At 35.7% G+C, this 144179-nt stretch overlaps 1 protein-coding gene across 1 annotated transcript; it reads left to right on the forward strand.

Moving 5' to 3' along the window:
- The first annotated feature begins 21340 nt into the window (after positions 1-21340).
- LOC131859013 (uncharacterized) lies at positions 21341-67924 on the forward strand. The gene is made up of 3 exons (XM_059212525.1): positions 21341-21572; positions 66404-66484; positions 67635-67924. Exons 1-3 carry the CDS (start codon positions 21341-21343, stop codon positions 67922-67924), a joined length of 603 nt encoding a protein of 200 aa, XP_059068508.1.
- Positions 67925-144179: the final 76255 nt, after the last annotated feature.

A 144179-nucleotide genomic window follows, 5' to 3' on the forward strand; every position in this document is an offset into this window, starting at 1 on the left:
GCTTTGGGGAAAAAGTCGCATTAGGTATGTATCCTCATATGCCACTTCGAGGCAAGCTGAATGAAATTCTCTAACCTGATCACGAGGATCTCCTTTTCCTTGGTACTTTTAAAACTTGGGTGTTTCAAACCCTCATAGAAAAGGTGGCATATGAAGATTCCTATCAAAGGGATAGGGACAAATGTTATTAAGTGAAAACTGATTAGTTTTCACACCACTATGAAGTTGTTGGGCGAGATTCTCAACTCGTTGCCCCAACATTTCTATTTCATTCAGAGGAGGAGGAGGTGGGGGATTACCTTGATGAAGGTTGTATCTGATATGTTCTCGACCTCTTTCATCCTCATTACAACTTTGGCATTCTGATGCTTGTCTTAGTTGTACAACATCAAAGTCAGAGGGTAGTTTAGCCCCCTCTTGAGCAAGTCTTAAAAAGTGAGCATCGACGTTGCTCCTGAGTATTTCATCAAAAATTCTATTAAAGAGAGGGTTGTGTTGTGCCCTTTCTATTGCTAGAGGAGTAGGAGTACTTGGGTTGTCATCATTTACATTTCCTCCAAGGGCTTCTTGGAATTCATTGATATTTTCCTCCTCTTCCTCTTCAATTTCTTGTTGTCTAGATCTTGATTTTGTATGAGCAATTTTGTTTATAATTTTTTGTTGAAGTTTGATAAAAATGATGATGAGTTGATGATGGAATGAAAGATTGATGTTTGGTGAAGTGTTTTGCATATGGATCCCTAGCACTAAAGGTAAATGTTACCAAAGTCCTTTCCTGAATTGCTTGTTGTGTTTGATTGACAAAGTTTGATGTGATAAGGTGTAGAGGAATCTGAGATGTATTATAGATTCAACTACCCAGTAATGAGAGGATGCACTATATAGACTAGTTTTAACCTGCACAAAAATGTCTCTTAGGATGAATTTATCCTAGATGTAGAGACACTCTAAAAAGTGATTTATTGTGTTTGATTCAAGCAATATTTTGAAATAAAACTTAGGACAAAAACCTTTCGATGTTTTGAGAGTTGGAGTGGAGTTGATGAGATATGGATATGATAATGGATGAAATGTTTAACTTCAATAAAAGCTTTGTGTCACATATGGGACAAATTCTTCCTCTTCTCTTTCGGGAGTTGGTGGTTCTTCTCGAGCTACGTTATATGTGATGCAAATGTTGGGAAAGAAATTAGGATTGATTTTGCCTCCTTTGTTCTTGTGATAACTCAAAGCTCGATATTGCATAAAAGCTCTGCGGTTCAATGACTCTTGATCAAATTCATTTGATTTCCCTTGAAGGTAAAGATGCATGTGACGTAAGAAGGTTCTATGAGAGACAAATATTTGTCTATTTAGATAGAAGAATTTTCTCCTTTTGCTAAAAGCCTTTGAGCTCAATGGTCTTTTCTTCAAGTTGATGTTTTGATGAAGATTCTGCTTTCTTAAGATGTGAAGAATGGTCATATAATTCGACACTTTTATTGTTGCTCTTGGTTTTTTTATCTTTTGTGTTTTTGAAAATGTTTGTGTTGGATGAATACTTGTTTTGATTTGGGTTTATGATGTTTCTCTGACAAGAAAACAAAGCAAGCACACAAACACAAGAATGTTGCCTCAAAAGGCACAAGTAAGTATGGGTCTAGATCAACCCAATCTTTTGAACTTTTTATGACCCTTTCCTTCAAATATATTTTAGGTGTTTTTTCAAAGCTTGAAGTCAGCTCAATTTGCACTGGTCTTGACTCAAAAATGAAAACACTTCAAACACTCTTTATCCCTAAGGTCAAATGGCCAGTTGCGATAATTTCAGCCCACATCTTGATATTTCTTCAACTTTGGTACTACATACGTTATGAATCCTGTTGTGGTAGGTAAGGATGTGATATACTAAGTCTTGCACGGGCATAACAAATAGATGGTCCCTATGATGGGGGAGTCGCCACTTTTATCAGGCTACAAGTAACCTTTCAAAAGCTATGTTTCTACTCAAGGAAATATGTATGGTGAGTATCTTGGGAGAAAAACCATCTATGCTCTTGCACTGAATTTATCACAAATATCCTCAATCAATAGAACGGGTGGGCTACTACATAAAGGTGTTTAGTAATTTTTGATGTTTTTGGACATAAGTTCATTCTGCAGTGACTCACTTAAGAGCTTTGTAACTTGTGGTGGGGCCCATTTGTCCTTTTGGCAAGTTACACCGTAGGATCAACTATACCCAAGGCTACAGCTTTCGCTCACACCTGATTTCTATAGTGGCTCAAAGGATTTACCGCTCGAGGTCGTTCCCAAGAGTGATGTGTCTCTTGGCAGACCTCTCTTAAAAATATAAAATTTGTGTTACTAACACTTTTCTCTTGCACCTAGGACCATGAAAGCCAAGGGAGAGGATAGTGTGTGTTAGAAGTAGGACCACTCTATGGATTTTGCACAAGCGTGCCAAACACAAAAGACACTTGTTCTTTTAAACTGATTTTTATTGCAATGTGATTTAACTATTTGGAGATGTTGCTCCAACAATCATGGTGTTCTTTTTAACTTTCAAAGGCAAAATGTGTTGTAAACTAGGAACTTGAAATCCTGGTCAACTGAATTGAAAAAGACATTTTTGCTTGAAGTAAAATCACTTTTGAACTTTGAAGAAAAAAAATGGCTTGTTCTTCTTAGTTGGCCCCAAAATGAAATGTTGATTTTGAATTTCCTTGAGTTGATGCAAGAAATGAAAGTTGTGTTGTTGATTTTAAGCACCAAAATAAAGATTGTTCCTAACTTGCAATTAAACTTTGAAGTTTGTGGTTCTTTTTAATTTGCAAGTGGGGTTATTTTTACAAACCAAAACTAAAGATGTGATTCTTTTTATGATCCAAAATGAAAATGTGAGGTTCAATTTTTAAGCCAAAAGAGACAATGAATTTGTTTTAATCCAACTTTGAAAACAAAGTGAAAGAAAGAATTCAATGCTTTCTAATCTAACTCCTCCAATCCTACATAAACAAACAAACAGTTAGTCCAAAAAAAATTTAATAAATGAGGTATTAGTGGGTTTCTACAAGCCTAGGTTTTGATTTTTGGTTACAATAAAAAAAAATTACAACTCTCTGTTACAATAGCGCCACTCTGTGTAAACAAAGAAGCGCTATTTAACATGAAAGCACTAAAGCGCAACCTGTGTGGTAATTTAAACAAAAAAGTTAGTAGTTTTCTAGAGAAATCTTGTGTTGGATTCACGTCAGGTTCACCAAATGATGCTCTGCAAAAAGGATTAGAAGATCTATTTGATTGCAACACACACAAGAGCACAAGAAACAAACATTAGTGTTAGCAACAAAAGATTATCCTAAACAGGCATATCAATAGAGATATTAAGCATGAAATAGAAAGCATACAAACATAGAATAGATAAACTATACTCCTCCAAATGCTAATCAAGATGCTCATAGTTGTTCCTCCCTTGTTCCTCTCCTCTCCAAGTTCCACATGAGTGTAGCTCTCAGCTTTTAGCACTAGCCATGGATGCCATATGGAGATTCAAGATGGTTGAATATGATAAGAAAATGCTATGCAAGTGTAGATAGTGATGCTATGAAAAAGCTCTATGCTAATACCAATATAACAACAATACTCTAATGCTTCCTTCTTTTCTTGAGGAGAAGGGTTCTATCTATAGAAGAAATGGAGAAATGAAGGGTTAAGATTGAGCAATATTAACAAGGGTTAGGATTGAAAGATATTCAATCCACGTAAGACTTTCAACCCAATACCATGCTGACAAGTGTCACCATGAGGAGGCTTGAGAGGAGAGATAAGGAGCATTAAATGTTTGAGGGGACATGATGGTTACCCTAGGGGGTTGGGTTAGGGTTAGGTTAATGGATATTCCTTTTATCCAAGGGATAAATGAATGTGCAAGGGTTAAATGGGTACCTTAGTCAAAGAAATAAATTCTTTGAAGAGACCCATGAGTCAAAAGGATGGTTAAGTTAGAGGAAAGTCTCTAACCAAAGGTAAAAGGTGAGTTAACCATAAATGGTTATGTAAGAGCCTTTAATGGTTTGGAAGACTTTAGAGGTTAACTATTTGAAGACATAAAGCCTTTAATGCCTTTCAAAGACTTTGAGGGCTTTGAGAAGTGACTCCAAGTTGCTTAGGAATGTGACAATGATTAGGATAGGATTAGGGTAATTAGAAGGAGTTAGAAGAATCTAGAAGGGATTTAGGCATGCAAGTGGATTTTGTAGGAGAATGCAAGTGGGAGGAATTTTGGGATTTTCAATTAAAATAAAATCATTCATTTCAATTAAATGGTGTAATTTGTATTTCAAATAAATATTAATTTATTTAAATGAGAAAAAGGAAGATTAAACATTAAATGCTTGAAGACTTTAAGGGAAACCTTTAAAGGCTTGAGAAGACTCTAGAAGGAAGCCATTAAGTTTGAAGACTTTAAGGGAAACCATTAAAGGCTTAAGAAGACTCTAGAAGGAAGCCATTAAGTTTGAAGACTTTAAGAGAAACCATTAAAGGCTTGAGAAGACTCTAGAAGGAAGCCATTAAGTTTGAAGACTTAAAGGGAAACCATTAAAGGTTTCAAGTGGGTGAGGATAAATAGGATTTTAAATAAATAATTTATTTATTTAAAATAGTTGTGCAACTTGCATTTGTAGGAAAATGCAAGTGGGTGGAGGATAAAAGTGATTTAAATAAATGTTAATTTATTTAAATGTGAGAGATGGGATTTTGGGGGATTTGAATAAATATTAATTTATTTAAATGTGAGAGAATATTTAATTAAACAAATATGATTTATTTATTTAATTAATGGTCTGAATTTGGTTAAGTGAATTAAATCAAATAAATTGAATAATTTATTTAATTAATAGGAGAAGAGGGTTAAGATGAATTAATTAAATATTAATTTAATTAATTATTGAGTGATGGTTAAATAAGCAAATAAATACTAAATATTCATTTAATTAAGTGGACAAATTTATGTGACTACACATACAAATTAGAAGAAAGAGATCACAATTTTTTTCAGATTTTGTTAAAAATTTGGACAAGGTGTATTTTCAAAACATTCTAGTTTCATCTTGCTTATGTATTCCCATATGTTAGATAGTTTAAAATAAGTTTTTATCAATTCTAATATTAGTTTTATACTTTTTGTTGGCAACAATAATGAAGGAAAACTGAGAGGGGGGAGGGTGAATCAGTTTTCACCAGATTAAACAATTTAAGCACAATCTCATATTTAATCAACTATAGAAAGAATAAAGAAAAACATGATAACAGTAACACACATGACATCAAGATTTGACATGTAAAACCTGGTTAAGGGGAAAACCACGGTGGTAACCTACCCACACTAAGATGATACTCTGCAGTAGTATGTGTAAAAAATTATAATGGGGAATGCACATGCATTCAGGCACACTGCCTAGAGCTCATTTCTCAAAATACAATGACCTAGAAGGCTCCAACCCTCAGGGAAGGTTCACTACCTTTCAATAATATTTCGACTACAATCTGGTCAAGATGAACTGAATGAATAGCATCTTCTAATGCCTCAAGACAGTTCCAGTAAAGCACATTTATATGCCCTACAAAAACCTTTGTTCAATACATCACACTGAAAGATGAATTCGCTAAATCACACATACACCACTTGTTGATAATGCAGAAACAACCACACGTTCCTAAATTACATGAATCTAACACCCATTTATATAATTCATCAACCTTGACTACAAGGTGGGCTAAAAACCCTCAACACCTAATTAGAAAATTACATCACATGATACATAAATATACCACCAGACCAAAAAAAACATAGCATGGACCCAAATCAAATCCTCTAACACACACCACCAAAATTCTCACCAAGATCAACTGCAACATGCTACACCACCGAAAATACTGCATAACATGAAGAATATCACCAGATAAATTAAAATCTTCAAGAAAGAACACAATGATCAATGTAGACCACCAAAACAAATAGGACACGATTAGGAAACACCAACAAGCATGTTGTAGCCATTCGCAATAGATGCACCAACACCACTTAATCAAATCTTCATCAATCAACATGCTAACACTCAAGAACACTTAACAACAACAATTCGGACTAGAAAGATCACTTGCGGAGCACCAAATCATGAACCATCTGAATTGAAGATACACATGAATATCCAAAACACTTTCCCAAATCCATAGCTTAAGATCAGATTATTCCAAAGCACAACAAATCAAATACCAAAACACTGCAACATCAAACACTAAAAAATAGTCTTCATACTAGAATCCATAACCCGATCAAATCACCACACAACAACAAGAAATAAATAAAGAATGAAGGATATCTAGTTGATTCAACATCCCAAATAGATAAACCATCCAGATCAATTCTCTACAACACCGGAGCACCAAAACACAGGAATATGTTGACATCAATGACAACAACATATCCTAGCAGCAACAATATCCAAAAATCTCCCCCTTTTGCACTGATGGCAACATATGAATGTGAAAAACAATTAATGCAAAGAAATAAATCAACAGGTGAAATCTCCAACAAACTCCCCCTAAGATCATGCACACAAAGCTTCAAAGATAAGACAATTTTTCACATGCTTCTCTCCCCCTTTGACAACAATGCCAAAGATAGAATACAAATCATGCTTCCCTCCCCTACACAAGATACATTCACAAGTCTGAACATCTGAATCACTTACTGACTACTTTAGCTGAGTAGCTACACCCACTCATCAATCCGGCTAAGAAGATAAGATCATGTTGTCCACCGAATTGATGCAACTCAATGCATCTAGTTCTCATCAAGAGGGGCGAAGACCCCTAACTTCTCTCTCAAGTAGACAAATGTATCTACAGGAAAAGGCTTAGTAAAAATATTTTCAATCTGATCATTTGTAGATACATACTCCAATTTGAATTCTTCATGACTAACTTTCTCCCTCAAGAAATGATACTTAATTGATATATGCTTTATTTTAGAATGCAGTATCAGATTCTTGGAAATATTGATAGCACTTGAATTATCACTGTTGGTTCCCAAAACCACAGATTGGAAATCCTAGAGCTTTACCAAATCTCCTATTGATTCCTTAATCAACCTTGGCCAACAAACAGGAATGGTCAAAGACCAAATTCCTCTGCACTTTAGGCTCCACTAGACCTAGGCAGGTATACCTTAATCTCCAAAGCACAAAGAGACTTATTTATAGTGAATTTAAACTTGTCAAATTTGTTGTTTGCAAGAATCGCAAAATGTTTCCTGCAGTTGTGCTTTATTATTTGCTTTTAACTTACTTTAATCTAAAAACTTGAATGTGATTAATAGTGAATGAATGCTTATAAAAGAATGTTGTTGGAACCTTAAGTAATTATGAAAGAACAATACTGATAGGAATAAGAAGTATGTTTCCCTGATGAGGACCTTATGCACACCAAATTTACTCACAAAAACCTAACAATAGACCAGTGCCTTATCTGAAAATTTATATGTTACTTAGTGGACAAATATTTGTAATCAACTTTGGAGACAATTTGAAAAAATAAAAAAATTGCAAGACTATCACTGCAATTGTTTCGTTATGTGTTACAAGAATAACAAAAATAATTTTGTTTCCTACACAACATCATGTGATGGCACACTGCAGCAAATCTTAATTAGATTTATCCAAAGAACTTGATTTATCAACACCATGTAACATAAAATGATCTGAAGATAAAGACAACGAATCTTATATATTAATTTTGGAGTAAAAGGATATACAAAAGCTACAAACTTGCAATTACTTCATGATATTCTTGCTTGCACAAAAATGACTTTTCATCTATATAGACTTGCTTTAACATAACACTACTAGTCCCAACAAACAATCTGAAAGATAGGAGTTTGTAAATTGTGTACTCCCCACTTGTATACAAAAATGACTCCCTATACATATGCGACTCAAAAGACACAAATGAAAGGACACGCCCTTTCATTAGTACAAACTAAAAACTAACAAAAACCTAACTAATGACTCCCTAACTGCTATAACAACTAACAATATTACAAAGCATATTACAATTGACACAAATTAACTCTAGCCATCCAGGACCAAGACACATTTATGAACATGTCGTAGGTAAGCCTCATCCTTGTAAGTGCTAGTGTTGAAGATGATATCCTGCACTGCCATCTCTATAGTTACAAAGTTTTCCAACTAGTCCACTGTCTCTACCATATCCAAGGTGTCAGTCCGTGCAATATCTAGGGAGGCATTAAGTAATGATTGACATTTTGTAATCCACACAATCTTGTCCTTAATCTTCCATGTTTCATCTATCACTTCTGGAATACCATGCCGCACAATTCCCTGATAATCATCATATTCAACCTTTAAGTCTGCATCAAACTTCTCATGCTTCTTTATCAGTCTCTGGATTTTCTCAATAATTGCACTGTCTGCCTTACTAGCCTTCTTATCTTGTAAGAGCATATGTGATCTTTCAGAGATTCTCTTATGTGACATACTATTACCCATATTCTTCTGGTAAACTATCCAGAAGTCTTCAAGAACTCCACTTATCTTTTCAAATATTTTTGACAATAAGACACACGCTGTGTCTACCCTTATGTTATGCATTTTCTCTTTCAACTTCTTGATTTCTATAGGCAATTCCACACACTTCTTCTTCAATTTTGATTCATCTGTTATTTGGGGTACATGCTGACCTCTACTTCTCAAGAGCTCTTCATACAATGACTTGTATTTCCCTGCTTCTTTTTCTAACATCTTCATTTGTGCCTTATTCAATTTGGAAATATCAATCCCCATATCTGTTGTGACATGTGACCGAAAGCTTTATCAACAAAAATTATCTTTGGTATTTTTCTTGGAGGATAAAGATCCCACAACAATATAGCTTCCTCATCATGGTCATACCTTGACCCAATGAAAATATCATCAACTCCTTGAATATCCAATTTGAACTCTTTATTTTTTGAATTTAACAAACTGTCAAAAATGTATAAGGCACTCAAATCCCAGCCAAGAAAAAGAATAAAACTCGCGTCTGAAAGCAATTGTCTTCCTCTTTGAGGGGTCATCATAGCCATCTTTGCATCAATGTTAGCTTTCAACCCCCTTGTTAAATCTGCCTCATTATCTGGGGTGATATTAGAGATTGCATTCCTCAATCTCTTGCCTTTGAATTTATACAAAAAGGTCCTAAACTCTTTAGACTTAACAAAAACATCATCAAACACAAAGGTGTTATGCTCCTCCAATCTGGCATCAACATCAACATTCATTCTTGCAACATTTCGATCCTGTGCTTCAGGTTCCTCCTCTCTTTCAGGCATTTTAAATCATGAGACAACCTCATTTTCACCTGATTCGCTTTCAACTTCTTCTTCCTCCATTTCTTGCAGTCTTTATCTTTTTTCTTCTAATCTGATTCAAATCCTAAAAAAATTGCATAGCTTCTTCAGACCCCTTGTTTCTGAAGATATCCAAAGCTTCAATATGCTCATGCAAGTAATCACCAAGATTCTACTTTTTTCTATATTGGTGTATATAGCCCTTCGAGTCATAATTTTTCCTGCTTGTGTGCTCATACAGATTATAATCCTCTATTAACTTTCTCTCAATAATTTCATAAGCCTTTGTTGATACAATGGTGAAATCACCAAAATGCAGAGTTCCAGGCAAGAAGACTTGCTTGTGGGCACCCACAAAGTGATGTGCATTAGAGACACTCATTTGTCTCACAATCTCCAAGTAAGCAATTCGGTCTGGCACAAGCTTTGGTAGGGAGCACCTTTGAATCCAAAAACCCTAACATATGAGAAATTTTGGCATACATACCAATCACCCCAATTATGATTCACCCTTGTATCTCCATGCTCATGGGGTCTAAGAAATATTTTAATTTCTTCTGAGAACTATCCATCACAAGAAACCCCCAAAGCTCTATATAGTGGTTGAACAAAAAACTCTTCAAATTTGACATAATGGGATCTCATGAATCAAGAATCCCACAGTGATACCCACAATTGTATTGGCTTCTCTTGCCCATCCTTACCATAAACATTTAATTTTAATTCTTCAGGCCACAACCCCCTGGGTTGTCCATAAAACAAGATAATATGCATCAATAATGAATAAAATTTAAAAGATTTATCAGGGTTATTCTGAAGATTTAAGAAACCCTTGTGCATTTTTTCCACGATGTAGGTAGCATAATCAAATTGTATTGGCTCATGCATTTGTATATCTATAGCAAGTACTAAAGGTCATATTCGAGCCACATCTAGAACCTCAACTCCTCCTACTTGGCCGCATGCCATGTATGTATACTGCAAATATTGTCTAAAAATGTTGATGTCAAATGGGGGCCCATCTTCATCTATCAACTTCCCTTTCTCAACCTTATGGATGGCCAAATTCCACCCATTGTATATAGTATCCATCTTTGTATATTCTTCTTCTAGCTTCTCAAAGGACAAAGGCACATCGGATTCAAAACTAAGACAAAAAACCTCATGAATGGTATCTACTGAAAGACGGATGAATGCATTGCCACTTGGTAATTGGATACATCTTTTCATGGAATTATAAGCCCTAGCCAGGGTTTTGAACAATTGAATATTTACAAAGATATAAGGGACCACTAGCTTACCCAATCTAGTCATCCATGGGTTTGAGACTAGGGTCAGCTTGCTCCTTCATGAGTAATGATATAATAACAATTCATGGCTTCTAACCCTAGTCCATACATCACCGATTTCCTTAAAATCATCCTCTAGCTGGTCACAGATAGGCAAATTAACCTTAGACCTTCGACACTTGGCTCCTGGTGAGCTCATCTGGTCAATCATATCCTGATTTAACTTTTGATTCTGTGCACTTTCTCCATCTTTAGACTTCTTTGAGGCACTATCAAAAACTTCAGTGACCTTCCTCTTGCCTTTGGAACTAGAACCCTCCATATTTGAATCCTTCAAGATTTTTGAAATTCAATTTTCTATAGTTTAGTTTCGCTTCAATCTCTTTGTTCACTTCAATCTGTTATGCCAATTCCTTATACAAAATTCCATATATAGATTTAATATATTAGGAGCATTTACTCAATTGAAATCATGTTATGATTTGCCTAATGCAAACACAAACCTATCTGTTGCCTGCATTTAATAATGGCAGGTGGATTCATTAAAATTAGATTTTGCAATGGCTAGTCGACACAACTCCTCTCGATGATTCAATCACTTGGCACCACCCATCTTTTTGATCAACATAGGTCTCCTCGATCACTCCATTGAGCATTAGTGTAGCTCATTTTCCCTCATTCCAATGGTTATAGCTTTCCCGATGGCTCCACCTTCTAGATAGGTTTTACTTTCACCTTTATGTTACATCGTTGTAGGCCATTCCAATGTACCCTCCTTCTATTCCTCCATGGCATTCTGCCCATTGGGTATCGGCATAGCTCCAAATATGTTCCTCCAATGGTTAAAAGTTATTCCAATGAGTCCTCCTTCGTAGTCTGCATCTCATTTGTTACATCAGGTCACCTTATCTGGTATCAGAACAACTCATTTTGTGTTTCTCCGATGACCCAATGACATCGACCTCATACTTGTGTATCTTTTTACTTCTCTGGTCTATCGACATACGTTTCCCCGATGAGATATCCTTGCTTGCACCCATCTTTTCTTTCTCATCAGGTATCGATATAATGAAAAATGTCTCCTCTTGATGAGCCAATGATATCCCTATCACTTCGACTTCTACCAGTGTAACTTATCCCGATCAAGTCTCCTTCTTTGTGTCTGACTTGTCTTCCTCATTGGGTATCGGCATAACCTGAAGCACCTCTCCCCGATGGCTTAAGTTACCCTGAAGACTCAATACTCTCCTCCTTTTGGTATTGCCTCATCGGAGTAGGTCCGACTGATAACATTTCCTTTGCCACCTAGTGCATCGGGTATCGGGATAGCCTAAGATGACACTTTTCGATGACCTAATGACATTGCCAACAAGTGTTTCGCTCCATCTGACATCGGCATAAGTTCTGCTGATAACCTCATCGGGTATCAAGGTAACTTTTTCTCTGTGCTTCCGATAGTGAATGCTATGTCCATGACTCCACCTTCTTGTTATGCTATTGGTGTAGCTCTTCCCGATGGATTACTAACTCACCAAACTTCTTCCTACTGATCGCACCCTGAGAAAATGCCATCGGACTCATCAGTGTGAGTTTTGTCGATCGACACGCACCCTTTTCTCCTTAGGCAATCTTATTAGGGTGACTTACATTGATAAACATAATTTTATATTTTATGAGGAGAAGGCTTTCTTTCATAAATGTAACTCTCCACAACCATGCTAATGGACTTCTCAGGCACTGAAAACATCTTTGAATGCACTCATGACCCTACTTCTATGATGAACCCTAAAATGTGCTCTTGCAATGCAAAGATTGTCATGATGAAGGTTATCAAAATGTCACCATACTTAATGCCATCCCTTAATATGCCCAGGTGATACTTTTTCATATAGATTTAGACTACAATTGGATTTCTTTGACACAACAACATATCTCCTGCACATGCAATCCAATAGTTAATGCTCTTATGATAAAAATATACATGTAAAACATCAATAAATAGCACAAAATATTTTGCAAAAATATGTGCTAACAATCACAATATATGACAATAGGCTCATCATAAACAACTCTAATATCCTTCAACATCTACTTCATCCAAACTACTTGAGTATAGTTGCTAGCAGCAACAATGTATTCAACTTCTGTAGTAGATAGAGATATAGCATCTTGTTTCTTAGTAGACCATGAAACCAACTTTCTTCCCAAAAAGAAAGCTCCACTGGTAGTGCTCTTTCGATCCTCAGCATCACCTTCCCAATCAACATTAGTATAAGAACATAACATGAAATCATCATTCTTTGGATACCATAAACCATAGTCAACTGTCCTCTTCAAGTATCTAAAAATCATCTTCACAACAGTAACATGACTCTCTTTAGGATCAACTTGAAATATAGCACAAAGACAAACAACATGCATAATATTTGATCTAGTCTGAGTCAAGTACAATAATCCACCAACCATAGATCTATACAATGTCTGATTAACTTTCTAAGATTTATCATGCTTGGACAACTTGCATCCAGTCACCATAGGAGTTCCAACAGGTTTAGAATCATCTAACCCAAACTTTTTAAACAATTCGTTTACATATTTAGATTGATAAATAAAAATGCCTTTATCAATCTGTGTAATCTACAATCCTAAGAAGAATTTCATCTCACATATCATAGACATCTCAAATTCCTTTTGCATATCATCAGCAAACTTCATACTCAAATAATCACCTCCTCCAAAAATAATGTCATCACCAAAGAATTCAACAATCAAAATGTTATCATTATCAACTTTAAATTATAAATTACTATCATCAATACCTTTACATAATCCCAACTTCATCAAATACCTGTCCAATCTAGCATACTTGACTCTAGGGGATTGCTTAAGTCTATAGAGTGCTTTCTTCAATTTGCATACCATGTCTCCTTCATCTGATAATTAAAAACCATCCAGTTGCTCAATGTAGACTTCCTCTTCCAAATCGCCATTCAAAAAGGCTGACTTAACATCCATCTGATATACCTTGAAGTTGTTGTAAGCAACATATGCAAGCAGCAATCTAATAGCTTCAATTCTAGCTACCATGGCAAAAGTCTCCTCATAATAAATTCCTTTCATCTGTGAACATCCTTTACATATTGATATTGCTTTGTTTCTAACCACTTCACTGACTTCATTCAGTTTATTCTAGAAAACCCATTTAGTGCCAATTATATTCTTGTCTTTTGATCTCAGAACTAGTTACCAAGTGTTATTCTTCTCAATCCAATTCAACTCTTCTTCCATAGCTTTTATATAATTCTTATCTTTACCTACTTCTGCAACATCTTTAGGTTCAATCTTGGAAATCAAACATATCTCTTCAACAACAATCCTTCTCCTAGTCATCACACCTTTATTTTTATCACCAATAATCTGATTTTCTAAATGATTCAGTCTTACATACCTCAGAGTCTTCTGATTGTTTTGACTGTCAGGCTCTTGAACTTCTTCACTGACAACAACAATATCTAGATTAACTGTCTCTAATGAAGCATTCTGCTTTAAGATCTCAATTTGCATAGGCTTTTAAAAAACATCTTGATGATCAAACTCATGTCCACATTGTAGTGCCCACCCTTGAGCAAACTCTTGTTTCATTTTGGATTGACTTGATCGGACCTTTATTTTGTGCGATGGATATGCTAGATATGACTTGACTTATGTGATGTATGGATATTGATTATGACTATTTACGTTTCTTAGTTGATGATTTTGATGATAAACATTACATGATCTCATACTATCTGATGTTATTGACTATGCTCATGTTTAGTTATGACTTTTACATGGTTAGATATTTATTATGATGTTAAATACTAAATATATTATATCGTGATAGATGCATGGATGGTTAGTAATAGTATTTGGATTATCATGTACTTTGATAGATTTTATGGATTATGCCTCATTTTGGAATGGACATACTAACCCTAGTTTTGATTTGCTTGTGATGCGATGTTTCTTGAGTTACATGTTCATTGTATAGATAATGTTTGACTGTCTTTGTGGGGAATCAATGTGACATCACTCATTGAGAGTGGATGTGTCATTGCGACATTCTCCCACTTGCTTGTTATATATATATATATATATGCACATGTATCTTTGTTGTGGTTGTAGGGTTGCAGGTACTAAGACACTCATTCCTCCCGGGCAACCGGGTGCGAGTTCCCCTGGCTTTACAAGTGCGACCGTTTCTCTTTATAATGGAAAAATGTGGTTTCAAAGATGTCATTGGTTCCCTACCCACACTCTAGGTCTAGGTTGTCATTGAGTACTTGTCATCAATCTTGATGAGATTCACCATGTCGTGTCGGTCGTCATGATTTGTGAGTATGTGGCATGGTGAGTTTAATTATTTAGTTTATTTAAAATTGTGGTTATTTATTATAGTAATAAATTAATTATTTAATTTATTTATTTGTGATTTATTAATTATAGTGATGGATTGATTGTTTAATTTATTTAATTTACGACAAATGATTTATGTGTTTGAGTAATCATTTAATAATAATTTATGATTTTATTAGTGGTAGCGTTATTTCAATTTATTAAGATTTAACGATTTTTTATTATTTAATTATTTCTCGCGATTGAATTTAAATTAACATTTATTTGGACTATTGAGGCTTTATTTAATATTTAATGTTTTCACTTGATTTGATTTATTGCATTTATTTAATTATTTCACTTTAATTACTTTTTTATTTAATGTGTATTTTAATTTTTTTTTTATCTATTATGAATTTTGAATATTTAAATAATTAACCCTTATGGGGTTATTTAATAAATTTAATTATTAGCGCTACTCTAAAATATTTGGAAGTAATAACAATAAAGGTAAATATTAAATAATTACCCTATCCATTATATTTAAATGTTTTAATAATATTTTGATTTTTATGATAATGAGAGTAATATATTTCTATTTTGACTTTCGAAATATCCCATCAAAAAACAATGGGAAAAAAAGATATTATTATGTTACTAAGTTGAAGAGGGAAATATTTTAAAATGAATTATTCCCATTGGTTGTTTTGATGGCTAGGGTTTTATTGTTTTTCCTCTGGCTTTTAATGCTTGTCGTGAAAGAATTTTGTCTTCTTCTGCACTTGGTCAATTTAGGGGATTTTGGCTTTGAAATTTTTGGTTTGGAGTTTTGATCTGGAAATGGGATTTTGTTGTTGCTAGAGGTAGTGGGCAAGGTCTCCATCAGAGGATTCTCTTCAATAACATAGGAAAGAGGTTGGCCTCTTGCTTCATTTTTTGTATTGCTCTCAGATCTTAATGTTTGTGTGTTTCCTCTGTGTCAGAGATTGCTTGTGAACTCAGGGTAGAATGTGTAGTTTATTTCTTATAATGTGATTTGCAAATAAATAAAGAAATGGGAAGTCTATTGTCATGTAATTACAATGTAAATTGTGTGAATACTTGTTGTCTAGAATCTATTATTGTAGAAATTTTAGACCACCATTGTCTTCCTTGAATCTGGTATTATATCTTTGGGCTTGAGAATTTTGTTGTCCAACCCCTCAGTCAATTCCTCCCTGCAATCCCAGAAGATGTCTTGTTGTCAAAAATGTTATTTTTATTTTGTTCAAGGCATGTTATTTTTCCACCACCCACTCTTGATGGGTTGCTGGCCTATTTATGCTGCCCCCTTGTTTCCTATTTTTTTTCCCCGCTATTTATAATACCCACATCGTAGGTTTGGTGCACAACACCACCCACAGGATGGTGGATGTTATTGCAACAACCCATGTCATGGTGGTGCATAGCACCACCCACGACATAATGGGTGCAACAACACCACCCATGTCGTGGTGGTGCATAGCAGCACTCATGGCATGGTGGGTGCAGCAACACCACCATGACATGGTGAGTGCTCAACACCACCCACGACATGGTGGGTGAAACAACACCACCAATGGTGTGGTGGGTGCACTGCACCACCCATGTAGTGGTGGGTGCACAACACAACAACACCACGATTCCTTGGTGCTGGGACGATTGTCTTCTACCACCACTTTGAATTCCATCTGTTGTTTGGATTCACCCATATCTGAATAGGGTGTGCTAAATTAAACACCCATTCGATGGGTTTGATACATTCACCATCTGTAATTAGTGTGTTGGGCAGGTTTGGGGAAAATATGTTCTTAGTAATTTGAATGTTGTATGTGTGTTTGGTTGTAGCTGGACATAAGTTCTTATATATTTCAGCATGATATTATGGTTTAGAATTCTTCTTCTTGAATCGAACCAGTTGTTGTATATGAATTTTATTGTGTTAGTGTCTTAGTGTGAGCTTTTATTGTTGTATGGAAGCACATCAACATGTCTTTAAGCTGTGATTCATTTAATATTTTCAAACTGAAGTGTGTATGTACAAAATCATTGTGGAGTCTAAGCATTGTTGGTTTACGAGTTCATACATTCAATTGTTATGTTTAGTTGCGAGTTTGGGGACGTCCACGAGTTATAGCGCGGGCTAAGCATAATGTAAACACTACCCCAAATTCTCTTATTGCTTTTCATTGTGCAAATAGTTTTGTAGTGTGTCTTGTTACATTTTGGTACCAGAGGCCATCTTGTATATGTTGTGTTTTAAATTGAATTTTAGTTCAGATTTGATGTCATTGTTGAATGCAAGATTTTGATGTTAATTAGAGTTGTCTTGTGATATTTTGCCATGAGAAGTTGATTTATTTACGCTGCTGATTTTATGACAGAAAGTGTGAAGACCTTGTTGGGTTGTCTGTTATTTGGTTGCAACAGTGCTATAACTTGGTTTATGTATTCTTTTAGTGAAGAGGCTCATCCATTTCTATATGTTGATGTTTAATCTTCTTGAGCATGTGTCTATGCATAGTTTGGTACTATATGGTCTCTTATTTCAGATTTACTTATTTAGCTTAGAGCCTCTTGTAATGTTGTTTATGGGTCCATGTAAATGGAGTGGGCTCCTTTGTGGCACCTGGAGTCATGAGAGATGGACTATCATGAGGTTCCTTGTAAGGATGGATGAAGTCCAAACCTCTTGGGTGTAATGGAGTTTACCTTGTTATAATCAAGTGATAACTAATTAATGAATGGGAATGGGTAGTTAGATAATTAAAAAGATAATAATTGATAGTGCCTCATGACTTGGTCCTAGGGAGGATGTTTTAGGTTGAGAATGAGAAGATCATGGAGATGGTAATCCAATCTCCCTTTTTCTCTTAAATGTTGAGATGGCTCCAGATGCCCTTAGGTGAGAGCCTTGTGTTTAGTATGGCATATGATGACACTCCCTTGTACATGTTTTTCCCTTATGTTTTGTTTTCGCATATATGTCATGATGATGTGTTGGCCTCCAGGAGTTTCTTGATTGTTGTGTGTAGTGGTGTTTATTTTATGTGTGTGGAAGTATTTTGGTCTTAAGCATCAACCGAGGAGTAGATTGTATGTTGGGACCTAGTGACATATCCTAGCTCGAGGGGTGGTTCCTTGTAGGTTCCACATTGGTCAGGTGGTTGGAGGTTTTTTCCATTGGGGTTTCTTCCCTTTTTGTTATTGTGCTTCTTATGCATGGACTTGGACTTCCTTCATGATGGATATGTATTCTATGGAGCATATTTATGTACTAAAACTTCATGTCATATGAGTTGTAATGCTATTTAATAGTGTAGAGACCATGTGGATTATGTAATAGTAGTATGTAGTGTATCCATGATTGCATAATGGACTTAGTCAACCAACAAAATTATCTTAGGATATTTTTTTGTATTGGTTCACATGTAATATTTATTTAGGTATGGTTATTCCACTTATTGGAAAGCATTGTAAACATGTGTAAAGAGAATAAACACTTGTGATGAGATTGTCACACCCATGTTGTAATGTAGTTAGTGAGTTGTATCTTTAAGTGTTCATAATTGAAATAGCCTTGAATCAACAACGTGAACATTTATGTGACATTATCATGATATGTAATGGATATACATATAGTTAGATCCATGTTGCAATGAAGAAAAGATGTATTTATTTACTTTCATCATGTTATGCTCAAAACAATGAAAGAACCTTTATATGGGAATGAGGTATTTTCATGTATATGTGGATGCAATATCCTTTTTGAAGGTTTTACAACTTGATTTGCGTATCAAACTCAGACAAGCACACAAATTTTAAAGATGAAATATTGTTCTCAAGCCAGAGTGCAAATGTTCAGGATGATATTTACAGCTCGCCTCCCGATGAATGTCTTGCCAACTAATTTGTAGCAATGAAGGTGTTGGAGTGTTTTGACATATTCCACACCTTGGTATCAGAGCATAACTCATGAGTTCCAAGCTCTACATTGGGTACTCTAGTTATGTGTGAGCCTATTATGCTAGTTAAATGTTTAACATGGGATAGCCTAGTAGTTTCATCCCTTGTATTTATTTGTTGTAGTTTCCTAGTTTAGTGGCTTATAGTATTCCCTTGTGTCTTGTCGAGTTAGGATACCTTCTAGGCACAGAGGGAATGGACCTAGATGTGGCCATGGCGATCGCATGGGGACTCATAGGAATTCTCGCCTTGAGCTTTCAGAGGAGTCACACCATAGTGAGCAGCACTAGGAGCAACCCAATGATGACGCGATACTGCACTTAGTGATGGTGTTGTAGGAGCTTCTTGGCCATTGAGGGCCAAGGTAGGAGGAGAATAGACAAGGTGAGGATAGATAGGAGGAGTCACACTAGTCTGAGCATCAGGAGGGAGAGTGCTCACGTTCTCCTAGTAGAAGAGTTGTTGATGATCAAGAGGAGATAGCGGCCAATCATATGAGGGAATTATTGAGAGCTCCTCCTCCCATCTTTGACAGTTTAGGTACCAGCATGGAGGAAAAGACTTGGCTATTAGACTTGAGTAGGTGTTTTGATATGCATCTATATAGCAGTAACACTAAGGCTAGGTGTGCCATTATCCACCTACATGACTTTGATTCCACATGGTGGCATACTGAGGAGAGGAAGCTACAACTCAAGATTACTACAGTTACATGGGAGTTATTCTTAGAGCGGTTTAGAGCCCGATTCCTTTTAGAGCACTGAAGGCAGCATAAGGCTAATGAGTTACATAACCTTAGGAAGAACAAGGTGATAGTAGATGAGTTTGAGTGGAAGTTCTTTGAGCTCAGGCAGTATGCAGGGATAGTAGAAGATGAGGTGATGCTCATATAACACTTTGTGTGGGGACTCAGAGACTACATTGGCAGAGAGGTTCGCATGCACGAACCTAAGACCTTAGAGAATGTCGTAGAGAAGGTGAGGATTTCCTAGGAGAATCACTCTTTGAGTACAGGAGGTGCTATAGGAGGGCAGGTAGCTAGTGCTCTAGTTATAGGTAAAACTGTTAGAGGTTCTCAACATTAGTCTGCGAGTGTGGCTAGGATCTGCCCCACCTCTTTCTTAGTAGCAAGTGGTTTAAGAGGAGACAGTCATAGGGTCAGAATTTTGTGAGAGGTGCTATATTTTTGGCTCATAGGAGTCACATTCATCAACAACATAATAGGAGACTCGCTTCTTCTCAGCCAACTCAAAGTTCACAACCAGCCTCTAGTATAGCCAGTGTTCAGCAGCCAAGTGCTACATCTAGGAGTAGGGTGCATGCTAGGAGAGGATGTTTCACATGTGGACAATAGGGACACATAGAAGTTCATTGTCCTTAGCATATATCACAGACATTAGGACAGTAGAGGGCAGCACCAGCAGAGCCCACTGTTGGAGATTCAGGTAGGTCTCACTGAGTATTTGCAGTGATAGATAACCATCAGGTCGAGCACCAGACCACAATTGTGGAGACATCCATCAGGTGTGATAGGTGGTATTCATTGTTCTATGTTATTTGATTCAAGAGCATCAGATTCATTATTTCTCCTTATTTAGTAGAGAGATGTGGGCTTGCTACGACAAAGTAGGATTATAGGTGGCAAGTAGAGCTAGCTATGAGATCCAGGGCCATAGTGGATTCCCTTGTGCTTATTTGTCCTCTAGTATTGAGAGATTTTCATACCCCAGTGGATCTACATATTATGCCTTTGGGTTCATATGATGTGTTTTTTGGCATGGATTGGCTTGGGTTACATTAGGCAGAGATAGATTATAGGAGCAAGAGGGTGCAGTGTGTAGATGACAACAAGAAGAGTGTGGAGATTGTAGGCATTCAGAGGCCTATCTCTCTTTGCATGATTTCCACCATGCAGATGAAGATATGTGCACCTAAGGGTTGTCATCTATTTGTAGTTAGGTTGAGGGATGAGGATGAGGAGAGTAGTACAGAGGAGTTATTGCAGCAACATCCTATCCTTCAGAAGTTTGTAGATGTTTTCCCTTGTGAGGTTCCAAGTATGCCCTCGCAACAAGATATAGACTTTAGGATTGATCTTGTGCCAGGAGCTGAGCCTATCTCTAGGGCTCCGTATAGGATGATCACTCAGGAGCTGAGTGAGCTGAGAGTGTAGCTTGAGGAGTTGTTAGAGAAGGGATTCATCCATCCTAGTGCATCCCCGTGGGGTTCACCGGTGTTATTTGTGAAGAAGAAGGATGGTTCTCTCCGATTGTGCATTGACTACAAACAACTGAATAAGATGACGGTGAAGAACAGGTATCCCTTGCCTTGGATAGATGACTTATTTGACCAGATTAAGGATGCAAAGGTCTTTTATGAAATTGACCTTAAGTCTGGATATCATCAATTGAGGATCCACGAGGCAAACATACACTTTACAACTTTTCACACTAGATATGGGCACTATGAGTTTACAGTTGTGCCATTCAGTCTCACGAATGCACCATCAGTCTTCATGAGCCTGATGAATGGTGTGTTCAAGACATACTTGGACAAATTTGTGCTAGTTTTATTGGATGACATTTTGATTTATTCCAGATTAGTGGAGGAGCATGAGGATCATGTTAGACAGGTCTTGCAGTGTCTTAGGGAGAATCAACTATACACCAATTTGGCTAAGTGTGATTTTTTCCAGTCAGAGGCCAGATACTTGGGCCATGTCATTTTTGGAGAGGGTATCACAGTTGATCCCTTAAATATTCAAGTGATAGTGGATTGGCTAGAACCCACTAACGTGGGTGAGGTGCGCAGTTTCATGGATTTAGCTAGTTATTACTGTAGATATGTGCAGGATTTCTCTTAGATTGCTCACCCCATTACTTCTCTTCATAGGAAAGGGAAGAAATTAATTTGGTCAGAGCATTGTGAGGAAACCTTCAAGACACTTAAGGACAAGTTGACCAGTGTATCGATTCTTGTAGTTCCAAATCTGTTAGGTGACTTTGTGGTGTGTACGGATGCTTTATTGGAGGGTCTAGGAGCAGTATTGATGCAGAATGCCAAGGTGATAGCCTATGAGTCACAGAAACTCAAAGATCATGAACTGAACCACCCCACTCATGATATCAAGTTAGCAGTAGTAGTACATGCATTGGTTCATTGGAGTCATTTTCTCTTAGGGCATCGGTTCGATCTACACATGGATCACTGTAGTTTATAGTATATATTTATGTAGCCGAATCTAAATACTAGACAGAGGAATTGGATGGAGTTCTTGTGTGAGTATGACTTCGAGGTGAAGTCATCTAGGGTAAGTAGAATGTGGTAGAAGATGTACTGAGCTGCAAGAGACATGCGATATCAGCAGTGACTTTGGAGGTGGATTTGAGGAGTCGCATTCTTAGTGCACTACCAATAGATACATGGTACCAGGAGGTTAGCTCAGATATAGCATCAAGTAGAGCCATGGAGGGAAGATATGCAAGTTATTCAGTGGACACAGATGGCATTATTAGACACATGGGACATATTTATGTTCCACCATCCGATGGACTTCAAAAATTGATCATGACAAAGGCCCATCGTGCACCTTAATCGGCACATCTTGGTGTCAAGAAGATGCACGCAGACTTGAGACAACTTTACTTTTGGGCAGGAATGAGGAGAGACATAGAAAATTTTATCTCATGTTGTCTTGAGTGTCAGTGAGTTAAGGTAGAGCACCAACATCTGGCAAGATTTTTGCAATCACATGCAGTCCTGAAGTGGAAATGAGACATCATTTCCATGGATTTTATAGTTGGATTACCTATATCTTCTCGTCAACATGATGCCATTATGGTCACCATTGATTGGTTGACCAAGGTTGCACACTTATCATGAGTTAGATCCTCATACATAGCAACCACAGTGGCACAAATTTTTGTCAGAGATATTGTCAGGTTGCATGGTATTCCATGTAAGATTATATCAGATAGAGATCCCGTGTTCACTTCTGCATCCTGGACAGCACTACAACATGATTTGGGGACTCAACTGAACTATAGTACAACTTATCACCCATAGATAGATGGTCAAATAGAGCAAGTGAATCAGGTTTTGGAGGATATGTTGAGGATGCATGTTATGGATTAGTAGTCCAGATGGGAGGATTACCTATACTTAGTGGAGTTTTCTTATAATAATGGATACCATAGCTCCATTGGTATGCCTCCCTACCAGGATTTATATGGGAGACTGTCTTGCACTCCTCTTAGTTGGGATAGGTTAGAGGACAGGGTACATATTGGCTCAGAGATGATATAGGATATGGAGGAGCATGTCTCTCGTATCAGAGAGCATTTGAAAACAACATAGGACAGACAAAATAAATATGTAGATGCTCAAAGAGTAAATAGACAGTTCTCAATTGGTGATAGGGTGTTATTGCAAGTTTGCCCATGAAAGATCGATTAAGGTTCTAAGTTGGCACCCCAATTAGTAGGACCATTTGAGATCTTGGAGAGGATTGGCCCTATAGCTTATCGCCTTGCATTGCCGCCTATCTTGTCTAGCATCCATGTTGTATTTCATGTATCTGTATTGAGACTATATCATCCTGACACATCACATGTTCTTGATTGGAATGCCTTGCAGGTTGATGATGGACAACTTTCTTTGGAGCTCGTATGTATTCTTCAGCGCAAAGAGATGTCCTTTAGAGGTTGGTTAATAGAGTAGGTAAGGGTCCAGTGGGACCCGAATGATGAAACATCAACTACTTGGGAGGATGCATCACAGATGAGAGAGTTGTACCCCTACTTGTTCTCAGGCTTCTAGGAGTAAGCCTAGGCAAGGGGGGGAGGATGTATTGCCCACCCTTGAGAAAACTCTTGTTTCATTTTGGATTGACTTGATCATACCTTTATTTTATGTGATGGATATGCTAGATATGACTTGACTTATGTGATGCATTATATTGATTATGACTATTTACGTTTCTTAGTTGATGATTTTGATGATAGACATTACATGATCTCATACTATATGATGTTATTGACTATGCTCATGATTAGTTATGCCTTCTACATGGTTAGATGTTTATTATGATGTTAATCGTTAAATGTATTATATCATGATAGATGCATGGATGGTTATTAATAGAATTTGGATTATCATGTGCTTTGATAGAATTTATGGATTATGCCTCATTTTGGAATGGACATACTAACCCTAGTTTTGATTTGCTTGTGATGCGATGTTTTTTGAGTTATGTGTTCACTTTATGGATATTGTTTGGCTATCTTCGTGGGGAATCAACGTCACATAACTCATTCCAAGTGGATGTGTCATTGTGACATTCTCCCACTTTCTTGTTATATATATATATATATATATATGCACATGTATCTTCATTGTGGTTGCAGCGTTGTAGGTACTAAGACACTCATTCCTCTCAGGAAACTAGGTGTGAGCTCCCCCAACTTTACAGGTGCGAGCATGTCGATTCCTAATGGCAAAACGTGGTTTCAAAGATGTCGTTGGTTCCCTACCAACACTCTAGGTCTAGGTTGTCATTGAGTACTTGTCATCAATCTTGGCAACATTTGCCATGTCGTGTCGATCATCATGATTTGTGAGTATGTGGCATGGTGAGTTTAATTATTTAATTTATTTAAAATTGTGGTTATTGATTATAGTAATAGATTAATTATTTAATCTATTTAATCACAATTTATTGATTATAGTGATGGATTGATTGTTTAATTTATTTAATTTGTGATAAATGATTTATCGTGTTTGAGTAAACATTTAATAATAATTTATGATTTTATTAGTGGTAGCATTATTTTAATTTATTAAGATTTAACGATTTGTGATTATTTAATTATTTCTCGCGATTGAATTTAAATTAACATTTATATGGACTATTGAGGATTTGTTTAATATTTAATGTTTTCAGTTGATTTAATTTATTGTATTTATTTAATTATTTCTCTTTAATTACTTTATTTATTTAATGTCAATTTTAATATTAATTTATCTATTATGAGTTTTGATAATTTAAATAATTAACCCTTATGAGGTTATTTAATAATTTTAATTATTAGTGCTATTAAAAAATATTTGGAAGTAATAATAATAAAGGTAAATATTAAATAATTACCCTATACATTATATTATAATGTTTTAATAATATTTTGATTTTTATAATTATGAGAGTAATATTTTTCTATTTTGAATTTCAAAATATCCCATCAAAAAACAATTGAAAAAAAATAAATTTATTATGTTACTAAGCTGAAGAGGGAAATATTTTAAAATGAAATATTCCCATTGGTTGTTTTGATTGCAAGGGTTTCATTATTTTTCCTCTGGCTTTTTATGCTTGTCATGAAATCATTTTGTCTTCTTTGACACTCATCTTTCTTTGGCACTCATCTTTCTTCTACACTTGGTCAATTTTGGGGATTTTGGCTCTGCAATTTGTGGTTTGGAGTTTTGATCTAGAATTGGGATTGTGTTGTTGCTGGAGGTAGTGGGAAATCTCTCTATCAGAGGTTTCTCTTCCATAACACAGGAAATAGCTTGGCCTCTTGCTTCCTTTTTCGTATTGCTCTCAGATCTTAATGTTTGTGTGTTTCCTCTGTGTCAGAGATTGCTTGTGAACTCAGGGTAGAATGTGTAGTTTATTTCTTATAATGTGATTTGCAAATAAATAAAGAAATGGGAATTCTATTGTTATATAATTTCAATGTAAATTGTGAACACTTGTCTGGAATCTATTATTGTAGAAATTTCAGACCACCATTGTCTTCCTTGAATCTGGTATTATATCTCTACCTGAGAATTTTGTTGTCCAAACCCTCATTCAATTCCTGCTTGCAATCCTAGAAGATGTTTTGTTGTTAAAAATGTTATTGTTATTTTGTCCGGGGCATGTTATTTTTCCAGCACCCACTTTCGATGGGTTGCAGGCCTGTTTATGCCACCCCCTTGTTTCCTATTTTTTCCCCTATTGTTAATAATACCCACATCATGGGTCTAGTGCATAACACCACCCACGACATGGTGGATGCTATTGCAACCACCCATGTTGTGGTGGTGCATAAAACCATCCACAACATAATGGGTGCAACAACACCACCCATGTCGTGGTGGTGCATAGCACCCCTCATGACATAGTGGGTGCACTGCACCACCCATGTCATGGTGGCGCATAGAACCACTCATGACATGGTGGGTGCAACAGTAGCACCATGATGTGGTGAGTGCTCAACACCACCCACGACATGGTGGGTGCAATTGCACCACCCATGTCGTGGTAGGTTCACAACACAACAACACCATGCTTCCTTGGTGTTGGGACGACTATCTTCTACCGCCACTTCGCAAGATATCATGGGTCTAGTGCACAACACCACCCACAACATGGTGGATGCTATTGCAACCACCCATGTCATGGTGGTGCATAGCACCACCCACAACATAATGGGTGCAATAACACCACCCATGTCATGGTGGTGCATAGCACCACTCATGGCATGGTGGGTGCACTGCACCACCCATGTCATGGTGGTGCATAGAACCACTCATGGCATGGTGGGTGCAGTAGCAACACCATGATGTGGTGAGTTCTTAGCACCACCCATGACATGGTGGGTGCAACAACACCAACAATGGTGTGGTGGGTGCACTGCATCACCCATGTTGTGGTGGGTGTACAACACAACAACACCATGATTCCTTGGTGTTGGGATAGTTGTCTTCTACCGCCACTTCGAATGCCATCTGTAATTAGTGTGCTAGGCAGTTTTTTTGAAAATATGCGCTTAGTAATTCAAATGTTGTATGTGTGTTTGGTTGTAGCTAGACATAAGGTCTTTTTTATTTCAGCATGATATTATGGTTTGGAATTCTTCCTCTTGAATCGAACTAGTTGTTGTATACGAATTTTATTATGTTAGTGTCTTATTGTGAGATTTTATTATTGTATGGCAGCACATCAACGTGTCTTTAAGATGCAATTCATTTAATATTTTCAAACTGAAGTGTGTATGTACAAAATCATTGTGGATTCTAAGCATTGTTGGTGTATGAGTTCATACATTCAATTGTTAAGTTTAGCTGTGAGTTTGGGGAAGTTCGCGAGTTATAGCATGGGATAAGTGTAATATAAACACTGCCCCAACTTCTCTTATTGCTTTTCATTGTGAAAATAGTTTTGTAGTGTGTCTTGTTACATTTTGTTATTGGACGTTGTCTTGTATTTGCTGCGTTTTAAATGTAATTTTAGTTCAAATTTGATGCCATTGTCAAATGCAATATTTTGTTGTTAATTAGAGTTGTCTCATGATGCCATGAGAAGTTGATTTATTTATGTTGATGATTTTACGACAGCAAGTGTGAAGACCTTGTTGGGTTGTCTTTTATTTGGTTGCAGCCGTGTTGTAACTTGGTTTATGTATTGTTTTGGTCAAGAGGCTCGTCCATTCCTATATGTTGATGTTTAATCTTCTTGAGCATGTGCCTATGCATGGTTTGGCACTATATGGTGTCTTATTTCAGATTTACTTATTTAACTTAGAGCCTCTTGGAATGTTGTTTCTGGGTCCATGTAAAGGAAGTGGGGTCCTTTGCGGCACCCGGGGTCATGAGAGATGGAATATCATGAGGTTCCTTGTAAGGATGCATGAAGTCTAGACTTCTTGGGCGTAAGGGAGTTTACCTTGTTATAATCAAGTGATAACTAATTAATGAATGGGAATGGGTAGTTAGATAATTAAAAAGATAATAATTGATAGTTCCTCATGACTCAGTTCTAGGGAGGATGTTTTAGGTTGAGCGTGAGAAGACCGTGGAGATGTTAAGCCAATCTCCCTTGGTCTGTCAAAGGTTGAGATGGCTCCGCATGCCCTTAGGCAAGATACTTGTGTTTAGTATGACATGTGATGACACTCCCTCGTACATGTGTTTCCCTTAAGTTTTTCTTTTGCATTTATGTCATGATGATGTGTTGGCCTCCAAGAGTTTCTTGATTCTTATGTGCAGTGGTGTTTGGTTTATGTGTGTGGAATTATTTTGGTCTTAAGCATAAACCTAGGAGTAGAGTGTATGTTGGGATCTAGCGACATCTCCTAGCTCGGGGGGTGGTTCCTTGTAGGTTCCACATTGGCTGGGTGGTTGGATCTTTTTGCCATTGGTGTTTCTTCCCTTTTTGTTATTGTTCTTCTTATGCATGGACTTGGACTTCCTTCATGATGGCTATGGATTCTATGGACCAGATTTATGTACTAAAACTTCATGTCATATTAGTTGTAATGTTATGTAATATTGTACAGACATTTGAAAGGATGAGTAAATCTCATGATCATGTGGATTATGTAATAGTAGTATGTAGTGTATCCATGATTGCATATTGGACTTATTCAACCAATGAAATTCTCTTAGGATATTGTTTTTTATTGGTTCACATGTAATATTTATCTAGGTACGGTTATTCCACTTATTGGAAAGCATTGTAAAAATGTGTAAAGAGCATAAACACTTATGATGAGATTGCCATACCCATGTTGTAATGTAGTTAGTGAGTTGTATCTTTAAGTGTTCATAATTGAAATAGCCTTGAATCACCAATGTGAACATTTATGTGATATTATCATGATATTTAATGGATATACATATAGTTAGATCCATGTTGCAATGAAGAAAAGATGCATTTGTTTACATTCATCATGTTATGCTCAAAACAATGAAATGAACCTTTATATGGGAATGAGTTATTTTCATGTATATGTGGATGCAATATAATTAGATGTTAGATATTGTCTATGAAACTCTAAACTTGTGTAATGACTATTAAACAAGACCTTATCAAGCCATTAAAGATAGAGGTAGAAAACATGACATACACAATTAAGACATTAGTTAGCATCATAGAAACTAAATTATCCAAGAGGTTGAAAATAATAATACTTAGAAGAGTAATTACATGAGGGAACATAAATAGATATGTATGCATTAGTAAGATGGCTGCAATAAATCAATTAATGTGTAGACCTTGTTAATGATCATAAGGAAGCTTAGGTAAGCTAGTATGCATGCATTCTATGGAAGCAATAGATTGAATGGCATATAGGTAATGTATTATGTGAATGGGAAACAATAGTATAGTTAACATCATAGTAGTACTAGGTTGTATGGCATTTAAGTGATGCACTTGCATGGTGGCAGTGATAGAAACATTATGATAATGGTAGTAGGATCTCTTCCTTAGCATGTTAAGGCGTAAGCATTTTATAGCATGCATGTGTAGAATGATTGATTATTATGCATTGCCTTGTGTGATAGGTCATCTAGTTGGATGCATTATAATCATGGGTGGTGAAATGATCATGTAAGCATAAGGATATGTAATCATAAGTAATATGCATATGATAGAAGCTTCTCATTTATTTGTCATGCACTAGGAAGGATATGTAGTATCAATGTAGTAGGTATGTCAAGGTATGTTGAGAGCATTATGTATATATATGTAATCTTATAAGATGGTAGAATGCATTAAGAGATTTGAGGGAAGCCTAAGTAGCATTTTCTTATATAAAGGTATTATGGTGGTTAGGTGCATATGCATAATTGTAGTGTCATAAAATTGTGACCCCTGCAATTTTAACCATGTTTGGGGTCCTCACCTTGGCGACGACATCTCCTTCCCTAACTGGGACCTATTTTTGCATTTCCAACCCTTCTCTCTTCCTCCTTCATGTCTTGTGTCTTCTTTAGACCCTGTTTGGGCCCCAAAATATGGTAGGACAAGGGCGTGGCACCCTTGGCCCCCTAGGACAAGGGTGTGACACCGTTGTCCTCACCCCTTAGTGTGGCCCTATGTTTGGTCTGCCCGATCTCCTATGCATTTCTTGTCTTTGGTGTTTGTTATTCCTCTTTGTTGGCCTTCGATGGTTGAAAGTTAATCCTTGAGGCATGTATAAAAGGGAATTCAATACCCTCATTCAAGGATGGATAGAGAGAATAATGAGAAGATACAAGATTTCAAGGTCATCATCAAGCATTCAAGCATTCAAGTCTTCTTCATTCATGCATTGGATAAACATTACAACATTCATTTGCAAGCATGTGTGTGTGTTAGGGTTTTGTCATGTTACATGCCATTTCATACAACATTTGTGGTTACATTCAAGAAGCAAAGTAATCATTATTAACAAGTTGTAGATCTACAAGGTATACATCTCCATTGTTTATATTCAAGCATTTGTAATTACTTTCTTTCTAGGTTGATTCCTCAATCATGGTTTGACTGAGGCAAGCCCCTATCCACAACCCCCCTTTCTTCTCTTTTCTGTGTGTAGGTTGTAGGTGCACAACTGTAATTACAAGTTTAGGCTTCATTTGCAGAGATAGAAGAATCCTTTTTGTTTCATAGATTTTGTGGGGGACCATGTACATTCCCGCCATGGTCCCAATGACTTTTCTCAAAATTTACAGGGTCAATTTGCATCGGTCTAATTAGCTCAGATCCAAAGTTACAATGCAATCCTGAACCGGTAGCTACTCATTTCACTCATTTCCTCTCTCTTTTCCACATAGTCAGCTTTCTTATTTACAAAAGAGGGTAAATCACACTTCAACCACTTGCAATGCACTCAGAATTCACATCCTTGTTTCCCATGGAAGTGAAATTCATCCTAGTGGTTTCCTTTCTCTCTCCTAGGTGGGGAGTCACTAGGATCCAATTTTCCACTTTACATTTTGGTGAGCCCGATATCTTACACATTAATTCTAATTTGTCATTATTAGATCTGATTAATTGTAGTTTGAATTTCAAATTTTCATTTTCAAGTTTGATTTATTTGCAAATTTTAGAGGCTAATTGCCTAAAAACCCTAATTTTTCATTTTGAGAAAATTAAGCTTGTTAAGTGAAAAATTGTAATTGCTTATTTCAGATCTGATTTCTATTTCAAAATTTCAATTCATATCTATTTCTTTATTCTAAAAAATTAGTGGTTAAATCATAAAACCCTAATTTTTAGATTCTTCTATTTTCAATCTTTGACTGCGAGTTTGACCGATCTAGACATCTCCAAATCGGCCATTTTTTTAGATTCTGCATTAAAATCATAATCTCTATCATCTCTAAAAATTTCAAAAAAAGTTGGTTGGACCGTGTGCGTTCCCGCCACGGTCCTCGACTTTTTTCCTGAAATTTTGGGATACAAAATTGACTGTATTTTTCTGCTCAAATCTAGAAAATCAATGTACTTTATCAATTTTAACACTCTCTAAGGTTCAACACAAATTCAAAATTCATCAAATCCAAATCTTAAAATTAATTTCCATAAAAATGTCCTAATTTTAGATCTTCTTTTCCAGCAAATTCAAATTTTCACCTTAAGAGACTTTTAATGGAAATTAATAAAATAGATTTACTTTCTCTCTCACATGTGATTACATTAATTTTTGCATATATTTATCATATTTCGGATAAGGGTTTCTTCCATTTTTTGTTGCTTCTCTTTCTTCATAGCACTTCGTCCTATTGTGTTATTAAGATTTCCAAAATATTTTCTTTAGATCTCAAAGCTTCCATGTATCATTTATGTTGCATTATGGTGATGTTATTAAAAAAATTCATTTCCTATGTTAATCACCTTGAAGCTTTTGTAGATCTTAAACCTAGAGATCCTAACCCTTGTACCTCTCCTAGGTTTTCTTGTGTGAAAGAAATGAGATCTAATATGGATCTTTCTACAAAAGAGTAAGCATTGGAAAGTAATATGGATCCATCTTCTTCTTTTACACACACCCTTGAGAAAAGAGGGCAATATGAAAACATCAACATTCTTACATCTTTAGATCCTCCTTATTCTCTTAGGACCTATCTTCAACATAAAAGTCTATGTAAAGAGGAAGATGCCATGCATTTTATGTTGGCCATTTGGTTGAATTGATTATGTGTTGCATTGATGTTTTATAATTGATGTCAACACTAGTTGTTTGGATGCTTTATCGGCACCCTTCTGGTCTCGGTAGGTTGAGTAGTTTTTGGTTAACTTGGATCCGACATGATCTAGTTGACTCCAGTATAATTTGGTGATGGAATTGGCTTGTTCATGATACTCATACTCATATTTGGTCAGTTATTTTTTCTTTGGTGATTGGATGCTATCCTGCTGAGAAGATTGGTTTCTAGTTCTAGCGAGGGTTTCACCAACAGAGCTTTTGGTGGAGATCTTTGATGCATTGCATAATTGGTGTTGGTGCATCTTATGATGGAGTTTTAGGATTCTCTTGGTGATCATGTTCGAGACTTGGCATTTGGAGATCATTGCTGAAGCATGTGGACCTATACTTGGTCCCGGTTGATCTAGGTTATGGACCGACATTAATGAAAAGTGTGGATAGGACCTATTATTGTATTTCCAGGATGTCTTATGTGTTGGATATTATTTGTTTTGGTCTAAGGTCGACATGGTTTGTAATTATGCAATTGATTTATTGTCTGGTAGCCGACTTGATTGTTTATGGTCGAGGGTTTGTATAAATAAGATGTAAGATCTCATTGTAGATCATCATGGTTATTGTAAGAGGTCATGGTCAAGGAATGTAATGTGTGAATAATGTAATATCATTCAGGAAGAGGAGTTGGTCGATCATTGGAGATTGAATTGGGTTTGTGTAAGAGGATTTAGTCCTCTAGTATTGAGCTTAACCAGAACTGTACTCTGGCATAGGAGATGCTATCTTTTGCAATTCAACACTTCTTTGGATTGTAGTCTGGATTTGTATGTAGTTAGTGAGACTCCTTTTGTCGTGAGCGTTTCTGCTCTAGGCTGTTGACCTTACTGCAAGTGTAGGCCCCTTTATTTTAATTCACATACTTACTGCAAAAGTAATATCTGACTGTGGGTAGGCTTCCCACCATGGTTTTTCCCTTTATTGGGTTTTCCACATACAAATCTTGGTGTTGTGTGGATGGATTTTATTCTATGATTATTATTTATGGTTAATTATATTAACTAGTATTCCAGTATTATTGTTTTGGGTTCTGGTATTAAAGTTTAAATTGCTAATGCTTCGATAATCTATGACAACTGATTCACCCCCCTCTCAGTTGTCTTCCGGTTATCTGAACTATCTAACAATTGGTATTAGAGATTTGGTCCTCTCTATAGAAAGCTTAACCACTTGAGGAAGATCCTATGGTGACTAATAGTTCAAGTTCATCCAGTTCTTTTGGAGATATCTTTTGAAGGGATATACTGAGGCTTGAAGGAACAAATTATATAGTATGGAAGATTCAAATGGAGACTCATTTGAGATGTCTTGGCAAGGAGATTTAGGAGATCACACAGAATGGTGTCACACCCTATAATTTGGGATCTTGCAATCCTCCTCCGGAAAACCTAGACAAGGAGCTTGAGAATGTTTGTAGAGCAAGAGAAGCCCTCTTGTGTGCACTTTTTGATCAAAAAATAATGGTATTAACAAACAAATCATCTGGAAAGGCTATATGGGATAAGTTGCAAAGTCTTAATGAAGGTGACCCTATAGTGAATATTGTTAAACTTGATGGTTACCAGGTGAGATATGAAAACCTGAAGATGGAAGAAGATGAAAGGATTACTGCATTCATGGAAAGGGTAAATGAGATTGTTATGGGAATTCAATGTTGTGGTGGAACTCTAAATGAAGATGAAATTGTTTCTAAAGTCCTGAGAGCCCTACCACCAGCTTACAAAATGAAGGCTACTACTATTAATGAGTTGAGAACAATGACTAATACATCTGTCAATAGAGATACTTGGTTGGGAAACTATCTGCTTTTGAGCTTGAGGAATTTGGATCTTCTGGAGCTGTGAAGAATGAACATGCTTTTCATGCATCTACATCTACAACCGATAAGCAAGACTGGAAATCTCTATATGCAAAAGAACTAGAAGATATGAAGAGAGAAGATGATGAGTTTGAGCAACTTGAAGCACTATTTACTAGAAGAGTACTGAAAGGACCGGGAAGAATTAAGTATGAAGGAAAAACACCTCTTAAATGTTTTGCATGTAATAAGATTGGTCATTTTTCATCTAGATGTCCTGAAAGGAATTCAAGATTTGAAGAAAGAGTTAAAAGATCATTTAGGCCTAACCATGGATATCAGAACAAGTATAGATTCAAAAAAATAGAGACAAATCATGCTACATAGCATATGAGGAAGGCATTACTGATTCAGATGATGAACCGATAGAAGACTCTGCTAGTGGATCTGGCAATGGGAAAGAATGGGTATTCTTGGCTATCAAGGAAGATGATCTGGCACTAGAAGAGAATGTACCTAAGGAGAAGGAACTTGCTGCTAAAATTGAGGATAAGGATGAATGGGTAATTGATAGTGGTTGTTCACATCATATGACTGGAGATAAAGGGAAGTTTCTATCTTTGCAAGAATTTGATGGTGGACTAGTTAGATTTGGAGATGATAGGCATGTATGATCAAAGGAAAAGGAACAATATCATTGGATGGTAAGAAAAACACTGACAATATTTATTATGTTGAAGGTTTGAAGCATAATATTTTGAGTGTAGGACAATTGGTAGATAAGGGATTTTGATTACAGTTCAAGGATGGAAAATGCAAAATCATTAACAGATCTGGCTTGGAGATTGCAACCGGTACACAGACAAAAGGTAACATATTTCGTTTGAACTCCAATGAGAAGACATGTTTGATTACATAGATTGATGAGAGTTGGTTATGGCATAAAAGGTTGTGTCATGTGAATTTTGATTGCATTGTGAAGATCAGTTCAACTAAGGTTGTTAGAGATATACCTATGATTATGAAGCCCTATAATCCGGTATGTAAAGAATGTCAAATGGGTAAACAAGTCAGAACCTCTTTTAGGAGTATACAAGATAAATCAAATGATGTTCTTGATCTTATTCATATTGATTTGTGTGGCCCTTCTAGAGTTAAAAGTTTTCATGGTGATAGATATTTCATGCTAATCATTAATGATTATTCTAGAATGATGTGGGTTACTATTTTGAGAGAGAAATCTGAAACATTTGAAAAAGTTTAAAATTTTTAAGGCTAAAGTGGAAACTGAGATAGGATTGAAGATTAAATGTTTGAGATCAGATCATGGTGGAGAATTCACATCTGGTGAGTTTAATAACTTTTATGACAAGCATGGTATAAGAAGACAATTTTCTGCTCCTTGGACACCTCAGCATAATGGAGTTGTGGAAAGGAAAAATAGAACTATCTTGGATGTTGCTAGAACAATGATGATGGAAGCAAATCTACCTCATATCTATTAGAGAGAAGCAATTAGTACAACAGTTTACACATTCAACAAAGTACATATCAAAGGAGAAACCAGTAAGATACCTTGTGAATTATGGTTTGGCAATACACCTACAGTTAAATATTTCAGAATTTTTGGTAGTAAATGTTATATCAGGAGAGATGATACTATTGGGAAATTTGATCCTAGAAGTGATGAAGGCATATTTCTTGGTAATTTTAATGAAAGCAAAGCATATAGATGTTATAACAAGAGATTGTAGAGAATTGTGGAGAGTGCTAATGTCAAAGAAGATGAGCTTAGCAAAAGTCAAATCAGAATTTATGAGAATGAACCGGGAGTGGAAATGATTATATCTGAACTGGTAGCACCTTTACCAGAACAAAGAGTTGAACCAGTTACTCCGACAACATCAGAGAATTCTATAGTAACTGAAGAATAGGGAAGAGGAACAAAGAGTCAGAAGACTCCTAGGTATGTGAGATTGAATCATTCTAAAGATCAAATCATTGGGGATAAGATCAATGGAGTAATGACAAGAAGAATACTGGCAACTAATGAGGTATGTTTAATTTCACAAGTTGAACCAGTATCAGTAATTGAGGCATGTAAAGATGAATTTTGGTTAAAAGTTATGGAAGAAGAATTATATCAGGTTGAGAAAAATAACACATGGTCTTTGGTTCCCCAGCCTAAAAAATAAAAATGTCATTGGAACTAAATGGGTTTATAGGAATAAATTGAATGAGAATGGTAAATTTATAAGGAATAAGGCAAGACTGGTTTGTAAAGGATATTCTCAGAAGGAAAGAATTGATTATGGAGAAACTTTTGCATCGGTAACTAGGATTCAAGCTGTAAGATTATTTCTTGCCTATGCTACTTATAAAAACTACAAGGTTTATCAGATGGATGTTAAATGTGCATTCTTGAATGGGGATCTTGATGAGGAAGTTTATATTGGGAAACCCGATGGTTTTTCACTATCAGATGATACTAAAATGGTTTGTAGGTTAAGGAAAGCTTTATATGGATTGAAACAAGCACCTAGAGCTTGGTATGCAAGGTTGGATAAATATCTTTTGAAGCTTCGTTTTACTAAGGGTAGTGCTGACAGTAATTTATATTATAAAATCATTGATGATGATATACTGATTATTGAAGTATTTGTTGATGACATTTGTAGACACCTAAAAATGGTAAATGCTTGCGGAATCATACTTTAACATTTGCGCATTGCCTTATTTTAGGGTTTTTGTGTCGCATTAACATTTCTCCTATGATTTGCACTTGATCTTTATCATTTGTGAGCATCAAGTCCTTCTTCTACATTCTTCAGTTGTCTTGCTTTCGAATTTGGTTTTGTTGATAACAATTTTCAGTCATGATTTTGGTCGATCCTTATCAACTTGTCAATCTTGTCATTTTGCGATCGATTTCTCATCGATCGTCGTCCTTCTCAATCATATCAATTTGGATCAATTAGTCATTGTTCCTCATTAATTGGCACATTTATCAATCAAATCATTTATCAATTCAAAATCATAATCGAATCAACATCAAATCAATTTTATATCAAGACCTAATTGTTGTCCTTGCATTTCTAATTCATCTTCTAAGGTTTTATGATTTATTCATTTAACCCTATTTGTCATTCTCCCCTTTAGGTTAAATAATTTATTTATTTATCCTAAGTCTTCTTGTCACAATTAAATGTTTATTTAATTGGCTAATTAATTCCTCCCTATTTGTAAATTAATTAATGAATGAAAAAATATTAATTAATTTACCTAATTTGCATCAATTTTCTAATTTCCAAGTCATTATTTCCAACTTAATTTTCTAATTTCTCCTAAATTCCTAAATGTCTATTTCTATTTCAAATTCTTGTCATAAATCCTTGCATAGCAATTTGTCATAAATTGTCATAAATTGTCATAAATCCTTGCATAGCAATTTGTCATACACATGTCATAATTTTGCTATTCTTGATTTGAATTTCCATTCGAATCTCTTTCATGCTAATCTTGTCTTTTCTCCAATTTATCTATAAATTGGATGAATTTCTTCAATCAAGGCCCCTGATCCCCAAATAATCAGATTATCTAATAATCACATTATCGAACTAATCACTTTGTCGAATCAATCACGCTTCGAGTATTCTTGAGCAATCATCTTGTCTACTTGCTTTTATATCATGATCATGCACTTGTAGGTGAGATCCACAACAAAGTTATTTGAAGAAGAAAGAAGGACAATGGAGCCACATGAAGGAGACATTCAGATCTGCACTTGGCTTTCTTAATTTTCAAATCTTGAATGTTTTGTTTTCATGTCTTTATTGAGTGTGTTAGGATTGATCATTGCATTTGAGCTTTTGTGATTGAGCTAGTCTAATATTGATATTTTCTTTGATGATTTCCGATTTCTTATGCTACATTAATTGGTGAACTCGACGTGAACTAACCCCCTAATCATGCTTTTGAGTGCTTTTGAGTTGATTTGCAGGTTAAAAACCCAAGAAACAGGGTAATGCAGGGTTTTCTGGGAACTTCTGTGCCTGTGTCAAGCATTCTGCACCTGTGTTAAGCATTCTGCGCCTATGTCAAGGACAATCTGCACCTGTGTCAAGCATTCTATGCCTGTGTGAAGACTTTTGCGCCTGTGTAGGGATAGAAACAGAGGTAAAAGGCAGTGTGTTTTTACTTGCAAATTGTTCTGTTTTGCATGTTGTTTCTGCTTTTTGGTTTTTTGGTACTGATTCTCTGTGCAGAACCTTGGCATATGCATGGCAAAGACAACAAATGAAACTACTAACATGTTTTTGTGCAGGTTCGATAGTCAAAGACTAAACATATCAAACTTCTGACTTGGGTTTTGCAAGTTGCCTTGGACTACAACTAAACTTTGTGTTTGCAATTAATATTTAGGCACCTAGTGATTTCTAAATAGGATCAAATGAATGTAGGTTTGCTTTGATTGTTGAGTGTGACATTGGAGTAGGAGAGTATGCTCTCATCCTTCTTAGGGTGATCAGAAATCCAGATCTTCGATACCATGCTCATGTTTTTGATTGTGTGTCACCTTTAGAGGGCCTACCTTCCCGACCATTTTCTTTTGCAAGCAAGTGATAATTGTGAGAAGGGAACGTCCCAAAGTGAGTACAGCTAGAATACCTTGGCATTCTAACTCACTATAAACAAATACCTAATGGGCGAAAGCTTTGAAGGAAGGGTTACGTGGGAATTGTAGTTACTTGGGAAGTGATGACCCTTGAACTCTTTCTCATATCAACATCTAAGTAGGGCCTCATGGTCTAAATTGTGCTTGCGCAACTACATTTGTTTGGTATCTTGGTGGGCTTATGTCTCAATCACGCTTGCATGACATCAAGGAGTAACGCTTAATAGAAATCCTGACTAAACACCTTGTATTTAGAGGCCAAAAATCCTTCTAGTTGCTTGAGAAGGACAAGTTCGGATACTTGGAAGAGATACTAAGTTTGCCATGGGGAGATTTCCATGGGGACTGATGCTTGGCTACCCTGAGAAGTGAGTGCTATGGAGGGGAGCCCGTGGGGTCAAGCATCTATGTATTCTCCTTGAATCCCATAACAAGTCTACCTCTCAAGTACCTAATGTCCTTGCCTACCATAAGAAATATGTGAATGAGCATGATTGTCTTGAGTCTAAGTTGAAATATCTTGTCTTCTTTTCTTGTCAAAAGTTGAATTGCATCTCATTTCAAAAACAAGACAAATTGATTCAAAACAAGGTTAAACACAAGAGTATTTCATCCAACAAAGTTCAAAACACCTTCAAACATGATTGTCAAACATTTTTCAAAATCTTGTCTCAACATTCATGTCACTTAGATTTAGGTTCATCCTAGGTTTGCATTTTGCAAAGTCATTGTCAAGTACCAAGGTTAGGTTTCATCTAGGTCATACTCCTTTGCATATCAATAAGGGTCATCCATTTTGCATGTGTCCTCTTGCATTAGAGTAATACCATTTCATAATTCAAACTTAGATTGACATTGTCATACATTTGCATTCGGATACCCTAGGTCCTTTCATTAAGTTTAGGTCATTATCATATAATATTAAGGTCACTTGCATAGTAATTGTCCCTTAGCATATAGTGTCAAAACTAGGTTTTGTCATACTTGAGTATCCAAATCTTTGATAAACCCTAAGTCATTGTTAGGAGGTCTAGACCTTATCAAACCTTTTCTCTTTATGTCATTATTGTCATTTGGTCAAACCTAGCTTAGTATCCAAGCATATAGGGGAGACATTGTCATTTTGTCCTTTTGTCACTTGGTCCTTTTGTCCTTTGAGGTCTAGACATCATTTCAATTTCCTAAGGGTCTCTTTTAGATTTGCATTCATAAGTTTGTCAAAATCTTGAAAAAAGAACAAAAACATAGGTTGCATTCTTGCCATAGATTGTATTTCCATCTGTTTAGTTTGCATTTAGTTGCATATCATACATCATCCTTAAAAAAAAAAATTCCAAAAATATTGCATTTGCATAGTGAAATGTTTGTTGAAACGAGGTCTCAACCTTCTTACGAAGCCATGTCATCACAATTGAGCAATAAATCATGTCAATCCAATCTTTACATGTCTCAGAACTTGGATCAAACTTATCATAAAGATGTAAATGTCCAAATACAAAAACTAGAGGAGAAACTAGCTCAAGAAGATGAGATATTGGAACAAAAAGTGAAAAATATTGAGAAGAATAGATCACAAATGTCCAAAATGTTTCAAAAATTTCCAGGTCGAAATCCAAAGATTGAGCCAATTGATGTAAGATCTCTTCTTGAACGATCATACATACCAGCTCTCCTCTCCCAAATAGAGATGATGAAACAATTTCAAGAAAAGAGACAACATCAATTTCAACATTATGTGTCTCCACAACAAGAACAAAAAGGTGCTTACTATCAATCAGATTTTCAACCAATACAACCAATGGTTCAACCAATTGTTCAACATATACAACCAATACAACCAATGGTCCAATTTCAACAATATGTCCAACCAACTATACAATGTCCACAAATGGTTCAACCAATGGTGGAATATCAATGTCAACAACCACAACCAACCATTCAAAAACAAAGGGTGCAGCACACACTAACCCAAGTTTCAAACATGTCAGAACAATTGAACCAAGTCCAATATCAAAACATGACATTAGATCAGAACCAACTCCTTGCCAAACAAGTTCAAATTCCAGATACAACTATGTCAAAACCTCGAAAGAAAGGTGGCTTTATTGCAATGAACTTAAGGAAACTACCAAGTGAGTTCTTTGAGGAAGATCAAGATAATACAATTATGTCTAGCAATGCCTCATCCCCTCGCAAGCAAATTGACTCTCCAGTGGCATCTATCCCTACACCTCTAGAAGTTTCACAAGAACCTTCCATATTGTCCTCATCAAACAATACACCCAAGGATGAAATTACCCAAGGGCTATCCATAATTGATTGCCACGATAATCCAATTCATGATGCACATCCTTGTCATGTTTCAGAAATACAAGACCCAATGCCACCATGCACTTTATTGCCATTACCTGTTTTAGAGGACCCCATTCGAAGTCCCTCTTCCTCATGTTCAAGCATTGATTCCTTGCCAGAATCCATCATAAATGTTCAAAGTGCATCCCCTTCATGCCAAATCATTGATTCCTTGTTAGAATTCCCCATGCATATCCAAAGTCCAACCCCATGTCAAGAGGATAATTTAGAGCATGAAGAAATGTGTCTTGAAACATATCAAGATCAAGATCCCGAAACCTTATCATCCCATCCAATTGTTGACCAGGATCTCATCTTGCCAGAAACTCATGACGATTCCCCTATTCTTGTCCATCCTATCCAAAGTCCTATTGACACTCCATTCCCCGAGCAAGATCAAGATATCCCAATCCATCCAATCCCAAATGATCCCCTTACATTTCATGAAAAAAATGTCCTTTCAAATCCCATTGACATTCCAATTCCTAAGAAAGATCAAGATATCCTTTCCATCCTTTATGATGATCCCATTGAAAGTCAAGAGCAAAGCACCTTTAAAGAGGATTCCAATGATCTTCCTCCTTGTCAAGATCAAATTATTCCTTTAGATCCTCCACAAGATCCTTTTGTTCCTCCATCTCCTTGTCTTAATGCTCCATATACACTCCAAGATCACATTTCTTTTGATGATCCCATTATTTCTCCCATTCCATCTCTTGAAGAGCTTGTCATTAAACCATGTCCACTACACAATCCTAGTCCCCCTCATGATCCTAATCCCCCTCATGATTCTAATGTGTCAGTGCAAGATGTTCATGAACCCTCGACATGCACAATGGGTTCTTCCACTTTGGTCCAATCCGATCCACTTCAAGATCTCATTATTTCTCTCATATCATATCCACCTCATAATGGACTTGCATCTTCTTCCCAAAGAAAAGAGTATCCTACAAGTCAAGATATTCATAAAGGCAAAGGAATAGATCTCCATAAGCAAGCATCCCTTCATGTTAAAGAAAATATTAAGGCTCATGTCTACACAACTCACTCTCAAGACGTTGGTATCCCTCCATCAAAATCCAAACATATCCCTTCCCCATCATCCCTTCCATCCATCTTAGGTCCTTATATCCCTTCGTCCTCTATGCAAGGTCAACAAAGGCACACATCCTTGAGTAAATTTCATCAATCCAAAAGAAGTCCATTTCATTCATATCCATCCATGCATTCCTTTCCCCCTCCAAGCAATTTGGATGCCAAGTATAAACGTCATAAGTCTAGCAATCCACATGTATTCAAGGATCAACATGTCCAATATAATCGACATGTCAAAACAAAGAACAAATTGATCTATAAAGAAAAAGAAATATCCAAAAGGCCACAAAGGCCCACTGAACAAAATAAAGCAAAGTCAAAATATATATGGGTTCCTAAATCCCTTATGCAAGCAATGCACTCCAAGGAACCACAAAAGCATGAAAAATCAAAAACCATGTGGATCCCTAAGCGGCTCCTTGAAGCACAAAAGCCTAAAGAAAAATCCAACTTGGCATCCAAAGTTGCTATTCCTCCATCCAACCCTCTCAAATTTGTTCCTCCATCACCTTCTTCATCCATTTTGGGCCCTTATGTCCCAAAATCCATAGCTATTCCTTCATCAAAATCTCAATATCCAAAATACATCTTTCCTCCATCAGTCCATCACCCCTCACGGTGTGTGCCAATGTCAACCTTGCCAACATTTCCATCCACTCAAGCACAGTTCTTCCAATACCCTATCCATTATCCAATGCATATTTTCCATCCTTCGATCCCTTTGGTCCAATCCTTTACATAAATCCTTGCCTTAGTTTCATCTCTTTTTCCATGTCCTTATCCTACCAACATCTTTAAGCATACTTTTAAAGGTCATGGTCCATTTTTTTCAAGGCTACTATCCAAAAAAAAAAAAAAAGACGCTTGAGTCCTTCTTCCATCCCCTATCATGTGTCCATCTTCTATTGAAAAAGTCAAAATCAAAAAAATCAAAAGAATGAAAAAAATAAAAAAATAAAAATTATCGAAAAAAAAAAGAAAAAGACAAAAGAAAAAAAGTAAAGCAAAAATAATTTGTCCACTGGTAAAAACCTGGCAAACAGGCGCCTTGGGCAAGTACCATGATTAATACCTGGCAAACAGGCGTCATGCGTAATTTATGAACTTCTTGCTCACCACACTTGGGGGTAGGTTTCCTCCTTCATATCCTATTGCCCTTCATTATCCTATCATACCATGTCATTACCCTTCATATCCTATTGTCCCTCATGTCCAGTTTCCTCTTTCCACCTTTGATCTTGACAAGGCTGAGGATCTTCATGAGCATCATGCATCTTGTTTGTAGCTTTTAGTCCATCATAGCTTTTGGTCTTTATCCATTTTCTTATTATAACCTTTCATCCATATTCCCTGGCTTATTGCAACTTTTTGCCACTATCCCTTATCCTATCCTGACCTTCAGTCCATGTCCCTTATCCATTCTTGGTCTTGCTTATCCTATCCATACAATATTTTTCATTCCTTGATCTTGATCTGACATAAGGACGCAAAATTTAAACATGGTTTCAAAAACCTCTTGACATGTCCCTCATGCCATGTCACTGCTTTACATTGTCATATCCAGTCTCTTGTCCCATCACGCCATAGCCATTGAAAATTGCACCCGCTTTGTCTCCATAATAAAAGGCCTTTGTCTTCCCTCTATCCACCATCATTTCAGAAAGCTTATTTATTCACCTGTCATATTCCTTGCCTTGCTAGACACTGGGGGCAAAATCATAAAAAAATCCAAAAAAATCAAATAAATGTCCTAAAAAAAATCATAAAAATTGAAAAATGTCCTGAAATAATCCAAAAACATTGAAAAATGTCCTGAAATAATCCAAGAAAATTGAAAAATGTCCTAAAAAAATCATTAAAAATTGAAAATGTCCTGAAAAAAAAAAAATCCCTAAAAAGTCAAATAAAGTCCTGAAAAAATGAACACAAATTTTTTTTTCATTAACATCCAAAAACAAGCATTTTGCAATAAATGATCCCTTTTGTGCATAAGACAAATCACTGAGCATCCCTCTAACGACACGCAATCCAACACTGTGCTTTAAATGAAATCACGCTTAAATAGATGAACTTTTTCAATCAAACCAGACATTCAAACTGATCGCACTTGTCATATCAATCAACCACAAAATTATTTGTCCTTGTCACTAATATCATGAGTCTTATACAGGGTGTGGTATACTTGAAACCAGACTGTGTCCTATCTTAGACGGGGTATTGCATGTCCTGAAACCAGACAGCATGATTGTCCTATCAGCACTTTCAACTTTTGACAATGAAGATCAAGATGTTTGTTTGATTTGTTGGAATCTGTGCATCTTATATTTTTATTGATTTATCTTCGATCATGTTCCTATGTTGCTCGATGATGTCACTAAGTGATTTAGAGTGGTCAGGATGGTTCATGGTCATTTTCTTTTTTGTTGTGATTGTTGTTTGTCTGCAATATGTCTATCTTTTGCAAAAAGGGTTGCATTTCAGCTCTGGCCTTCAATGCCATGATGCTACGCATCCATTTTGCTACATTAAAATAAAGGTTCTCACCTACAAAGTGCATTACTGAAAGCAAGTTTTTCTTCGTCTCTACCTATCCTCCATCTCGTTTTCTTCTTACTAACATTTCTTCCATCAGTTTGGATAGTCAGTTCGGTCTAGTTCTCTGATTTTTCCACACACATATGTTGCATCCTGCATTCATTGGTTAGTACATTTGCATTACATCAAGCATCACATCAAGCATTTTATCCATTTCATATTATAAATGCATCAAAAACACATAAAAATATATCCATACATGTTCCATAATAAACAGTGCATAAGTCATCCATACATGGAAAATAAACATATGTCATAACACATTGCATCCCATCATATCGATGCATATCATATCATATATCAAAATAATATCAGAGTACAAAATTGGACCGTCTGTCCTAAGTATGGCCCGCAGGCTGACTAAATAATGTCAAACTACATCTGTCTCTATCCTAAGGAGCATGTGCCTCTGTCACTGGGTGCTCCCTCTTTCCTCCTCATCCCTACCATGTCTCACGGATGATGTCCCTCCTGGTCTTGGCTGTGGTGGTCTCATAGGTCCACTCACCCCCATGCTGCCCATTGACCTCTGAGAGCGTGCCCTGCTCTCTGTCCTCGATCGTGCCCGATATGAAGCTGCTCTCTGCTCTGGTGGAACTGCACTCTCATATAATGTCCTCCAATGGCGTATCTCCTCTCCGGTCTCTACCAACATCTGTGCCATCTCCCGTGCACTGGCATCCCTAATCGACCCAATATACTCAGTGACTCTCTGTTCTTCTCGCTATGCCTGAGCTATTGTTGTATCTCGAGCCGCTATGAGTCTGGCTATCTCAGCTTTGAACTGCTCATGCTCTATCCTCAAGATGGCATTCTATCTCTCTAATGTCACAATGTGATCATGTTGACTCGCTATGGTAGCCCTGCACATCTCCATCTCCTCTATGCTAGCTATCTCCAGCTCTATGGGTATATCCTGCAATGCCACCTGCTCGCCTGAATCTGGCTCATCCTCATTATCCCCATCCTCATCTCCGTCCTCATCATCCTCCTCATCCTCATCACCACCCTCATCCTCCTTGTCCTCATCATCTCCCTCCTCCTCTCCTATGAGTGGGAAGTCCTCCTGTCTCCTCGGTACTAGAATATCAGGATCTGTCAATGGCACTGGCCGTCGTCGTGCAAACCATCTCTCATACTCCTCTATCATCCCAGCATCCTCCACATCTGATCTCCAATCCCACTGTCTCTGCTATAGTTGTGTGAAGTCAGCATATGCTATGTGTGGCTGAATCATACTCCCCCACTGACTCGTCTCTCTCTGAGATCGGGCAAAGTGTGCAGTCCTCCTAGGTACATCCTACCTCTCTCCAAACTGTCGTCTGACTCTCTCCTGTAGGTACATCTCAATCACTCTCTGGTGATTCATTGGTCACCCAATCAGGTACCTCTCCTATCTACAATACGATAGTTCATCACTATCATCTGACCATCCAGGGCAATCACAATATGGCCTCCGTGTGAACTCTCTCAGTCTGTCTAGCTCGTGTCGCCAATACAATATGTATCTAAAAGGACCCTATCTCAGTGCTCCCCCATAGAAGTACACATATGGTCGATGTGGTAATACCTGTCTCTCTGCAATCGGTCGACATATGGCTATATGCTCAAATGCCCATACCTGTAATAGTGTGACTCCACAGCTCAAAGTCTGCACTCCCTGATATGCTATCTGATGCAACTGAAAATATAGCATAGCTAGTACACATGGTCCCCATGCGTACACCATCCCCTCTATCACCATCCACTCTAGCACTCTTCCCCATCCAATAGGGAATCCATGTCCTCATCTGTCTCCTGCTAGTAGGCATGCTATCACCACATATCGTCGATCATACTCTGATGCCATGGTCTCCCAGCCAATCTCCCTCTCTATGATATCTAGATCATCTACGTCGCACTCAAATAATCAGCACAATGCATCTCTCCCTATGACTGGGTCATACTCTACCATCTCCCCATGAATTGGAATGTAGAGGATACGCCATACATCCTCTAGTGTCACAGTCGCCTCTCCAGTCGCCAGATAGAAGGAGGAGGTCTTTGAATGCCATCGCTCTGCTAATGTGGTCAGTAGTCCTGTGTTTGCTCTAATCTCTGGCATGAATGTCATATAGTCTATCCCAAGTCCTACTAATGTATCTCTATCTATGCTCCTGAGTCTATGTTGTAACATGAAGCAATCAGGTCGGTTCTCCCGCGTGATCAATGGATACTGTCAACTCTGCATCACAATTGGGGCACATTTTGTCAGTTTTAGGGTTTGCTCCTACGGGTTGCATTTCCTCATTTCATCCACAAATCAGGGTGTTTCTAAGCTATTTTGACTTATCCTACCCTTATCCCCCCTTTCTGGATCATTTGCATGTTGTTTTGACAAAAATTAGGGTTGCCTGAGTACAACTGCGCTTGTGTGATGAGTCTTGCACCTGTGTCACATAACCTGCGCCTGTGTCCCCCTACACAAGCGCAGGATTCGCCCTACATAAGTGTAGAAGTCCCTTTCTGCATCCCCTATGGGCCCCACAATGTCCCGCAAGCAAGTCAAATTCATAAAAATGAAAACATGGGTTTTTGAGATACATACCGCTGCTCCCACATCGTCTGGTCATCTAAATGTGCGTACACGTTCTCCGAGGTGATTTGCCATTTGAATGTCCGTCATCTCTCTGCAAGTGTCCTTTTCCAAAGCAACAAATTCTCTTCTTGGGCTAGTGCAAATGAGAAAATTTCACTCTCTTTGCCTCATTTATAGATCTTTGTCAGTGCATAGATGGACGTGCACTCTCTCCATCTCATGTTGGTCACGGTCTTTTGCATCTTCAATTGCGTGTCCTTCGTGCATCCGGTCTCCGATTGTCAGTCTGTTTGCTCCTATTGTGTTATATCATTCTTATCGATCAATTGGCCTCTTTTCTGGACATTTCCGGCCAATTCCTCAAGGTGGCATCCATATGTCATTGTCATTGTCTAGGGAACTTTCATTATTTTTCTTTGAAACAACGCTTAAAAATTGCATTGTCTCAAAGAGGGGCAAAATGTAGACACCTAAAAATGGTCAACGCTTGCGGAATCATACTTTAACATTTGTGCATTGCCTTATTTTAGGGTTTTTGCATTGCATTAACATTTCTCCTATGATTCACACTTGATCTTTATCATTTGTGAGCATCGAGTCCTTCTTCTGCATTCTTCAGTTGTCTCGCTTTCAAATTTGGTTTTGTTGATAACAATTTTCAGTCATGATTTTGGTCGATCCTTATCAACTTGTCAATCTTGTCATTTTGCGATCGATTTCTAATCGATCGTCGTCCTTCTCAATCATATCAATTTGGATCAATTAGTCATTATTTCTCGTTAATTGGCACATTTATCAATCAAATCATTTATCAATTCAAAATCATGATCGAATCAACATCAAATCAATTTTATATCAAGACCTAATTGTCGTCCTTGCATTTCTAATTCATCTTCTAAGGCTTTATGATTTATTCATTTAACCCTGTTTGTCATTCTCCCCTTTAGGTTAAATAATTTATTTATTTATCCTAAGTCTTCTTGTCACAATTAAATGTTTATTTAATTGGCTAATTAATTCCTCCCTATTTGTAAATTAATTAATGAATGAAAAATTATTAATTAATTTACCTAATTTGCATCAATTTTCTAATTTCCAAGTCATTATTTCCAACTTAATTTTCTAATTTCTCCTAAATTCCTAAATGTCTATTTCTATTTCAAATTCTTGTCATAAATCCTTGCATAGCAATTTTTCATACACGTCATAATTTTGCTATTCTTGATTTGAATTTCCATTCGAATCTCTTTCATGCTAATCTTGTCTTTTCTCCAATTTATCTATAAATTGGATGAATTTCTTCAATCAAGGCCCCTGATCCCCAAATAATCAGATTATCTAATAATCACATTATCGAACTAACTACCTGGTCAAATCAATCACGCTTCGAGTATTCTTGCGCTACAATCTTGTCTACTTGCTTTCATATCATGCTTATGCACTAGTAGGTGAGATCCACAAACAAAGCTATTTGAAGGAGAAAGAAGGACAATGGAGCCACATGAAGGAGACATTCAAGTCTGCATTTGGTTTGCTTAGTTTTCAATCTTGAATGTTTTGTTTTCATGTCTTTATTGAGTGTGTTAGGATTGATCATTACATTTGAGCTTTTGTGATTGAGCTAGATTAGTATTTTGATTTGCTTGTGATGATTTTCCAATTTCCTATGCTACATTAATTGTTCCATATGTCATTGTCATTGTCTGGGGCATTTTCATTATTGTTCTTTGAAACAACGCTTAAAAATCGCATTGTCTCAAAGAGGGGCAAAATGTAGACACCTAAAAATGGTCAACGCTTGCGGAATCATACTTTAACATTTGCGCATTGCCTTATTTTAGGGTTTTTGCATTGCATTAACATTTCTCCTATGATTCACACTTGATATTTATCATTTGTGAGCATCGAGTCCTTCTTCTGCATTCTTTTGTTGTCTCGCTTTCGAATTTAGTTTTGTTGATAACAATTTTCAGTCATGATTTTGGTCGATCCTTATCAACTTGTCAACCTTGTCATTTTGTGATCGATTTGTCATCGATCATCATCCTTCTCAATCATATCAATTTGGATCAATTAGTCATTGTTCCTCATTAATTGGCACATTTATCAGTCAAATCATTTATCAATTCAAAATCATGATCGAATCAACATCAAATCAATTTTATATCAAGACCTAATTGTCGTCCTTGCATTTCTAATTCATCTTCTAAGGTTTTATGATTTATTCATTTAACCCTATTTGTCATTCTCCCCTTTAGGTTAAATAATTTATTTATTTATCCTAAGTCTTCTTGTCACAATTAAATGTTTATTTAATTGGCTAATTAATTCCTCCCTATTTGTAAATTAATTAATGAATGAAAAATTATTAATTAATTTACCTAATTTGCATCAATTTTCTAATTTCCAAGTCATTATTTCCAACTTAATTTTCTAATTTCTCCTAAATTCCTAAATGTCTATTTCTATTTCAAATTCTTGTCATAAATCCTTGCATAGCAATTTGTCATAAATTTTCATAAATTGTCATAAATCCTTGCATAGCAATTTGTCATACACATGTCATAATTTTGCTATTCCTGATTTGAATTTCCATTCGAATCTCTTTCATGCTAATCTTGTCATTTCTCCAATTTATCTATAAATTGGATGAATTTCTTCAATCAAGGCCCCTGATCTCCAAATAATCAAATTATCTAATAATCACATTATTGAACTAATCACTTTGTTGAATCAATCACACTTCGAGTATTCTTGAGCAATCATCTTGTCTACTTGCTTTCATATCATGATCATGCACTTTTAGGTGAGATCCACAACAAATTTATTTGAAGAAGAAAGAAGGACAATGGAGCCACATGAAGGAGACATTCAGATCTGCACTTGGTTTGCTTAATTTTCAAATCTTGAATGTTTTGTTTTCATGTCTTTATTGAGTGTGTTAGGATTGATCATTGCATTTGAGCTTTTGTGATTGAGCTAGTCTAATATTGAAATTTGCTTTGATGATTTCCGATTTTCTATGCTACAACATTATTTTTGGAGGTGAAGATAAGTTATGCAGATGTGAGTTTGTCTAGCCCTCTGTTGTACCATTAATTTGTATCCTATTTCAACTTTGCATAATAATAAACAACTTGATACATTCCAGAAGCTTCCTCGTGGATTTTTTGTGTTTACTTTTTTCTTTCATCTAAGCTATTTGTTTCATATTGTCTCCTATTTGAGTTTATTGAGTCTCGTATGAATCTGGTTATCAAGTATGGCTAGGATTTCTCTTCATGTTTTGTTATGAATGAGTAATGAAGTTGCAAGTTCTCTCAAGTTAGAGATTAAATTATGTGATAATATTAAAATGAGTTTATGAATTCAAATAATGATCATCAAGTAGAATATGAATTTGATAAATAAAAGAATCAATGCAAGGAATGAATGCATAGGTAAAATGATTGTATCTAAAATAATTGAGTAAATGTGAGGATTTATATGATTGAGCATGTTACCCATAGGATTTATCACTGATCCCTTGCATAATTTTGTTTCACTTTAGACACCAATCTCAATCTTAAATGATCTTTTCATTTTTATGTTCATAGGAGAGGGATTAGATTAGAATTCATTCTCAATTATGCAAAAAGTGTTTAAATAATCATGGACAAAGACAATTTAGGATTAGCTTCATGTTCCATTGTTATAAGTCATTGAAAACTATCTGCTTTATTATAGTATTTGCATATGTTTGCATTGCATCATTAAAAATTGTAGAGGTCCACCCATCTAGGTCTAACAGAGCTTGAAGAGTAGGATGAATCAATCAAAGTGACTAATTTGTTGGTGTTTCCAATTGATTGCTCAAATTCACCTAAGAATTGGCCATGTTCTATACATAGGAATTTATCAATGGTGACCAAATTCCTCTACGCTTTAGGCTTTGTAAGACAAAGGCAGATAAACCCTTACATGTATAAATTTGCAACAATATTACACTGACATTGTACTCAAAGATGGTTCTCAATGAAAACATACCAAGGAAAACACTTAGACCATGAATTTGGCTTTAATATTGGCTTATTATGCATTTAAAATTGATTGAGAAAAAATCCTAAGCTAACACTAGTTCTAAGAACAAAAAAGGAAATAGATCATTGGATTTTTTAAATGGCTTTTGAAAATGTAACACACTTAAGGATAGTGTCTTAGTCCTTGGGCAATAATATTGAATTACAAAGCTCATTTATCTAAAAAATCTAACAAGATCACATCATTTGATCTAAACATCCATACCTTACACAAATGCATATATGTATCAAGTTTCAAATCATTCTTAACACATCACTATTGCATCCCTATGTCACTGCAATTCACTTACAAAACTTAATTTCTTCCTTAAAGAAAACTTGTAAATGTATTACACAATCATAACAATTTAACAAAGACAAATCAAACTACCCTTGATAGATTGATTCATATGACAAAGAGACACATAATAGGAGACAATTTGAATTGATATCTTCATTAATTTCTTCAAAATATGACAAACACAACTCATTGGACTTGAACTTTGTAAACCTTTATTACTTTCAAACTCAAAAATGAATATTACATCTATTGTAGTTTACAAAATTTTCAAAACCCTTTGAAAGTGACCTTGATTTTCCTTTTATAGAAAAAGGGAGCAAAACAAGCTTTAGATCGACTTGCACACTTGACAAAACTTTATTTGCCTTACACAAGAATATGCTAAAAGCATATTTACATTTCATACGACAAGAATATTTGCAAAAGTGGGAGGGAAAAAAATAAAGATAACAGACTTGATTCCTTGAAGCATGATTTCCCGCCTTGAAGTGTTGATTGATGACTATGCATGTACTAGTTGACATGGTTGGTGTAGAGGATACTGATTTGTAAGTTGTTGATTGCTTTGTTGAAGACAAAAGTATTTGATGATGTGGCTAGTGCTGAAGTGGAAAGAGCATAACATAAAGGAAATAACATGTCACCATTAGAAATAAGCCTTGTAAAATTATTACGACATTGAGTACCATGTGATTGAAAAATATACACTTCAAAGACAACCAATTGTTATGAATCAATTATGAGACACCTATGATCTGCATGACCTGGCAAGGTGCTCAGATATATAACTAAACTATGTTCGAAGTGTGGTATACCCCTCCTACCACATGGCTATACTTAACCAGTCATTTATCCTTTTGCAACAATTCATTACAAGTCGTTATATGTTCTTCATAAACCTGATTAGCAACTAAGGCATTTTGTCTATTTAATATCCTTACACTGTACTCCAATTGTGGCAGTCCTAATTTCTTATGAATATTTTCTTCCACTTTGTCAGTATCATCAAGAACATTATTCATTATACCATGGAGAAAGATTTTCTCAAGTTATTTCTTCCACTCAGCTTCACATTTATCTTCTCCCACGTCTTTAAAAAATGTTGGTGGTTATGTGCCTTACAGTTTGTTGAATTTATTTAGAGCTTTCCCTATATGCCCATGATACTTGTGATGTTTATTCAATAATTGATCTATCTCCAATGACATTTCCTTCACTTCATCCATTATAATTATCAATTGTAACTTAGCATCATCTTCAAAATGACTTCCATATTGTTAAAAAATCTGTAACACCTGTTGTTTTCTCTTCATGTAGTTTTGTGTCAACTTTAATCCAAGCTCTCCTTTCCTCTGTCTTTTGATGATTCCTATGATAAATTAGTACCTATTCCACATTAATTGTAGATGAGGTAGCATATGTGAAATTTTTTCTTCAATCAACTTTATAGCCATCTTAAACTTGTGAGTTTTGAGATCCTTTTTGAGCCTTTGATTCTCCTCCCGAGCCTTGGCCAATTACCTTTCTTCTTCTATTCTTTTTTCTTTCTTAATGGCCAAATCTGTCTTTAGTTTGGTCATTTGATGCTCTATAGATAAAAAAAATACCTTGTTGCTATGAGGTTCTCAACCTCTCATTAAATTGAAGGACATTTTTGACCAATTCCTCATTCCTAGATGTGAGCTTCTCAATTACAACCCTAATAAATAATATAGTATTAAAATTCAAATCTGCAACTTGTTTTGCACTTACATCCTCTAGTCTTTACACAATGAAGTGTCCCAAAATTTGTTGTTATCTGCAATGGCCATAGGCCTTTTATAATGTGGAACTACGTAGCTAAGACCTTATCATCTAGCCCAAAATCTAAACCGTAGCATAGCTTATCTATCCCATCATCAGTTAACTTCAAATCCACACCTTCATATCTCCTTAAATTATCAAAAGTAACACAAGTGAACATATCTATCCTTGGAAAGAGTAGACACCCTACTTATTTTAAAATTTCTCTTCCCTTCTCTAGGGTCATGTCCTTAGTTTCACCATTGACCTTTGCTAATTTTTTTTTGAAAAACTTCATCCATTTTCTCTAGAGGGGTATTAAGAGTACTTTCTTTCAATTTCCTCCCCTTGAGTTTGTTGATGAATAATTTAAACTCACTTGTATTGATGAAGTCATCATCAGATATGAATGTCTCATAGGCTAGATCTCTCACTTGATTTGTCAAGTAATAAACAATTTCATCAATTTGATCATCTTGATCATTTGGTGGATGGTAAGATTTCACATGCACTTGTCGCATGACCTTTTTCTCCTCTTTGTGAGGTGCTACACTTTCCCCCACATCTTGTGATACTTCAACTCCTACCGAGGGAGTAGGAAACATTTGAGCTAATGGTGAAACATCTCTATGTCCTACCATCTTGATGGATGAAATACTAGGTGAAGATGGGGGAATTATTGGTACATTTGATGTCAATCGATATTCATCTTGAAGTAATAACTCCATTATTTTGACCTCATTAACCTCATTTGAAAATACACCCTTGTATGTAGGATCAACCTACTTTCTTGTCTTCTCATCCTTTTGGATCCTTATCCATGATTTAACACTCTCCAAGGTGGCCTCAAAAGTAAGGCCATTTCTAGCTAGTTCCTCCTTGAGCACAAACTTGTGAACATATACACCCAAACCTACAAACCTTTGTGCAAAATTAATGTAGTTCTCGAGATCGAATTTACTACTCTTTGGATGTAGGGGTAGATTGTAGCTGTTCAAAAGATTGATCACATGTTCAAAGCCATGTGATGAGGAGACCTAAAAATCTCTAATGTGAAGATAGAAATGGAGAAAATAACCCTCATGTCCCTTATCAAAAGGAACATTTGCTACATGCATTTGTCTTATTATCTCTAAATATGCCAGTCTATTAGAGACTATCAATAGAAGCAAATTTGGTTGTCCCTCAAATCCATAAACTCACATATTTTTTCTTATTAATCAGGTACTTCTCAACCCAATTATGGTTTATTAAACCTTAGTCTCTCGTTCCCTTCCTTTAGGTCTCAAGAACCACATGATTTTTTCTGACAACCTTGGAGGGTTATGAACAAATAGTCCATAGTATTTTTGAACAAAATTCTCCTCAAAGCATAAGTGTTGATCATGTTTATAACCACAATCCCAAATAGATGTCCACTCTTTCATTGGCCTCCTTGTTCCCTTTATGTAGAAGTCATTACTATAGGTACTATTCCTTTGTTTTTCAGATAGCAGTAGGGAATACCATTTGAACGTGATGGATGAACTATCCCTTTGAATACCAATATTATGGATCCCTTCTACTACAAAGTGTGGATAGTCATAAGGTTTATTTTCAATAATACTTTGAATGTCACATATCAAAATTGTAAGTACCTCAGGTATATGCAAATGTCCTTCAAAACCAATAACTTGACATAGAGCATAATATGTCATTTGGAAGTATTTGTGAAACAAATCAACGCTATAGGGTGCTAGGTCTATTCTTTATAATATTTGGAGTCTATTATCTACCTTGGGCCTATGAAGTGGTAGCCATTGTCTTCTGTACATTCCCTCCATCCTATGGTATTTATTTCTCAAGCTTCCCAAATTGATAACCATGTCATTCTCTGCTACATCCTCTATCTCAAAAACTTGACAAATTGTGGCTTTACTAATTTCAATTTGGTTTCCATAGATTGATTGAATGCACCTTGTGTTATCATCATATTACTTTGTAATTATTCTAATTTAGTCCACATTGACAAAGACATTTTGGACTACCAATCAAGCCAACCCTAGTCTCCATGGATTACACTCACACTCTTCCCTTTTTGATTTAATATAAAAATATCTAAAAATGTTTTGACCTTGATTGGCATGTAAGTCTCCTTGCAATTCCTTTGAGAATCACAAAATATCTCTACATGAGCTTGAGTTCTTGGTCTTTAAGAAGACCTTAGTAATTGAGAAATTAGGTCATCATAGAGGTTCCAATGTTACTTTTGTCTCCTTGGTTTTGGGCCCTTTGATGTAGAGGCTTTAGGTGAAGTTGACATGTTTTCTAACTTCTTAATTTAACAGAGATACCCTAAATATTGATAACAATTATACAGTTAGGGTTTCTAATTCTTTCAACTTCTAAGATTTTAAAAATCAAATTTACATATAAGAAAATAAGAGAGGAACTGACTCACTACTCAAATTCACTTGTTGAAAATCCTTCTGCTTCTCTCTAAAACAATTCATAAAGCTCAACCTTGCCTTTTCTTTCTCCTTAAATTATCCTTTGGCTCAAAATTGAACAAATCTTCTTGAATTAGTGATTTTATAAATTACCTATTTGGCATTAATGTCCTTCGTATGGTATTCCATTCCTTGGAACATGTAGTTGAGAAATTTTAAAACTCAACCATTGATTTGATTTGGTCAATGACAATTGGTATGATTTAAAAATATTTGACTAACGAGCATCGTTATAGCACCTGGTGTGTGTGTGAAAAAGTGAACCTGTAGCTGCAAGCACAACACTTCAATTAAGTCATTATATGCATGGTTAGTAATCAATAATCAATAAGAAATAAACCATAGCAAAGCGACTAATTGCCTTCTAAAAGATGCGAGTATAAGATTGCTCTCAGATTTTTATAAGCAATACCAGTGACTAGACTACACCAAGACGAAGGATTTAATCTATATGATATTAAGCTATATGGATGCAAGATGGATGAATAATTCAAGCAATAATAACCAATTCAAGTAACAATGGATGCAAGCAATAATGAATTTAAAATGGATGCAAATAATCTAAAAAAGTACAATAATTTTCAATGACTCCAGAGTGAAATTAGCGTGATAATAATCTCCAAGTGTGTTCTCAAAAATCTCTGGGGTGAATTGGAATGAGAGCTAAAGACTGAATTTATAGAGAATCAGAAGAGAAAAAGCTCAATTTAGGATTAATTGAAATAATTGAGAAATCATGTTCAGTTAACCTTGAGATAGATTCCAATTATAGTTTAATTGAAATGCATTCAAATTAGAAGTCCAAGTTGCATTGGAAAATAATAATAAATTAATTCCATGCATATCTGATAAAAATAGATAATTCTTTAATTTATTCAAGAAAAAGGTCTTTTCAATGCAACTGAACTTCTTTTTCTGTTTTGAAAAGCTTTAAGTTCCAATTTTAGAGAATAATTCAATAATTCAATTAAATTGCTTTTCTGATTTCAAGTTCTAAATTTAGAAAAAGAAATAATATCTCAAGTTTGATTTCTCTCTCAATTCAATTCTTTTTGTTTTATTTTCAATTAAAATTAATCCTTTTTGCATGATTGAATGACAAATTTATTAATTAATTAAATATGCAAGGATATTTAATCAATTAAAATGGGATAATTGATCAAAATGATATTCTTGGAAATGATTTGATTAATTAAATAAATATTTAATTAATGTTGAGTAGTTGATTTGCTATGTGATTTTTGATAATTAAAGAATTAATAATGTGCTCAAGATTAATTTAATTGCCTTTGGTTAGGACCTTGGTGATGTTGTCGAGATTAGGGGCCCATGGTTTAGATGACCAATTTTAGGGTATTACATTTGCCCCTCTTTGAATTAATGTGCGAGCAGCGCTTTGATTCAAAGAATGTGTGATGTCTAGGAGATGCCAATTTTGAACTGGATTGATCACGAACTAGATGAAAAGCAAGGTGTTTAGCTTGATTCGAAGCGACAAAGCTGAATGAAGTCTGATTAAAGTGATACCAATCTCGAACTTGATTGAACTGAGGAACGATAGAAAACAAAGATACTAAACTTGAACTTGATTGATCAAGAAGTGGATCTTACTGATCTAGAACTTGATTGATCTTAGATACAGTGAGTGATGATAAAAAAATCAATCTTGAACTTGATTGATCAAGACACGATGAGCGAAGAATAAACCATTCAACTTGATCAAGAAATGAATACTGAACACCTGCTTAGATTTAGTGTGATCAAAGAAACTCTTTAAACTTTTGATTGAGTTTAAATGAATAATGAGTTTGATTTGAAGCGATGAAACTGATTAATGTTAAGAGATTAATTTAGATGAAAGACAAATATCAGCTTGATTTGAAGCGATGAAACTGATATGCCCCTAGCGATTGATTTGATTTAGATGATCGAGAGATCTCATCTTGATGTGAAGCGATGAAGTTGAGATGCCCCTTAGCAATAGGGATTTTTTTCTTTAATTGGAAAGATTTTGCTCGACTTTTGATGAAGATTTGAAAAATTTCTCTTGTGAGATGTGAAGTCATAAGGTCGTGAGTATGCCCTCTCGAGAGCGAAATTGAAAGATAGCGAGGGATTGATTATAGGCAATTGTGTGGCAAAAGTAACTTATTTGAGCACAAATTGATTCTGAGGATTTTTTTTTTTTTGAAAATTCCGGTGATGATTGATAAGAAATTGAGCGTAGAGTTGAATGTAATGTTGATGTGTAGAATGAAATTGAATTAAGATTCAGCATTGAAATTGAGCGCAATTTGAAGAAAGAATGAGCATTTGATGAAAAAAGCTCTAAGTGGTCAAAATTGTGAAATTGACTAGCAAAATAATCTCGAATTTCAATTTCGATCCCGAAAATGGAATCAGAGCAGGCACACTAGCTAAGGGTACAATTTTCATGACCATTGGAGCAAGTTGAAAAATTAGGTTTTAGGCTATATATAGGACAAAAGTGTCATTTTCAAATCATTTTAACCCTCCAAGTTTGAAAATTCAAAAAGCCTTCTGCGAAGAAAAATAGTGGTCCCTACTCATCAGCATTGGTTTGAGCGCCAGAGACATCACAATCGACCCCGAAACAACAAGCCAGCAGTAAGTGATCGATCTTTAGCCTCTTTATGTTTCCAATTTTGAATTTTTTTTGTTTATTTTTCATGTTTTTCATTGGTTTTGGGTCGGGTATCGCGGTTTATCGTGCGAGATAGGATCCTGTCTCGTACGAGAAACTGGCAAATTGTATTTTTATCATTTGAAGCCATTAGATTTTTCGTACGGGATTCACCCTCGTGTCATACGACAGGTCTGTTAAAAGACCATTTTGTCATGCGATGTGTAAAAGTTTGTCGTTTGAGGTTGTTTACTCATATGAGAGCCATTTCTGACTCGTACGAGATGCTGTTTGACTGTGTTTTGTCATTTGGAAGACAATGATCATTTTTGAAAGTGTAAACATGAAATTTTGCTTTTGCATTTGACTTATTTTGATTTGGGTGATGTCTAACTTCTCTTGTAGGCTCATTTGGAATGTTTTTTGATGATCATTGTTGGGTTTTTTTGCAGGTTTGCTTACCTCATGTGCTCTTCAGATGTGTATATCCTCCCACTATGGCTTTGGTTCATGATTTGTCTGAGGTTGAGCAGGCTCATGTTGATATGTGTGGCTTGACTCACCTGATGAGGTTACCTGATATCTGTGTGAACCACGAGATGCTCACAGCGTTGGTAGAGAGGTTTCATTCAGAGCATAATACCTTTCATTTGCCAATTGGGGAGTTGACTATCACTCCCGAGGATGTGTACAGGATCCTTCGTATTCCTTTTGCTGGGGATAAGGTGGATTATGATACTGCATTATTACCTGGACTATAGGCTCTTAGGAATGTATTCAGGGATCCCAATATCTTGACTCATTCTATGAGTTGGGATATATTGATGGGTAGGTACAGTGAGGAGTATCCGTTGGCATGTGTCCTAGCAAGTTTCATTGGTTGCTTCTTGATGCCAGACAGAGGGCAACAGGGTTTCTAGAGCGGATGGGGCCATATGTTGGAGAGGTTGATAGAGACCCCTCAGAGACTTGGTTGGGGCTCTTGTTTGTTGGCTCACATGTATCGAGAGATGCATGAGATTGTCTACAGAGATGGGCGGAGCATGGCTGTAGGGGTGTACATTTTATAGGTGTGGGCTTGGGAGCACCTTCCCGTTTGTTGGTCGATAGTTGATGATAGTAGAGAGCTAGGGCAACTGATTATTTACAGGTATGCGGGATATATTACGCAGCCCCATCTGAGCAAGATAGACTTCTGGTGATGATAGCTCGATGATCTGATAGCTATCATATGGAGACCGTATAGGGGGTTGGAGTCATAGGATGACTGGCAGGTGGTTCAGAGAGATCTTTTGTTACACGCCCATTGATTGGGAGGTCGCAAACTATTGTGGAGTGATTTGTCATTTCATGAGTGATGAGGCAGTACGACCGGCCTCAGGGGATCTCTTAGGAGTATACAGTGTATGCTCAATACGTCGATGAGGAGAGACAGGGATGGTCACCTAGGCTATCCTATGCTTTAGCGATGCAGGAGCTAACAGGTTTACATCGTTTGAGGTGGGATTACCTGGATGATATAGAAGATATGGGGGTATTGCCCCAGTACAAGGATTACTTTCAGCAGCATCCATTCCCTTGGTTTACAGATCCAGGAGAGCATGCTCCTCATATTGAGGACGTGGAGGATGATGCCCCTACACTAGCATAGGGACAGGGCCAGAGGTAGGGCCATAGGCAGGGATAGGCACAGAGACTAGTTGCTCCACGATGGACTAGTGGTGATCCTGGTGCTAGCAATAGCAGAGTGTGAGCTGATGTTGGACAGCAGAGGGGTGAGGGTGGATCCCTTGGGAGAGTAGGCATGAGGTTGGGTGGTGGAGAGGAGGAGCAAGCAACTCTGAGGCAGGTCCGGTAGTGGTGGGATGATCATGGTGGAGCCACAGGTGGAGATGGCAGTGGAGATGGTGGCGGAGAGCCTGCGAGAGAGCAGGGGGTCGACACGGGACGGTCGATGAGAGCACGCCTTGCAGAGCTGTAGTCATAGTTGACAGTGGCTCAGACTTAGCTAGCGGAGCAAGACCGACAACTGGTCGAGGTTAGGGCCAAGCATGATCACCAAATCACAGCATTGAGAGCCGAGTTGAGAGTAGAGATAGAGTCTCTTTGACAGGAGGTGCTTCTCCAGAGCAGTAAGGCTGCATATTATGTGGTGGCATATAGTGTCGTAGTTCCTGTTGCATAGAAGGTGCAACCCTATTCATAGTATATGGCTAGATCAGAGGGAGCACGAGCACCATGCTAGGATCCCGAGCATTAGGCTCCTCCTCCTCCACCAGGCGATGAGGGAGAGGGCGCCAGCTAGATGATTCTTTTTGTAGTTGGGATATTTTTTGTAGACACACCCATTTTTTTGTAGCCGATACGATTCTTTCTCCGATGGGAGTTTGTATATGTCATTGGACATTATTTTGTACCCTTATACTTGACATTATATATATACAAGATCTGATTTGACTTCATCATACTTGTGTTGATCGACTATGAGATGTTTCTATATGCTTTATTCTATATGTATGCATTTATTTCAACATGAATGTATGTAATGCAAATGAATATGGATGTCTATTTTTTGGTTTCTTTTTTATATGCAAATAAATGAATGAATGAAAATGAGTAATGAGTAATGCAATTTTTTCATTTTTCTATGCAATAAGATCAATGTAAATGAATAGTAATGAAATGAAATGAATGAATCTATATGAAATGTTATGTATGCAGCTAAACATCTCAAAACACAAGTACTCGATCGAAGAAATAATGATAAAAAGACCACTTAGCGTAAGAAATGATGATGCTTTTAGCTCTCATTCAGAAGATAAAGAGATTATTACTATAGCAAAATCACTCTAGATTGACAAAAATGCAGAATGAAATGTAAAAGGCAAGTTTGACTATTTTGTTCTGACAAAACCAGAGACTCATACGACAAGATTTTCTTGACCGGACGACAATTTAGCAACTACAAGATGACAATAGTTCTATTTCGTATGAGTTGCTACCTCGTACTGTATGACAAATGGGCATGTGTAGGACGACAAAAAACTCAGAGCAGTTATGTTTCATATGACACAGGATACAGAGTCAGACGACAGAATAAAATGACTCGTACGACATAGGATTGGGTCTAGGACGACAAACCAGAAAACTCGTATGACACAGGATGTGATATAGGACGATGAATTATCAGACTCGTACGACTGTTCACAAGATAGAGCCTAGAAATTTTTAGTTTTTCCGATTGCTGAGTATGACCAATTCTGAGATGGACTGATTTTTGACCAGGATAGACTAGTTTCTGACTCAGACAGAGTTTTGACTTAAAATGGACTAGTTTTTGATATGGACAGAGTTTTGACTTAGGATGGACTAGTTTCTGACACAGACAAAGTTTTGACTTAGGATGGAATATTTTCTGACATGGATAGAGTTTTGACTTAGGATGGACTAGTTTCTGACACGGACAGAGTTTCGACTCACTGAGTTGTTTCTAGTCTTCACTGATTTTTGGTATTTCAGTTTTTGTTTCAGGGATGAAAACATAGAAAACAAGTAGTATGTATAGTGACTCCAATCACAACATGCAAACCCTAAGGAATTTGGTGAGGAAAGAAAACCTTTTCTTGTAGACTCAGGTACACACCGAATAGCTAATCAGAATACGACCGCTGAGTCTCACACAATGGATTCTCAACGCCATATTATCCGACTCCAAATGCTAATGGGGGCACAAAATGACAAGTATCTTGGGAGAGTTACTATCTCTCTTGCACAAATATTATCCCCCTTTCGGAGATGAACCGGGTAGCTTCTAATTTTAAATTGGATTTAGTCAAGGATCCATTCGGCGCGTCAAGGTTTAAACTCAATTAAGAGGTCTCCCAGCCTTGAAAACCAAGGTTTAATATACCCAAAGGTACGGAGGAGAGCTATTTCCGAGCATTGCCATTGACTTGATTTTCATCAAATCATGTTTATTTTATAGTGGGTTGGAGTACTTGGTGTCTAGTCGTTCCCACTTAGGTCATTCCCCTCACACTGGTTGTAGCGGCTTTAAGAGTTTTTCAACCCCTCGGGAGGGTAGGCCTGCTAAAGATGTACAAATCTCAAACAAAGAAAAAGCTTCAAGGGTCTGGATTTCTGATTATCTAGAAAAAGACAAGAGCATACTCTCCTACCTCTCAGAATCTGCTAAAAGCACAAAAGACAGATTTTTTCTTTAACTAGATAGCAAGTTAGGTTCCTAAAAATGAATTTAAAGAATACACGATGTTTAGTCGATTCTCCTTTAGGCAACCTGCAAAGACAACGAATCAGTAGTCATATTATCTTTGTGCGACAAGCATATTCTTCGACAAGCGTTCTGCAAAAACTAGTTAGGCTATGAAAAACTCTGAGATAGACAGATAAACAGTCAGGGTTAGTCATCAGAATAATCAATCAAAAATGAAAAAAAAATATGAAATTTGCCTCTTTTACCAAAAAATACAGAATCGTATGACAGGAACTTGACTCGTATGAGACAGGATTCAGTATTATACGAAATAAGATTGTTGATGATGTCGACTCATACGACAGAGGATTTATGCTCGTACGACAGAGTATCTACTCGTACGACAGAGGATCTGCTTGTACGACAGAGGATCTGCTCATATGATAGGATATTTGCAATTCATGTGACACCTGCAGTTTATCGTTTCAGTTTGTAAAAATTATGGTATGAGATGTACGGACGAAAAAAAAAACCAAAAAATCTGAAACCTGGAAAATAACAAAAAATAAAGCAGTCAGTCTTGGAGGCCGAAAAAAATGTAGTCTTCGGGGGCCCCACGGTGGGCGCCGGAGATGTGTGTGTGAAAAAGTGAACCTGTAGCTACAAGCACAACACTTCAATTAAGTCATTATATGCATGGTTAGTAATCAATAATCAATAAGAAATAAACCATAGCAAAGCGACTATTTGCCTTCTAAAAGATACGAGTATAAGATTGCTCTCAGATTTTTATAAGCAATACCAGTGACTAGACTACACCAAGACAAAGGATTTAATCTATATGATATTAAGCTATATGGATGCAAGATGGATGAATAATTCAAGCAATAATAACCAATTCAAGCAACAATGGATGCAAGCAATAATGAATGTAAAAAGGATGCAAATAATCTAAAAAAGCACAAAAATTTTCAATGACTCTAGAGCGAAATTAGCGTGATAATAATCTCCAAGCGTGTTCTCAAAAATCTCAAGGGTGAATTGGAATGAGAGCTGAAGACTGAATTTATAGAGAATCACAAGAGAAAAAGCTCAATTTAGGATTAATTGAAATAATTGAGAAATCATGTTCAGTTAACCTTGAGATAGATTCCAATTATAGTTTAATTGAAATGCATTCAAATTAGAAGTCCAAGTTGCATTGGAAAATAATAATAAATTAATTCCATGCATATCTGATAAAAATAGATAATTCTTTAATTTATTCAAGAAAAAGGTCTTTTCAATGCAATTGAACTTCTTTTTCTGTTTTGAAAAGCTTTAAGTTCCAATTTTAGAGAATAATTCAATAATTCAATTAAATTGCTTTTCTGATTTCAAGTTCTAAATTTAGAAAAAGAAATAATATCTCGATTTTGATTTCTCTCTCAATTCAATTCTTTTTGTTTTATTTTCAATTAAAATTAATCCTTTTTGCATGATTGAATGGCAAATTTATTAATTAATTAATTATCCAAGGATATTTAATAAATTAAAATGGGATAATTGATCAAAATGATATTCTTGGAAATGATTTGATTAATTAAATAAATATTTAATTAATGTTGAGTAGTTGATTTGCCATGTGATTTTTGATAATTAAAGAATTAATAATGTGCTCAAGATTAATTTAATTGCCTTTGGTTAGGACCTTGGTGATGTTGTTGAGATTAGGGGCCCATGGTTTAGATGACCAATTTTAGGGTATTACACCTGGCATTGTTGGGTAGTTGAAATATTTTAAGACCATCTTTGATGAACTTTAATCTTGCTGAGAACCAATCAAAAAGAACCACCCTATTACTTTGTCTCAGATGGAAATATGATTTCCACATGTATCATCATTGGTTGATTGTGAGAGTAAAAAATATCTTCCAACGATCCCTCACCATCATTCTTTTGTTTGCATTTTTTGGTGACATGGATCCTACATTTCTATCATGGTCAGGCAATCTCCTCCATCACCAAGTCTTTGGGATGTGTGCGAAGAATCAATGACATTTCAAGATATATCTTTTCCATATACTCTATGCATGTGTACATCCTTCTGGGCTTCCTTTTCTATAACCAAGTCACTTGCAACCTTCTTGTTGGGTGGGTCATTAAGGTATTTCAAAAGCTTTATCTATAACATAAGATTTTATTGATGGTCATCCCTTTTGATGTGTGTATCCATGTATGCATCATCAAGTCAATAATATGATATTTGAACTTTGTTGGAACTTATAATTTCACCAACAAGGTTCCATTTTGCAGAGTGTACAAGTTTTCTTCTTACTTGTCCAAGCAGCCAATCTATCTCCAAGAAGAAAAGCTCCACTGATAGTGCTTTTCCAGTCATCAACATTGTCTGCCCAATCAACATCAGTAAACACATTCAAAGAAAAATATCCTTTATAAGGATACCATAAACCATAATCTATTGTCCCTTTCAAGTACCAAAATATCATTTTCACGCTACCAAGTGAGTCTCCTTGGGATCCTTCTGAAATCTAGCAACCAAACCAACAACATGTGCAATATTGGTGCAGGAGCACCTTCACAATTTTGGCTTGTTTGATACTGATAGGATCAAGAATTTAATAAAGGACTATTGTAAGATTCCAAGTGTGTGTTTTAGGTTTGATTATGGTTTAGGTTTATCTTAGAGTGGTTTAGATAATGTTACTCAAGTTTTCTTTCCAGTTTTGGCCCATAGTGCCTTGTAAGCCAAAAATGGCATTATAGTGAAAATGTGTTAAAAACCTTGTAACAAGCTTAGAAAGGAATTGGAGTAGGTCTATTTAATGATTTGACACCACCTCAAATGGCTAGGTGGGAGATATTTGTCTTATAGGCCAAAAATGCACTAAGAGTCAAAAATTGCCAATGTTGTCAAGCAACATTTTGACAAAAAGTGAGAAAAGTTGTAAAATCACTCTACAAGGTAGTTATGGATGCCATAAGGGTTGAAATGGTTTGAGTGTTCCTATATAAGGACACTTCAAACATTGTAAATAGGTTGGCTTGGTATTAGCAAGAAGAAGTTAATGAAATAGGATTGTTTTTCATGTTTTTTGAGAAAATATTATTCTAACAGTCCATACAGAGCATGATTTCCATATTTTTCTTTCATGGGAGTTTGTGTCATGGTTATATGAAGGGTTTTTACTCTTTGTGTTAGGGTTTTTACTATGTTTTGGTTTATCAAAAAAATATTTTAGTTTTTGCCTGCTCGCTGCCTTGTCAAGGGTTTGAAGCTCTAAAATGTCACCACTTGACTAATCTAGGTCTAAGAACCCACATAATGGATTTATTAAAGTTGGAAATCATTTATATACTGTACATATGCTCTATTGTGTGCCAAAAGTGTGGTTGGAAGAAGAACTTGAGCTAATACTAGGCAAGTATTGGTTATTTGGCTAGTAGCATGAACAAAAACTCAACATTTGCAACCAAAAGAAATTTGGAGTGAACAAATGAATGAGGCAAAGGTTTGGACATGTGACCAAGGGTGTTGAGAATCATTTTTTTTCATTAGAGTAGCTTTTTCCTTTTAAAAATATTCTCAATTTGTAAGCAAATAGTGAGTTCATTGTTTTTGCAACTATGTTTGTCAAAATGCCAAATGGAATGCTTCAAAAGCATTATCTAAGCCTTGTAACTTTAAAGGAAATTTAATACAAAGATTTATTGTTTTTTTTCAGACCTCATTTAGTTATATCTCCACTTCAAACTCCTTGATATGCAGGTCCAAAGAAGTGGCAGCAACTGACTGGTAAAAGGGCAGTTTTTGACAGTGAAAGTGTCAATTTTTTCTACTTTCTCAAAGGTTTGCCAAGTGTTTGGAAAAATGAGAAAAGGAAAGGCATTGTATAGTGGTCTCTAGGTTGGGGCAGACCTACTCAATAAATGTTATACCTTGATACATGAAGGAGTTGACAAATCAAACTTTGCAAGCTCAAAACCCTCACTAAACCCTTCTTTTGTGCCATAAAAAAGTGGACAATCATTAAACCTTCCTCATGGAGCTCAAGCCCTAAAAATTATTCAAGAATAGAACTCCTATACATCATCAAAAACAAGCTTGAGGGAGAAAATTTCCATCATTGGGCAGCAAGAGCAAAATATGGCCAATTAGGCCTCCATGGGCTAGTAGCCCTTTGTTGCATAACACACAAAAATGACAGTTTTTGAAAGAATGCCCAAACCCAATTGTAAGGAGGAGTTGGGGGCTTGTGAAAAATTTAAAGAAAATTAAAAAATAGTCAACCAAGATATATTTGGAGCCTTGGGTTGTGTGCATCCTCTTTTGGAGGTTTTTGACCTTTGGTTGGAGATTGAGTAGTTAAGGGCTATGAGCCTAAAACCAATTTGTGAGCATCTAACTTTGGAGAGAACTTTGGTGCCCTTACTTGTCCTTGCAAATGACTCCTAAAGATCTCTGAAACATAGGTTTCATTTCCTAAGAACAAAGATTGAGGTGTGTAGATTGGTGGAGTAAAAAACTTGAGTAGTTTTGAGCATGGGTATGAGCCAACACCTTAAGGGGAGTTTGTTAGGAAGGTGATACTGGAAGTACTTGACACTATAACCATCAAGATTGATTTATGAACACAAATAGTAGACTCAAACATATCTTTTGGGTAGCAAAGTTAACTTCTTGAGCAAATTGGCCCCTTTTGAGTACTTTTCTACCAATCCTCCCTATCATAGTGGTATCAGAACAAGCGAAAGGTCTGGGATATAGGGGTGAAGATGGAGTTAAAAAAATATGAGAAAGAGATAGTAGGTGCTTACAAGAAGTGGAAAGAGCTAATGTTTGGTGGAAAGAAGAAAAGAGAGGAAGAAGAGTTGAGGAAACAAGAAGTAGAAAGAATGAAGAGAGAAGAAGAAGAAAAGAAACGAGATGAGTTGAGAAGTTTAAGAAGGGCTTTAGAAGCAAAAGAAAAAAGATTGAGGGAGCTTAAAAGAGGAACTAGAGAAAAAGAGAAAGGAAGATATTGAAGAAGCAGATGGTGCAGTAGTACACAATGGAAGTTTAGAGGAAGAAGTGACCCCAAGTACCATAGAAGGTGAAATTGAAGAGGTAGATAGTCCATTCAGTGACTTTGGGCAGCAGATGCATGCTGAAGTGGAGAGTGAGAAGCAAAGAGTTGAAGAGGAAACTTATATGGCAAAGGTTCTTGAGGATGAGCAAGGGTTAGAGACCAATGTGGCTGAAGAACATGGTCTTTATCCTGATGATGGAGTTGTTGAACAGATTAGATGAGAAGAAGACATGGTACAAGGGTCACATGCATTTGAGAAGCCTATTGACAAGCATAATATAGAGATAGTTGTTACTGATCATTATGTTGCTACAGAGGTCTACATGCATGAACACTATCAGATTGGTATTAGTCTTTATGAAGGTGTCATGACCTTTATGGGAGCAATGCTCTATCCTAGGTTACCTATTCATGACACCAAGCACATCTATTGGTCCCCACAAATGAGCACTTCTCCTCACTTTGAGATGAAGTTCATTGAGATTTCTCATATCTATTCATGGAGTTGTTCTTGGAATGATATTTTTCTTGAATGGTAGTTGATGGTATCATCTGCACCTTGTGAGCAGCTACAGCTATCGTGGATGTTGATTTTTGAAGTAAGGCCTAGAGTGAAGATGACGGAAGGAGCTTTTCATTTGGCCATGCATGATGAAGCAGAAGACAAGTACATGCCAAGGGTCAAGATGAAATCTATTTTTTTTGCAGGTATCATTTCCAGGAGGACTTGGAACTTTTTCAATTTGTGGGAGTATGTTGCAGGAGCACCTTCACAATTTTGGCTTGTTTGATCCTGATGGGATACAGAATTGAATAAAGGACTATTGTAAGAGTCCAAGTGTGTGTTTTATGTTTCATTATGGTTTAGGTTTATCTTAGAGTGGTTTAGATAATGATTCTCAAGTTTTCTTTCCAGTTTTGGCCCATAGTGCTTTGTAAGCCAAAAATGGCATTATAGTGAAAATGTGTTAAAAACCTTGTAACAAGATTAGAAAGGAATTGGAGTAGGTATATTTAATGATTTTACACCACCTCAAATGGTTAGGTGGGAGATATTTGTCTTGTAGGCCAAAAATGCACTAAGAGTAAAAAATTGCCAACGTTGTCAAGCAACATTTCGACAAAGAGTGAGAAAAGTTGTAAAATCACTCTACAAGGTAGTTATGGATGCCATAAGGGTTGAAATGGTTTGAGTGTTCCTATATAAGGACACTTCAAACATTGTAAACAGGTTGGATTGGTATTAGCAAGAAGAAGTTAATGAAATATGATTGTTTTTCATGCTTTTTGAGCAAATATTGTTCTAACAGTCTGTACAGAGAACTATTTCAATACTGTTCTTTCATGGGAGTTTGTGTCATGGATATATGAAGGTTTTTCATTTTTTGTGTTAGGGTTTTTACTATTTTTTGGTTTATCAAAAAAAATATTTTAGTTTTTGCTTGCTCGCTGCCCTATCAAGGGTTTGAAGCTCTAAAATTTCACCACTTGACTAATCCAGGTCTGGGGATGCACATAATGGATTTAGTCAAGTTTTAAATCATGTATATACTTTAAATATGCTCTATTATGTGCCAAAAGTGTGGTTGGAAGAAGAACTTGAGCGAATACTAGGCAAGTATTGGTTATTTGGCTAGTAGCATGAACAAAAACTCAAGATTTGCACCCAAAAGCAATTTGGAGTGAACAAATGAATGAGGCGGAGGTCTAGACATGTGACCAAGGGTGTTGATAATAATTTTGGTTTGTTAGAGTAGCTTGTTCCTTTTTAAAATATTCTCAATTTGTAAGCAAACAGTGAGTTCATTGTTTTTACAACTATGTTTGCCAAAATGCCAAATGGAATGCTTCAAAAGCATTATCCAAGCCTTCTAACTCTAAAGGAAATGTAATAGGAAGATTGATTGTTTTTTTTCAGACCTCATTGAGGTATATCTCCTATACAAAATCCTTGATATGCAGGTCCAAATAAGTGGCAGCAGCTGACTGGTAAAAGGGCAGTTTTTGACAATGAAAGTGTCAATTTTTTCTACTTCCTCAAAGGTTTGCCAAGTGTTTGAAAAAATAACAAAAGGAAAGGCATTGTATAGTGGTCTCCAGGTTGGGACAGACCTATTGAGTCAGTTTTAGACCTTTATACTTGAAGGAGTTGACAAATCAAACTTTGCAAGCTCAAAACCCTCACTAAACCCTTCTTTTGTGTCATAAAAAGTGGATAGTCATTAAACCTTCCTGATGGAGCCCAAGACCTGAAAAATATTCAAGCATAGACATCCTAGATATCATCCAAAACAATCTTTAGGGAGTAAATTCCCATCGTTAGGCACCAAGAGCAAAATATGGCCAATTAGGCCTCCACGGGCTAGTAGCCCTTTGTTGCATAACACACAAAAATGACAGTTTTTGAAAGAATGCCCAAACCTGATTGTAAGGAGGAGCTGGGGGCTTGTGAAACATTGTGAGAACATTAAAAAATAGTCAACCATAAGATATTTGGAGCCTTGGGCTGTGTGCAACCTCTTTCAGAGGTTTTTGACCTTTGGTTGGAGATTGAGTAGTTAAGGACTATGAGCCTAAAACCAATTTGTGAGCATCTAACTTTGGAGAGAACTTTGGTGCCCTTACGTGTCCTTGAAAATGACTCCTAAAGCTCTCTAAAATAGAGGTTTGATTGCCTAAGAAGAGAGATTGATGTGTGTAGATGGGTGGAGTAAGAAACTTGAGTAGTTTTGAGCATGGGTATGAGCCAACACCTTAAGGGGAGTTTGTTAGGAAGGTGATACTGGAAGTACTTGACACTATAACCATCAAGATTGATTTGTGAACACAAATAGAATACTCAAATATATCTTTTGGGTAGCAAAGTTAACTTCTTGAGCAAATTGGCCCCTTTTGAGTACTTTTCTACCAATCCTCCCTATCATAGTGGTATCAAAGCAAGCGAAAGGTCTAGGATATAGGGGTGAAGATGGAGTTAATAAAATCTGAGAAAGAGATAGTAGGTGCTTACAAGAAGTGGAAAGAGCTAATGTTTGGTGGAAAGAAGAAAAGAGAGGAAGAAGAGTTGAGGAAACAAGAAGTAGCAAGAACAAAGAAAGAAGAAGAAGAAAAGAAACGAGATGAGTTGAGAAGTTTAAGAAGGGCTTTAGAAGCAAACGAAGCAAGATTGAGGGACCTTAAAGAGGAACTAGAGAAAAAGAGAAAGGAAGATGTTGAAGAAGCAGATGGTGTAGTAGTACACAATGGAAGTTTAGAGGAAGAAGTGACCCCAAGTACCATAGAAGGTGAAGTTGAAGAGGTAGATAGTCCATTCAGTGACTTTGGGCAGCAGATGCATGTTGAAGTGGAGAGTGAGCAGCAAAGAGTTGAAAGGAACCTTATATGGCAAAGGTTCTTGAGGATGAGAAAGGGTTAGAGACCAATGTGGCTGAAGAACATGGTCTTTATCCTGATGATGGAGTTGTTGAACATATTAGACAAGAAGAAGACATGGTACAAGGGTCACATGCATTTGAGAAGCCTATTGACAAGCATAATATAGAGATAGTTGTTACTGATCATTATGTTGCTACAAAGGTATGCATGCATGAACACTATCAGATTGGTATTAGTCTTTATGAAGGTGTCAGGACCTTTATGGGAGCAATGCTCTATCCTAGGTTACCTATTCATGACACCAAGCACATCTATTGGTCCCCACAAATGAGCACTTCTCCTCACTTTGAGATGAAGTTCATTGATATTTCTCATATCTATTCATGGAGTTGTTCTTAGACTGAGAGTTTTCTTGAATGGGAGTTGATGGTATCATCTACACCTTGTGAGCAGCTATAGTTATGGTGGATGTTGATTTTTGAAGCAAGGCCTAGAGTGAAGATGAAGGAAGGAGATTTTCATTTGGCCATGCATGATGAAGCCAAAGACAAGTACATGCCAAGGGTTAAGATGAAATCTATTTGTTTTTTAGGTATCATTTCCAGGAGGACTTGGAACTTTTTCAATTTGGGGGAGTATGGTGCAGGAGCACCTTCACAATTTTGGCTTGTTTGATCCTGATGGGATCAAGAATTGAATAAAGGACTATTGTAAGAGTCCAAGTGTGTGTTTTAGGTTTCATTATGGTTTAGGTTTATCTTAGAGTGGTTTAGATAATGGTGCTCAAGTTTTCTTTCCAGTTTTGGCCCATAGTGCCTTGTAAGCAAAAAATGGCATTATAGTGAAAATGTGTTAAAAACATTGTAAAAATATTAGAAAGGAATTGGAGTAGGTATAATTAATTATTTTACCCCATCTCAAATGGTTAGGTGGGAGATATTTGTCTTGTAGGCCAAAAAAGCACTAAGAGTCAAAAATTGCCAATGTTGTCTAGCAACATTTTGACAAAAAGTGAGAAAAGTTGTAAAATCACTCTACAAGGTAGTTATGGATTCCATAAGGGTTGAAATGGTTTTATTGTGCCTATATAAGGACACTTTGAACATTGTAAATAGGTTGGCTTGGTATTAGAAAGAAGTTAATGAAATATGACTATTTTTCATGCTTTTTGAGCAAATATTGTTCTAACAATCCGTACAGAGCACTATTTCCATACTGTTCTTTCATGGGAGTTTGTGTCATGGTTATATGAAGGTTTTTCATACTTTGTGTTATGGTTTTTACTATTTTTTTGTTTATCAAAAAAAATATTTTAGTTTTTGCCTTCTCGCTGCACTATCAAGGGTTTGAAGCTCTAAAATGTCACCACTTGACTAATCCAGGTTTGGGAAACCACATAATGGATTTAGTCAAGTTGGAAATCATGTATATAATATTAATATTCTCTATTGTGTGCCAAAAGTGTGGTTGGAAGAAGAACTTGAGAGAATACTAGGCAAGTATTGGTTATTTGGCTAGTAGCATGAACAAAAACTCAAGCTTTGTACCCAAAAGCAATTTGGAGTGAACAAATGAATGAGGTAGTGGTCTAGACATGTGACCAAGGGTGTTGAGTATCATTTTGGTTTGTTAGAGTAGCTTGTTACTTTTAAAAATATTCTCAATTTTGTAAGCAAACAGTGAGTTCACTGTTTTTACAACTATGTTTGTCAAAATGCCAAATGGAATGCTTCAAAAGTATTATCCAAGCCTTGTAACTCTAAATGAAATTTAATAGGAAGATTGATTGTTGTTTTTCAGACCTTATTGAGGTATATATCCAGTACAAAATCCTTGATATGCAGGTCCAAAGAAGTGGGCAGCAGCTGACTGGTAAAAGGGCAGTTTTTGATAGCGAAAGTGTCCATTTTTTCTACTTCCTCAAAGATTTGCCAAGTGTTTGGAAAAATGACAAAAGGAAAGGCATTGTATAGTGGTCTCTAGGTTGGGGCAGACCTACTCCATCAATGTTAGACCTTGATATTTGACGGAGTTGACAAATCAAACTTTGCAAGCTCAAAACCCTCACTAAACCCTTTTTTTGTGCCATAAAAAGTGGACAGTCATTAAACCTTCCCGATGGACCTCAAGACCTAAAAAATATTCAAGAATATACCTCCTACACATCATCCAAAACAAGCTTGAGGGAGGAAATTCCCATCGTTGGGCAGCAAGAGCAAAATATGGCCAATTAGGCCTCCACGGGCTAGTAGCCCTTTGTTGCATAACACACAAAAATGACAGTTTTTGAAAGAATGCCCAAACTCGATTGTAAGGAGGAGTTGGGGGATTGTGAAACATTGCACGAAAATTAACAAATAATAAACCAAGAGATATTTGGAGCCTTGGGCCGTGCGCAACCTCTTTCGGAGGTTTTTGACCTTTGGTTGGAGATTGAATAGTTAAGGGCTATGAGCCTAAAACCAATTTGTGAGCATCTAACTTTGGAGAGAACTTTGGTGCCCTTACTTGTCCTTGAAAATGACTCCTAAAGCTCTCTGAAATAGAGGTTTGATTGCCTAATAATAGAGATTGAGGTGTGTAGATGGGTGGAGTAAGAAACTTGAGTAGTTTTGAGCATGGGTATGAGCCAACACCTTAAGGGGAGTTTGTAAGGAAGGTGATACTGGAAGTACTTGACACTATAACCATCAAAACTGATTTGTGAACACAAATAGCAGACTCAAACATATCTTTTGGGTAGCAAAGTTAACTTCTTGAGCAAATTGGCCCCTTTTGAGTACTTTTCTACCAATCCTCCCTATCATAGTGGTATCAGAGCAAGCGAAAGGTCTGGGATATAGGGGTGAAGATGGAGTTAAAAAAATCTAAGAAAGAGATAGTAGGTGCTTACAATAAGTGGAAAGAACTAATGTTTGGTGGAAAGAAGAAAAGACAGGAAGAAGAGTTGAGGAAACAAGAAGTAGAAAGAACGAAGAGAGAAAAAGAAGAAAATAAATCAGATGAGTTGAGAAGTTTAAGAAGGGCTTTAGAAGAAAACGAAGCAAGATTGAGGGAGCTTAAGAGGAACTAGAGAAAAAGAGAAAGGAAGATGTTGAAGAAGTAGATGGTGCAGCAGTACACAATGGGAGTTTAGAGGAAGAAGTGACCCCAAGTACCATAGAAGGTAAAGCTAAAGAGGTAGATAGTCCATTCAAAGACTTTGGGTAGTAGATGCATGCTAAAGTGGAGAGTGAGCAGCAAAGAGTTGAAGAGGAACCTTATATGGAAAAGGTTCTTTAGAATGAGCAAGGGTTAGAGACCAATGTGGCTGAAGAACATGGTCTTTATCCTGATGATGGAGTTGTTGAACATATTAGACAAGAAGAAGACATGGTACAAGGGTCACATGCATTTGAGAAGCCTATTGACAAGCATAATATAGAGATAGTTGTTACTGATCATTATGTTGCTACAAAGGTCTGCATGCATGAACACTATCAGATTGGTATTAGTCTTTATGAAGGTGTCAGGACCTTTATGGGAGCAATGCTCTATCCTAGCTTACCTATTCATGACACCAAGCACATCTATTGGTCCCCACAAATGAGCACTTATCCTCACTTTGAGATGAAGTTCATTGATATTTCTCATATCTATTCATGGATTTGTTCTTGGACTGACAGTTTTCTTGAATGGGAGTTGATGGTATCATCTACACCTTGTGAGCAGCTACAGTTATGGTGGATGTTGATTTTTGAAGCAAGGCCTAGAGTGAAGATGAAGGAAGGAGATTTTCATTTGGCCATGCATGATGAAGCCAAAGACAAGTACATGCCAAGGGTTAAGATGAAATCTATTTGTTTTGTAGGTATCATTTCGAGGAGGACTTAGAACTTTTTCAATTTGGGGGAGTATGGTGCAGGAGCACCTTCACAATTTTGTCTTGTTTGATCCTGATGGGATCAAGAATTGAATAAAGGACTATTGTAAGAGTCCAAGTGTGTGTTTTAGGTTTCATTATGGTTTAGGTTTATCTTAGAGTGGTTTAGATAATGGTGCTCAAGTTTTCTTTCCAGTTTTGGCCCATAGTGCCTTGTAAGCCAAAAATGGCATTATAGTGAAAATGTGTTAAAAACCTTGTAAAAATCTTAGAAATTAATTGGAGTAGGTATATTTAATGATTTTACACCATCTCAAATGGTTAGGTGGGAGATATTTGTCTTGTAGGCCAAAAATGCACTAAGAGTAAAAAATTGCCAATGTTGTCAAGCAACATTTTGACAAAAAGTGAGAAAAGTTGTAAAATCACTCTACAAGGTAGTTATGAATGCCATAAGGGTTGAAATGGTTTGATTGTACCTATATAAGGACACTTAAAACATTGTAAATAGGTTGGCTTTGTATTAGCAAGAAGAAGTTTATGAAATATGACTGTTTTTCATGTTTTTTGAGCAAATATTGTTCTAACAATCCGTACAGAGCACTATTTCCATACTGTTCTTTCATGGGAGTTTGTGTCAAGGTTATATGAAGGTTTTTAATTCTTTGTGTTTTTTACTTTTACTATTTTTTGGTTTATCAAAAAAAATATTTTAGTTTTTGCCTGCTCGCTGCCTTGTCAAGGGTTTGAAGCTCTAAAATGTCACCACTTGACTAATCCAGGTATGAGAACCCACATAATGGATTCAGTCAAGTTTGAAATCATTTATATACTATACATATGCTCTATTGTGTGCCAAAAGTGTGGTTGGAAGAAGAGCTTGAGCAAATACTAGGCAAGTATTGGTTATTTGCCTAGTAGCATGAACAAAAACTCAAGATTTGCCCCCAAAAGCAATTTGGAATGAACAAATGAATGAGGAAGAGGTATAGACATGTGACCAAGGGTGTTGATAATCATTTTGGTTTGTTAAAGTAGCTTGTTCCTTTTTAAAATATTCTCAATTTGTAAGCAAACAGTGAGTTCACTGTTTTTACAACTATGTTTGTCAAAATGCCAAATGGAATGCTTCAAAAGCATTATCCAAGCCTTGTAACTCTAAAGGAAATGTAATAGGAAGATTGATTGTTGTTTTTCAGACCTCATTGAGGTATATCTCTAGTACAAAATCTTGATATGCAGGTCCAAAGAAGTGGCAACAACTGATTGGTAAAAGGGCAGTTTTTGACAGTGAAAGTGTCATTTTTTTCTACTTCCTCAAAGGTTTGCCAAGTGTTTGAAAAAATAACAAAAGGAAAGGAATTGTATAGTGGTCTATAGGTTTGGGCATACCTACTCCATCAATTTTAGACCTTGATATTTGAAGGAGTTGACAAATCAAACTTTGCAAGCTCAAAACCCTCACTAAACCCTTCTTTTGTGCCATAAAAAGTGGATAGTCATTAAACCTTCCTGATGGAGCTCAAGACCTGAAAAATATTCAAGAATAGACCTCCTACAAATCATCCAAAACAATATTGAGGGAGGAAATTCCCATCATTGGGCAGCAAGAGCAAAATATGGCCAATTAGGCCTCCACGGGCTAGTAGCCCTTTGTTGCATAACACATAAAAATGATAGTTTTTGAAAGAATTCCCAAACCTGATTGTAAGGAGGAGTTAGGGGCTTGTGAAACATTGAAAGAACATTAACAAATAGTCAACCAAGAGATATTTGGAGCCTTGGGCTGTGTGCAACCTCTTTTGGAGGTTTTTGACCTTTGGTTGGAGATTGAGTAGTTAAGGGCTATGAGCCTAAAACCAATTTGTGAGCATGTAAATTTGGAGAGAAATTTTGTGCCCTTACTTGTCCTTGCAAATGATGCCTAAATCTCTTTGAAACAGAGGTTTGATTTCCTAAGAATAGAGATTGAGGTGTGTAGATGGGTGGAGTAAGAAACTTGAGTAGTTTTGAGCATGGGTATGAGCCAACACCTTAAGGGGAGTTTTTTAGGAAGGTGATACTGGAAGTACTTGACACTATAACCATTAAGACTGATTTGTGAACACAAATAGCAGACTCAAACATATCTTTTGGGTAGCAAAGTTAACTTCTTGAGCAGATTGGCCCCTTTTGAGTACTGTTCTACCAAACTCCCTATCAAATATCAAGCCTACTGTGAGCAACATAATGCAACTTACCAATCATGGACCTGTATTGTTTTTCATCAACAGAGGGTGAATCATCCTATTTAGAGAATTTACAACCTATCACCATCAGAGTACCAACCGGTTTACAATCCTCCATGCCAAATGTTTTTAACTCTTCTTTTACATACTTAATCTAATAGATAAATATTCCACCATCCAATTGCTGGACCTGCAACCCAATGAAAAACTTAATCTCACCAATAAGAGACATCTCAAATTCTTTCTTCATCTCCTCAGCAAAATTCATACATAAATCATCAGCACCTCCAAAAATTATATCATCTACAAATACTTCAGCTATCAACACTCTGTCTCCATCAATCTTAAGATATATGTTACTGTCCTCACTGGTACACTAGAATCCTATCTTGATCAGGTGTTCATGCAATATTTCATACCATGCTCTCAGTGCCTTCTTCAATATATACAATTCCTTATGTAACTTGCAAACCATATCTTTATCCTCAGACAAAGAAAATCCATCCGATTGTTCTATGTACACTTCTTCCTCAAGGATTCCATTAAGATAAGTAGATTCAATATCCATCTGGTAGAACTTAAAGCCTTTAAATGAAGCATAAGAAAGTAACATTCTTACTCCTTCCAATCTTGCCACCGATGAAAAGGTTTCTCCATAATCTTTTCCTTCTTCTTGTGCATAGCCTTTGCATACCAACCTTGCCTTCTTCATTCAACTTGTTTCTAAAGACCCATTTAGTGCCAATCATATTCTTGTCTTCTGGTCTGGGAACAAGTATCCATGTCTTGTTCTTCTCTATCTGATTCAATTCCTCATTCATAGCATTAATCCAATGATCATCCTTCAATGCCTCTCTTACTGTTTTAGGCTCAATAGTTGAAATCAGACAAGGGTTTTCTCTGATTTTCCTTCTTGTTTGTACACCAACATTTTTATCTCCAATAATTTGGTCTTATGAATGATTTAGTCTGACATATCTTGGTATTACTGGTTCCAGTGATGTGCCTTTTGCTTCATGTTCTTCATCTTCTTCATTTCTTTCTTCATTTACTAGTTGAGAACCTATTTTCGCATCTTCCTCCTCATCATTCTTTTGCAATTCTGGTTCAATAAACACAATTTTTTCTTCATCTTTCTCAGGTTCAGATCTACTGGTCTCATCAGATTTCTCATAGTTCATCTACCTTCACATTTAATGATCCTTTTTGTTCTCTTGTTTTAACATTTGAAAGCCTTCCTCTTTGTAAAGTAACCAATAAAAATACTTTCATCACACCTTGCATCAAACTTTCCAATGAAATCATCACGTTTAATGAAACATTTACTCCCAAATTTTTTAAAGTAACTCACATTAGGAGTCTTGCCATGCCATAATTCATAAGGTGTTTTGTTGCTACCTCTCTTGACAAGTACCCGATTCAAAGTGTAAACAACAGTGCTAACTGCTTCTCTCCCAAACATTTTTGGTACTTCACCTTGGATCAACATGGTTCTAGCAGCTTCAACAATTGTTCTATTCATTCTCTTTGTTATCCCATTCTATTTTTGGAGTTCTAGGAGCTGACATTTGCCTCTTGATTCCCTATTCATCACAGATTTTCACAAACACATCAAAAGTAAATTCTCCTCCCCGATCAGATCTCAAACATTTCAAATTATTCTCACTTTCTTTCTCAACTAAAGCTTTGAATACTTTGAATTTACTAAATGCCTCAGACTTTTCTCTTATAAAAGTTACCCACATCATCTTGGAAAAATCATCAATTAAAATCATGAAATATCTATCACCATAATAGCTCTTAGTCCTCATAGGACCACAAAGATCAGTATGAACCAAATCTAGAATATTTACTAAAGAGAAAGACTTACTCTTAAAAGATACAGAAGTCATCTTACCCATTTGACATTCCTTACATAACACGTTATCCGGTTTAACAAGCCGGGGCAAACCTCTCATAATACTTGATTTACTAAGCTTTATCAAATTGTCAAATTTCACATGACAAAACCTCTTGTGCCATAACCAGCTATCTTCAATCTTTGCCACCAAACAACTATTCACATTAGTATTCAGATAAAAAAGATTATCTCTTTTCTACTTTCCAGTAGCAATCAATTCTCCATTACTTCCAAGAATCCTGCACACTCCACTTTTAAATTCTAGAAGATATCCCTTATCATTTAATTGACCAACACTTAAAAGGTTATGTTTTAATCCATCAACCCAAAAGACATCATCTATATTACTTTTTCCATTTAGTGAAATAGATCCTTTACCTTTAACCATGCAGGGTAAGTTGTTACCAAACCTTATTACACCTCCATCAAATTCTTCAAGGGATAAGAGCTTGTTTCTATCACTAGCCATGTGGTGTGAGCAACCGCTATCTATTATCCATTCATCACTACTATCCATGTGAGACACCAATGCCTTTTCATCAGTCAAATATTCCTTCACAGCAACAAACACTATCTCCTCATTGTCATCTTCTTCAAATTCTTCATCAGTTACTCCTTCATCAATTGCAACATAGCATTGTTTCTTGATTTTTCCTTTGAATTTCTTAAACTTCTCTTTCTTATTAGTGTTAGGACAGTTAGCAGCTATGTGTCCAATTTTATTACAAGAGAAACACTTCAAGGATAATTTACCTTTATACTTACCAGTGCCTCTTGGTAATCTCCTAGCTAATAATGCCTCAAACTCCATCTGAACATCTTCATTATCATCCTTAGCTTTGCTACCACCATGAATAGACCTATAATCATCATGATTATGAAAAATATCCTTTCCTTTCCTTACAGATGTACAAGTTATAGAAGCTTTTAAAGAAGATTTAGATGGTTTTGAAACACTATTATTAGAGTTGTTTAGCTCAAATGCAGTCAACTTTCCAATAAGAGAATCAATAGTGACTTTATCTTTAGAAATAGATCTCAGTTCTTGAATTGAAAAAACTCTAATAGCATTTGTGGTAGGAGAGTTCTAATCATTTTACTAACAACATCATCATCATCAATCTTACCTCCAACACTCTTAATACCACCTACAACTTCTTTAATCCTTTGACCATATTGTGCAATGTTCTCACCATCAACCATTTTCATATCATCAAATTTGCCTCTTAAACTTTCTTCTTTTGCTCTTTGTACATTCTCATCTCCTCTATAAATCAAGTCTAATTTCTCACATACTTCAAATGTAGTTTCTAATCCATGAACATCTATATACTCAGAATCAGATAAAGTACTTACAATTACTTCCAAGGCTTGAATATTTTCTTGTTGTTCTTTAAGCTCATCCAGTGTCAAGGGGCTGGTAGTAGGAGAAACATACTTGTTTACCACATGATTCCAATACTGAGCACCCAATCCTTTGATGTATATCTTCATCTGGTCTTTTCATATCTGGTAGTTGTTCTTGGTAAACTTGGGACCCTCCTTCTTCATCATTTTTCATTAGGATCTTTCCCTCAAGTTGTTAAGCTTTCTGCACATAGAGGACCAATGCACTAGTACCAATTGATAATCTTAGAGGATCCAGTTAATATTGAGGGGGGGGTGAATCAGTATTAACAAAAAATCAAATATGAAACTCAACCTTATAAAACTTTCACCAAATCAAATAATAACCATCAACAAAACCATTTACTAGTACCAGTATATGCTGATAATCATCTGCTAATATGATTATCATCTGCTAAGAACACATAAAAACATTCACCATATGAACATCATGTTTTTCATGTGGAAATCCAAATAGGGAAAAACCACGGTGGGAATTGGTACCCACAAAAATTGTGCACTCTTTCGGAATGTGCCCTGTGAGGAGCCTATCCCGGTTAGGTGCTTAACAAAAATGCCTTGTTAGGAGTCACCTGGTTAAGGAATTTAGATGATGAGCCCTATTAGGAGCTTTGACCTGTTAGGATCAACCTCGCAAGATAATTTATAACTCATATGTTGAGCCACCTTATTAGGGGATTTACAATGTAAGGCCTGTTAGGACCTACTCGGTTAGGGGATTTTGACTATTGCAACTATTAGGGAACAATAGTAAATGATCTGGGTATAGAACTTAACTACATGCTTGATCAAATCAAATTCTGCTCCAAATCTGCTACACTCTAGAAGATCTCTCACTCTGGTTTGACTTCACACTCTTTTCAAAACCACAGACACAACAAACATCAACTAAACCAACATAAATAACCTTTACAACTAGGTTGGTTACTAAACCCTAGATACATCAAGAATTTATAATATGGATCATCTCAGATCATATAAGAACAGCATACAGATCATTACAACATTTTACAAGACAATATCAACCTTTGAGTGATCGTAACTCATCACAACAACTCAATCTGATACAAAGTCAAACCATTAGAACACTCTTCTAAGCACTAAGTGCTTCACTATTTTTCAAGAAATTCCATCTTCAAACTCACCAAAAGAACAATTCATCCATCTATGTGGGTTGTGCCACATCACCTCCAACATTTTAACTTGATGTAGATCACCGCCAAACCAAAAATCATTACCGGTTAAGAGAACTATTTACCGGTCCTTTAACCCTTCTTAAACCCTAGCAAAAATACAACATAAATCATAAATATGACTTCCGGTAACCAAAAAATGATGTGGTTCTAGTCAGATACTCATATTCCAAACCACAACACTTCAATCATCACCAATCTCCAGATCTAATCAAAACATTTCCTTGTTTACTGGTTAAGGTCCTAATTCCTAGTTTCATGTTTCTTTACTGGTAAGCTCTTTCTGGTAGACCAAAAAGACTAAGATGACAAAATAAAACATAGTAAACATCAATTGCCAACAATGACAACACAAATAACTAATCAAAGTCATCCAATCATGCAATCTCAATCTCTTCATCACAATGTCATCACAACAATCCTTTACCAGTTTAGTCATCATTCTTCATCTGCATCAGTTATGTCAATCATGCCAACAAGATGGAATCTGATCTTGTCCTGAGCACAAGACATTAATAATGAGCAACTCACCTTTTATTGTTATCCACGTTTTCATTGTTGGTTGCTAAGATCTAATGAATCTCCCAATGAACCTCCAACACCATCCCTTTGCTAACTCCTTTTTAAGAAGTGGACTTCACCAGATCATTGAGACTTCAAGAAGGGTACCAACGATATCCCAATAAGCTACTATTATTTTATTCACCACCATGTGGACTTCCATGTCAAATCAACAGATTGGTGGAACACAATTTAAAATTCTACTATAGACCAATGACTCCCAGGTGAGACCATGACTTAAGAGAAACTTAAAGCATGTGCTCTAAAGATGAAGTTACTAGGATATACGGGGGGACTAACACATGCTAACACATGACTTAAGAAAATAAAAATATGCATGTGAAAACTAAGGAAAAAATATATCAATTGGTAAAATAACAAATTCCTAAGCAGAGGGCCGATTAATGCAGTGAGGTAAAACCCTTAGAGACAACATAGGAGGAGATCTTACTGGTTGAGTTGGTAAACTACAAATTATTAAAACAAAATCTCGTTTAAGGCTATCTAAAAAATTTAACCCATTGCATCTTATGAAAACCTAACCCTACGAACTATAAAAGTAGTCCTAACACGATCTTTGTTAGTTGGCCACTAATCCAAGGAACTGATAATAAATCTTGTCTCTATCTTAGGATTTCTTGGGTAATTAGTTAGAAACACCAACACTATGACTTATTAATTCAATTGAAAGTATATAAAAATATTTCCTCTGGTATTGAATGGTTGACATGTGTCTAGGGCTCCAACTTTAAACCAAGCCATGATAGCGACTCCGGTTAATTTAGAACCCATCAATTAATATTAGCACCTTCTACCAAAACTAGAGTTTTTCTTAAAACCCAACCAGCTCATTATCATAAAATGAGATAGAAATATAAAGGGGTATGAAAAATGTTAAAGAAAAAATTGATACATACAATATCTAGTGAAAATAGGGGGGTTTTTAATTCAGGCTGTGTATTGGGAGGGGGTGACAAGAAAGGAGTTTAGAGAAATATTTTAAAAAAATAGGGGGATATTTTATTATTCCATGAATGCATGTAATATAGCCCAGGTTTACTAACTGAAGCCCCTGTGCTAGTGTTGTCATTGATGGGGTTAGTAATTGCGGTTTGTTTGCACTCTAGTTGTCTAATAGGTTTGACTAGTAAATACTCCACATTGATGTTTCTATTGTTTTGGCTTCAAGGAAATGCTTGTAATATTTGGGCCATGTCTCAAATTAAGTTTTAGGTGTGAAAGTGTTCTCCAAGTGTTGACAATGATGTTTTGTTCATGACTGAAGTTTTTGGCCTTCCAAAATGAAGTGTTTTGTATCTATTTGCATCGTGCCAACATGTTTTCTTGTGATAGAAATAAATATATATTTGTGAATATTGTAGAATGTTCAAGGAGTGTCCTTATGTTCCCCACATGATATTGGATGATCCATTTGATGTTGTATTGTGTTTGATAATAAATTTTCAAGGTATTTGTGATGTTTTGACCAATAGAGGTTGTTCTCCTACTTGCTCTATGTATGTAGGGTTTTGTGCTAGCTTTGGAGATTGTGATAAGTTTTATTTGGATCCTAATTTGGCTTGTGGGGATCTACATTGAGTTATTAATTTGGAAGACATGTTTTTGGACCGATTGGTTATATGCTACATGGTTTATCTAAGTGTTACATTGTTGTCAATTTTGGAGTATGTGTGGTAGTGTGTGGCTACTTAGAAAGATGTGATATGATGTTTTAGGTCCTCTCTATATCCTACATTGGACTGATTCTACCATAATTGAGTTTGGTGGTTGGCTTGATAGGACCTATGTTTGTCCCCTATTCTAATTGACCCAATCAATGTTTTGTGATGAAGATGATATATATATATATATATATATATATATATACATATATATATACATATATATATATATATATGTATATACATACATATACATATATGTATGTATATACATATATATATATATGTATATACATATATATATATATATGTATATACATATATGTATATATATACATATATATATATATATATGTATATATATACATATATATATATATGTATATACATATATATATATGTATATATGTATATATATACATATGTATATATATATGTATATATATATATATATGTATATATATATATATAATATCAAATTAGTGTGGATGGTGTGTCATGAGTGTGTGGATCAGAGTGTGTATGTGCACTTACAATATTATCATTTGTAGAGCATACAATGCAAAATTGAGGCAAAGAAAGTGTGGTGAATATTTTGAAGTTGGTCGCTTGTGATAGAGATTAAAGGACAACTTCATACTTGGAGATTTCTGGAGGTAGTATGCTAAAGGCTTAATCATTTTGATTCATATATTCATATACATTGATCAAATATAGTGAGCTCCATGGCAAGTTATTTGTATCATGCCTTTCCATGAGGTAATGAGTGTCAGCCTACAAGTCCCTTGTATCTTGCCCTAGGGTAGTGCACCTCAACTTGCAAGTCCTTCAAGGAGTAGTGAGCTTCCTTGGTAGTGTTCCTCAAACAAATATTGCAATCATGTTCATATATTGTGAGTTAAATCTCACAATGGTTTTTCCTTCCTTTGTTTTTCCATGTAAATCTGGTGTTTACTTATGCATGGTTTTCATTGTTTTATCTCTCATTGTTGCTGATAAGATTAAGGATAGATTGATATTGATTTGTGCTATAAAGTTTAGGTGATTAATCAAGACTGATTCATTCCTCCTCTTTTTCTTGATGCATGTTTAAAATTTGGTATTTGAGCTGATTTCCTTTGGAAGAACCTTAACCACTTGAGGAAGGTCTGGGATGGTACAAGATGGATCTTGCAAGATACCAAGTTTGATGGTAAAACCTACACCTTTTAGAAGCTAAGGTTGGAATCATATTTTACTTCTATGGGATATGGAATCTAAAACTATGTTGTAGATAGTTATACTATTCCCTTTACTTCTCAAACTATTCCACTTGAGATTAGATTGTATGAGAACAATGGCAAAGAAAGGAATACAATCATAAGTGATTTGACTGATTCAAAACTTATGAAGGTGGTGCACTACAAGTCTACTTAATATGTATGAGAAAAACTTAATAATATCTATGAAGGAGATGACAAAATAAGATAGATCGAGATGCATAACTTCAAATGTAAATACGAGGATCTAAGAATGCCAAAAGAGGAAAACATTGACGGTTATATACACCAGGTGACAAAAGTAGTAAATGGAATTAGAAGTATTGGTAGTTAATTGGATGAAGAGGAAGTAGTCAAGAAGGTAGTTAGATCCCTTCCCAAATATTATAGTTTAATAGTATTTTCTATTGAGAAAAGCAAGGATTTGGAAAATAATATAGTGGATCAACTCTATGATGCTCTCACTGCCTTTGAGATGAGAAAATTTGAATTAGACAACCATAAGAAGAAATCTACATTCAAAGTTGACAATAAAGTTGAAGATGATGATGATCTAGGTGATGACCTTGATGATGCAAAAGAAAACTTTGTGAGAAGATTGAAGAAAGGCACAAAAAATACAAAGGTACGCTACCCTTGAAATATTTTAAGAGTGGAAGAATTGGCCATCATGCATCTAAATGTACTCTTAGAAAAAATAACAATAGAAGAGGAGATGATAAAGACAAAAAGGGAGAAGAAAGAAGAGGTAAGCCTAAAATAATTTTTTAATTACAAAGAAAGTAGCTACTCATGTTAAAATGAGGATTATGATGATTAAAATGATGAAAAATTCTTTATGGCTATGAAAATTAATAATGTTGAAAGTAAGTGTAAGAAGTTTGGAATTATGCAAACAAACAAGAGTAATGAGAAATCATTGGTTGTATGGATTGTCTTCCATGAAAAAGAAGAACCAAATGCTTGGGTGATTGACAGTGCATGCTCCAATCACATGATTGGTGATAGAAGTAAGTTCTTTAGACTTAATTAGTGGATTGGTGATCTAGTTAAGTTCGGTGGTGAAGAGGTAGCACAAATTAGTGGAAACGAAACTATCACAATTGATGGAAAACACAAAACAAAAGATGTTATTTATGTTAATGGATTGAGATATAATCTAATCAATGTTAGTTATATGTGTAGCAAAGGATCCCATATTACTTTTCATAAAAAAGGATGTGAAGTCGGGAAGGTAGGCATTGGAAGATTTGTAGCAGAAGGAACATGAATACGTTGCAATTTTTATCATCTAAAAGAGGCCAATACTTTCAAAGATTTGAATGTAATAGTTGAGGAAGATTATACACTTAATCAAATGGAAAATGAAGTAATGGATTCTCATAAGGATTATTGTGAAGATAATGTGTGGAATGTTGATGACGTGTGATATAAATCTAGATGATTGTGAAGTAGACTTTAAAGGAATATTATGGTCTCTTCTTGATGAGCTAGATGTTGCAAGGGCATATTGTAAAGAGTACATGATAAAACTCAAGAAGGAAAAAAGGACAATTGTCAAAATCAAAGCTCAATTCAAAAATATAGAAGATAAAGTCACTAATCTAAAAGCTAATATTGAAGAATTCAAAGATTGTGAAAATAGACTCAAAAGGGATGAAATTATGAATCTAAAGATTCAAATTGAAGAAGATAAGGTGATTGTTGATTTTTTGGACTTCAAGCTTCATGAAAAAAGTGTTGATTGCACAAAGATTGAGGAAGAGTTTGTTACTCTAAGGAAAGAGTTATAAGAAGCAAAAAACATATGGTTAAGAGCAATAATTAAAATAAGAGTAGTCTTGTTCTTGAAAAAGGGAAACGTTCTAAAAAAAATATTGATGAGGGAAAGAGTGAGAAGAATTAAGCATATGATGCATCTGAGAAGACAAATGTAGAGGAAAATAAGTTCAGACAGGTCTGGAACCAGAAGAAGAATTTAAGAAGACCTCCTAATTAGGCTGCCCCAACTAGACACTTTCAATCATTTAATGGTGATTTTTTATTCTTGCAATAAGTTTGGAGATAAGGTTATTGGATGTAGAAGCAAGATGGGAATGAATTTAATTAGATCTCAAAGATATGATACTATGAACTCCCAAGCATTCCATGGATAGTGCTATGTTTGTAACAAGTTTGGTCACAAGGCTAATAATTGTAGAAGCAAGATGAGGAACATGAATTATATAAATAACAACAATGCTTTGACCTCCCATTCCTTAAATGATTATTGCTACACATGAAACATATTTTCTAACAGGGCCAATGAGTGCAAATACAATATTAGGAGAAATGGTATCACCTGCTACAATTGAAATAAACTAGGACACATTTCTAATTTCCATAGAGGGAAGAATTTGAGACTTTATACTCCACAAAAGAAGAATATGAAGGAGATGTGGAAGAATTAGATGAAGTAGTTAATTTATTTGAGATTTTGCCCAATATAAAAGTGTCCTCCAAAAATTGAAAAGAAAGCATAGAGTTAGCTGGAGTTATTCACTGCATATATTTTATCCCCCTCTTAAGTGTTGAGACTTATTTTTGAAGATAACAATTCTAGTTATGTGAGATGATTAAATAGAAGGAAGATTCAAGTGATGTTGCAAATGATAAAGGTTGTAGAGAGAAAAGTTAGATATTGGTGCATCTATTCAAGGGGGGAAATTTAAGGTATATCCTTTGTCTCTTGGATTGATATGATTGCTTCTCTCAAGGGGAGTGGGCAATTTGTTGATTATTGCTGAAAGGGGAGCATGCATAAGGAAATAAAGTAAAGTGCAAAATATTTTCATAATAGTATAAAGGGAGCAAATTAATACTAAGAAAAGAGGAGAGAAATGTGTAGAATAGCTAGGGAATAAATAATGCCAAATCAAGGAGGAAAAGTATATATAGTTGGTGTCTTTGTCAAAGGGGGAGAGATATTGATGAACGAAAGAAAGTACAGATCCTATTTAAGTCTTCTTGTCCTTGTCCTTGATGTTGTTGATCCCCACTTGGGTCCAAAGACCTTAAGCGGGGCAGTCGAGAAGTTCCACAGGGGTGAGGCCTGTTGCATCCTATGGAACGAACTCTAAGATTTTAGAAGCCAACTCTTCATTATTTAAAAGGGGTTGGAAAAGGGAAAGAGATGTCCTAAGCCTAGTTTTGTTGGATAACAAGAAAGAAAATCAAAAAACATGGATATTTCCAAAAAATATCTATGGGAAGTGAGTGTTAGGGTTAACCAATTAAGCGGACAAGGCATAATACATCATGACCCCTTCATTATCAGGAGGAGAATAGAGCATGCAAAGTAACTTAGACATAGGATGTAATATTCAAATCTGATTTTATGGGGAGCACTTTTAAAGATGAAGCTAAATAGATAACCTTACAATTATGAATATAAGCCTCCCAAGTTTTGCAAGAATGGTATAGTCTATAATTCTTTTATGAGCATGAAAGGATGATCTACACACATGATCCACAATCTCATTTATGAAAATCAGAAAAACTGCAAATATAATCTAATAGATAAAACTAGCACAAAACATTATTAAGAACAACAAAAAAAGGAAACATGGCACAATTTACTTCTTCATAATAATACTAAGTTTCAACTGTTGATTCTATGATTTACAAAACCAAATTGGATCGTCTAATCCCACTACCACACAAAAATGTTTCAAAAGATTCAAGTCCAATAAATTTGAGTTTTTATTATTTGATTTGAAACTCAAAAGGAAATAAGACCTAATCAGTTCATATCCTTCAAGTCCTCTCATTTCTTTCTTTCTTTGGATTTTATAGCCTTCTCTATTGTAGGGAAGATAATATTTTCCCCTTCCTTTCCATTTTGAAGGATCAGATTGGGAATGGTGATATATGATCACTTTACATTGGAAAGATATGAGTTATAGATTTTCCTTGATCTTCGGCATGCTGGGCACATAGGTGGTACAATGTCTTTGCATCAAATTTTGTTACACTAGTAGAAATTTAGCCAATAAATGACTAGGCGACTAAAAATTTTAGTCACGATAAGTATAAATGACCAGATTGTAGTTATTTTTTGCAACTCAACTATAAATGACTAAATAAATGACTAATTTGGTTATAGGGTAAGAAAACACAACTATAAATGACTAAATAACTGACTAATTTGGTCATCAGGTAAGAAAACACAACCATAAATGACTAAATAAATGACTAATTTGGTCATTAGGTAAGAAACACAAATAAATGATTAGTCACATAAATAGAAATGACTAAATAAATGACTACTAGTACTCCTCTATACTATTATTCATGAGGTATCCCTCAATTGATAACACGCTTATTGGGAAACAAGGTGAAACTACTAAGATAACATCTGTTACAAGTGTATGCAAATCTAAAATTTAAATTTTCTTATCAAATGATTACCACATGATCAAAAGGGCCCCAATACCTATGCAATTGATGTGATATCACATGATTGGTTACTTTTCACAACAAATGGTAATATATTTCATTCAATTATTAATTGGTACTTATCATCAGCAATAACAACTTTAAAGTCACAACTATTGGTACAATGTTATACAAAAGTTGGAAATTAAATCAGCAAGTATGGGGCATTAAATCAACAATTTCTATCACAAGAATTAGAACACGCTCAACTACTATGTACTTTCCCCTATTTAGCTTTTAATTGAAAATCAAACAACATTGCTTTGAAACTAGGTGTACTTTATATTCTATGCACATTTATACATAACTTTTGATTTATAATAGATTTTTTTTCTTAAATGATCGATTGTAATATTTTTATTTGTAAATTATTAATTATTTTAAATATTTTTTATTTTATTTTTCAATAAAAGTGGATTATTCCACTAAACTTTTTATTAATATTTTTTATTTTTTACACAGGATTCAAAGAGAATACCAGAGGAAAGAACCCTAGGAAGAAAACCTCCAGTCACAGCTCATAAAATAAACCTATAGTATCTAACATACCAGTTTATACATCCCGCCCAAAACCACATACAAAATATGGTCACAACACATATAATATTAGTTTTACATAGAGCCCATATGGCAATTTACAAACCCATCAGATAATTTTCAAATGTAGACTCCACAACTACTATCAATGGAAGAAGACATAATTTTCCGAAGCCCTGTGCCAAATCCCATGAGCCAAAAACCTTCCTGCCAAAAAAGAAAGTATCAAAAAACCTTTTGAAAAACACTATTGTATCAAATACCATGAGCTCGAACTCTCCTCCAAACAAAGAACATGAATACTTGAAATGAAAGGGGAAAGTGGGAATAATTATCATCATAAAATTTTACATCAACATTACTCAAGAAAATCACATAACTATTGTTGCAAACCTTCCTGTACCCTAGAAGGAATTTCCTCAAAACGCACCTCTCGCTGATTAGCATTGCTATCAATGGCTAAATTTGCCAAATAATCTGCAATCTTATTAACTTCTCTGTAACAATGGGATAACAAAAAAGATTCAAACAATTCTAATTTTTGTAAAATAAGATCAAGTATATACTGCAAATTCCAACAATTCGATTTCTTTTTCATAACACATTGAATAATCACCATAGAATCACCTTCAATTATTAAGTCCTTAATTCCCAAAGAGATTTCCATATCCAATCCAAAAGACAAAGCATGGAATTCCGCATAATTGTTAGTTTTAAAACCAATAGCATGACACTTAGCTCAAATAAAATTTTCATTGTGATCATAAAATACCATGCTTACCCCAACCGGCCTAGGGTTACCACGAGAGGCCCCATCAAAATTTAGTTTAAAGTGCCACTGCAGAGGAGGTTTCCATCTAGCAGAGCATCTCTTACCTATTGCATCATTCTTTTTTAAAATTGAACCATGAGAGGGTAAAACCAACAACATCTTCCAAACTCTAGTAACTCTACTATCCCAGTGCGAAAAAGAAGTAAGATTTTCTAAATTCTTATAAATAAATGACAAAGCAACCTTAGAGATTGAAGACTCAATTTTTAATAGAACCTCAGACACAGGAGAACTTATTTTTTTAAATATCATGTTGTTTCTCTCTAGCCAAACATTCCAAATCACAATAGATGGAGATATGATCCAATGGCATGCATAAAAAGATGAGGCAAACATAAAGGGCCAAGATCTAAAATGGAAAATGAGACCCTTACCAATAACAAAGGATATATTTAACTTTTCAAACAACCACTGCCAACATTCATAAGCATAGTCACAATGTAGGAACAAGTATGAAGAAGATTCCAAATTTTTGTTACAAAGGACACAAGGGAAAACAACAATAATACCAAGCCTGTCTAGTCTCATACCTACAAGGACTCTATCCTGAACTACCAGCCAAGCAAAGGCTCCAGCTTTAGGAAAACAAGATAAATGCCAAAACACCTTATAAGGCTAGGATGATAAATTTTTAGCAACCATAAGAGAGTTGTAACCATCTTTAACAGTGTACTTACAAGAAATATTCTTTGTCCAAATAAGTTCATCCTTGGAATCAGAAAGAAATACAATTCTATCCCCCAAAATCTTCTCAAAATCTAATTTCATACTTTGATCAACATCTAAGAAATCAATCGACTTCCATCTAGCTAGCTTAAGGGGTCCACTAGTCATAATTTCAAAATAATCTACTACAAAAACACCCCAAAGGGAGGAAAGAATAGTGATCAGAGGAGACCAATCCCTAATATTCACCAGAGGTGTGTGTCCATTCCATACTTCATCCCAAAATCTGACCTTTCTAGCATTATGGACAATCCATAAGAGATGAGATAAAATAATTGATCTACATTTACAAAGGAAATTCCAAATAGCAGAGCCCAAAGACGAATTTGAGACTTTAAAAATGTACTCTTGGTCCATTATTTAAATATTTGGCAAACATAATTTATGCCCATAAGGAGCTAGGCTTGTCATATAATTTCCAAACCAACTTAGCACCTAAGGCTAAATTCTGATTCTCCAGACTTTGAATTCCTATTCCCCCAAGTTCCTTAGGTAGACATACCTTATCCCATGCAATTAAAGGGAATTTATTCTTGCCATCTTTATTATTGTTCCAAAGAAAATCTCTAAGAGTATTCTGTAAACTAACAATAGATTCTTTTGGAGACTTCAAAACAAACTTGATGAGAACAATTTTACCCGCCAAAGTTAACCATCTATGATTCCATGAGAGAATTCTTTTAGAAATGACCGAAATAATCTTATCCTGTTTAACAAAGAAAGGAATCCCAAGGTAAGTACATGGAAGATTCCTAGTCGCAAATCCCCAAAAGGATTGCAACCTATGTTGAGCCAGTAGTGATGTATTAAGGAAGAAAATATTTGATTTATCACCATTCACTTTCTCACCAGAAAATGATGCATAATTCTATATTATTCCTTTAATCACTTTTGCCTCAACTAACGAAGCATGTCCAAATAATAGAGTATCATCTGCAAAGAGACAATGAGAAATACTTTGGGGAATATTCTGAATCCTTATACCTTTCCAAAGCCCCCCCCACTTTAGCAACCCTAATAGCCTAGCTATGAGACATGGACCAGCTTTGATACCATGTGAGATTTTGCCAAGATCAAGAGGCAATGGAAAGCACAAATAAGAGAGACAAAATATATGATAGAAATAAACTGTATTCTATCAAGATGAAAATACTGATCAACTGGATCATTAAGCATTACATACAATGAATATGAGCCTGCTTATATAGGCAAGGCTATATGGATATGTGAGCACACAAACATGACATGTGGCTCAATAAGAAACAAGGGTAGGTAGGAAATAGGTGTGGGTAGGTAGGAGAAACAATATAATATTCCACATGAGGTGGATCACCCACTGAATGTGGAGTGTAACAACAAGATCACACCATAAAAGGTGGAAATTCTCCTACACACACTATCCCAATGTGACACAAACACCCAAGTGTCTCATACCCAAACTACTATGAAATGCATTTCCTAAGTAAACTTAAGTAAGGTGTAATAATATCCATGATGAATAATTATTTACACCAACACCCCCCCTTAAGTGCAACTTAGGGGAATGCACTTAAGTCTACAATGCAACTAAGCAATGCAAGATGGGTCCCGGCTATGAGGCCATGTTAGGTACCCATGTACAAATGCAAATGCATGCAAACCAATGCAATGAACTCTCTCACAAAGTGGGGAAAGAGAGAAAAACCCAATGGGAAAAAACCCTCCCCCAAAAGAGAAATGAAAAATAGATACAAATAACTCTCATAGAAGTATGTGAAGGACAAAACCCCATCTGAGGAAAAAGTCCCCCCCATATGAGAGAAGAAGAAGAGAGACTAGGAAGCCCCCCCTCAATCTGGAATTTGCACCAATGATAGAAGCTCGAAGATGAATGAAGAAACTGCTCCACGAACATCGAACAACATTCCTCCCCTTAGGAAGAAACAAAACCAAAGGTGTATCCATGAAGTCTCCCCAACCATGAAGGGAAGATGAAGCAAAAATACTCATGATGAAAGGAATATCTGAAAACTTCTCAAGTGTCCCCATGTCGATACTAAAAGGTACCCCCTCCAAAGGTGGTAAACTGTGCCACACTGCTGAAAAAGGCACACCAAGATCTAGTGGAGATGAATGTAGAACAATATCCAAAGACTCATAGGTCTCCTCAAAAGATAAAGAGACCTCCTCCAAGTGTTGTACAAAAGTATCCACAATCATGTCAACCTCTAAAGATTGATCATGTAGAGAATGCACAAGAGGGTCAGAGTGATCCCTCGCAATAATCAAAGAAGGATCATCTTCATCAAAGAGAATATGAATGTCATGAATGGTATCTCCCAAATCTGCAATGTAGGAGTCCACAAACAAACCTTTAATGTCTGTCAAGTAGGCATCCCAATCAACTGAAGCTGGAAGACATGAAATATCCTACTGCACTGAATCATAAGAAGACAAAACTGTCACACTAGCTGCATCATCAGGTGCAATAGGTGGTGTGATATCAATAGAAGGAGATGAAATGCAAGGCTCAAGAATGGGGTCACATGTGAGAATCCCCAAGCTCAAATGCCCAAAGTTCTCCTTAAAATTTGAATCATCAACATAGGAAGAACTAACCTTATCAATATCAATAGGACCAAAATTTGAAAAAGAGTACAACCGAGATGCATGATCAACCACCCTAGTAGAAATGATAGCTCCACTCTCCAAGTCTCTAATGATAACTGAATCAAATGTAAACTCCACAGTTTTCCTAGTTGCCCCATGTGTGATTTGATAGATGGAAAGAAGATTATTTGTCAGGTGGGGTACACACAAAACATCATTGAAGGAGTTATCCCCAATGGAAATAGATCCTTTCCCAATCACATCCATGTATGTATCATTGCCCATCAAAATTTGTGGCATGTGGAAAGGCTCAAATGTAGAAAACATAGATTGCGAAGATGCCATATGATGAGAAGCCCCTGAATCTAGAAGCCATCTCCCTGAATCATGACTTGTAGTAGCACAAAGAGCTTGTCCCTTTCCTTTATCTTTCCCAAAAGTCTAGAAGGTAGTTTGATTCTATTCTTCTCAAGAAGATTCTTCAACTCATCAATATCCTTCTTATAACAATGATGTTCATCATGTCCTGACTTCTTGCAATATCCACAAAAAAGATTATCCTTATATGATTTCCTCTTAGGTGAGAATGGTGAATTACCTTGTTGTCGAGAGGAAGATTGTGCTCCATCTTGTTGTGGTTTAGACTTAGGTTGATTTTGATTCTTGCCTTTTCCTTGATTACTTTTATTCCCTTTGTTAGCTACCAAAGCTTGTGACTTTGAAGATTTGAGAATCCCCATTGTGGTCAACTTAGATTTCTCAAGTATCAACATCTCCGTGAATGAATCAAATGAGGGAGAAGTGTACGAGGAACCTTGAGCTAACCTATGGGTGTGAAAGCTAGATACAAGGTTGCATACTCTGAAGGAAGCTTGTCCAACAAGTTATAAACCAATTGAGCATCCTTTTTGTCAATTCCACAATCCTTTAGCTTTTCTCTTAGCTCAGTTGCTTTTGTGACATAATCTTGGATTGTATCAAAATCCTTGAAATCCAAAGTTGTGAGTTCACTATCAAGCTTGTATCCCTTAATCTCATCAACTTGACCATACAATTTCTTAAAAATATCCCAAGCCTCTTTAATTGTTGTACACTTATCAATGTGAAAAATGAGGTCATCCAATACATACTTTCTAAGAGTTCCAAGTGCCATAGCATTCTTAGTAAGCCATTCAATTTGAGCATTAGGATCAGCCTTAGGATTAGGTGGTGCTATAATAGTTTCATTTACATAATGAATGAGTCATTTTTCCATTAGTTTACTCCATGCCTTAATTTTCCATGATGCATAATTATGAGGAGTTAAAAGTGGAAATTTAGGAGAACCCATAGCACCAAAATGAAAAACACAAGATAGAGAGAGGCACAATCACACAAGGCACCCCCCCCCCGCCCAAAATACTCAATCAAGAAACCCCCCAAAATGGTGATTTTGGCACTTTATACTAAGTGCATATACAATGGGCCACTTCCAAAACAAGGCAAAGTGGACTTCTGATTTCAATTTACAAGTTCTCAAAATGAGATCTAAGAGACTTCAACAAATACTGCTAGTGATCTAAACTAAGATCCAAGCAAAATGCAAGTACCAAATATGCCAAAAATGGCCAAATATTGAAAGTACAATTTCTACTTAAAATCACTGCAAACAAATGGTAGATTATGAAAGTAGAAAAAATATGCACTTTAAAAAAAAATGGAATCTGAAAAGGAGTCCATATGAGCCCAAATGAAGCCTCCAAAGTTGTAAAAATTGGGATTTCATGATTTCTGAAAAACCTGTATCCAAAAATTAGAAACCTCCTATACCACTGTACAAATCACGAAATTCTACCCCAAAACAAAAAACATTGCTCAAAAAAATGATTTCGAATGAGTGAGATATCGCTATTTGAAAATTGCCTGCAAAATTATAATTTTTGGAAAATTTCTGCCGCAACATCAAACTTCAAATACCTCTAGATTTGGCCTCTGAAGTCCGATTTGGATGAAACAAAAGACAAAACTGACTTTTTTTGGGTCCTCCTCAATCCAATGGTAACTTTAGATTTGACCCATCAAGCTTCAATAATAACCTGCAATAGAAAACTCCAAAATACACAACCCCAAATGGCATCAAATTTCTCTCAATTAGCAAACCAATGACACTCTAATGGCTCTGATACAATGTGAGATTTTGCCAAGATCAAGAGGCAATGGAAAGCACAAATAAGAGAGAGAAAATATATGATAGAAATAAACTGTATTCTATCAAGATGAAAATACTGATCAACTGGATTATTAAGCATTACATACAATGAATATGAGCCTTCTTATATAGGCAAGGCTATATGGATATGTGAGCACACAAACATGACATGTGGCTCAATAAGAAATAAGAGTAGGTAGGAAATAGGTGTGGGTAGGTAGGAGAAACAATATAATATTCCACATGAGGTGGATCACCCACTGAATGTGGAGTGTAACAATAAGATCACACCATAAAAGGTGGAAATTCTCCTACACACACTATCCCAATGTGGCATAAACACCCAAGTGTCTCATACCCAAACTACTATGAAATGCATTTCCTAAGTAAACTTAAGTAAGGTGTAATAATATCCATGATGAATAATTATTTACACCAACATCAACTAAAGGTTTCAGCTAGGAGAATAAACAAAAAAGGAGAAAGGGGATCTCCTTGTCTCAAAGCCCTAGAGGAAGTGAAAAAACCACAGGGAGAACCATTAATTAAAATCAAGAATCTTGCAGAAGAAATACATGCACGAATCCATTTGACCCAGGCCTTAGAAAAACCTAACTTCTCAAGAACAACACATAAAGCCCCCCACTCTACTCTATCATAAGCCTTCATCATGTCTATTTTAAGTATCATGGTCAGGGTTCTTTGGGTGGAAATAGAATGCAGCACCTCATGTGCTACAATTGCACCCTTTGTCATCTCCCTTCCAGGAACAAAACCACCTTGCTCCAATGAAATGATCCTAGGTAGAATTTTTGTCAACCTAAGGGAAATTGCCTTCGTAAATATCTTATACAAAGTGTTACATAAAGCAATGGGGCGAAAGTCAGCAAAAGTCTTAGTATCCTCTTTTTTAGGAATAATTGCAATCATTGTAGTATTAAATTTTTTTAAAACATACCTATTTCTCATAGCTTCCTCGAGAGCCAATAAAACATCATTTTTGACAAAATCCCAACATTTCTGAAAAAATAAAGAAGTAAAACCATCTGGTCCCAGAGCTTTATCTGGATTCATGGCAAAGACAACACTCTTAACTTCTTCTAAGGAAAAGGGAGACATCAACATCTTATTATCTTCCAAAGATACTAAAGGAGGAATTTTAGATATAATATCATTGCTGAGATTTCCATTTTTCGAACATAATAATGACTTAAAAAACCTAATTTCTTCTGAAGCAATGTCCTCCGGCTCTGTCAATAAATTCACATTTTGACACTGAATACAAGATATCCTATTCTTACATCTTTTAATCTTAGTCAAAGAATGAAAAAAATTTGTGTTCCTGTCACCATCTGAAAGCCATAATTTTAAATATTTATTTTATTTATAAATAATAAATAATTATATTAGCATATGTATTATATTATATTTTATTTTTATTTCCATTAAAAATATAATAAGGATAAAAGTAATAACATTTCACCAATACTACATAAAAAGAAGGTTTAAGAAAATTTTTAAAGACAAAATAGATATTTTAGTAAACATTTAAATTATCTTAAATTAAAAATTAAAAGTATTTTAATTGTCTTAAATAAAAAATAAAGATAGAAAACTTGCATTTTAGCATATTGAGCTGCTAAGGGAAAATGGATGGCGTGAAGTGGATTTTTTTTTGCATTAAGGGCTATCTACAAAAAAACATTTTATCATATCAAGCAGCAAATGAATGGTGTGAATTTTATCTGCATTACATGGTTCTCTAAAAAGACATTTTTGCATCTCCAGGCAGTAGCTTATTTAGAGAATATCTACTTTTATCTTGTGTCTACCTTTATCTCTAGGTATGTATTCATCTTGCCTCTAACATTAAATGTATTGTTTGCTCCTAGTTTTGCCTTGTTTACTTTTGAAGAAATAGTCGTAGCAAAGGTAGTGTGCCTATTGATAAATATAGAGATGCATTCATATATAGTCAACTAATTTTGCATGATGATCAAATGATTGATTAGATTCCAAGAGCTCATATGTTGGATAGAAATTATTTCATGCCAAGAGAGACTTCCAAAAATGAAAGTTTTGGGATGCAAATTGCTACTAATATATAGGCATATCTATAAAGTATCTTTTTTCAGGTCAAATCTACTTTTAAGTGTCCAAAAGTGCTCTACTATTATCATCAAAATTTCTCTCATCTTTTGAGGTCTACACCCATTGCCCATGAATGTCCTAACTTTTTGACAGGGATTTTGCTTTGATAGTGCTTCTATATTACTATTCTAGGTCATTTACTTGTCCTTCTTCACTATACTTTCATAATTGGATTGTTTTTGTCTAACCTTGAGGGTTTTGATCTTCATTATTATGCCCTTAGACTAACCATTGTCACTTTGCAAGGTTATTAGACCCTTCAAGTGACTGCATCTTTGTCTTCACAACTGTCTTTTGTGGCTTTATAACCTTTTTTAGGATTTTATTCATCATGTTCTTTTGATTCAATCATAGTATCTTATGCAATGCATGCTTTGATAGTCCTCATGATTGAATATCTCTGCCCTTTTGATGGATTTGCTAACAAACCTTCATTCAGTCTAATAGTCGTGAAAAAAACTATGCAAAAATGTGGTGTTCTTGACATGTTTTTGCCCTCGGGGTTTAGGGTTTTCAAGTTTTTATATTCTTGGGTGAGATTTTTGTTTTAAAAACCCAAACCTTTTATAAACTCATGTTACCTTATTTATTTTAAGCATGATGGTCTTTTCCATCGTCAAAAGGGGACCAAGTTCTTTTCCTAGGTATTATCTTCTACCAGCTTCTCTATGCCTTTTGTATTATGGTTGGGCCCCCTTATTTATATTTTTGCGGGTTTTCATTTTCCCTAAGTCCAACTTTGATATTTCGGTTTATATTTCCATGATTAAATACTGAGCAACTAAAGGTCCCATGAATTTGCACATGTTTTGAATAGACAAATATGTTATGACCCAAGCACAAAATATGCTCCAAGGATAACGACAAGTATTGGGTGGACTTTGTAAGCTGCACATAATGAACAAGCAAATCTGACAACCCTCACAGTCCCATGATGAAAGATGCAGGGAGATTAAGGACCGCGACATCACAAGATAATTCCACATGTCCCAGGTGGGTCAAATAAGTCCAAAAGCAGGGTAGTTGACAGAGTAGATACTCAAGGATGATTTGGCTGTGCTTTGTCAATTTTTAACGAGGCCACTTGCTATGTTGGAAGGTCAATATCAATATTGACTGATGGTGATCATGTGATATGTCACGCTGGACAAATAAATAGTGGAAACATAAAAAGTTTTCAAAAGGAGTGATTCAGACTATTTCATTGTTGCTCATGTGGGAAAGCAAAGGCATAAGGAAATAGGTCTGTCGACATGGAATAAACAGAGACAAGTCGAGACAAGTGGATGTTGATTGACTTTCAAAATGTCATTTTGAGAGGTGTTTTCTTGGGTCGAGTTGTATTAGCAGGACAAAGCTGGCAGTACGAAAGGTGGCAACATCTGCAAGTTTTCATTGCTACCACGGAAAGAAATCAAGATCCTCAGAGAGATGAAAGGGATAAGGATGATTTATGAGCTGAAATTGAGATGATCAAGGACCTATCAACAAAATCAAAGGATACGTATTGTCAGAGATTCTCATAGTAAGGTAAAAAATCAAGAAATCAAGAACAAAATTGTTCATGTAAGTTGAACTTGGTCTGAAGGAAGTGAATTGGCAGTTTGAGTCTAACGATGTTCTTGATTCGATGAATATAATTTTTTGAATCCATTTGCTAGCAGGATGAGTAGAAAAGTGTTGGAATGATGATTTTTCCCATGCATGAACACCTCCAAGAGAGGTATTTTCATTATAAATACGGTTGTGTGGTGTCTTCAGTTGGTAGAAAGAACAGAGAATTCATTATCTTCTTTGAAGGTTTTGAACAAGATGAAAATGATTTTTGAGCAGTATCATGCCAAGAGTTACACTGAGCTCTGTGATACCAGATGGATTTCCTATGGGAATGAGTATGATAATAGTCGATGGAGGTTTGGAATCTATTTCTTTCCAGAATAGCCCTGCATGGCACATCCTCGGCCTCCTCTCTATCACTCGTTGGTAGAGATTTAAAGAAGAAGCCTCATGAAGGAATGGGAGAAAAATATGGTTGGGAAGGAGTTGGCAGCCATTCATTTATGCAATAATATGCAATCTACAACCCCTTCTCCTCCTTCTATGTTCCTCTACAAGCTTCTCTTTCCACTTTCTCTGATCTTGGGCATAAAGGCTTGAACTCCTCTTTTAGTGGAGGGGCGATTTTACTTCTTGCCGGGATCTAAACCCTCTTTGAGAAGGGGGAAGTACTTTGTGAAGATCAAGGAGCATCTCACAGTCCGTCAGGAGTGATACTGGCATGACTCAAAGGTTTTTGTTTCTACCAAAATATAGTTGGGAATTTTGGTTCTACTTCATCATGACCGCCAACATGGACAATCTTTTGGGAGGCTGTGGGGAATATTTTGTAACAAAGTAACAAGCAATCCTATAAGCTTGTGATAGGTGTCTCCTCTGGCCTGAAGCTTGTTTCTCCCTTGTTTCTATAAAAGGGAAATTAGGGCCATGAGATAGAGGTCGATAAATTTGGTCCATAAGTTTGGATCCAAATCCTTGGTAATGTATAGTAGGTCTAGGTGAAATGAGTAGGTTGTAATAGGAATTTGCAGAGAAAATAAAGTGGGTTTTGTGTCTTAGTTTGTTGCAGGTTCTTGAAGGAGTTATATGTAATATAATTTGTAACAGAAAATAGCTTATGAAATGAATGAAATTATTGTCCAAAGTCATTTTCTCCAATGTATGACTCTATTATGTTCTTGAATGAGTAGGATCAAGGGTTTTTCTCATTCGTTGCATTGTTGTGATGCAAGTTTCTTCTATCTTACGCTCTGACCTAAGGGGTTGGTTAAACTACTTAGATAGGATTTGTAGACTAATGGGGCTTATACAGGGATTTTGATTAGTATTTTGGGTTGGGATAGATAGATGAGACACATTGTAAGGCAGTGTTATCTCAAGATCTTTATCTATTATACTAAGGTTTATGTTGCATTTTTATCTTGCATTCTGCAATTTTAGTTGCCCAATGGATAAGACACTGATCGTTGCTTACAATCATTTTTTTATGACATTTCTTTACTCATAACTCATCGATAGCTTGCTATAGCTTTGAAAATATTAGAATTTCTTTTTATTTTTTGTGTATGATGTTGTTTGTCAAAAAGTTGTCTCACACTCCAAAGAAGGTTGAGGATCACTGAGAGCTAGCCACTCTATAGCATTCTCCCTCTTTGTTGAGTCCCCTTTTAGGTGTGAGACCATCTTCTTTGTTTTTAATGTCGCCTACAAGTATGGTGCAAAGATTGCAAAAGCATAAAGAGAAAACCCTCCTAGGTTTTGCAGAGCCCGAAGTGTAGAAGGATAATCAGAAAATCCTTGTTATATTGTTGGTCCAAGTCCTTGAGTATCCTAAATGGTCTGGAGATTGGCCCCTCCATGCATGATTCGAGGGCCCGACTTGGTTTTTGTCCCTGCGGCAGTGCAAAACCCCCGCCAAGTGCATTTTGGGGAACCAACACATTCATTCCTATCTGTGCTAGGGTTGCAATGGTTTGTCTCGAATGTTTCTACAATCTTTCATGCAAGCATTAATGTCTTCTGGTAGTGACTCTTGATTGTCAGAATCTGGCTTGTTCTCTTCTAAAAGTTGTGAATTTTTGAAAGACTATGTTTTGTTATTATCATTGAAAGACTTTTATAAAGCTCTTTGTCACTTGATTGTGAAAATTGAGACAAAACCTTTTGACTGCAAGAATACCCTTTTCTAACATATCACTATCATTTTGATACTTTTTTTCATTGTGTTTGATTCAAACATCACACTGTCTTGTAGCATCTCTAACTCTTTACCTTGGAAGGATCCTTATCCTACCATACTCTTCATGTTAAACTCTCTAGATATATTCACCCCAAAGTGGTTAGAACCCCTGGTATCTTCTGACCTCAAACTATTGAGGCCTTAATAAGCATAGGTAGCTCCTTTTGGAATGTTTGTTCTTACAAAGGAAAAAAGAACTCAACCAACCTAGATCAATAATTTTACAAGTAAAAATAGTCTTATGTAGCTGAGAGGAAAGAGAGCTAGGGAAGAAAGTAGTAGGTTTTGAAGAAATCAGTACACTATCATTCATTTGAGTCAAGGAAGATCTCATGTATTCAACTTATGGTTGTAATAATAATCATGACCCATTTCATCATTGTTTTGTAGGCAAATAAACAAGGACATTGACCTCTCCTCTCTGCTTATACACAAAATGGTGAATCGAAACCACTTCATATTTAATTTTCAAACTTTTCAACTTGTGCCATGTTTTATACAAAGATGCAAACAAAATGTGCATGTATATTACTATCAGTAATGACCCCTATACTATCTTGTGCTGAATGAAAATCCTTCAACTGAAATATATCACTGTAGCCACCATTACCAACTTCATGCATTCATATTTCTTTACCCACTTATGAAGCAAAGAGGATGGTTCCTTGTACTAATCGAGCCTCAAAAAATGTGACACCCTTGTTCAACAAGGGTTGATACTCTACAACACAATGCCTATCATTCATGGGCTCAAGCTGGTTGCTTTTATTCTCAATAAAAATATGATCAAAACTTTTTGTAGTTTCACCACCATCATAATATCATTTTGCTATTGTTAACATCATACACTCACATGCTATGTTGGCAATTCATCGAGATCTTCAATTTATTCACTCTTTATATGGTAGTGACTACCTTTAACTTATGAACCTTCAAACAAATCATCATAATGACCCCTTCACTATCTTGTGTTGAATGAAAATCCTTCATCTGGACTGCATTGTATAAGAATTTGGTGTGGATCTTTCATTCTTTCCTTGATTTACCATTTTTATTGTTCCACCCTATCACTATTTTGATTTGACTAGGCTTCTATGATTTTGTATTTGAGGTATGTAAAATAGTTTCTCTATAGAGTTTTTTAATCTCTTTGCAATCTTTTGGTTGCCTTCATTTAAATTATGTAATGTTTTCATGTTTCCATGATTTCAAAAAAATAAGGATTTTAGGAACAAGGTTTGATATGCATATATTTCTTATATACCAACACAACAATTGAATGTTGGGGGTGTAATGGATATTTTAATACAGACATTTAAAATATAGAAACCCTTGTTATAAAATCTTAGAACCGATGCCAACACCAAGAAGTAGGGTTATTTTAGAGATTTTGGAAGTAACTACACATCAAATTTTGGGTGCCTTTGAAAAGAAAGTGGTATGATTTAATCTTTGGGCATAAAATAGATGAAATGAACTCCATACTACTGCTACATAATATTTTGGTTGATGGGATTTTAAAATAGTAAAGGAAGGTGTATGGAACAACCAAATTCTTATCATTATAAATAATGAATATTTTAAGATATTTTTATGGTGTGAAAGTTGGGAATATTTTATGAAAGGTCCCTAAATGAATACACTTTAAATTGATTTTAGCAATGACTATCATTTATCTTCATGTCAATTGGACCTAATTTCTATTTATCTTTTCTATATAATCAAATAACTCATATTCAAAATATATAATTTAAATTAACCATTATTTCACTATCATATCAAAGTATATTGGAAACATATGATAGTGTCATTTTGATTAAGGACACATATTCTTCATTATATTGTCTGGCTTCTGCACTTTTGAGCTGTTAACTTGTAGTGTTCTTTGGTAATAAAAGATTGAATCTATTACTATGTATTGGTTGTTGCATTTATTAAGATGAGATTCTTGTCTTATTATTGTTCTCTATCATTGATTTTGGCTTATTATTGTCCATAATATTTGGATTTGACCATATCATAGTTTGTTGCAGATAACACACTATCTTATCCCAAGTCTTATTACTATTCTTTGATCAAAGAGTGCCTTGAATGTGTCATCATTGAATATCACTAGTTACTTGAATATGCCTTGAATGTGTCATCCTTGGATTATTTTTTACATTTTTTATTCTCATGGACATGTATTGAAGCACTTGCAAAGGTGATAAATCTTGTTTGGATATTACTTGGAGACTTTTGAAAAGGCAGGCAAGGAATTCAGAATTTGTTGTAGTGAATTTGAAGTTAGCGAGGCCCTCTGCAGCAAATTTAGAGGTAATTTGAAACCCTCATTACTAAAAGTAAGCTGATAGGAAACACACACATATTCCATTATTAGTAGCTAAACTTAAAATGAATGTAAGATAGATCTTAGAACAATGACTCATTGTATCCTCTTCTTTCTATTACAGTCTCTATTAAAAGTGACTACTTTCAACAATGTTTTGGCATCTCTGTTTTCAAATTTATTTATTTTTCTTGGAATTAGAAACTAAATTAATACTAGAATGCATAATATTGCAGGTGGATCAACGTCAAAGGTTGGCAATGGATCAAATTTTTGCATATGATGAAAGAGTAGCTAATGAGATGAGCTTGGACAAATATCCATGTCCATGTAATGATTGTGTTGGTGGAAAGGTGAAAAAAAGAAATGTGATTTATCAACATATGATAAGATATGGGTATAGTGGTATAAGCCCTTGGGATTAAAATTATTATGAAGATATGACAGAATTGCAGACTGTGAGAGATGAAGAGGTAACAAACATAGATGAAGTGGCAACAAACATAGATGAAGTGGCACCAAACATAGATGAAGAGGCATACATGTTTGACGAAGGGTTTGAAGTTGATAGAATGTTGAATGAGGGTCTAAGAGATGATTGGGCCAAGTCAATGGATGATGCTTTAAATCATGTTTATGCTAATTGTAAGTTAAGTCATTTGACAGCAATCCTTCAAATTCTTAACTTGCAAGTGGTTCATGGTTGGACAAATGATAGTGTAGATAGGTTATTGGCATTATTAAGTTCATTCTTACTAGCTAAGTCCACATTGCCATCAAAATGTAGTCAATTTAAAAAGAAAATCAGTAAGCTCGGCTTGGGGTATGAAAACATCCACACATGTGTGAATGGTTGTGTATTATCTCTTAAAACTCTTACAAGTGACAGTGAATGTCCAAAATGTCATGAAGTGAGGTATAGACAAGGGTTGAAAATAGTTGTGGTTCCTAGAAAAGCTCTTCGCCACTTTCTGATAATTCCACAATTACTTTGAATGTATAGGTGTAGTGGCATTGCTAAACTTATGCAGTGGCATGCCCAAAATAAGAGCACTGATGGAAAACAATGACATGCGCCTGATTCAAAGATATGGATGGAATTTGATAATAGATGGCTTGAGTTTTCTCAAGATCCTCATAATATAAGGTTGGGTTTGGTTCTAGATGGGGTGAACCCATTCTCAGATCAAAGTACTAAATGGTCAACTTGGCCATTATTTCTAATAAATTATAACTTGCCTCCATGGTTAGCAACTAAACCATTTTTATTAATAAAAAACAATAGATACTTATCTAGAGCCATTGTATGATGAGCTAATGGAATTGTGGAAAGGAATTGAAGCAATTCAATCTTTAAGGGATGGTCATTCAATCAAATTCACTTTAAAAGCTTCCTTATTGTTTACGATTCATGATCTTCCTACGTATGGTACATTATCTGGTCTCTTTGTTCATGGATACCATGGATGTCCTGCTTGTAACTTTAAGGATTTTGTGAGGCACTCAAGAAGTTTGCGTAAGTGTATTTATTGTGGACATCATGCTTACCTTAAAATGGATCATCCATATTGTCAGCAAAAAACACATTTCAATGATCAAGAAGAGAATCGTGAAGGGCCATTGCTAATAACAGGTGATTACATTATTGAGTATGGATAGAAAAGAATGTCATTTATTGAAAATGATGGGATTGCGAGTAGTAGATATGATCCATGTAATGAAAGCGGTGTAAACCAATTGTGCATATTGTATAAGTTTCCATACTTAAAGGATATAACCATTAGACATACTGTTGACTTTATGCATACTAAGAAAAATATAGCGTATGCTATTATAGAAACTCTTTTTAGTGCCTTAGATACTATTTCATCACATGAAGACCTTCGAGAAATAAAGATTTGTTGAAATATTTGGGTTGAAAAATATGATAATAAAAAATAGAGAAAACCTGGTGCTCCTTACATTTGGACAAAGGAACAACGTGCACAATTCTTACAGTTGTTGTCTCAAACTCACTTTCCCATTGGATATGTAAGTAGTAGCATCAGAAGCCAAACTAACAATAATAGATTAAGAGGCCTTGACCCATGAATATCATGTCATAATCGAGAATATCTTACCTATGATGGTAAATATATCAAGTTTGGCAAAGGGGCCAAGATTGGCAATTATAAGGTTGGGCCCAATATTAAAGAGAATGAGCTTACATGTATTAGATCCTTCGAACTTTGATAGTTTGAGGGAGGAGGTTGTTGAAGTCCTTTGTCTATTGGAACGACAATTTCCACCAGCAATCTTTAATATTTCTATGCATATTTTGATACATCTAGAATATGAACTAGAGCATTGTGGCCTAATATGAATGAGATGGATGTATCCTATAGAATTATATATGAAGGTTTTGAAAAAAATTGTCCATACTAGGGAAAAGCCAGAAGGTAGCATGTTTGAGGGATATTCAATGCAAGAGGCCATGGGATTTTGCACATAACATATGAAGGATTTAAAAAATGTCAATTGATGTGTATGGGATGATGAAAAAGATGATAGAGTTGCAGCTGAAGTATTAGAAGGCAATGAATGTCGCTTCAAGCTATCACATCAAGAAAGAAGTGCAATACATGCCTTTATTCTTTAAAACACATCTTCGTTCGATAAGTGGTGTAGGTAAAAAAGAAATTACACAATAATTTATTTACTCAATTGCATTTACACATTTATATTATTAATCTTACTATTTGTATGTCATTATTTTATGTAGAAAATATGAAGAAGACAATCAAACTTGGATGCAACATCGACCTCAAAAGCGTAGATGTCATGATTTGATTAGAGGTGATACTTTTCCAAAATTTGAAGAATGGATTGCTAATGCAATCAATGATGCAAAAGAAGGAGTTCACGATATAACAACAGAAGAAAGTGAACTTTCACAATATCCACATTTATGGGCTATGCGTTTTAGTGGAATGTGGGCCTATGGTAGTCACTTAAGAGTGGAAGAAAAATACCAAGGAAAGACTAATTGTGATTGTGTTGTTAGTGCTGAATTTTTTCATGGAAATGAGAAGAAATTTTATGTTGGATTCATCCAAGATATTATTCAGGTGGATTTTGGTGAAAATAGTCCTATATTATTAAAATGTAAGTGGATCCGACCATCCATGGTACAATTTGATGAGTATGGATTTGTGTGTGTAAATACACGACAATTTTTATCAGAGACAGATGAGTTGTATGTTTCCCCTCTTCAAGTTAATTATTCATTTCTAATTGATGATGTAAGAAGCCCGAGATGGTCATATGTCATTCAAACAGAGTCTCATTCGAAATGAAAAATTCATGGAAGTTGTCAATATAATGCCTGATGGGCAATATGCTAATTTACAAGAAACATTCGAAGAAGTGGATGAAGACAATGGGGGAAAATTTGAAGAAGAAATTTTGATTACAAATGCAAAAATTGGGAGAGAGAATGTATTACATTTCTCAAATGAAGATGAGGAAGAAACTCAAGGAGATGCAGACACTAGTGATCAAGATTCTGATCTCACTGGCAATGTAGATGATTATTGATGAGCCCCATTTTATGACTTTTTATTTAAGACTTTTATGTTGTTTTAAGACTGCTTTATGTTGTAAGGACATGTACCTTCTAACTAATAATTGTTTCAAAGCTTTAATGTTGAACAAAGTTTCTATATGAAATGTTAGCTTTAATCTTTGTTACCATGCTACACTATGATTGTCAGTTGTGTCTTATAATAGTAATGAATACAAGACAAGCATTTGATGAAATGTCTTTGTAGATAGCAATTATCTTAGACTGTATTTTACTCTATCTTTGTATCATGGAATACTCTACATCTATTGGGACTGCTATATAATGACAATCTTTTAGCTCTATGACTATCATGGTATGGTTTGTTACTGCCTTATACTTGCTCTAGATGATTCACTTTGTGAACTGAAAAAGTTCATTGTTTCTTTGTATTATCACCGCCGCATTATTCAATGAAGATCGTTGACAATAATAATCCCTCATTGGCTTTGTTCTCATGAACTTATTGAAGTCTTTATAAGCATGATGATTGTATTTCTTGACAGTGATATGCTTTGGGTTTAGAATATATTGGTCTTTATGATAGTTAATTCTCACTATACAAACCATTATTCCATTTGTATGGGTCCTTGGACTATGTTGTTAAAACTCTTTATCTTTGTTCTATCCCTTGAAGATGTCACTTTTCACTATCTTAAAGAATGACATGTCTCTTCTAATGAGTTCTTTTTAAGGTGGCATGAGTAGGTCATCAGAAGATTGCTGACAATGTTGAGATTATACAAACTTATTTGTAGACTAATATTGTTTGTGGTGTGTGAAACAGAACAACATATATGAAGAATAATAACATTTAGATTGTAACATATTTGTAGCCTTCAAGTGTCTTAAAATTTTGACATCTAAGCTTGCAAATCTGAAATCAGTGATAGCAGTATGCTTTTATATTTTTCATCGTTTTTTTGAAAATATATTAATAAGTCAATGGAGTTCACTGCTAAACCCAGAGTGTGAAGATCTTGAATGATAACATTCAGATTGTAATACTTTTGTAGACTGTCTATCTTCAAATCTGCAAATCTACTTGAAAATTCAAATTCTTTTGGATTTGATATTACTTTAGATTATACACTCTATATTTTTTGTTTTGAGGAAAAAAAGGTATCTGAATTTCATTTATATTATCTATTGTTAGATGTTCACCTCTACTAGGAGAAGCTTTTCTTAGCTGGAAATTCGACAAAGAACTAGTGGGCAGTCATATTTAATTATCAATTAGAAGTAAAAGTATTAACTTTTAAAGAATTCTTTAAGATCCTCTTTTGGCATGATTGTTTTTGTGGTATGGCTGAGTGACTATCTAAATGAAGCTCTTTTTTCTGGTAATGAGATCTCTTCGGTTTGATGAGATAATTATACATTATTGTTTATTTGGACATCAGGAAATGAGGAAAAAGAATTTAAGGCACAAATTTGATAGTGATCATATTTCTGAAGTTCCAATAACAAAATATGAGCGCTCTCGTGAAGAACGTGTGGCCAAAAATAATGTTTTTTTATCACATCTTGGTTTGACAAATAGGCAAGTTGTAAATCCACTAAGTAGTATATTATTTGTTTAATACTGTTTAATGAAATTTTATAGGCAAAATGTTTTTATGTACATAAGACATGATATGATATTTTTTTTTGTTTTTCAGGCAAGAAAACCAGTGCAGAGAAAATGTAGAGAAAAAACAAAAAGAAAGTAAAGATACAATGCGGCCAACTCGTAGAAGCCAACGTTTTTGTGACTCAACAAATGTAGTTGGTGAAAACAATCATTGTGGTGATGTGCAATCTGACAAAGCACATGGTGATGTGCAATCTGACAAATCAAATGGTGATGTGCAACTTGATATACCACATGGTGATGTGCAGACTGATATACCACACAGTGATTGATATTTGCATGCAGGTGATCTTCGGGGTCTGTGAAGTTGGCTTTCTCAACTTCTACAGTGATCTCTTAACACAAAGTCTAAGAGAAATTATTGAAAAAACATAAGAGAAAAGGAACAATGAATTTGCAGATGATTTATTCAAGTTTAAAGGATGTGTTTGAAGTGAAATGTGTAGAGACCACTACTGATCTATCTACTCATGCCACACATAATATGGCAAAGGAGCATGATGTTCCAGTGCCTCGGAGTGAAGCTGGTGCATCTACAACTTTTGATGGAACTACTAGACCAACTAGAATTATTAGTAGTGGTTTAACAGAAGATGTGCCCACTTTTGTTAAAAGAAAGAGATTGAGTCAAGATTTATATAGATCTATAGAGAATAATGCATAAGAAAGAAAATCAGAAGGGAAGAAGCCATTCTTGGTTGAGGTGTCAAGAGATGGTGAACCCATTGGGCAAAATGCTACAAGGTGGGCCACTGAGTTGGGCGTAAGATGTAGGGCCCATTTGGATATTTGTAAATCAAATTTTGCAGAGCAAGATCCACGAAGTGTGGAAAATGTTATTCAAAAAATGGAAAATTCCTTTGACACTATTGGTAGACAAATATCAAGAAAATATTATAAGAACAAGATGAGACTTTTGATGAACAATTTTAGATACAATTGAAGAAAAGAAATCATGGAGGGAAAAGAGAGGTCTAACTCCACTCTATCTCCAAAATAGTGGGAGGCGTTGAAAGAAAGAATGCGTTCTGAAGAATATTTTACAAAGAGTCACAAAGGCAAGAGAGAAAGAGATAATGTGAGGGTTGAATATATGTCATTTGACTGAGGCGGGTTTTAAGACAAAATGGACAAATTAGGAGTAAGTGTATGGATTTTTGGTTCAATCTACATTGTGTTATTTAATTTGTTTTTTTTTGGACTGACTATATGTTAAAATTGACATTGTATTTTAGGTGGAAAACAATAATAGAGAAGCAGGTGTAGAAGATATTGTCAATTATATGGCAACACTAGATCCTACTAAATCTAAGAGTAGTATAGGGTTCAGATCTAGTTCATCCACAAAGATTTCACAACCATTTGTTGAACACCCAGTAAGAGGCTCACAAAATCATGTCAACTCAAATGAAGGGTTACAAGATATAATGAGTTGCTTACAAAGTCTCACTGAGATATTTTTGTAGTTGGTTGCCTCTATTAAGCCTATAGTTTATGCATGGAATGGCCATAATTCCATGGATTCAGATCAGGTAAGAGTCTATCCCTCAATATTTTGATTCTCACCTATATCATCTTTATATTGTATTTTGAATATGTATGCAAATGTATTTTGATCATATATATAACAATGAATCTATGAAATTTTGTCTTTTGTTGACTATTTTTTAAATGAATTACTCCTCATATGGATAATTTTTGTTGCTTGATGGTTAAACTACATGCAGAGAAATTTAATCAAAGAAACACAAAATCAAAAACACCTTGATGCCAATAGAGCTGCCGATATTGATAGTGATGATGATGAATTCAAGGAGTATGTGAATGATATTCATAGTAGTAGTTGTGCTGAACTTGAGGTCAATGCTATGAAACCTTTACTTTTCTTTTGTCTTTTAGTAATTGTTTTTTTTTTTACTGTTAGAGTCTGAATATACCTTGTATTGAGATGCATGTTGCAATATCTTGGTACTTAGAGTCATATAGACTGCTACTACTACAATATTTCCAATATGCCTACCTCAGTCTTAGATTCTTGGTGTCAATGCTTGTCTGAAACATTTTTCTAATATTGTAACTTAAAAAGGAGATAACCCTGAAATATGGTGTCAGTCTATGCTTTTCTCAACCCTAACATATAACCTTTGTGAGACAATTTTTATGATTACCACTAGGATAACCCTTTCAACTAACCTGACCTTAAATGCCATCAATTATTTGACTAGTATCTCAACTAGTTCTATTGAATTTATTTCCTACTGGAAGAGACCAACGAAACAATATATATATGGAAAAACTCTCACATACTTCTGATGCTCAAATTGAATATTTTATCAAATAATATCTCATGCATAAAGATTCTAAGTAGTTTATATTTACTAGAAATATAAATCAAAAAGGAATGGATTGATTAAAACTCTTATCTGTATACTCAAGAGAAAATAGGAAACTGATCATTAATTGAAAAAATTGTTTATCGAATGCTTGAAATATTGGATATGTCATTGCTTGCATAATAGTTCAAGTACTCTTTCTAAAAGATATCCTCATGTTACAAAACAATTTCCTTTATATAGTGGAAATCTCAAACAATCAAGATTCTTGACCAACGGTCATGTTCTTTACAAAAATAACCATATAGTAAACTAAAATTAATTATCTCTAAGGACAAGATTAACTTTTCCTATGTGTTCAACATAGGCTGGATCTTGGTGAGTGCCACACTTAATGATCAATCTCTTCATTGCGTACTCCTGTGCATACAAAGTATCAATTATTCTCGAGACTTGTTGTGCCAAATCTTTGTCCTCCTTTATCTTAGAAATCGTATGCTCCAGATTACCTCCCATCTCCTTCTTAAATTTCTCTAGGGTTAATATTTCTCCTTCACTCATCAAGTTTGGAAGCCCCTCTACATCTTCAAGTGTATCAACATCTCTCTTCAACAACTGCTAAAATTCTTCATGTTTTCTCAAAATGTCTGGTTCCACTCCATCCTGATTCATTAATTTTTCTTTCAAACTCATATGGTGATCAATTCTTGAGAAGGTTTGCTTATAGGTAGACCCGAATGGGACGATTTGTGCATCCATAGTGTTAATTTTGTGCTTGATCACCCCTGTCACTAATGAGTGTACATATGTCTCTTTGTGTGCCTCCACCTTTTTCAATTGTTTTTTATAATTCTCTACTTTTTACTTCCAGTAGATTGCATCCTATGAGGCTAGAACGATTCTATGTTCTTCATCAAGATCAACTACTCTCTTAGGGGTTGATTCCTTCTGTAGTTGCAGGGTTGTTTCCTTCCCTTTCTCACATTTTTCTCATTCCTTATGGTACATATACTTAAAGTGTTCCATCGACCGCTTGACATAATTCATTTGGTCAATGTTGAGTCTAGCCACATTCAAGTTTAACATGGTTGTTTCCATGGGATCATTCTTGCCTACTGGTTGCACTGAAAGAGTAGCATACATTTCATCTGGGTGTAGAATGAGAGGTCTTTTATCCCTAGGATAAATTGCCCACTGCAGTAAGGCCATCTGTCCAGGATCATACCCTGACCCAGTGTAGACTGATTCTATGTTATCTGGCAATCTCATTTGCTCTCTCCCTACTGCTTTTGCAAAGGTGTCAAAAATCAATGTCTCCTTCATGTTCCACCCTTGGTATATGATAGCACCTGAATCCTTCAACAGTTGTCTCCCTCTTGCTAGGGTCATCATCTTTATCTCCTCCTCGATTATGATTTTTAATTCATCCAAGAGTGCATTGTTGTCTACATTTTTTCTCTTCTCCTGCAATTCCTTGCCTTTGTGTTTGTACAAGAATGACCAAAACTCTTCAATCTGGATAAAATCATTGTTTGATATGAAGGTTGCACAGTCATCTATTCTCTCGTCTACAATTGCTTTCTCCTCAGAGTCCTCCTCAACAATATTTTCATCACCCCCCTTAGAAGGCTCTATAGGCATATTATCATGCCTCTCCTATTCTCTAGAGTCAGGGGACATGTGTTCAAGTGGGGGTTCCTCAGTTGGTGCCTCAAGTTATGCCTCCACTATCTCCCTAGGAACATCACCAAGGATTTCCTCTGCATGTTGAATTAATACCATTTTCTTATCTACTGGATTCACTATGCTTTCTATATTATGCAAGTTTATTTTCTGTTGTTGCATCTTCCAAGTGTAGGCATTGGCAACCTTATTGTACAAATCCTTTCTTTTGACTGATTTCTCCCTCTCCAAGTATCTGATGATGTCTTCATTCACCAATGGGATATGCTCTATTTTTTTTAATCCTTGTGAATTTCGAGATTTCTGAATATACCCCTCAGGGTAAAAATTTTCTCTTGGTGCACCATGGGACAATTGATAATATCTTATCTTTTCTTCAAGGAGTTCATAGCTTGTTGTGCTTCTAATAAAAAAATCTCCAAGGGATAAATATCTAGGTAAGAAAGACTATTTCCTACTTTCCCTTATATGGACTTGTGCTGATCCATTCATTTGTTTGACGATTTCCAAATAGGCCAACCGATCAGGGACAATCATAGGAAGGATATTAGGGATCCCTTAAAATACATAAACTCTAATCAAAGTATGGTTTTGATGTAAGAACCAGTCTCCCCAGTTATGATCAATTCCTAGCTCTTTATTGAATTGCAACAGTCTAAGAAATTTCTTAATTTCAGGTGATAAGGAGAATTTCTTATCATATCCCAGTAGACATGTCATAGGCTTTACAAACTTGTCCTCAAAATAGTTATACTGACAATTTGCATACCTTGAATCCCATATGGACAACCATATTTGAACAGGCTTCTTCTCGCCATGCTTATCAAACACATTTCCTGGAAAATCCCTACCTCACATTGAATTCATATCCCCAAAAAATAACAACATATGCATTAACAAATAATATTAAGGGATCACTATCTATCTAGAATCCCCTTTGATCTTCTCCAAATAGTGATTTATCTAATTTGCAATATAGGTTGCATAATCAAACTCTTTGGGATCCTTTGATTAGATATCTAGAGCCAAAACCATCAATGCAATGTCCATTAGGGGAGGTGCCTCAATTTGCAAGACTTGTATAGGTGTATTTGATGTGTGTTCTAAAAAGATTCACATCAAACAGAGCTAATTCTTTACTTCTGAATACTGCTGGTTTTTCCCCTACTTCCCTCCTTCTATGATAAGGCAACCTCTAGTTTATGTATGTAATTTCTAGGGCAACATACTCTTTCTTTAATTTTTCCACATCAATCTATGCTTTGTTTCCGAAATCCAAATTGAATAATATCTCAATGAAGTCCTTCTTGATTGGGACTAATGGCTTGTTGTCTTTGTCATAAAATGTCTTTATTTTAGGATCATATCTATCTATGAGAGATTTTATCAGTTCAGGTTTTAATAAATACATTTGGAACTACTAGTCTCCCTATATTCAACCTCCATGGATTACTGACAGGCTTAGGGCTCATTCTCCTCTTCTAATGAAACATGAATAAATCATATCCTTTGATCTCGGTCCAGATATCTCCTAGAAATTCCTAATTATCCTCTAGGCCATCCTCTTCAGACTTCACTCTATGGTATTTCATGCTAGACATGGGGAATTGGTTCAACAAGTCTTGGTTCAACGCTCTCCCTTCCTTTTTTCTCTTTTTCTTTTATCTACGTCACTAGTATCAGTAGGTGGGGGATTCTTGGGCTTCCTACTCTTAGCTGGGTTAGATGAAGAAGACTCCATGAATTCACAAAGAAAAAGCAATATAGCAGCTTACTTGTTTCCAACTGTGTGTTCCTTTCATAATATCTCCAAGTCGCAATTCACCTCTGGATCAATTGTAAATTTTTGCTCTTCTGCAATGACTCTATCCTTTCTTTTATGTTTTAATCTGAATACAACATTCTTTGTATTTAATTCAGAACACCTTTTGAATTTAATTTTGTTAAATCTCACTCGTTCATGTATTGAATTTTTTCTCTGATCAAGGTATTACCATCATTACTAGTCACATTAGGAGCGATTGATGAGTTTAACACATAGATAATCCCTCTTTTGCTTTTATCAAAAAGCAATGTGTCATCAATGTGCATTCTTGACAATTGATAAGACAATTGTAATACCCTAAAAATGGTCATCTAAACCATGGGCCCCTAATCTCGACAACATCACCAAGGTCCTAACCAAAGGCAATTAAATCAATCTTGAGCACATAATTAATTCTTTAATCATCAAATGTCACATGGCAAATCAATAAATTCTATATTAATTAAATATTTACTTAATTAATTGAATCATTCCAAGAATATCATTTTGATCAATTATCCTATTTAATTTAAAATATCATTGTATATTTAATTAATTAATAAATTTGCCATTTAATCATGCAAAAAAAAGGAATTAATTTATCACAAAAGAGGAATTAATCACAAAGCAAGAGTTAAATTGAAAATAAAATAAAATAATTGAATTGAGAGAGAAATCAAACTTGAAATTAGAAAAGCAATTAATTGAATTTAATCATTCTCTAAAATTGGAACTCAAAGCTTTTGAGAAAAAGAAGTTCAGTTGCATTGAAAAGACTCTTTTCTTGAATAAATCAAAGAATTACCTATTTTTATCATAAGTGCATGGAATTAATTAAATCTTATTTCCAATGCAAACTCAAACTTCTTTTCTACATGCATTCCAATTAAATTATAATTCGAATATATCTCAAGGTTAACTGAATCTGATTTCTCAATTATTTCAATTAATCGTAAATTGTGCTTTTTCTTCATCTCTCTTGTGAATCTCTATAAATTCAGCCTTCGGATCTCATTCAAAACACCTTGGAGATTTATTATTATTCACTTTTTGCTCTGGAGTCATTGAATACATTGTACTTTCTTTTTGAGATTATTGCATCTTAGTTTAGCTTTTTTTTGCATATCTAGTTTATTCGTGATTGCATGAATACATGATTACTTGAATCCATGATTGCTTGAATTCATTATTGCTTGAATCTTTCATCCATATAGCTTATTATTCATCCATCTTGTATCCATTTAGCTTAATATCATACTCATATAGATTAAATCCTTCGTTTTGGTGTAGTCTAGTCACTGGTATTGCTTATACAAATCTGAGAGCAATCTTATACTCGCATCTTTTAGAAGGAAATTAGTTGATTTGTTATGGTTTTCATATTCATTCTTATATATGTCTAACCATACATGTAATGACTTAAAAGAAGTGTTGTGTCTTGCAGCTATCAGACTTATTTCACTTTTTCACACACACATCTCTGGCACCCACCGTGGGGCAGAAGACTACTTTTTTTCGGCCTCCAAGACTAACTATTTATTTTTATTTTTTTAGATTTTTGACTTGTTAGATTTTTTATCCGTACAATTGTTGCGTAATATCATATGACATTTCCTATATTCCAGAATGACAAACTGCATGTATCGTACAATCTGGTACGGTTTATCGTACGACTAGGTGAGAATTGTCATACGATTCTGTATTCTGTTGGGTTAAAAAAAGCAAGTTTCATTCTTCAGGTTTTCTGTTCAATTTTGATTACACTGATGTTGACCCTGGCTTGTCAAATTCTATGCTTGTCGCACAAAGACAATATGACTATTGATTCGTTGTCTTTGCAAGTTGCCTGAGGAGATTCGAGCAAACATTGTGTATTCATTAAATTCATTTTTTTTAGGCACCTAACTTGCTATCTGGTTAAAGAACAAATTTGTATTTCATGTTTAAAGAAAATTCTGAGAGATAGGAGAGTATGCTCTTGTCTATATAGACAATCAGAAATCCAGACCCTTGAGGCATTTTCTTTAAGTTTGAGATTTATATATCTTTAGCGGGCTTTCCCTCCCGAGGAGCTAATAACTCTATAGCCATTATGACCAATGAGAGGGGAACGACCCAGGTGGGAATGACTAAATGCCAAGTACTTCAACCGAGTATAAAATAAACATGATTTGATGAAAATCAAGTCAATGAAAATGCTCAGGAATAGCTCTCCTTTGTACCCTCGCGTATATTAAACCTTGGTTTTCAAGGTTGGGAGACCTCTTAATTGAGTTTATACCTCGATGCGCTAAACGGATCCCTTACTAGTTCCAATTAAAATTAGAAGCTACCTGGTTCACCTCCGAAAGGGGGGATAATCTTTGTGCAAGAGAGATAGTAACTCTCCCAAGATACTTGTCATTTCGTGCCCCCATCAACATTTGGAGTCAGCTAATACGGTGTTGAGAATCCATTGCGTGAGACTCAGCAACCATATTCTGATTAGCTAGTGGGTGTGTACCCAAGTCTACAAGCAAATATTTTATTCTCTCACCAATTTTTGTAGGGTTTGCATGCTGTGATTGGAGTTATTATTCATATTACATGTTTTCTATGTTTTGATCCCTAAAACTAAAACTGGAATACCAAAAATGGAGAAAACAAGAAACAACTTAGTGATCAAAAACTCTATCCTAGTCGAAACTCTGTCCAAAACAAGTCTATCCTAGTCGAAACTCTATCAAAACTAGTCTATCCTAGTCAAAACTCTGTCTGTGTCACAAACTAAATCTAGCTTAGCTATCAAAAATTCAGTCCATCTCTAAACTAGTCATCATCATTCAGTGATCAAAACTCAGTCTATCTCAAATCTGGTCATACTCAGTCATTGAAAACTTAGAATTTTGCCTTTGTCCAGTAAACAGTCGTATGAGTCTTCTGATTTATCATCTTGTTTCATATTTTGCATCATACGAAATTCCATCAGTCCTAACAGTTTTTCATTTGAGCCTTCATCCTATGTCGTACGAGTCTTGATTGTCTGTCATCCGGTTCTGAGAATTGTCGTTTCATCTTGAATCCTGTGTCATACGATAAACCTTTTCACTAATAAGTCTGTCGTTCCAGACATACCCACTTGTCATACGATACTAGGTAGCAACTCGTACGAAACCCTATTGTCATTGTCCTAAAGCTAGCATACTGTCATCTGGTCCTGTAAAACCTATTGTACGAATCTCTAATTTTGTCAGTCCATAATAGTCAAACTTGCCTAAAATAGTCTACAACGAGAATAAAATTGGTTATCGTCATCCTGAGCATAAACAGATCAAAACAGTGTACCTCTGCCATTTGTGTTGCATGATTTGTTGATAATCTTTCAGCTAGTTCAATCAGCTACTTATCAAACTTAAGTCACTTAGATAACATCTTATAAAGGATAGATCGTTCCTGAAACCAGACTGAGTCTTAGTCACTTCTCTCAAATCAACTTAGATAAATGTCTTACACAAGATAGATCTTTTATGAAACTAGACTAAATCTTAGTTTCTTCTCTCAATCAATACGTTAAACAAACAACTAGCTCCAATTTGATCTTGACTTCTACAACACATCTAGCTCTCGGTCCTGTCAGTTCTAAATGCCTATTCAAACCAGAAGCTCTTCTAAAAATTCTGACAAAAGTAAGAAGCCCATGGCTACCTTGGCTCAACAAATTCAAAATCTTAAGCAAGAAATATATGACATTCAAGCTCAACGAAAAGATTCAATGATCCCTCTTGAGATAAAATTTCATGATATCAAGAAAACCAGACTTCAAGAAATGCTAAAACAATTACATAAGTTAGAACATAAATTAATTGGAAATCAAAAGCCAAATCTCATACAAGATCACAAGGCATCTTCACCAAGACAAAAAGATAGATAGTTTACACTTTTGGGGCAATCTATTGAGTCGACTTTGAAAGAGCTTCTTGAGCATAATCTTATCATATTGCCTAAAAAAGACCACACAGGGATGTGAAATTTTGAGTAAGTATTGTGCATATCATAGGCATTTATGAATACTAAGAGGGGGGGGGGGGGGGGGGGTGAATTAGTATACCAAAAAATACTGTAATCAATCTTTTAAACTATTTAGCAGATAACCTGTGCAACAGATTCACTAATAAACAAGTTAAGATAAGTGCAAACCAAATAGAAAACAAAGCATTCACCCACAAAAGAACAATCACCATAGCACAAGATATTTGATGTGGAAACCCAAATGGGAAAAACCACAGTGAGAAGAAACTCACAAGTAACTATCTGTAGAATAGTAACCAGATCGGTTAAGGTCATACAATGTTCTTCACCATGACAGATCTTGTTAGGAATCTAGATCTATGTTAGGAGATAAGTCCTCCTACCTTGTTAAAAGATTTCAGATCCACAGTTGTGAACCACCTTGTTAGAGGATTTACAAAGGCTTTGTCGGGCCTACCCGGTTAAGGGTTTCAGACCAGTCAAAGATATTAATAATCAAAAAGTGAATTATCTAGATGCTAGCACATTATGCTTAATTAGATCCTTGACAACTCATTGTTAATGCATTTTAGCATTACTTCAGTCTTCAATATTTCCACACTCTATCTCTTCAAACAAACCTAATCATCTCTTCTATGATCACACATAACCTTTTCTATTCTACATCTCATACATGCAAACCCTAGACATGATGTCCTTATAAAGGAATCTGATTTCATGTCCGTCCAATAGAATTAGACTACAAGTTCCTAGGTACAGTGCATCTAGACACATTTGGTAACATGACACAAACACACCGCCAAAGTGTCGGTGGATGATAACTCATCACACATTACAGTAATACCAGTTGGTAACTCATCACAGATATATACCAGTTAATACAATATACCGATTACTGATTGTCAAAAATGAAGACTGGAAGATCGTAGTGTTCCGATCAAAAGTTAACTACCACTTGGGTCCTTCGTACCACTTGAGATCCTTGAACCTCTTGGGGTCTTCATACCTCTTGGGATCTTCATTCAATCTTTGACTAGTAAACCATCTTCTGCAAAATACCGATAGTCTAAAGACTATTCATTCAATAATACACAATACCGGTTGGAATAATTTGTTAATAAGATGAGAGGGGGGGGGTGAATCATATAAACTTAATCTTCAATATATTCAACAGATTCAACCTTGGTAACCTTATCAAAAAAAAAACTATAAAACATGCAAACTTATAAACAGATAACACCACAAAACATATAACACCAGATTTAACGTGGAAACCCAAATAGGGAAAAACCACTGTGGGATTTAGGACCCACTAAGAAATATACTCTTCTAGAGTATGCTCGGTTAAAAGCAAATCCTATTAAAGATTACAAACACATTGCTAGATGTGACCCGGTTAAGGGATTTCCCTCAGATCTGTTAGGATCTTGACCTTGTTAGAGGTGACCTTGTTAAAGGGTTTCAAACACTCAATCAAAATGTCACCTTGTTAGAGGATTTACAAATAAGACTGTTAAGTCCACTCGGTTAAGAGATTTTCTGTCACTTACAAATAAACAACAGTAATGAGTAGGACTTATCTTGTCCCTCTGTGGGGCTCCTTACTCTGTTATTCAAACAGGTCTTCAAGATTCTGAGCTCAGTAATCACTATGTAGCATCGCTGTGCTTACACTTTCCCACATACATTGTTTATCAACAGTTCCTTATTTATAAACAATTTGCTAACTGCTTAATCTCTTTGATCACATTTCCCATTATCAATCATAGCCATCAGATCTTCAATCTTGACCAGGTTCAATGTATCCTTCGATCTGAAAATGTTTTACCTTGCCTTGGAACTTGCATACATTTCTTGGAACTTGTGCTAGTGTATTGCGGTTCAATCTGAGTTGTAGATCTTCCTGCCAATCTTCCATTGCCATAGATCCTTAACAAACTTCATACACATTGTATCAATCATTTAATCATATCTAGCTCATTAGCTTCCATCATTAAATAACGCATGTATTCATCCAATGCATTCTATTATTACTCGGTTGCAACTCGGTAAATACTAAACTTCACTCGGTAGACATTATGCCTTCATTAACCAATAGCGACAACCTTAGGGTTTACCGACTAGGTTCCTTAGGGTTTACCGACTAGGTTCTTTGCTCGGTAACATAGTATAGTATTAACCTTACAAACAATAGTATATGTAGATATCAAAACAATCTAAACATCATGATCTTATCATTGTCTAACTCGGTAATAGTTGCCCATTGAATAACTTATTCCTCCCCATATTCATCACATTCTTTCTGTGTCTTTTACCGACATCTTAATTCTCTTCAAAACATACTTCTTAAGATATGGCAACATCATACTAAATCAGAAAATCAATTTTGACATCAATGACAAAATAATGTTGTTAAGATAGTAAACATCCTTAATCAGTTATATCCATAATCATCAACAACCTTCTCAATATCCTTATTGAAATGCCAACAATCTCCTGTTGTCTGTTATAATGCCAACAATCTCCCCTTTTGGCATTGATGGCAAAACCAATTGATTTGATTTGACCTAAATGATTCGAATTCAGATTGCTGTGAGATGCTGAAATGCTCTCCCCCTGTCATTAGTCTTTTAGTCTTCTCCCCCTTTGACAACAATGCTAAAAGAAAACTAATACATATTTTCTTCCTGTGTGAAGTAATTCCTTTGCTGTTCGGTATCAACTCAGTCTTGGTCAGAGCATTTTGTCTTCAATTCCTGCTCCCTATTTTTATTTCCTACACACCTTTAGAAAACCTCCTAAAGTGTGTAAATCGACATCAACTCTTAAAAGGTATTCTTTAGAGTCATCGAATTGATGCTTTCACCGAACTCGGTTAGTGAGTAGATGATAGGGGTAGGACCCCTAACTTACTTTTGAGATACTCAAAAGTGTCTCTTGGCAGTGGCTTGGTGAAGATATCTGCTATTTGTTCCTTTGAGCTAACATACTCCAACACCACTTTCTTCTCTTGAACTTCTTCTCTAAGATAATGATATTTGATAGAGATGTGCTTTGTCTTAGAGTGCATTACATGATTCTTTGAAATGTTAATGGCACTAGTATTATCACAGAATATAGTTATTGGCTTGGTAACTTTCTCATTTATGCCTTCCAACAGTTCTTTGATCCATTCTATATTGGTACAATTCAATGCTGCAACAACATATTCAGCTTCTGCTGTTGACTGTGAAATACATCCTTATTTTTTGCTAAGCCAACTTACTAGTCTTTCTCCTAAAAAGAAAGCTCCACCACTTGTGCTTTTCCTGTCATCTATGTTGCCTGCCCAATCAGCATCAGTATAAAATTTTAAATCAAAGTCATTTCCTTTCTGATATACTAAGCCATAATCCTTAGTGCCTTTCAAGTATCTAAAAATTCTCTTGATTGCTATCATATGTGTTTCCTTGGGATCTGCAAAAAATCTTGCAACTATACCTACTGCATGTGCTATATCTGGCCTCCTATGAACAACATATTGCAACTTTCCAAACATAGATTGGTAAAGTGTCTCATCAACAGATGCAGATTCATCATTCTTTGATAGTTTATAGTTCCTAGTCATAGGAGTACTTACTGGTTTTGAATCCTCCATTCCAAATTTCTTCAAGATTTCCTTTATGTACTTGGATTGAGTAATGAAAATCTCATCTTTCATTTGCAATATCTGTAAGCCTATAAAATACTTTATCTCACCGATTAATGACATCTCAAATTCTTTGCTCATTTCATTTCCAAAGTTCTTGCATAAGGAGTCATTACCACAAAAGATAATATCATCAACAAATATGGCTGAGATTAGTATTCCATTGTCTTCATCATTCTTCATGTACATATTACTATTTTCACTAGTTCTTATAAAACCAATCTTGATTAAATAAGAATGCAATCTCTCATACCATGCTCTAGGTGCTTTCTTTAGACCATATAAAGATTTGTTCAGTTTACATACCTGATCTTTATTCTCTCCTTCAACAAATCCTTCAGGTTGTTCAATAAAAACTTCTTCTTCTAATATACCATTCAGAAATGCAGATTTGACATCCATTTGATATACTTTGAAATTCTTGTAAGCAACATATGCCAACAATGTTCTTACTCCTTCAAGTCTTGCCATAGGTGCAAAAGTCTCACCATAATAAATTCCTTCTTCTTGAGCATAACCAAGTTGCAAACTAGTCTTACTTTATTTCGAATGACCTCACCTTTTTCATTCAGCTTGTTTCTGAAAATCCACTTTGTATTGATTACATTTTTGTCCTTGTCTTGGGATCAGTGTCCATGTGTCATTCTTCTTGATTTGATAAATTTCTTCTGTCATAGCATTTATCCAATCTTCACTGTTAAATGCCTCTTTCACTATCCTTGGTTCAAATTCAGATATCAGACATGTGTTCTGTCTCAGTTTGTTCCTTGTCATCACTAGATCATTCTTATCGCCTATAATCTGACTTGATGCATGATTCCTTCTGACATACTTGGCTAAGATAGGCTTGGTATATTCTGTATGATCTTCTTCATCACTCGATAACTGGATATTCTCTTCATTTCCTTCAGTAGTTTTCTCGGTAGGACTTCTCGGTTGAACATATACAAATCCTTCATAATCTTCTGGTTCTTTGAAGTCACCTTCATCATTTCTTTCTGCAAATTCATCAATTTTCACATTTGCACTTTCTACTATTTTTTTAGATGATTTGATCAGACAATTAAATGCTTTGCTTCTAGAAGAATAACCAAGAAATGTTCCTTCTTCACTTTTCTGATCAAACTTACCATTTTTGTCATTTTTGTGAACGTAGCATCTACTTCCAAAGATTTTAAAGTAACTTGCATTAGGTTTCTTGTCATACCAAATTTCATATGGTGTCTTCAAAGTTCCTTTCTTCAGTTGTACTCAGTTTAGGGTGTAAACAACAGTGCTTATTGCTTCTCTCCAAAATTTTTGTGGTACTTTCTTTTCAATCATTAGGGTTCTAGCACAATCCACAATAGATCTGTTTCTTCTCTCAGCAATTCCATTTTGTTGTGGAGTTCTTTTTGTAGAGACTTGTCTTTTAATACCATGATTGTTGCAGAATAAGTTGAACTCATTAGAAGTGAACTCTCCTCCTCTGTCAGATCTAAGACATTTTAGTTTTCTTCCTATTTCATTTTGAACTCTTGCCTTGTACCATTTAAACATTTGAAAAGATTCTGATTTTTCTTTTATAAACATTACTGACATCATCCTTGAGTAATCATCCACAAATAATATGAAATACTTATCACCATAATAACTCTGAACTTTCATAGGACCACAAAGATCAGTATGCACAAGATCTAAAATTCCCTTAGAAGTGTAGGACTTACTTGTAAAGATTGATCTTGTCATCTTACCCATCTGGCATCCTCGGCACATAGCATTCTCAGGTTTCTCAAGACTCAGTAGACCTCTTACTCAGTGCTTCTTGCTTATTTTGATTAGATTATCAAAATTTACATGACAAAACCTTTTATGCCATAACCAGGTATCATCTATCTTTGCATATAGACACTTATTCCGAGTTGAGTCAAGGTGAAATGTGTTACCTTTTGTTTGTGTCCGGTAGCTACTAACTTTCCATGCTTGTCATGAACTTTGACAATTCCTTTCTGAAACTCTATTCGGTATCTTGTATTGTTTAGTTGTGCTACACTCAACAAATTGTATTTCAAACCTTCAACCCAATAAACATCATTACATTTAGCATTGTCAAGAAGTGTTATAGATCCTTTACCTCTTACTGGACATGGTGCATCATTACCAAATCTTACATAACCTCCATCATAATCTTCTAATATAACAAACTTGTGTTTATCACCTATCATGTGATGTGAGCATCTACTATCTATGATCCAAGAATCATTAGTATTTATGTGAGATATTAAAGCTTTTTCTTCATACCTTTCTTCATCTGATCCATCTTTGATAACCACATAAACAACTTCCTCTATATCAGTTTCATCTGATTTATCATCATTAGATTCCTCATCAGCTATTAGACATGTCTTTTTATCTCTTCTTATGAAGTCTCAGTGTCCTCTGTAATGATTATCTTTCTGTCTGTCATCTCGGTAATCTCTCTTTTCACTGGATTCTTTGTCAGGACAATTAGAAGCCATATGTCCTATTCTATCATAGTTAAAACATTTTAAAGGCAACTTTCCTTTGTACTTACCTTTTCCTCTCGTAACCTTCTAGCTAATAATGCTTCAAATTCTTCTTGCTTCTTGATTTCCTCATACAGTCTATACACTTTTTCCATGTTCATGTGAAATATTTCACTTGCTCCACTGTGATCACCTTCAGAGTACTTACTCATTCTATCATTGTAATCATCAGATTCACCAATATGAAAAGAACTGAATGTAGATTCTACTTTATTTACCGAAGACCCACTATTATCAAAGTTACTTAACTCAAATGCATGTAGCTTACTAATAGTAGCATCCAAAGAAACTGGCATATTGGGTACAAACCTCAATTCATTGATTGCAGAGACTCAGATTGCATAAGCAGGTAGAAGGGTTCTTAATAACTTGTGACATCCTTCCCTTCAACGGTTCCTCTTGTTCCTTTGATTTGATTGACAATCTCCTTTAACCTTGCACTGTATTGGGTTATGTTCTCACCTTCATTCATTCTCATAGATTCAATTTGTCCTCTTAGATTGTCCTCTTTTTCTCTTTGAACATGTTCATCACCACCATACACAGATATGAGCTTGTCCCACATTGCCTTGGCATCATTGCAGCCTTCTAGATCATTAAACTCTAAGTCGGTCAATGCAGATGTTATTTCAATCATTGCTTGAATATGTTCTTTCTTTGCCTTTATCTCTTCCATTGTCAATGGATAGGTGCTAGGTGTAATAAAATCATTCTCCAGATAATATACAACATATTCTCCAATTCTTGATAGGTGCAACTTCATCCTTTTCTTCCATGTAGAGAAATTTGACTTGTTCAGCTTCGGTGCATCCCTCTTATACATCTTTGGATCTTTTCCTCAAGTGCCTTTAAACTTTACTTCCAGATTCCAAAGCTTTGATACCAATTGTTAATAAGATGAGAGGGGGGGGTGAATCATATAAACTTAATCTTCAATATATTCAACAGATTCAACCTCGATAACCTTATCAGAAAAAAAACTATAAAACATGCAAACTTATAAATAGAGAACACCACAAAACATATAACACCAGATTTAACATGGAAACCCAAATAGGGAAAAACCACTATGGGATTTCGAACCCACTAAGAAATATACTCTTCTAGAGTATGCTCGATTAAAAGAAAATCCTGTTAAATATTACAAACACATTGCTAGATGTGACCCAATTAAGGGATTTCCCTCAGATCTGTTAGGATCTTCACCTTGTTAGAGGTGACCTTGTTAAAGGGTTTCAAACACTCAATCAAAATGTCACCTTGTTAGAGGATTTACAAATAAGACTGTTAAGTCCACTCGATTAAGAGATTTTCTGTCACTTACAAATAAACAACAGTAATGAGTAGGACTTATCTTGTCCCTCTGCGGAGCTCCTTACTATGTTATTCAAATAGGTCTTCAAGCTTCTGAGCTCGGTAATCACTATGTAGCATCCTTGAGCTTACACTTGCCCGCATACTTTGTTTATCAACAGCTCCTTATTTATAAACAATTTGCTAACCGCTTAATCTCTTTGATCACATTTACCATGATCAATCATAGCCATCAGATCTTCAATCTTGACCAGGTTCAATGTATCCTTCGATCTGAAAATGTTTTACCTCACCTTGGAACTTGTGCTAGGGTATTACGGTTCAACCTAAGCTGTAGATCTTCCTACCGATCTTCCATTGCCATAGATCCTTAACAAACTTCATACACATTATATCAATCATTTAATCATATCCAGCTCATTAGCTTCCATCATTAAATAATGCATGTATTCATCCAATGCATTCTGTTATTACTCGGTTGCAACTCAGTAAATACTAAACTTCACTCGGTAGACATTCTTCCTTCATTAACTGATAGTGATAACCTTAGGGTTTACTGACTAGGTTCCTTAGGGTTACCGACTAGTTTCTTTGCTCGGTAACATAGTATAGTATTAACCTTACAAACAATAGTATATGTAGGATATCAAAACAATCTAAACATCATGATATCATCATTGTCTAACTCGGTAATAGTTGCCCATTGAATAACTTATTCCTCCCCTTATTCATCACATTCTTTCTGTGTCTTTTACCGACATCTTAATTCTCTTCAAAATAGACTTCTTAAGATATGGCAACATCATACTAAATCAGAAAATCAATTTCTTGACATCAATGACAAAATAATATTGTTAAGACAGTAAACATCCTTAATCAGTTATATCCATAATCATCAACAACCTTCTCAATATCCTTATTGAAATTCCAACAATCTCCCCTTGTCTATTATAATGCTAACACAATTACCAGTTGAGCATAACTCATACATCAAGAAACTGTGTGTCCATCAATGACAATAAAAACATCATCAAAATGCCAACAATCTCCCCCTTTAGCATTGATGGCAACACTTAGGAAAATCTTGACGTCTAAGTGTTTTTACAACAATAACACAAAAGATGCTACAATCAAAACTACTCCCCTTAAGCATATACACTACCCCTTTTTCCAAAAATTACAATGTACACTACTCCCCAAAATGGTAACATGAAAGTGCATGAAATGGTAACATTCACCAAAATATTAATGTACACTAGTCCCCCTTTGCCAATAATGACAAAGTAATGCAAAACTATCCTTTTTATAAAATAACACAGAGTGTTCATGACAATAAGGAATGAAATTTCTCAAAAATAGATTTAAAGTTCTGCACAAAAATCTTCATGTCCAATGTCCATGACTCAAGTAATGAGGTAGCAACCTCACTTTCAGTCCTCATCTGAAATGCCATTTCTTCCATTGCATTGATGGTTCTCATCTCTTGAGTTACTATTATGGCTTCCAAGTTGAGAAAATGTCTCTGAAGAACCTGCAATTTAGGTAATAGGAGCAATTGAAGCTCCTGCAAATCTTGAGTCCGGTTGTTGATCTCTAAGTCCATCTTGGTCGTGTGATGCTGAAAATGATGAATAGTTTGTTCATAGGCAGTGAATAAATCATAGGGCATCTTGAAGTTGCTGATATATTCCTGTAACTTCAATTGGATGTTAGCTTTCTGTTTGAGCACATCTTCACAAAATAGACGGGGTTGGCAGCTTTTACTCAAAAGTAATTTACCCTCACCCATAGCAACACTGATATCTTTCTACTGCTTTAGTAGTTTTGTCTTGATTTCATTCATTTGCTTGACTAAGGCAATATTGAGTGCCGTCTTATGATTCTTTCTTGCAGTTTCTTGAGCAACATATTCTAAGCATTGTACCTAGTCCTCTACTACGGTACAAAGAAGTTTGAGCTTGGATAGAGAGGAGTCGATACTGGGGAGGTTAGTACCGGGAATGAGACTGGTAAGGGTGTCAATTGAAATTTGTATGACATCTTATTCTTTCTTCTTCCGCAATTCTTCCAGTCTCTCCTATGCAAATTTGATTCCCCAAAGTAGCCCAGACTCATCTGTTGATTGAGTTAGATATGTAAGAGTTAGATCAATAGGACTGGTGGAATCAACCTACTTGGTTTGATCACCAGTTGCCTTAGGAGTCTACCCTCCTTCTTTGGTCTTTATCTTAGCTTGTTTTCTCTTCTCTTCTTCCTTCTCCTCTTCCACTCTTTTCTTTTCTTCTTCTCTCTTCTTCTCTGATTCTTTCTTTTTCTCCTCTTCTTGTTTCTCCTCCATTTCGTCCTTCTTCTTATCCTCTTCCTGCTTTTTCTTCTCTTCCTCCTTCTTCCTTTCTTCTTCCTTCCTTTTGTCTTCTTCTTTCTTCTTCTTCTCTTCTTCTTTTCTCTTATCTTCTTCTCTCTTCTTCTCTTCTTCTTTTCTCTTCTTCTTTTCTCTTATCTTCTTATTGCTTTTTCTTTTCCTCTTGTTCTTTCACTACTTTCTCTTTGCCCCGTTTCTCTTTCTTAGCTTTTTATTTGTCAAGAGTGACATCCTCATTATCTATTGCATCAACATTAATAGGGTCAATTTGTTCTATCACTCTTTCACCTTGACTATCAAATACCTCATCTGGTTTGCCTGAGGATAGGTCAGGTTCTTCATCAACCTTCCTAGTGGCTTCAGATACTTGGTGTATTTCCACAGTAGCTTTAACATGCATGTGTGTATCCTTTTCTACTTCAGAAGTTTTACCTTCTAGTAACCTAAGTTGCCTCCTTCTCATAAAGAAGATGCCTTTGTTCTTATCCATAATTTCAAATAACTCAGAAATTGAAGTATCAGGAAAGTATTATGCAAAAAATTTCTCCCTAATCTCTTTTTCTCTTTCAATGGCAATGTGCCATTTATTATCCAAAGAATTATAGAAGGAATTTGGAGTAACAGATTTAATCTCAGAAGGTGACTAATCATTAACACATAAATATTTAATGACCTCCTATTCTACCTCCTCTTTCTCACTATCATTAAAGTCATCAAGCAATTTCCTCCTAATGTTCTTTATTGTCCTCTAACAATGTGTCATTGGTTTATAAGAAGAAATATCTATATTTACCGATGTAGAAGCTGTAGGTACATTATCGGTAGACTTCGGCTTTTTGCTTGATTGCCTTGTCTTCTTTATTTGAATCTCTAGTTCAGTGTCTTCTGACTCCAGTGAGCGAGTCCTAGATTTCCGCTTCCTCTCGAATACTTTTGCCAGAATAATCTCAGGTTTCTTTTTGGCTGGTGACCACTTGGTCACTTTTGGATTGGCAGATGTAACCGGTGCAGATACCGATGGCACTGCTTTGCCCTTTTTCTACTTCGGTTCCTCAATCGATATGACCCTCTCCAAGTAGGTACCAGTTCTTTTCTTCTTTGCATCCAGTGGTGAGACAAGTAGGGTAGAGACATACCCAATCAATAAGTCATTCACCACTTCATACCCCATAGGGCCAACTACTTCCTTTCTTGGTTCCATAGCTTCCATTATGCAGTCATCTGTTCTTATTGTGAAGCAAATGTCATCTTCATACTTCTTCACTATATCACTAGATATCCTAATTCTTTGGCTCATCTTTCATTTGAATTCATCAAAATATTTACCTAGAACCTTAGGATATGCAGTTCCCACTACTTGTAGACTCTCCTTAATCTGTCTCGAAACCGGTAGGTCAGTAGACCATTGAACATCACCTACTCCAAGGAAATAACCTTGAAAATAAAAGAATAGACCGACCAGAAGTTGGCCAAACTTGAACCTCAGTGATTTTTCCTGTTTGATGGATTTCAGATTCACCAACAATTGCTTCTGTAAGTAGGTACATAGGTCAAATTTAGTATCTTCCTTGATCATCCTATAAGCAGCATTCACCATAGCAGTAGGGACCGAATTCATTCTGCTGGCATTAAATATCATGTAACCAATCACCATGCAAGCGTATTTTACCAGATCATCAAAAATGGTGTTGATGGTCAATGCCCATTGGTCATTCATAGAACTAGTGAGCTCTATCATTTTAGTTTTGGTGACCTTCCGTAGAGCTGGTACTTCTCCAATATTGTAGAATCCGGTGACAGAATGAATCACTTCTGGTGTGATGTCATGGGTCCGCTTGAGATACATCTTGTCACCATGCACTCTGTTGAGGATAATGCAAATATGTTCTTCTGTAAATTCTTCCAGAAAGTATACTGTATTGTGTAGTTTCATCTTCTCGAGGATGCTATACTCTGATTTGATCTTCTTGTCATCTCCATAGAACAGACTTAGCTGGGAGTGAATCACTAGGGATCCTAGGTCTTCCAACTTGCAGTCTATATACCCTGAAATATCTTCCTCGACAATAACTTCGGCAGGAATTTGAGATAAGGAATTGTATCTCATTTTCTTTTGAAGAAACTCAGGTGTATCTTCAGGTGCACTAGAACTAGAATGCGATGCAAAAGCCATAACCAAATGATAAGAAAGAATTTTCAAAAAATACCTTCACAATCTGAAATTTAGGTTTTCCAATATTGCGTACAGTACACCACTTTGGTTGCTAGTTCACCGCTTAGTGTTCTTCACTGATTGCTTGAAGATGATTGCAAGATTTCACACATGATTTCTCTAAATGCCAAACAAATTGCTCTGGTTTCTTTGCTCTAAAGATTCTTCTTTCAAAAATAGATAAGTGAAAATGACAACGAAAACCCTTTTAAACAAACTCTCACTAACCATAATAAATGCATCACTGCTAGGGTACAAACCCTAATTTTACCTTTTACCACTTCACATCTTCTGTCGACTGATAGGTAACATATACTGGTAAAGGTCTTTACCAATATAAACTGGGGGTTCAAAATATTTCACCGATATATTCCCCCTAAGCTTTTCTGAAGCTCAGTTTGTCGATTCGGAGACTTCCACACTAGGTGCAGAAGCAAGTTCATCCTATGAATCTTCTTCTGATTTCTTTCTCTAAGTTTTATTCATTTCCACCTAAACAATTTCAACATCAATCTTCCCTTATATAGTGATCGGTATATCACCCGATAGGTTCTTTCTTAGTCTGCAAGTTTTGGCAGTGTGTCCCGGTTTGTTGCAATGATAGCATACCATTCCAGGTGTTCTCCATGGTCCATTATTCATACTTCCATTCTTCCTTCTGCATGTTGCAGTAGTGTGACTGCTACCATGATAGATCAAACAAGTTGCTTTCCAACTAGTTGCCACTTGATAACTGATTGACCGATGGTCATAGGTATTGTACCGGTTGGGATTCCGGTTCACAAGAAGTTCCAGAATAACTCCTTGAGTCCTTGGAGTATATCTCCCAATGTTGTGTAAAACTGACCTGCATTCAAATGCTCTATGCCCAAACTTGTTGCATGCATAACAGTTTCCATTGAATCTATTGGATCTAGGCATATTGTTTTGAAAATAAGGAAAATTGTTGTAGGCCTTGCTTCTACACACATTGGTAGTATGTCCTTCTTTGAGACAATTAAAGCAAACAGGTTAAAATTTTTGCTTACCTTTATCCTTGGATGTCGGTTTCTTCTTTGATGCTTCAGATTTTGTTCCAGAGGTCTCACCTTCCTCATATCTAGAGAAACCAAGTCAAGTGGTATTCTTTACTGGTTTTGCTGATTCTAGCTTTTGCTCTAGCTTAGTAATACTCTGATTGAATTTGGCAAGTATTTCCTTTGACTCAGTAAGTTCTTTGGAAATAGCAGCATTGGATTCCATCAAGGTTGCATTCTTAGAAATAGCCATGTTTAGTTCACCTTGCATTACTTCTTTTTCCAATTTACTCTCTTGGAGATGAGCAGTAAGGGTACTGATTTCTTACTTCAACTTGGAGATCTCATGATCTTTGTCTTTTACCAAATCTTCAGCTTTCCTTCTGTTCTCAAGCTCTTGACACATTCTGATAGTCAGTCCTTCCAACTCCTTTCTCGGATTCGCTTTAGATTCATTTAGTTTTTCAACTTCTTCAACTAGGGCATCCATGTCAGCTTCATCAGAAGAGCTATTTTCAGTGAGTTCCATTAGTTTCTCAGCATGCTATCTTCTTTTGGCCAAAGAGGCTTTATACTTGACTTTGAGTTCATCATAGGCTCTCTCAGTCTTAGTGAGACGATGAGTAAGTTCCCTCACACTGTATTCCCCCATATCTCCTTCCAAGTGGTTAGACTTAAAGAAAGGTTGGCTCTGATACCAATTGATGAATACTAAGAGGGGGGTGAATTAGTATACCAAAAAATACTGTAATCAATCTTTTAAATAGTTTAGTAGATAACCAGTGCAACAGATTCACTAATAAACCGGTTAAGATAAGTGCAAACCAAAGAGCAAACAAATAATTCACCCACAAAAGCACAATCACCATAACACAAGATATTTGACGTGGAAACCCAAATGGGAAAAAGCACGATGAGCAGAAACTCACAAGTAACTATTTGCAGAATAGTAACCAGACCGGTTAAGGTCATACAATGTTCTTCACTAGAACATATCCTGTTAGGAATCTAGATCTCTGTTAGGAGATAAGTCCTGTTAAAAACTACCTTGTTAAAGGATTTCAGATCCATAGTTGTGAACCACCTTGTTAGAGGATTTACAAAGGATTTGTTGGGCCTACCCAGTTAAGGGTTTCAGACTTGTCAAAGATATTAGTAATCAACAAGTGAATGATCTAGATGCTAGAACAATATGCTTATTTAGATCCTTGATAGCTCATTGTTAATGCATTTCAGCATTACTTCAGTCTTCAATATCTCCACACTCTATTTCTTCACACAGACCTAATCTTCTCTTCTATGATCACACATAACCTTTTTTATTCTATATCTCATACATGCAAACCCTAGACATGATGCCCTTATAAAGGAATCTGATTTCATGTCGGTCCAATAGAATTAGACTACAAGTTCCTAGGTGTAGTGCATCTAGAAAAATTTGGTAACACGACGCAAACACACCGCCAAAGTGTTAGTGGATGATAACTCATCACACATTACAGTAATACCAGTTGGTAACTCATCATAGATATATACCAGTTGATACAATATACCGATTACCGGTTGTCAAAAATGAAGACTGGAAGATCGTAGTGTTCCAATCAAAAGTTAACTACCGTTTGGGTCCTTCGTACAACTTGAGATCCTCGAACCTCTTGGGGTCTTCATACCTCTTGGGATCTTCATTCAATCTGTGACTGGTAAAACATCTTCTGCAAAATACTAAGTCTAAAGACTATTCATTCAATAATACACAATATCAGTTGGAACAATTACCAGTTGAGCATAACTCATACATCAAGAAAGTGTGTGAATCAAAACATCACAAAAATGCCAACATGAATAACAAACATAAGACTTCACATTGCCTAGAATTAAAACATAAGATTCAAGATCTCATTGATAATGATGTCATTGAAATTGAAGATCCTAATGACTCACCTAAAGAAAAAGAAGGAACTATTTCTAAGCATGATCAAAATTATGAACCTGTGTCTAGCAATGGCTTACATGTAGCCTACATCTCTTCCATGATTCCTCCATCTCCTAAGGATTCTCAACAACAATTCATATCATATCCCTCAAAGGATGAACCTAATGATGAAACTTCTCATGTTGATCCTCCAGGGCTATCTCAAGGGCAATCCCATCCAATGGTTGAAAAAGATCTTAGCTCCCTAGAATCCCATGAGGATCCCATTATACATTTCCATTTCTTCCAAGATGATCCACTTCCATCTCAAGAGCAAATAATACTTCCTAAGCAAGATCATGATGCCTCTTCCACCTTTTCAAATGATCCTATTCAAAATGAAGAGTCAAATACTCTATCCAATGGTCCTCTTCCATGGAAAGATCAAAGTATACCTTCATCTCCTTGTCATAATCCTCCACGTTCACCTCAAGGATCCATCATGCCTATAGAGCCCTCTCATGATCCTACAAGTCAAAATATTTATAAACGTAAAGGGGTAGACCTTCACAAGCAAGAATCCATCCCTGTTAAAGAAACTATTAAGGGTCATGGTCTCAGTGACATTCCTCAAAATGTTGGTATCCTTGCTAAACCAAAATCTAGGTACATGCCTTCCCCTTCATCTCTTCCATCTATTTTAGGACCCTATATTCCTCCATCCCATGTGCAGGATCAACAAGGGCATACATATTCACGTACCTTTCATCCATCTAGAAAGACACAAAGGTTTTTTGAGCAAAAGAAAGAAAAATCAAAGCTATATGGGTTCCTACTGCACTGGTAGAAGCAATGTGTTCCAAGAAACTACAAAAGCATGAAAAAACAAAAACCATGTGGATCCCTAAGCATCTCCTTGAAGCACAAATGTCTAAAGAAAAATCCAAATCCACAACCAAGATTATTTTTCCTCCATTCAAACCTTCCAAATCCATTTCTCTATTACCTCTTTCATCTATTTTAGATCCTCATGCCCCAAAATCCCTGGTTGTTCCTCCATCCAAATCTCAAAATCTGAGATCCACGTTTCCTCCATCAATCCACCATCCCTCGAGATGTGTGCCAATGGTGATCTTGCAAATGTTTCCATTCACTTATACACCAAACTTTCAACATCTGGTCCATTATCCAATACCTCCTTTTCATCATTCCATACCCCTTATCCAATCCTTTGCATAATAATCTACCCAAGTTTCATCACAAAGTCCAAAAACTAAGGAAATCAACATTGGAGATGTTGGACATGTACACTTGGCTGAGTCCTTCTTGGAAATACATCTTTATGCTGGACCAGTGAACTACAGACACAAAAATCCCTAACCCTATGAACAACATGCACCTTCAACGATATCATATCTAAGGGTTGGGTTATTTTTGGTTTTTCTTTTTGCACTGCATATCATTTTCTTAAAAGCACTACATCACATATAGTTTCTTTTTCAAATGCATCTCATTCATACAATTTCTGCATTTGCATATAGCAACATTAATAAAACAAGGCAACTGTCCAAGTTTATCATTTGTTTGCATTCAAGACAAACAAGGGTCATCTCCTTTTTTAGATATTTAGACATGAAGTCCTTGAGGTCATAAGGTCATTCATTTTCAACATTACCCTGTGACGACGCTTTACTTATGGTTGGGTAGTGATATCACTATTTGAGACTTCTTAACCCAAAATCTATCAATTTCTATATCTCAAACACATTAAAAAATCTCTAATTCATTCTAGACACCTATTTGATCATATGACTAGTGAAAAATCTAAAATTCTACTTCAGCACCGCTGTAATTGTCACACCCAAGTAGGTTTCATTACTTACAAGTCAAGGCAAGAAAAAAAAAAGTGCTATGCCAAATATTCATCTCAAGGCAAAAGAGAAATGATATATAACTGAAATATCATGCATACCAAGTGCGACAAAAATCTTGACTATGGGAACATGCGAGTAACTCCATCAGGGCTATGGATGCCTACTAGCAATGGAGCAATATTCAAGAAATTACAGTTTATAACCTTGTCGGAGCTCTCAAGGCTTGCTGGTAGTGAGGCTTTATTTGGGATGCTTTTGAAGTTAGAATAATCCATGTAGCTAGTCATATAGGATGCTAAGGATCTTTAGTGAACACAAGAGAGGAAATTAACTCATTTGCACTCACATGGGCAAAAGAAGATCAAAGTTTCAAGAATCTATGGGGAAGTTTTTTGCATCTCCATTTGTAAATCCTAGTCACTAAGTGTGTTAATTTGGATGTTCCAAGGGACTTTAAGGATCGATTGACTGCTTATCTATGAAATGTTTTGTACCTCCAATTCAATTGGTGTATTAAAAAGTTCTAAACAAACACGGTTATCCTTGTTAGAATAGGAAATGCATCTTCCTCATGCATATTGCATTAATATAGGTCATATCAAAAATGATTTCTCCATATGCATTCTACAGATTATCATGTCATATAGGTTTACATACTGGGGGCATAGCTGAGAAACTCCTGAAAATCATAAAATGTTCTGAACAAACTCCTAAAAATCATAAAATGTCCTGAACAAAATCCTAAAAAAGAAAAAACTCACAAAATCAAAAAAAAAACTGAACAAAAATCAAAGCAAGAAAGCATAGACTATCCTTCAAATCAACCACAAACAAAGTCTCAAAGTCTGCAATCACACTTATTGCATGTCTTGTTAATCAATCTATCAAACTCTATCAAACATCAACATGTCTTATACAAGGAAGGGTACACTCAAAAGCAGACAGATCGGTCTTATATGAGGTACTTACTCTTTGAAACCAAACATTCCTATCGATGATCATCAAATCAAAACAATGACATTGATCAGTATGGCTGCTAGAATTTATTCAGGTTCCTCTTATCTCCTGTACTGAAGTGTTGCATCTACACTTTCACTTATACATATATTTTAGTCACTTTTGTGACATCCTGGTTCTTTTAGAACCCTCATGGCTTGAAACTGATCAATGTCCTAGTCTTAGGGTAATTGACTGAGCCATTTACATGTCGTAAGTGGTATCAACCAAGTCATCTTTCCATCAGTGATACCCGATCATCCAATCTAAGTCAGTCACCTATCTCCTAACTACTGAAGAGTTTTATCACTGAGTACACAAGGAAAACAACATTATTGAAAACAATCACTAAACAATTTGAGCTATGCATGAAATTTTCTTTGTGTGTTGTATTTAATATTGGTTTTTTGATTATTATCCCTCTGAGTAACTCAAGGAAGTCTATCTTGACTAAGAGGAGCAAGGATTGGGGGCATAATATTTTCTTTGTTTTTTGCTTGTAGGAATGATTCTGATGATCTAGAAACATATAATCAGCTAGGTGTCTGTGATAAGAGCCTTCACATCAAGGTGAAATTGCCACACATACCTCGACCCCGCTTATTTGTATGCTACAGGGAGGTTCACATCATTTCTTTTTCTATTTTGAGGGAATTTCTTTATCATACAATCCAGGTCCCTACGAAATCTGTCCAAGGATATGAACGAAAAAAGGGTCATTGCAGACAAGATAATTAATATTGCACATGAAAAGAAAGAAACTCTAATCTATCTGCTATGTTTGCTAATGCTTAGTGATGAAACTTAAGCATTTTAAATCCAATGACTAGGTTTAGGTTGCATCTCATTTTGCATTTCATTCTACATTTTGTGAATTTAGAGTGATTTCGGTATGGTAACAATGATCTCTTTATCTTCTAAATGAGAGTTTAAAGTATCATCATTTCTTAGCTAAGTGGTATCTTTTCATCATTTCTCTAATCGAGTACTTGTGTATTGAGATGTTAGCTGCATACATAAGCATTTTAGATAGATTCATACAATTCATTATCACTTATTTACATTTATCTTATTGCATTGAAAAAAAATTGCACTACTCATTACTCATTTTCATTCATTTTATTTGCATATGAAAAGAAACAAAAAACAAATATCCATATTCATTTGCATTACATCCATACTAAAAAGATATGCATACATATAGAATAAAGCATATAGAAAGACATCTCATAAATCGATCGACACAAGTACAATGAAGTCAAATCAAGATCTCGTATATATAATGATAAAGTCTCAAGGTACAAAATAATGTCAACTGACATATACAAACTCCCATCAGAGCAAGAATCGTAAGGGCTACAAAAAATGGGTGTGTACAAAAAAATCTAAGAGCTACACAAAAATATCTCTCTTTGTCTCTCCCTCATCACTAGGTGGTGGAGGAGGTGGAGCTTGCTGACCCAGATCCTTCCTAGGTGCCTGATCTCCCTCTGATTGAGACATATACTAAGAATAAGGTACAACCTGTTGCGCTAATGGAACTACTACTCTATAAGCCACAACATAATAGGCTATCCAACTGGTCTGATGGAGAACCTCATGCTACAAAGCATCTTGCTCTGCCCTCATCTCTGCAACCTGATGATTGTGCTCTGCTCTGAGCGTAGCTAACTGATGATCTCTCTCTGCTAGTTGTTGGTCTCACTCCGCCAGCTGTGTCTATGCCACTGCCAACTGTGACTGTAAACCCATTAGGCGTGCTCTCATCGACCATGCTATGTTGGCCCCCTAATCCTTCGCAGGCTCTCTACCTCCATCTCCACCTCCATCACTGCATCCATCTCCACCTCTGACTCCCCCCTGCTCATCTCTCCTATGTTTGACCTATCTTAGAGATACTCTCCCCTTCTCTCCACCACCCTCTAGCACCCTCGCTCTACTAAGTCTCACCCCAATAATCCCTAGGGATACACCCTCTCCTCTCTGTTGTTGCCTGCCACCAACTGGCACCTTGTTGCTGCTAGTGCCAGGATCGCCACCTGTTCACCTCGGAGCCTCAGCTCTCGATACCCACCTTTGTCCCTATCCCTGTGCCTGCGTAGGGGCATCATCTTCAACCTCCTCTATTAGAGGTGCCTACTCTGCTGGATCAATAAATCTCGAGAAAGGGTGCTACTGAAACCAATCCTTGTACTGGGGCAATACCCCTACATCTGCAATATCATCCAAATAGTCCCATCTTAGCCACTATAACCTAGTCAGCTCCTGCATGCCTAGGGTATATGATAGCCTCGACGCCCATCCCCACCTCTCCTCATCTACATAATGCACATATGCAGTAAACTCCTGCGAGATCCCCTGAGGTCTACCATACTGCCTCAACACTCGAGTAACAACAAACCACTTGACCATTGTCTATGATCTGCCTATGAGAGGTCAGGTAATGAATAGGTCTCTGCGCACAACTCTCCAATCATCCCAAGGCTCCAGACCCCTATAAAATGACTCTTATATATAAAAGAGATCATTATAGACATTTGATATAGAAGATGTAAGCATTAAGGAAAAATATTAGGCAGACCTATTATGTGAAATATAGGTTAAGGGGTTTTTTTAAGCAGTAGAGCAGCAACCGGTACTGGATCAGGCATTGAAGATGCTATTGTAAAGTAGTACAAGATATTGGATTTGTATAATCCTCATTGTAAGTCAGTGAGACTTCCCATTGAGCAGTGAGCTCTAGGCAGTTGGCCTTCTTGCATGTGCAGGCCCCTATTTTAAGTAATATTCTCTTATTGGCCAGTGAGTGAATATTGTGGGTCACAAATCCCACTGAGGTTTTTCCCACACCGGGTTTCCTCGTGAAAACCTTGTGTTATGGTGTGCTTTTCATGTGGGTGTTCTTGATTCTGTTTATTGGATTATTTCTTACATACCGGTAGACTGTTATATTATGTTCTGCATGTTTTAAGTTAAGAAATTCTAAACACCGATTAGATTCTGATTCACCCCCCCTCTCAGTATCAGTGGGATTCCTAACAATTGGTATCAGAGCTTGGTCCTCTATTTTCAAAATCCTAACAGCTTGAGGAAGATCTTGACACCGGTAAAGATGGAAAATCTGATGAAGCAACTGGAAGGAGCTCTTTCAGACTATGATGTAGAGAAATTGAAAAATATCAAACTAGAAGATGATTTAAGGGCAGCTCAGGATATTATTAAGGCACTTCAAGAAAATTTTACTGTTGCAAGAAATAAGAGAAGAGAACTTAGTGAAAAATTGCAAAATGAGAATGATGAAAAGGAATCACTTAATGATATGATAAGCAAATTGAAACAAGAGAACATGACAACAAAGAATGAGATGCAGGATATGACTATGAGATTTTGCAAAGAGATTGAGGATAGGAAGAAGAATGAAGAAGAATTGACCAGAAGACTAAGTAATGCAACAAATGAGAACACAAGACTTAGCTATGAAAATGACATGTTGAAGATAGATCTGATGCATACTCAGAATGACTCAAATGAACTGATGAGACAAAAAGAAGTCTTAGAAAGAGAACTAGAAACTGCAAATCAACATAAAGAAAAATTCAAGAAAAGCTCAAAGGAACTTGGCACCTTGCTGAAGAATCAAAAACCTAAAGGTGACACTTTAGGAATTGGCTTTGAAGTTGGTGAAAGCTCCGGTACTGCAAATACTCAGGATCACAACAAACCGGTAAGACAACCTAATGCTTATAAATTCAATGGAAAATGCTTTAACTGTAATAAGTATGGTCATAGAGCAAATGAATGTAGATCTAGAAATTATCAAAATATCAACACACCCACCGATCAATGTTCTAAATGCAACAAACTAGGTCACAACTCTGAAAACTGTAGGATGAATGTGAGATGTTATGTTTGTGGAAGATTTGGACATTTATCTAATCAATGCAGAACACAAACTGGCATAGGTTATAGGAAAGCTATTCAGAAGAATAATGTAATGTGTTATGCATGTAACAAGATTGGGCATATTGCTAAATTCTGTAGAAGTAAAGGAACACCGGTAGACAACAAAAGTTCTAGCTTGAAAGGCAAAGAAAAAGTTTAAGAGGTTAAGCAAGAATTCTCAAAACAATGGATTAGAAAAGCTCATCTAAATATTGGGAATACTCCTCCACCAGTAGAACAAACCAATGCTTCATCGGCAGAATAGAGTGATGTTTCACCGGAAGGATAGAGCAGTGCTCCACCGGCAGGAAGTTCTTCATCTAATTGAAGAAAGTTTCCTTGAGGGTTTGGCAATCTGATGACACATGTGCTATTATTCCCTCGGTTAGAGATAAGAAGTTGGAAATTACTTATTATCGGCAAACAATGTTAAGTGAATACTTAACCGACATGCAATTAATGTGGTAGATGGTGAAAAGATAGTATAAAATCAAGGTTTTGGCTCCATTTCATTTCACTGAGATTTCAAACCTACAAAGAGCACAAAGATTCCGAGCTAAGGCATTTCGAGCAAGACGCAAGAACACTCCAAGCAATCATCCATCCTAAAGGCAGTAAAAGGTATTTAATCATGGCATCCACCTTTGCAATTGAATATATAACAAACCCTACTGTTGTTGAAGTGATAAAAAGACCTAGGCCCGTATTTCAGATAGTTCCCAAGGTAGCAAAGAAAGATGATACCTTAGGTGCTTTTTCTCAAATTCCTAAGGGATTTGTTTATGCTGAAGACCCCAGAATGTACATCCACTGCAACATTGAGGAACTAGGAGATGAAGAGATTAAAACCATGTTTAAAACTATGATATGTGATAAAACTGGCAATGTAAAAGATGAACACAAGATCATTGAGATCCTAGGATTTATAGAGATCCTTAGCATTCCTGAATTCCCCAAGGATGTGATTAGGATAGTCTTAAGCAGGGTACATGGTGAATTTTTCTGGTTAGATGCAATCCGCAAAATCACTAAGGAAGCTGTGAAAGCTGTCACAGGGTTACCAATCACTGGTAAAAGGCTAGATAAAACCAAGAAGGTATCCAATGACCTAGTTACAAACCTAACTGGTGCAACTTTCGACAAAAGGTCCCTAAGAGTTAATGATGTAACAGACATTAATGTGAGATTTATCAGCATGATATTAGGGTATAAAGCTACTCATGCAAATAGACTCAATTTAGTTTCAAGTTTATGCATTAAGAGTGCTTATCATATGGTCATAGATAATGCAAAGATTGATATATGTGAGTGGTTAAAGGATGAATTAATTGACAACCTTGGAAAGATTAAGAAGGACAAGAAAGGAACTTTCAGGTTTGGAAATCTGTTAGTATTTCTGATGCTACATATAACAAAACAAGTTCCCGGTATAGGCTACAAAGAACTTGGATATGATATACTAGTAGGCAAACAGTTAACAGAACTATTCAATAACATGGGAGAAGACAAGGAAAACAATATTCATGACTTCTTTCAAGCATTACAGGCCAAAATGAAGAAAAGAATAAGGTTATCACAAAAGATTTTTGACAAATACAAAGATGAAATATGCTTTGTAATCAAGAAAGATGAAATCTGGATGGGAGCAGTCATCCCTAGGACAGTTTGGGTAACCGAGATGGGCTATGAAATGGATGATCATATAATTGAAACATATGCTAAAGCACTTCTGGAAGCCCCCAGAGAACCTAAGGAAGAAATATTTGGTAGTGCAGAAACTATTGAAAGCCAAATACAATCAAAGAAAAGAGTGAAAAAGGTTGAGGCGGTTGTAAGGAAAGGTTCCAGACAAGCAAAAGTCATCAAAGAAGATGTGTTGAAGAAAACCGGTATAACAGAGGATGAGTTAGCAGCTCCACAACCTGAAACTCACCTATCACCGGTAGGTACTTCTTCAGAGAATGACATGCCTACAACTTTCAAAAGAGTTATAAGGAAAAGAGATCCCTCACTGGTAACCACACCCTCACCCAGGAGGACAAGACAAAAACAACAAGCAGTAAGATCTCTGGTAAGAAAGGTTACACCAAAGAAGAAGACACTGACACCCAAAAAGAAGAAGAGGACAAACAAAGACTCGGCCCCTCTTGATATACTACTGAATGAAATTACAGAGGAAGGTAATTTGAAGAACATAGAGAAAATATATGACACCTTAACAGCTGATGAAAAAGAACAAGTTGAAAATAGTGTTATATTGCATATGGATATGTATAAGAAGTTTTTGATTGAAGTAGTCAATGAAATTCTAGATGAACTATTTAAAAGACTAGAAGCAAGAAGACAAGCAGTAATAGAACTGGACAAGAAAATAAAGATTGAAAAGCTACTTGTTGTTTATCCAGTAAACTCACCCAAAGAAATTGATGACCTAATTTCTCAAGCCAATCGGTCAGTATTT

Source organism: Cryptomeria japonica, chromosome 10, assembly GCF_030272615.1.
Source record: "Cryptomeria japonica chromosome 10, Sugi_1.0, whole genome shotgun sequence".
Taxonomy (NCBI): Eukaryota; Viridiplantae; Streptophyta; class Pinopsida; order Cupressales; family Cupressaceae; genus Cryptomeria; species Cryptomeria japonica.

Bases quoted from the DNA above. Each gene is read 5' to 3' on its own strand.
- LOC131859013 (XM_059212525.1), top strand. From the start codon at position 21,341: ATGACGGTGAAGAACAGGTATCCCTTGCCTTGGATAGATGACTTATTT. The intron at 21,573-66,403 runs GTGTGTTCAAGA...CTTGATATGCAG, and splicing joins CTTCATGAGCCTGATGAATG to GTCCAAAGAAGTGGCAGCAA. The intron at 66,485-67,634 runs GTTTGCCAAGTG...AAGAGGAACTAG, and splicing joins TTTTTTCTACTTTCTCAAAG to AGAAAAAGAGAAAGGAAGAT.